The sequence below is a fragment of the Xyrauchen texanus genome, chromosome 43 (genome assembly GCF_025860055.1).
Source record: "Xyrauchen texanus isolate HMW12.3.18 chromosome 43, RBS_HiC_50CHRs, whole genome shotgun sequence".
NCBI classification, from domain to species: Eukaryota; Metazoa; Chordata; class Actinopteri; order Cypriniformes; family Catostomidae; genus Xyrauchen; species Xyrauchen texanus.
In genome coordinates, this window is record NC_068318.1 from 29,666,301 (window position 1) to 29,810,479 (window position 144,179).

Here is a 144,179-nt window from a genome sequence, read left to right on the forward strand (position 1 = left end):
CCGACGGCTTCAAACACCAGCGAGTGTCTTGGTCCAAAAATGTCCTCATCGCCCAGGGGAGAATGGGGACACTAGGATTTAATCAGATAGAAAAAAAAGTGTCAAATTTGCCAATGGCACATCACTGAATCTGTGCACATTTTTGGGGGACAATCTGCAGAATGCATTTAAACATGATTTGTAGAACAGTTCTGTGAAAATCTGTGGCAACTTTTGCGTGCACAAATCCCATGTGGACATGGTCAATGTCTTGCATAGCCAGATTTTTGACAACGACATAAAGAGCGCTTTAACATGTACTTTCTTACACCGATTACGCATATTAAGCCGACAATGTGTGTGTGTGTGTGTGTGTGTGTGTGTGTGTGTGTGTGCTCATGTAAATGCATTGAACTGCTTACCTTTATCCAGGTTAGGTCATAAACCACTGAATGGTGCACTCAGTATTTTTTTTCCTCATAAAAAAGTTTTACTCCTCAAGAAAGTATTAGTAATTTTGAATCTTATACAGTATATAAAATCATGAGCACTCAACATTAAAAGGAAGACTCCAGTCATGTCAGTAACCTTATAAAAGCTGATTTATTGTACATGGAGAGGGTCCCCTCATGGGGGCAGCCATGTTATGATCACATGACCAGCTGAATACTACTCGCTTAATCTCAGTAACTGTGCTGTTATTAGACACTTTCACTCATGGATTAAATTAATCATGTCTGAATGTGAACAGTGAATTTCTACAATTACATTTTATCTGAAAAATAACAAGTTTGACAGATGCTGCATCCACGCCACTAGGTGTCAGTGTAAGTAAAAATTGCATGTCTAAAAATGTACTGAGTGCACCTTTAAGAATAAACTGATCGACATGAATAGATTTTTGCTCATTACCCAGATTACGTGTTGCATGTAAACAAATGTTCTTATGTGTTGTGTTCGTGTCTCTTCACGGTTTGAGGTCAAAATCAGAGAACAATTTGAACAATCATGTAAACACATTTTTTTTTGTTTGTCTGATTTTTGGGAGTTATCAGTGTATTTCTGTGCATGCAAACAGGCTAAAAGTCGGATTCAAAATGTATTTTATTCTGGTCAAGGTACGCCCCAACATGATCTCATTAAGTGGTGGAATGAGGTTGGCTAGTGCGCTAAGCTAGCGGCAACACAATGAATCCATTTCAAAACGTAGTGAGCTGCATCGCTGTCTCCTGCCTACATAGGCAACTACCTTCTATGGCACCATCCTGTCTGAAATGATGCCAAGAGCTCTACATAGGCGGAAACTCTGCGCATCATTTGAATAGCACTCCTCGTCGCATCATATTTAACTGTTATTTATCGATACTTTTCAGTACTGAAAAGTACATTTATTTTTCCACCGTGCATTCTGGGATCGTCTACCCAGGGAACGATACATGCGATGCCACCTTAGACTCTGTCCAAAACTAGATATCTAATGAGGCAGCATAATTGAGATACCTCCCTTTTCGAACAGCCTTAGTGTCGGGAACGTGGCTATGATGTCTGAAAATGCTGCCTCCGAAGTAAGCTCTACTAAGTTTTGGATCAGACCCATTGTGTGCATTTGAGAAGTCACTTCCATCAGCTGTTAAACGGTAAATGCTTCCATGTTGTAATAAAACTTTCATACACTAGATGTCCGAGTGCATAGTGTACAGTGTGAGTGCACAGTGTATAGTGCTTCATTTGGGACTCTACTCCTGTAAAGTCCTGCCAATCAGATTAGAAATAGTGACGTCAGCAGCTATTGCCATTTTTCTCTGGAATATGCATCAGACAGTTACTGAACAGACTGTAGGTTGTCTGTGGGTGTGCCGTCTGGAGCAGAGACTAGTCTACCCATAACTAACAATCAAGTTACTCGCCTGTCAGACACTACCACATTTGTACTGTACAGTAGGAGTGCATACATCCACAGCACACATATCTGAGCGAGGTGTGACCATAAGTTTGACGCATGGATTCACGGTGCATTCCCGGCGTTCTCGGGGGAGGCGCAGGGATTACGGAGTCATATCTTCCAAGGACACTCTTTCACAGGTAAGCCGTGAGCTATCTGTGTGTTAGTGCTGTCCAACAGTTTTCATAAGCCCCTGTGTGGCTAATTTAATCCTGCGCGGCCCCCACTCACCTCCCGCGGCCCTTGAAGATCCCGGATCCGAGTGTGCGGTGAGGAGACATAAGTCGCTTCCCAAAAAATCCTTTCACACACACACACACACACACACACACACACACACACAATTGTTAACAAGATTTAAGCAAAGCTCTCTGGGGTGCTTTAATGAAAGTATTATTTCTAATAAGAACAAAAAATTATTATAGAGACAAATCCATACAACATACAGTATGTTTAAGTGCGTATGAATAAATATGAATTTAACTGTACTACCACTGCAAACACAACAAGACTTAAAAAGCCTTTATTATATAATTCTTTATATATAACTTTGATTATATAACTCAATAAACCTTTATTATACAGTATAGCATGCATGTAATGTATCAATTGTATCCCCTGGATATTATAACTCGGCTAAAATATCGGCAGGGTCCACAGAAAGGTTCAAATATTTTCTGCTGCATTTAGTTTATTCTTGCATATAAAGGGCTTTACTGGGACAGGCAGTGAATCGAATCATCTCAAGAGGCGTGACACGCCTGGTATGTTAAGCCAATGGGATTTCTGCATATGGCTGGTGTGTTCAGAGCATTGAGATGATCATGCTCTGACAGTGAAGTAAAACATAACATTATCCTCTTCAATAGATTACACACAAATAGCACCGGGGAGAAAGAGGCGGCGGCTTGTTTTATTTTTCCGAAAGGTTTTGGTTTGGTCATATAATAGTCTGCGCTCTCTTTTTAATGGCTATGTATGGAATGAAGTACTAGCACAATTACTCATTACTGTGCAGTACATACTATTACATACTTAAAAAAAATAGTGCAAGAAATATTTGGCTTTATTCCATGATCAGAGTTTCAAACAGTAGTATGCCGTATTGATTACGAAAGCAACCTAAATTTGCTTACTGTGCCCAGTATGATATCCTACTATTAATCCAGTATATGGTAAGTATGGTGGTATGTTCCCAAAATCACCCTCGATTTGCAGACTATGTCCAGTATACGGACTTTACAATGCAGCAATAGTAAAAGTACAGTAGTATGTTTCCAAAGATAGATTTGCATACTCTGCCTAATATAGATATTATGTACTGCAGCAATAGTAAAAGTAGTATGGTGGTATTAGTTCAAGAGCCAAAATGTGCACAATGTGCCCAGTATACATACTACAGTATATACTGCAGCAATAGTAGTAGTCCGGTGGTATGATTCCAAAATCAGTCTAGATTTGCATACTGTGTCCAGTATACATACTACAGTATACAGTATAAGCTGCAGCAACAGTAAGAGTAGTATAGTATGATTACGAACACAGCCTACATTTGCATACTGTAACCGGAATACATACTAAATACTGCACAAATACTGAGAGTAGTAAGGTGGTATGATTTCAAACACAACCCAGATTTGCATTCTGTGCCCAGTAGACATACTACAGCCATAGAAAGAGTAGTATGGATGGTTCCAATGTGTAATATATATATATATCTACTGCAAAAATAGTAGGAGTGCCCAGTATACATACTATACACTGCATTACGTGTAGTATGGCGGTATTGTTCCAATTATAGACCAGAATTGCATACCAAACCCAATATATATACTATACACTGCAGCAATAGTAAGAGTAGTATGATGATATATTTCTGAACACAGCTCAGATTCACATACTGCACCCCGTATACATACTACAGCCATAGAAAAGTAGTATGGATGGTTCAAACACAGGCAACACTTCACCTAGTATTCATACTATATACTGCATCAGTAGTAAGTAGTTTAGTGGTGTGGTTCTGCACGCAGCCTAGATTTGCATACAGTGCCCAGGACACATACTGTATAAATAGTACATAGCATGGTGGTATGGTTGTGAACAGCCTAGATTCACATACTGCACACGGTGTGCATACTATATACTACAGCCTGAGTAATGGTAGTATGGTTGCGAACACAGCCTAGATTCACATACTGCACGCGGTGTGCATACTATATACTACAGCCCGAGTAATGGTAGTATGGTTGCGAACACAGCCTAGATTTACATACTGCACATGGTGTGCATACTGTATACTACAGCCCGAGTAATGGCAGTATGGTTGCGAACACAGCCTAGATTCACATACTGCACACGGTGTACATACTGTATACTACAGCCTGAGTAATGCTAGTATGGTGTTATGATTCTAAATACAGGCCATACTTCATTGTGTATTAATACTATATCAGGTCACATTTACTTCCTTTGAGTGTATGCTGGCGTATTTGTCTGCCGCTGCTCTCTGGTCTCTTTGATGTGGTTTTTATGTTTTTTGCTTGGAGCAACCTTTCATGAAATACATTTTTGTCTCTTTGTTGCCCTCGCCACCTTGTTACCCGGCAAACTCTGGTTTACCTGTGAGTAATTGGACACATTCTCGCTCATCGCTGGTTGCTTTGCGGGTCAGATTGGAGCCCTAAACAGGCTGCTTAATCTCTGCCATGTCTGCTCTGGGTGTGCTGGCTAACACGGACAGTAAATCTGGGAGTGCAGATGGGCTGGTAATGATGGATTATTTTTTTGCTGCTCACTCTGGCTTGTTGGAGTTTAATGAGTGATCTTCACCATCCGCCGCTGGTAACATGCTTTACACAAAAATAAGACACAGGCCGTCTTATTTTTCCCAATGTGGTCTTTATTTACTCATCCATGGATTTTCATTGCTTGAATTCCATATTATTAAAGGAATGTCTAATCAGTTATCAAAGATTGGCCAAAAGAGGCCAAATCAATTTTCCTCTCTGAATTAATTTCCGAAAATTCAAGCAGGCCTAAAGTACGGTTTAAAACATTGATTCGGTGCTAAACCCTTCTTCAGTAGCCTGTCATGATCCATCTCTTGAGACCTGTGGGAATTTTCTTCAGATTTTTTATCATAAAATCCAAGATATTAAGTCGTCCAATAAGCCCTTAAAATTTAAACTACCACTGGTATATCCGCCGCTCAGTTATTTAACGGCCAATCTCTTCAGCCCAGTTAATTGATTTAGTTTTAATGGGGAAGTGTTCAAGTTGTAAGACAGATGTTATTCCTGCACGTCTTTTCAAAGATGTCTTTGTAAGCACAAATGTAACAGATATCCTTAAAAGCTCTCCAGTAAATGGAGTAGTACCTACTAGTTTTAAACAGGCACTGTGCTCTCTCTGCTTAAGGAACCTCATCTCGATCCCACTGTGCTCAAGAACCATTTCCAAATTGTCTTTTATTTCAAAGCTCTTGGAGAGAGTTGTGTATTCCCAGCTATATTCTCATTTGAATTCTTTTAATATTTTAGATATTTTCCAGTCTGGTTTCAGACCTTTACCTAGTATTGAATCCGCTCTGTTGAAGGTTACTAATGCCATTTTACTTTCACTGGACTCTCATATGCAGTTTTGGTTTTACATTTACATTTATACATTTGGCAGACGCTTTTATCCAAAGCGACTTACAGTGCATTTATTACAGGGACAATCCCCCCCGGAGCAACCTGGAGTTAAGTGCCTCACTCAAGGACACAATGGTGGTGGCTGTGGGGATCGAACCAGCAACCTTCCGATTACCAGTTATGTTCTTTAGCCCACTACGCCGCCACCACCACCACTCATTATTGGATCTTAGCGCTGCTTTTGATACTATTGATCATAATATTCTGTTAAAGCATTTGGAGGGTGTGGTCGGCATTCAGGGTGTGGCCCTGCAGTGGTTGGCCTCTTACTTGAGATATAGGTCCTTCTATGTGACCATTGGGAATTTTCCCTCTACGTCAGCATGCTTATCTTGTGGTGTGCACCAGGGGTCCATTTTGGGCCCTTAACATTCCACCCTCTATATGCAACGCTGACGATGCCCAATTTTATTTACCCGTCAGACCAGACAGTAGCTGCCCTTTTGAAGTGCTCCTCAAATGTCTTGAGGACATCAAATGTTGGATGGCAAACCATTTTTGGCAATTAAATGAAGGCAAAACTGAAGTTATTATTTTAGGCTCTTCCAGGCCCTCTCCTGCCCTTGGAGCATAGTTAGGTTCTCTTTCCTCCAGAAATCTTGGGGTTGTTTTTGACTCATCTTAAATTTTAGACAAACAAATCAGTGCCGTTGTTGAGGGAAGGAATCCATGCTTTTATTACATCACGGCTGGATTATTGCAAGTCACTGTACATCGGTCTGCCTCAGTCTGCTATATCTCCTCTGCTGACTGTTCAAAATGAGGCTGCTGGATTTTTAACTGGGATTAAAAAGAGGGATCACATTTTCCCTGTATTAACTTCACTACACTGGCTTCCCGTTAAGTTCAGAATTGATTTTAAAATTGCCTTTCTGGCCTTGCACCTAAATACATTAGTGACCTTCTGCACGCTCCTCCAAGAATGCTCATATCAGGTAATCAGCTTCTTTGATCTGTTCCTCGTTCACGCATCAAGTCAAAGGGTGATCAGGCCTTTTCGGTTGTGAAATATTTACATTTACATTTATGCATTTGGCAGACGCTTTTATCCAAAGCGACTTACAGAGCCCTTACTACAGGGACAATCCCCCGGAGCAATCTTGAGTCAAGTGCCTTGCTCAAGGGCACAATGGTGGTGGCTGTGGGGATCGAACCAGCAACCTTCTGATTAACAGTTTAGTGCTTTAGCCCACTACACCACCACCACTCATATGCTTCATAATAACATTTTAGCCTAGATCTGCATACTGTGCCCAGGACATATAATGTATCAATACTGCGAAGTATGGTTGCAAACACAGCCTAGCACACAGTGTACATACTATAGTACTACAGCCATAGTAAATGTAGTGTGGTATGATTCTAAACATAGCCTAGATTCAATTTCTGTGGCCATCATACATACCATATACTAAAGCAATAGAGACTACGCAACAGTGAGACTACGCCTAGTTTATGTACTGAATCAATAGTAGGAGTAGTGTGGTGGTATGTTTACAAACGCAGCCAAGATTTGCATATTGGGCCATTATTTATACTAGTGTATATACAGTACTGCAGCAATAGTAGGAGTAGTTTGGTGGTATGATTACTGAAAACAGGCTAAATTTGCATACTGAACCCAGTATACATACTGCATACTGGATCAACAGGAATACTATGGTTGTATGATTCCAAACGCAGCCTAGTCTGATAATTGGGGCCTGCCGTGGTGGGGTCAGTGTTCTTTAGCACAAGCTTTACTTAATGGAATAATTAGTTTTGAAGCTCTTGGATTGTGCATAAAACAGATTACAGTGTACTGACACTGATTTGCACAGAAGAGCATGAAAGGTTAAACCCATTCATAATTGAAAAGTGAGATCTGAAAATCGGAGGAATGTGAAGGTTCAAAAGGTTGCCTTCAAAAGCCCTCATATGGAAATACTTTTTTTCCTCGAAAGAGCAAACAGTGGCGACTGGGTAAAATGTGAACCTTATTGAGTGGTCAGTACATACGGTCCCTCATTATGACCAGTGGCATTTAAGAATGCATGTATAGAGCTAAAGTGCAGTCATCACAGGTTCTAATAAAAGATAAGGTATTAATACAGTTTACATAAAGTATCTCTAACCAAGACTGCACTTGGGACTGAAGACGAATAATTGTAACATGCAAAATCTAAAGTTGTAGTGTATAAATGACGCGTCACTGTACAGATTTGAAAAAGTATGACAGTTTCCAAACCATTGGTGCGACAAACACATAGTCCATCTTATGAACAGTTATCCAGCCGCATCAATTGACAGAACTCTCTCTTTAAAAATGTCATAATGTATGAGTCATTATTAACACTACTGTTTTGCCCGTGGCTTCCTTCTGAGTGTGCAATACCCCAAACACCACTCAAGGCACTTCTCCAGAACCAGATGCTTCCTTCCATCTTCCGTCCATGTTCTTCTTGTTAAAGGACAAGCAGGGAACATATCCAACCAATTGGTGAAGCTCCTACACTATAAAACCATGAATCTATGCCTTCTACAAACTATTGTACAACAAGAGATCAAAATGTTATCAGTGATGGGTCATTCCTGTTATGCAGTCATTTTTCAACTTTGTGACTTTTAAAAATGAATATGCTTGTGTTGTTGTTTAGATAAGTGTGTGTGTGTGTGTGTATATATATATATATATATATACACATACACACACACACACTCACCTAGAACTTTATTAGGAACACCTGTACACCTACTTCTTCATTTGATTATCTAATCAGCCAATCATGTGGCAGCAATGCACTGCATAAAATCATGCAAATATGGGTCAGGAGCTTCAGTTAATGTTCACATCAACCATCACAATAGGGAAAATTGGTGGCATGATTGTTGGTGCCAGACAGGCTGGTTTGACTGGTATAACTGCTGATCTCCTTGGATTTTCATGCACAACAGACACTATAGTCTCTAGAGTTTACTCAGAATGGTGCCAAAAACAAAAAACATACAGTCAGCGGCAGTTCTGTGGACAGAAACACATTGTTGATGAAAAAGGTCAACAGAGAATGGCCAGACAGGTTTGAGCTGACAGAAAGGCTACAGTAACTCAGATAACCACTCTGTACATTTGTAGTGTGCAGAATAGCATCTAAGAATGCAAACAAATCGAACCTTGAGGCGAATGGGCTACGACAGCAGAAGACCATATTGGGAACTATTTTTAGGACCATACTGTTCCTAATAAAGTTCTAGGTGAGTGTATATAAAAAGGCTAATTCTAAAAGGTATACCAGACTTTCAGAAATAGGGTCTGGTCAACTTCAGTCTCTTAAACGGGGACAAAAACAACGCCACACTACGCACCCAGAGCGAGAACCATGTTATAGCGACCCCGAGGAGGTTAACCCATGTGACTACCCTCCCTAGCAACCGGGCAAATTTGGTTGCTCCGGAGACCTGGCTGCAGTCACTCAGCACGCCCTGGATACAGTCTCGCGACTCCAATGGTGGCAGTCAGTGCCTTTACTCACTGAGCTAACTAGACCCCCAAAGCACATGTTTAATTTTTTTCAGAAAACATGAAGTGGTGTAATTCCAAAACTTTACTGTGATAAACCCTTTAGCCTCATGAAAAAATTGGATGTGGCATTTGTCAGCTGCAGTTGTTCATTGTATTAGCGGTTCTACTTCCTGTGTTCGGCTCAGAGAGGTACTGTCCTGCCGGGCTGCAATTGCAGTCATTATGGAGTGTTTGGGATCTGCCGTCTTGTGATAAAGGATCAAAGTTGACCACTGGCCAGCACTAAACATCTCTGTTTGCAACACTTGTCAACAGAGGACATTTACAACCACCATTTCCTCCAGTGCAGGAAGTGGACAGCACGCTGCTGTTGTGGTAACTGATATTGTATCTTTTTCTCCAGCTTTTGAGAACACGGGCCAACGGGCCAATGAGCTATTGAGAAAAGCCCATTACACCAATGGATCCTGGCCAATAAAAGGTTTAAGAGGAACCCATTTCATGCTTTCTGTAGCTGCTAAGCTCAGAGCTCTCACATTACACAATTTCTAGCTAATAAAATATAGCACATAGTGCACAACGAGCACGTTTAGGGTTAGGAGTTTAGGTTAGTAAGCTAATAGCGTTTACAGTCATGTAAATGGCTAAAAGGGTTTTCCTTTTTCAGGATAAAGTCAGTTTAAGCATTATCCAAACGGTTTAATAAAAGGTAAAAAAAACATTTATTTCCGACATGATTACTGGATGCCACTCACTGAATTAAACGCAACGTAGCATGCCACAGATTGAAATGAGTATTGTTGCATTTTACTGTACATAGAATTAGTAAAAATAGTCTATAGTATTAAAAATGCATTAATAAGTACACTAGGATTCCAAATTACAATGATGATATTAATGTACATTAAAATAATACAAAATGACCACGTTTGTTTCAAAGATAACTGGACACTCACTGAATTACACGTGCAGCATACTAGGGTTCGAAAGGTTTCAGGTTGCATACTATGTTACATACTATTTTGAAAAATAGTAGGCAGAATACAGTGTATACCTTGTAGCATGCAGTAAGCAGTGCACTGATATCCCATCTTGCAGCTAGTAAAGGCTCTTTATGTGTACTTGGTCAATGCCATGCTGTGCCAGGCTTGAATTTGTAACTGTCTTCACTCAAGCACTTGGATAGCTCGCCCTGAAACCCTCTGGCCTCCTGTTCCGCTCCACTTTGGCAGGAATAGATCCCCTCACAGGCCTGACGATGCTTCATGGGAATTCAGCTGAAGCGATTGCAGTTTGTTCTTCCAAATGTACCGAGCGGCTGCTGGTCTGGGCAGAGTGTTCCATCTTGGATTGTTGGTGCATCTGTTCACTCTGAAACAAAGTGTGAGTGGAAAGTGTTGGTCAGTACAGGTCTTCAGCCCATCTGTCCATTCCACTGATGAAGAGAGGCAGAAAACGGCAAAACTCTGCTGTTTTTAACGGTCCAAAGCAAACGTTTGAAAAAAATCCCTATGCATACTTCCAAAAATGTACATTCTTCAGTAATCTGATCAGTTATTTTACCCAGGTTGTAGCATATTGTAAATAAATTAAATGCAATGCAAATAATCAGAAACATTTTTTACAATTTTCGTCAGTTTGCTGATAACCTTTGCAGCACTGCCCCCAGTGGCTGAAGCTGGAAGTGTTGTTGAACTGTTGTCTGTCCACAGAGTGGTGCTAAAAGAGAGTTGTTTTTAGTTGTAAACAGGAATGCATATTTTATTAACCATATGCCATAACCCAAACACCAACCCTACACCTAACTGTCTTACCGAAGTTTAATACTTGGGGTATAAGAGGTTTATTCTACTGTAATACTAACCATTACTATGACACATATAGTACTTATGATCAAACACTACAGTTATCAATAACGGTGTAAAGGTGCTCGCTTTATCAGTGTGAGAATGAGTTTTTCCTGCAGTGTTTCCCCTTCTTGACATCTCAATGGTTCAAAATCTTGGCTGGTTAATGCCTGGAAGTTCTCCATCGAAAGCAATCGAGCGAGTGTGAGAGGACCTGTTGTTCTTTAATAACTCTGGTCGACTTTATCTTTCCACTCCAAGTGTGAGTGTCATAATCTCCCGCTACAGCCAGTTTATCCAGTTCCTGTTTAGTTTAGACAAGGTGGGCAGGACTTTGAAGAACTAGCATCTGGAACTGAGCAAATTATAAATCCTAAAGCTAATCTAAGTGAACAGAGAAGTTCAAGACACTGGGGGAATTGCTGGATGTACAATAAAGGTGATTTCAGAGAAAACGGCGAGTCAGCACAGCTATTATCCCAAGACATTTCACACATTTAATTACATGCAGGATATAAATGATTGATATCACCAATTCCATTTTCACTTGTTTAAATGCCATTTCTTGAATGACTACTAGTAAAAGTGCTAATTATTGATATCTACAATCACATCATCACTCACAGAAATCAAAATAGGAATTTTAAACTAGTAAACTAGCAAAAACATACTTATGTTTGCAATTTCACAATGATGTATGCCATTGCCTCCGATTCCACACATACACAGATATCTATAACTCATTTCTTAGGCAATTATTAGCAATATGCACTTCTTACCAGTAAAAATGATCATTTTATATCTGTAAAATCAACGTATATCTGTGGGTTTTCACTTGTGTGTTGATTTGTTGTGTGAAACTAGTAAAAAAAAAAAAAAAAAGGATATATCTTTAATTAGTCTTCAATTAATTGATATCTGAAATACCAAATCTAACACATTGAAATGAATCTACAGATATACATTTGTACTATTTGTTACTGAATTGTTAAAATAAGGAATGGATATTTGTTCTAGTAACGATGTCAGCATTTATATGAAATCTTTATATATAATTATTACGAGTAAGAAGTGCATTACTGATATGTGAAATTGAAATTTCAACTAGTAAGAATTAATTTTAGATCTGTAATTTGTGTTATGAATAGAATGACAGATAATTGTGAAATTCTAAAAGTAAAAATGCAGTTACAGTCATCAATAATTATGAATTTTGATAAAGACTGTATTTCTGCCAGGAATGATTTTGACTAGTGTAAATGGAATTGGATATCAAGAATTGGCATTATAACTCATAAAACCTGTTGATATCTAGAATTCATATTATGCATTTGATTTGAAGTCCAAAGAGTGGTGGTGGCGTAGTCGGCTAAGAACATAACTGGTAATCAGAAGGTTGCTGGTTCGAGCCCCACAGCCACCAGCATTGTGTCCTTGAGCAAGACACTTAACTCCAGGTTGCTCCAGGGGGATTGTCCCTGTAATAAGTGCACTGTAAGTCGCTTCGGATAAAAGCGTCTGCCAAATGCATAAATGTAAGTCAATTCAGCTTGCATTAGACCTTTGTGTGTGTGTGTGTGTGTGTGTGTGTGTATTCTAAAGTTTAACACGTGTTATGATAACCAATGTAAAATTGACCATAAATACTGTATAAGAGCGTTGTATCAGGCAAACAAAGAACACAATGATTTTCTTCCTCTCAAAAAACTAATTTTAATTAAAACAAAAATGTTGAATCATTAACAAGTTTATAAAACAGTGATTTAGTTACATAAATAAATTGATATCGGTGTATCAAATCTTAAATTCAACTTCATGAGCATGTTGAACACGGGTGAAGAAGTACAATCGTTTACCTTTCATAATAAATAAAATGGAGAAAATTACATTTCGGTTTCTAAACAAACAAAAAAAAAGAAAAAGAGCTACAGACATACCTCTAAGGGGGTGGGTGGGTGTGGGCACTTGACAACATTTTTGCACAAAACAAAAAACAAAAAAACATAGGAAAACTGCTTTTTAAAGCACAGAATACAGAACCATTCAGCTAAAATTAAAGACAGTGAAGTTGTAACCAAAGTCGGTTGGCTTTCATTTTTAACGAACAAGTTTGGTAGTTAGAACTCCAGTTTGGTTATTTTAAAGCGTTAAGACAAGGCAAGAAAGAAGGCTGTTTTCATTTCATTTGAGGAATCCTACGGAACAACAAAAAAAGAAAATGAAAAACATGAAAAATTACAAATAAAAAAAAAACCAAGAACGAACCAACAAAAGCATTAAAACAAAACGTTTGAACAGTCAGATCTACACAGCAACTTTCTGTCCTGCACAAAGTTAGATGTCGGCGAATAGGCATGTACATGTCATTGTGCGTTTAATGAAGCGTAGTTGTGACTCGATTATTGTGGAAAGAAACAAGCGAAATTGGGCCAATCACTCCGCATGTTTGCCTTAACGTTGATACGGTTGGATCTACATTTCTAGGCATTTTTGAGGCACGTGGGCCTGCGTTTCTTGCATTCCCTATTCTTAATGCTAAGGCTTGCTGCTCTCGTTCGCTGGGTGTTCGTCCAAACCACCAACTCTACATATTAATACAGACCGGTTCGATCGCACATCTCAAGTGGCTCTGCATAGAGACCCAGCACACAGGTTCAACTGCCCCGACAGTGTGGCTATGTTCGGAATAGCACACTACATACTACTGCTGCAGTATAAAGTACGCATACTGTACACAGTACGCAAATTTGCAGTATGCATAAACGAATTTTAAGTAATATCGGCAACAATTTTGTCTCGACACATTATTTTGACGTGACCGCCAAAAGTTAAGACATTTCTACACTTTATAGAAATTATAACTGGACAATTTTGAAATGTTTAAAGTGAAATAATGCCTACTGTTTCAAAAAAAATAGTATGCAGGATCAGTACGTAAGTAAGCTTGTATTCCATTCCGAACACAGTCCGAGGCTTGCGTTTAGTCCCTCTGATATGTTTTGTTTTAAAACCAAGGTACTGCAGCTTCAAGTATTTTGCATTACATAGAATATTCTTTATAAATTAGTCAACGTATACATTTTTTCAATATTCAGACATATACTATCATATATACAGTACAATAAAATGCTCTCATTCTTTCATTTTTCAAGACCATTTTCTCTATCTTTTTTTGTCAAAGAGAAAATCCCTGAGAATGTATGTCGACAGTTGCTAAGATTCCACAAGCGCAAGCACAATGGGGTTGAAGAATGTATATGTGTGTGTGTGAATGACATGCTTTTGGGCTTAACAGCACTGGCAATGCCACGCATTTAGCCTGTTAAACTGAAAAGGAAATCAAAATGGAGAAGTCTCAAACTGATTAAAGGAATATTTGACCCAAAAATGAAAAAAAAGTTTCATCATTAATTTGCCCTCATCTTGTTCCAACCTGCTATTGTTTTCTGTCTTTGTTGAAACACAAAAGCAGATGCAAGCCAGAATGATTAAGCTTTTTCTTTTCCTTCAACGAAAGTGGATGGTGGTTTATAACACCAAGCTCCATAAAGGACAATAGTAGTACATCCGATTTGTGTGCCATATTCAAAGTCTTCTGAAGCCATACGATAGCTTTGTATTAAGGACAGGCTGCAATTTGAGTCTCTATTTGCTATTTTGACCAATTTTATAATGCTTTTTTTTTTGTCAGTTCGTAGCTTGACACCAAGTCCCCATTCACTTTCATTAAATGGAAAAGCGCAGCTTAGACATTCCGCCTAATATCTCCTTTTGAATTCCATGGAAGAAACAAATTGGCGTGAAAATGCCAAAAGTGTGTAAATGACATATTTTCATTTTTGCGCGAATGATCCCTTTAAGATGTTTTTCGTCTCTAAAATTTGTTTTAGTACACTGGTAATGTGTGACTGGTTCAGGAAGGAGTAAAGCTGAAGCCGTACGAGGTACTTGTCACTTAGTATGGAGGTGTTGTTTGGTTTAAAGCCATATTTCTTCACATTTGAGGCTGTGAATGTTTAACACAGAGATTTGGAGTGCTGTGTGGACTTTCGCCACTGGACAACATGTACTCAGTGTAAACCGAAACGGTCGTTTCGCTCTTAACTTCCAATTCTCTTGCACGCTTTCACACAAATAAAGGGGAAAACACACAAACTTCCACAACATGACAACGTTCAATTTTTTTTTCTGTTTTCTTTTTTTTTTTGCGTGAAAGTCTATACACATAATACCGGTGTGGTTCGTATTGTTTTTGTGGTTTGTTTTCCATGGTTTTTTTCTTCCATTTTGAAGTTGTTTGTTTTTAACTTAGAAACAACACAATTGAAAAAGTGGACTCCAGTAAAACAACTCCGGCTAGCCAAACCTCTCTCGAACGAGCATCATAAGTTTCTTTTTTCCTTTGTATATTTGTTTTAGGTTGTCTATAAATTGCGTGAATTGAATGTGTCCGTCATGCGCCATGAGAAAAGTCTCTCTGGCTTTGCTGAGGAATTCGATGAATTCGCTGTAGTGCCGTGGACTGATGTGCGTTAGCCGCGAGTGCGTTGTGTTGATGTAGGCCCCGATCGTGGCGTCCAAGAGCTGTCTTAACGGGGCCTTGTCCAATGACATCAATTTCCCAGAGTTCCTGCGGCTGTGCAGCGCCACCATGCCGGGCGTGGTCAGCGTACAACGCCGCAAAATGTCCGACAGCACGGTGGCGCACTTGACACTTTTCACAACTAGCGGGATTATGGCAGCGAGCTCGTTTTTGCCCAAAGAGTGGCTGAGCGCGCACGCCCACAACACGTCGTTGATCGCGGGATGCGTGTCCTGGTTGTAGCTCAAGTTCAAATGGGCCATGGCAAGAGTCGCAAGTTTGTACGCTCGCATGGGGTAGCCACGGTGCTCCATGTATCGCGCGATGGTGAAGAGCTGCGTGTAGCTCATGCCCGTGGTGGCCGCATCCAGCACGATTTGATAGGCCGTCTCGAAGGCGATGTGGTCCTTCTCGCAGAGCGTTAGGGCCGACAGCGCGCAGTTCTGAGGGTCCTTCATAGCGCACTGCAACGCTAACGTCCGCGCGCTGCTCGCCAGGTTCTCCTGTTGATGGCAGTCCAGGTGAAGCCGTACGATGGTGCTGTTGGACATGACGGTGGTCGCCACGATGCTGGTGGCCTCGGTGGGTGTGAAGAGGGTGAACCAGCTCTGCATGATGCTGTCCAGTGCGTAAACCCCTGGACAAACAAACATTTCATTTAGATTTTCTTCAAATAAAACTAATTCCTTCAGATCCCATTTATCTAATTCAGGCTCTAAACTACGTTGTTCTGAAATGTATAATATTGATCATATAAATGCACACCCCACATATCAATTGAATTATTATTAAATGTGCATACCAACTATAAACAACCTAAGCAAGCATCCTAACTGTCATGGTTTGCACATACAGTACATAGGGTGCAACACTTGACATACTGTAAAGTACAAATAGCGCTCCTGAAGAAAAGTGCACTGGAAAATTGACTCTGGTAGAGTTTGATGCTAGCATGTTGCTAAGCTAACAGTACGATACTCTTGTAAACAGTAGTAGGTAGTAATAGGTAGAATAATTGGCAGAAATAGAAAAAAGTATATTAAAAAAGAATGTTCTGGGTTCAAAACATGTTCAGCACAATTGACAGCATGTGTGGAATAATGTTTATTACCATGAACATTTATTACAGTGAGGCATTTACGATGGAAGTGAATGGGGCCAATTTTTGGAGGGTTTGAAGGCAGAAATGTGAAGCTTATAATTTTATAAAAGCTCACATTAATTCTTCTGTAAAGTTGTTCAAATCAACATTTTTACAGTCGTTTTAGGGTTTGCGGACATTACATCACAGCAACAAAGTTGTAAAATTGGCTTTAACTTTAAACAGGTTAGTAAGCAATATTATCACACTAAAAATCATGTTTACACGCATATTGTTTATATCTTGCGTCTATACTTTTGAAACAGGATTTTAACATTAAAAAATTGGGTCCCATTGACTTCCAGTGTAAGTGCCTCACTGTAACCCAGAGGGAGGAGTCAAAATACATTCTGGTAATCAATATTATGCCACAAATGCTGTCGATTGAGCTTGAACCCGGAACATTCCTTTAAATTACTATTAATGTTAATTGAACAATGCTGCCGTTTCACTCTGCATCGTGCCTAACAACACTCCTTAAGCATGGTAAACACTGTACCACACATCCTTTAGTGCCTTTGCTTTCTTTTAACTAGCCAAGACATGACAACCCCAACAACTAAAAGACTCAAACTTACCAACTTCTGTCGCACATGTGACTAACCATCGTACCATCTCTCGCCGCCGCCAGTTTAACGTCGAAAGAGTCATACGCATTACCTAAACGTCCCAAAACAAAGAAAATGCAACATGACTTGACAGAGCACTTTGAGTGGCGTTCAAAGAGTGATGTTGGATGAAAACGTGCAAACCTGAAGACCCAGCTCCAGGGAGACTTTCAGCAGAGTGATGTCTGGCAGACTGTCCATGAGCGTCGCTATCTTAAAGGCATCCTGCGCCAGTTTGAAGATATGAGAAGAGGAGTGAATATTCTTCTGTATGGACTCTAATACTGTTTCTAGCCTTCGTGCGTCGCCTACAAACAGAAGGAAAATAATGCATGTTACATGCATTACGTAAACATCTGTATAAATATATGGAATATACAGAGACCATTAGTATTTGGACACTAGGTGCTTTACCTAAACAAATGGATTTTATTATGCATGTATGGATGTTACTGCATTAAATCAAAACAAGTGTCATCTGCGCTCAAATGCTACTAGAACTTCACCTTTGCATAATGACAAGTGTCCAAACAATCAGAACGTGCTAAAGCTTTAAATCACCATCTTTAACACCATCTAACATTTTGTCAATTCAAACCCAACAAACATATCTTGGTGGAATGGTTTTCATTTCGAGATGGCGAATCAAGAGGAGAACAATGGATTTACACGATTTTGTAAATGTTTAATTGGATATCAAAAGATTTACACAATGGCAATTGATGGAAATTTGACTTGACTGGTTATTTTTGTAAACTCAGAAAACGGTCAACAATCCGTTGAATGTCCCTTTCACTCAGACATGCCACATTATAGAAGTTAAATGGGTTGCGAACGCCATTGCATGCTGACTTTAAAATGCTAAATTCTGGGACAGGAAATCTGTGTGTATTTATTCCAATTTCAGCTCCCTCTGCATAGCGGTGCAATCAGACCTTAAAAATAGCACTGCAAATTTGCAACTTTTCCAAGCTTGTTGTTTCTCCAGAGCAAGTACACGGCTGCAGATTTGATTTTATAGCCTGGGCTTGTTGTTTGCCTTGTGGAACCAGTCTGCTATCGGATATGCGGTACACAGGGCTGCCATTAAGGAAACAGTGCTGTTGTCACGGTAATTGCAGCTTGCACTTGATTGATGGACGTGCTGGCGAATGTTATGGTCTAACCTTTGGCTGCAGTGAGCATGGTGGAGGCCAGCTCGCACTGCTGCGACTCGATGTGGCTGAGCGTGAACCATCGCGGGTAACGATTGGGGACGACGGACACTATATGGTGAGGCCGGGACATGTCGCTGGAAGGAGCCATGGATTCCAACACTGGTAACCTACAAACACAAAAAGACAAAGACTGGTTAGCAACACTGTTGCTTCCCAAATCATTTCCTGTACTTTTGGTTTTTATCAGCTTTATCATTCAAGATCTCAGTAATGGTTTATTAAAGTGACAGTGCAAGGAGGAGCAAGGGCATTAGTTGAAAAATTAATGGGACTCGAAACGTTTAACATGACTGTTTTTAGAAAGGAAGTCCCGCCATTCAAGAAAAAGAGCCAATCGCTGTTTTGGCCTAGTCTTTAAAAACCATTTGTAGGTTAACAGTCTCAAACTGTAAACACTGTGTCCCTGTGGAACTTGAAAAATGTCTTATTGTTTGGAACGGCTCATCCAGCCAGAAACAACGACACTAACTCAACCCGTGGCGTTTATTTTTGTAATTTTGTTTGTTGGTATTAGTTGAGCAAAAATTACACACTTCAGCTTTAAGATCCTTTCTCTACAGCATGAACAACCTGACATTATATTTAGCCAAATTTGAGCTTAAGTAGTAAAATGTATGCTACCAATTTGTTCATACATATATACGTTATTTGACTTGTTACCTTCTGTAAAACCACAGTTAAAGTTTCCTTTTTTTAGAAGGACACACTGGGGTTTTTGTTCCCCACATACATTTTGTGGTAGAGCTCCAACTAAGCCAACATGAGCCTAGAGGAGGCCCATGGCCTTTACATACAGGTTCTGTCTCTTTAAGAAACCATTACAGAGGTTCTGTTTGTCATATTGCATTTCTCCAATACCACAATAAATATTTTAAACACAAGACTTGAGGGAACTTCAGTGAATGTCTATCCTCTACATTCGAGTGTTTTTCAGCAAAAAGGATATGGAGTCTACTCTACACAGATGTCGAATATGTCTTGTAAATTGGCCATTAGTTGCATCTAGTGCATCTATAACTCCGAAAACCCTCTTGAGCATAAGGGATAATGCTTTAAACATGCCAACAGATGCATTGTAGATGCCATGGCGTTCTGATAACGTGTCACCAACAGTAATCTATTTGATCATGTGCTGTCATGTCAGAGCATTCAGTCTTGTTGGGTTTCGTCCTTTGCCTCCAGTGTGGCGCAGATATGTCAAAGCATCATGTCCTTGCAAACCCACCTACAAAGGGAATTGTATTATGCGAAGATCAGGCCCTAGTCGGAGCCAATGCCATGGAGAGTTTTTGGAAGGCATAGTCTTTTTATAGAGAAAGTCTATACTGAGCCTGAAGCTCCTACAGCTGCTAAATTTAGGTGGATCTGTGTTTGATGCCATCAACTTAATACGTGTTTCCTGAGCTGCAAATCCCCTGGTAAAGATAATCCAATAAAAATACATTAAAATACCAAGCTAAAGTCAGATTTGGTAACATTTGTTGGTCTGTCAAGAAAGGAAAAATAATAAAACATATGATCAATGGCCAGAAGTCGATATAAAACAGTTGGTCCTGCTTGAATTTTGAAATCTGTGACGTGACAAACGAAACACTTGAGTTTTTGCTGTGACAGCCACAGCGAAATCGAATTCATCCAAATGGGTGTTCGCTGTACTGCGCCTTTTTGTGGTCCGCTATGCATAACGCGGCAGCTCATTTTTGCTTATTGCGGCCCATTCGGCAAGCTTTGCGGGCGACCCACTGGCACATTCGGTTCTCCCAGGTTCGCCAGTCCGCCTCTGAGCGGCCCCAAAGTGCGCCGGCCCACTGGGAAAATGCCTGGTATGCCAGATTACCAGTCCAGCCCTGACTGCACATAACTGTATATTAAAACTCAAACTTGTTCTGATTGGCTGTGAGTGCTTTGTGTCACACACCATTTTTTCCCCATCATGTACAGACAAATTACTTGATTTGGAGACTCATTGCATCATGCCTGGTTAGAACACAGCATAAGAATATTGTTGCACATTAAGCCACAATCATGAAACATGAGCAGAATTAATTTTTATGTCAATTGTTCGTTTAACGACGCAAATCTGGGCACTGAATTGAAAGCAGCAATTTACACAAGTATGTACAAGTACAAGTATGGTTTACGAACGAGCCAAACTAGTTCAAGCATAGGTCATTTCTTCATACAAACATACTTGAGTTAAATGTCTAATTCAATGTACAAACGAACAGAACTAGTTCGGGAAGAACGCATGTCTTTGTAAATCACTCGTAAAACTATTCTTACATATGTTGTTGCATTCAACTGAACACACGAGTTACATAAGAATTGTTTTACAAATACTTTGCATGGAAATTTGTTCTTCTCATGTTTCATGAATGAGACCTGTTGTGTGTATATACTGACTAAGACTTCATTTAAATATTAAAATGAGGTATGAAACAGGTATGTAAAGGTGCATGAATAGCAACTGCCGATAATGTCAAATTTCTGCCAACACACACGTTTGTATGAACGTGCCTATACATAGAGCCATATGTGTGCATACATATACACACACGCCAACTCAAGGGGGTGTACGGGGTGAAAGGAGCACCAGGCGTTATCTCTACAGCCTAAATTAGACTCAACAACACATATTTATTATTCACACTTTTTCAAAAACTCATTTTCAGCAGCCATGAATTATTTAGCAGTTTTTCAAGCAAAAGGCGCCTTTTGATTAAACTATGCCCATGATAACCTCGCGCCCCACACACACACACATTTGAAAATCAGTGGAGACGTAAACGGTGAAAACAAAAGACGGAAGGGGAAAGTAAGCCACAGCCGTGGGTGTGTTCGTTACTGTAGGTGGATGTGACAGGTTTGGCAGAGAAGTGTTGCTCGTTCGGCCCATGGAAACTCACCGCATTGCTCTCAGTGCAATTTTGTATGCCAATTCGGCATCGTGAGGTAGGAGGCATGTGAAGACATACTTGGCAAACGTGTGCATCGGAACGCTCTCTCTATAGATGAGCTCTCCCAAACCACTGTAGGGCCCACCTGGAAGACAAACACACAGTCAGAAACATGCAACATCCAAGAGACATTGTGAAAACACGTAGACATTTATAGGTCCGATAGGTGTCCGTAATAAAGTTTGTTCAAATGGAAGAAAGACATACGAGTTGGAAAACCATGAGGTGAGTAAATAATGAAAATCAATTATCCCTTTAATGTTGCCAAACACACTGAATGCTGGAAGCACAGGGCCTTTGGAAGGTGTGATGTGTGGTTAGAAATGAACAGATTTGTAGGTACGAAGTGTAGGTGTTTGTTTGTGAGAAAGTAACGCCTCAGGAAGTTCCTGTTTCACCTCACAACCCTTTTGCATGACACATTAAAATCAATACGTTTTCAACCCTTTACGAAAGTACTGTGGCTACATCATTGTATTAGCACGGTACTTTGATATAAACCATGGTACTGAATGATTACCATATTCAATTAAACATATTTACATATACTCCAAGGTACTTCAAAAATACCATGGCAATTTGTCACTATTATCCTAGTTTGACTCACAGGCTCATCCATAAGCGAAAAGAAACAAGTAATATGATGAAATGGCAGTCCTGTTTCTGGGGATAAGTGCTGAATAGTGGGAAACCTGCTTGGAGAATTTTACAATTGCTTCCAAAACCTAGGGAGCTGACTTGCTCTCCAAGAGAACACCCTAACTGAAACAAGTTACTGATTTGAAACACTCTACATATGCAGCATCTCTGCAAGCCACACATAGCACTTGATTTCAAAGGAGTTTAGCATTAGCATGCTGATGAATTAAAAACTTGGTACTCTATTTAGCATAAAAGCATACCAAAACATTGGGAAAATATGGATCGCTACCAACTAAACTACCTATTACTGTTTACAAGAGTATCATACCGTTAGCTTAGCAACATGCTAGCATCAAACTCTACCAGAGTCAATTGGGAGTCGATTTTCCTGTGCATTTTCTTCAGGAGCACTATTTGTTCTGTAAAGTATGTCAAGTGTTGCACCCTATGTACTTTATGTGCAAACCGTGACATTCCATGACAGATATTATCTTAGGATGCTTACTTAAAAACACACACACAACAGCGGCGCATGCCAAGTCTATACACCATGTTTTGGAAGGGTAGGTTGGGAGAGGGTGACATGCAAGAAAGCTCGTTGTTTTGATGGAGTCTCCCATTTGGCCGAAACTCCCCCAAACCCTGTAGCCTATAAAATTGCGTGCCTTCCTGCTTGTTGTATCCCTTTCACGGCTCTTGGTATACACTTGAGGGTTGGAATTCACATAGCAGTTCCTGTTTATCAGTTCCTTCATTCTTTCATTCTCCCAAAACAACCCAGAAGCATTCAGGAGGCGACTCTGCTTGTAAAGGCGGTGTCGTTTTTTCTACCCGCCAGCAGTGAGTGAAGCAAGTATTTGACACCGTCCATCTGAAGTGGTCCAATAATTTTAAAGTTGGTTGCTTGACCATTTTTATTTTCCTAATATTTTATAGTGATTACCTTCATGTATTGGTATTGTAAAACAAGCATTTTTTTTGTTTTAATTTTATCTTGTTTAACCACGATGGCCATCTTGTCATGGAGCACAACACATTTTGGTTATACAGATGTTTACATAAACCTCAATATCTCAGCTCAGGATGGTCTTGGAAAAAAAACTGATCTCTAGATCATATTACAAGGTACATGCACATATATAAACATTTTGCATGTTCTTGTTCCTTAGACTTCGAACTTAAATCCTAATGTAATGATCAAGATAGCTGAAAAGTTCCACATTTAGGGTCAATTTATAATGGGAAGGGTTCGAGTTTCAGTCCTAATTTTTTTAGGGGGTACCTAGGTAAGTATAGTGTGCATGCAGGACATTTCAGGTTTGACACTTCTATTTTTTTATGGAGGCGATAAAGTGCAATTTTATTTTTGAAATTGTTTTCCATCATGTTCGGGTTGATTTTCTCTGGTGGTGGACCTAATAGGAACCTGATATTTTCACAGATATAAGTCCTCTATGGTAGCATTCTGCTTTAAAAATATATATTTGAGATTCCACTGGTTACAGTGCTAGGGCTAGTTGAAATCTGGGGAAAAGCCTACTTTATTAATGCGTTTTGAGAAATGAACATATGTAATACAAGGATCAAAATTTAAATAACTGTATTTTACAGTAATTATGTTTATGACTGACATACAATAGCTTATGCTTGTACAAAGACCTGCTGGAACTTCTAGTCTGTGACATTTCAGTTATGATTGCATGCTCAACAAGTGTGACCAGTGTCCAGTTATAGAAGCCATACTTCAGAGGCTTGAAAAGTCAGACAATGATGACACACTTCCAGGTAATATCACCTTTAAGCAGTGGGTTAAGACTGACTGAGCAGATATGATCACTGTCATTCTCCCTAGGGATGCATTCTCTGTTTCTCTGGCTGAGAAACTCAATGCGTTAAAGACAAACAATTTCAGTTCCTTAAAGATAGAAAGGCAAACCTTACTCAGTCTGAGTGTACTGTCCTCTGTGACTTTTCGGAAAATTGTTAATTTCATTGTTCAGGATGAAGTCCAGAGTCATCACTGGGTGAACCAACAGCCCACATTTCACCCCTTTGTTTATTATTTCAACAAAGGGGATGGAATTAATAGCTACAGTGTTTGTATCATAAGTGATAATCCTGAAAACATCACAGTCAGAATTCACACATTCCAAAAGAAGCTCTTGGAACACGTCGCTGAGACTTTCCCCGGGAAAGAAAAGATTCTACATTTTTCAGATGGACCTGCTATCCAATATAAAAACAAGAAGAATTTTACCAATCTGTGCAAACATGAGGACTTTGGTATATAATCTGAATGGAACTTCTTCACAACATAAATTCATAATAACACAATAAAAAAAATACAATTCTTCCAGCCACCTGGACCAAGAACATACCTTCACAATATCTTCAAAGGACAAAGCGTGGGTTCCAATGAACAATGTTCTCAGAAAACTGACACCTGCCGAGTTGACTACTGCCACCTGACGCTACCACAACATTTCCGAGAGACTGAGTGAGGAAATCTCACTGCTTCTAATCAAATATATACAGTAGCTTGAAATTGTGGTATGTAAATCATAAACATAAGTACTGTAAAATACTGTTAATTTGTATTATTTGTTATGCTTATATTACATCTGTTAATTTCTCTAAATGCATTAATAAAGTTAATTTCTACTAGCCCTAACTCTGTACACAGTGGAATCTCAAACTCCCAATCTTTTACAAAAGAATGCTACCCATAGGAGACTTGCATCTGAAAATTTCAGGTTCCTATCTGGTCCCCCAACAGAGAAAATCAACCCGAAAGTGAGGGGAAATGATATTGCACTTTCTCGCCCCCATAAAAAAAAATAAGCGAAGTCTCAAACCTGAAATGTTCTGCACGCACACTATACTTACCCAAGTACCCCCTAAAAAAAAAAAAATAGGACTGAGACCCGAACCCTTCCCATTATAAATTGACCCTAAATGTGGAATGAAATGATTCGGGATGCTAAGTAGTATGCAATATTAGGACTAGTATGTTGCCGAATTGTACTGTTTCAAAAAGTAAGACAAAGGTGTCCAGAAGGTGTACTTTTCTGGTGTATGCTAATATTATTAGCCCACAAGCCCTAGTGATATGAAAGAGGAGGAATTTGTAATCATCCATAATCAACTTTTTTTAGTTGTTAAAAAATGGCAAGAAATGCAATAAGGCAAATGTTATGAATTTTATTAAAAGGACATTTAAAAGGTAATAATTTAGCTAGGTGCTAATGCTAGCAAACAAACAATGTGGAAGAAAAAAATATTGGATCACTGGTTTTAAGAAGCACTTATAATTACAGAGCCCAATAGCGGCAGCCTTACTACACACTAACGCCACATCCATACTTGTCCATTTTATTTGAATACTCGTTTTTTAGTGGCCTACATGAATAGTTTTCCAATGTATGCAGTATGGGAGGAAACGCTGTTCTAGTGTGGATGAGATGTGTAAACATAGTGAAATTAATACATTTTCAAAAGAAAAAGTATTGGTATGGATGCGGCTTGAAAGAATGTACTTTCCAATGACCTGTCATGTACAGTGCATACAGAAAATATTCAGACCCCTTCATTTTTTTTCATATTTTGTTATGTTGCAGCCTTATGCAAAAATGCTTTAAATAATTTTTTCCCCACATCAATCTACACTCCATAACCCATGATGACAAAGCAAAAAAAACTGATTTTTGATAACTTTGGAAATGTATTAAAAATAAAAAACTGAAATATCACAATTAAATAAGTATTCAGACCCTTAACTCAGTACGTAGGTGAAGCACCTTTGGCAGCAATTGCAGCCTCAAATCTTTTTTGGGTATGATGTGACAAGCTTTGCACCCATGGATTTGGAGATTTTCTGCCATTCTTCTCTGCAGATCCTCTCAATCCCTGTCAGGTTGGATGGGGACCGTCGGTGGACCGCAATTTTCAGATCTCTCCAGAGATGTTTGATTGGTTTCAATTCTGGGCTCTGGGCCACTCAAGGACATTCACACATTTGTCCCTAAACCACTCTTACATTGTCTTGGCTGTGTGCTTAGGGTCAATGCCCTTTTGGAAGGTGAACCTTCAGCCCAGTCTGAGGTCATGAGCACTCTGGACCAGGTTTTCATTAAGGTTGTGTATTTTGCTAAGTTCAGCTTTCCTTCAACCCTGACCAATCCCCCACATTTACATTTAGCAGACTCTTTTATCCAAAAGGGACTTACAAATGAGGAGAACAATAAAAGCAATTCATCCAACAATAGAGGCAACAATATATTAAGTGCTGTAATACAAGTCCCACATAGCTTAGAGCAGTACATATAGCAAGGAAACGTTTAAAAAAACATTTATGCTGGTGATGAGCGGTACCTGGTTTCATCCAGACATGATGCTTGTAATTGAGGCCAAACAGTTCACACTTCGTTTCATCAGACCAGAGAATCTGTTTCTCACAGTCTGAGAGTCCATTAGTTGCTTTTTTGCAAATTCCAAGCAGGCTTTCATTTTTCATGCACCGAGGAGAGGCGTCAGTCTGGCCACTCTCCCATAAAGCCCAGATCTGTGGAGTTTTGCAGTGATGTTGTCCTTCTGCAAGTTTCTCCCATCTCCACACATGATCTCTGGAGCTCAACCAGTGACCATCGGGTTCTTGGTCAACCCTCTTACCACGGCCCTTCTCCCCCAATTGCTCAGTTTGTCCGGGCGGCCAGCTCGATCAAGTGTACTGGTTATTCCAAACTTCTTCCTTTTAAGAATTATGGAGGCCACTGTGCCAATTTTTTGTAGCCTTTCACATATCTGTGCCTCAACACACTCAAGTCTCTGAGCTTTCACACAGTTCCTTTGACCTCATGGCTGGAGTTTTGCTCTGATATGCATTTTCAGCTATGAGACCTTATATAGACAGGTGTGTATCTTTCCAAATCACATCCAATCAATTTAATTTGCCACAGGTGGACTCCAATCAAAGTGTAGATACATCTCAAAAGACCAGAGAAATGGGATGCACCAGAGCTAAATTTCAAGTGTCATAGAAAAGGGTCTGAATACTTATGTCAACGTGATTTCAGTTTTTTCTTTTTAATAAATTTGCAAAGTTTTCAAAAATCTTGTCATTATGGGGTAAGGAGTGTAGATTGATGTGATTATTTTTAAAGCATGACAAAATGTGAAACAATTTAGGGGTCTGAATACATTCTGAATGTACTTTACATAATTAAAAGAGTGTTGCTCAAATAGGTAAATTGGGACGCAGACATATTTTTAGGTACGTGCTTCAGATACAAAAGATATTTGGCTAGACATTTAGCTGACACAACAGAAAATCAACCGCACCCAATCCTGATTCATCAACTACGCCCAAACTACTTCCTCAAGCTATAGCACTTTTCAGCCTCTGTTAATGAGAAACCAAACTGCTAAGCCACAACACCCCTGTTCCTTCCAAATCTGTGAAAGTTCAAAGACTTACCCTCTAACAGGAAGACAGCTTGCTTGCGGAAGATCTTGACCAGGGTATCGTCCAGGTCCACTTCCTGCAGCTTGGCGATCAGGTGTTCCTCGTTGCGGCAAACCTTCTCTTGGGCGTACAGTCCGTCAGGCATTATTCTCTGCTGACCCAGTCCCATCAGGGCTGTTTCCACCGCCAGCGCCAGGTATGACTCACCCTCCTCTAGGAAGCGTCGCGTGGATGGAAACAAGTGCAGCTCGCTGTGTTTGCTTGAGCTCAATGCGCTGGCTGCAAGAGGGCGAGAAACAGACTCGTCAGGCCTCGAGCCACAGTCAGCGTTGTGCAGTAACTGAGGTGTGACACCTTTGAACTGAATCATTGTGGCGAGACCTTCCTCACAGGCATTGGTTCTTAGACAGGTTTTGTCTTATAATGAGGCACCAGAGAGGAACTTTGCCTGGTCTAATGAAGCAGCCCTGCCTGATAGGGCATAAGGCAAAGCATGCTCAATTAGGCTTCTGAGTGACTGAGGTAATATACTCTACCCTGAACTGTTAAATGCATCAATGCAAGACAGCGTTGTTGTGGGCTGGTACACAGATCATATTCCAGAGCTGGTTTGAAACTTTGGGTGACCAGCTTAGATTTACTATTTGTTGTATAAGGAGGTCCAGGTTGTAATATGAAGCTATGAAAGAGGTCTTAAAGGGGACTTCACCCTTCACTGCTCTCCAGCAACATGGTTGCCAACTCAACACAACACAATGTGTCTCCGATGGTTGCAATCCTCACCAACTTGGCACCAAATACAGTCTTTCAAATGGCTGCAAGTTGGTGAATCTTCAGCAACACATCTAAGCTTTAATTGGATAAGTCATCAATGTCTCAGCAGCAAATTTAGCCTTTTGATTGGCTGAAAGTATTCAGTATTCATGAAAGTAGTTTGCATGAAGGCCTAAAGATATGTAAAGCATAAAATGGATTTTATGAAAAGACTTGACCAAACCTCTCCCTTAAAACATTGAAAGACACATGTTAAAAAACATAAAAAAAAGTACTGGGTTTCTCCTCCTTCATGTCGTTATTATTTCAACAGCAAAGTGAATCCAGAGCTCCATGATCTCTGTTAGACATAATTTAGTGACTCATTTGGGGCTAATAATGAGAAGCATAATAACGTTTTAATGATGCCTCTTTGGACCGTGTGGATGAATCCAGGAGGATTTAATGTCCAAATCAAAAATGAGCACAAAGCGGGCCTCTCTGCTCTCACCAACATGATTGGAACAACGTTCAGGTAAGTAAATAATGATATAATTTTTTGTTATGCTCTTTTCTCCATTCGCAAGCCTCCATCTTGCGCAGGCATGCTGGAAATGGCGAACACGCCCACCCTTCCAGTGCCAATCAGAACGGGTCTGAGCCCAACAGCAACAATAACGTATAATTGCAGCAGCGTGTTCTCTGATTGTGAAACAGTCATCTCGCCAATCAAGGCTCATGAATCAGAAATGGGAACAGAAAAACATTCAAATTAAAAGTGCATTAAAAATGCAGCAGGGAAGAATAAAGTTCAGACTTTTAGCTTGTGATAAAAGAGCCTTTCCCTTTGACTCTTAATATATACCATATCTCTTTAATCAGCATACGTGAGGGTTATTCAAGAGAGGTTTAAGCTCTCCTAATACGGTGGTCCAAAATGTGCATAAAACCTTTAAAAAATGTAACATGCTTGTGAATGGATGTGGTATTGGCAATAAGAGAGAGAAAAATTCACCAACATAAAATTGTTCCTTAATTTACCACAATTTATGCAATTCCATTCAGTGAGGCTAGTATCACAGAAATTACATAGTTTTACATATTGCTTGTCCACTTTTTAAGTGGTGAATATAGTACACAAAAATACTGTATAAATGTTTACATTAACGGTTATTAATATTACCTGCCTAAAGATGCGAACAGGACTTGACAGCTAGTAAATAACATAAATCAGCAAAGCACTGTAGCATCTCATTTTGTACCTGAGAAGTCCAGGAACCCTGCCTGTGAACCATCTTCATCCCCACGGCCTGTTTCCATTAGAGTGCTGAACAGTGTTCCAATGGGGTCCAGAGGGTGGCCCACCCATCCTTCTAAATTAGTGATGGACGTCACCCCTTTATGAAGTAGATCTAGATGAAGAAATAGACATGGGTTTGATTTCAGTCACAGCTGTTCCAACTCCTAGTAAGCTGCCTGCCAAAGCAATATTTTTAGGATTTATATGCACTCTTCCTAAGCAAAGACTGTTATAACCCTCAAGACTGTGGGAATTGCAGGCCAATTAACCTTATTAATCAAGACAGTAAAATATTAGCCAAGATATTTGCTCTCAAAAAATGGACCCAAGTTTATTCAATGAATACACATTTTATTATACAAGTCCACATGCATCAGTTATTACTAACACATCAATCTCTCAGCTAATTAATTTATATAGAGATTGCCCCATAAAATACATTAATTTATATAAGCAAAGTTGCCCCTTTTCACAGAATTTTTAACTTGCCATTGAAACCATATGTTCGTAAAATTATCAAAGGCTGTTCCAAACATTAGGCAAGAAATTTAAGCTGCCTAATTAGGTACCTCTGAATGGCAAAAAAAAAATCGAAACTGGCATTACATAAGCTCATTGAAACTTGTCATCCAATATGGCAGCCAAAATTTTAGTCGGTGCTGAAAACAGTGTATAGAATATTTGCATCTCTTTCACCCAATATGTTTGTTTTTGTCTGTGTTTTTTTTGTTAGCTTAGCAACATGGTAACTTCATACTCTAGTGGGACCAACTGTTAGCATCCAATAGTTTTATTATTAGCATCCAATTAGTTCATTTCAATTAAACATTCACTATTTGGCCCAAAGTTTGAGTGAGCTATGTATTTTAGGAGTGCTTATTAGGAGTTTTGCTTTGTTAAATTAGTAACATGTACAAATGCTAATCTCTGTACATTGCTAAACTGTACAAATTGTGTGGTGTACATAAGGGACCTCTGGAGTTGCTATCAATGGAGTCACTTGTAATGTTCCATTTTGTTTAGGATACTGCCTAAGTAGGTAGCTGCTAATGTAAATGAAGCAGCAATGTTTTGGAACCAAGCTTCTGTGTCCAAAACAACTCCTTAGCTCTAGCAACAGATCCAGCTGGGGTATGTTCAGGCATATTTCCTCACAAACGGAGCTTCTATATTATTGCAACACAAGGCCAACCAATACAAAACCATACTTGGAGTCTGACTTTGTAAAGTGAACAATGGGAGACACCAGAGAGCTTTGATTTTCTTTAGCACCCATGTCCTGTGGAAATCACTGCAGTGGTGCTTTACATAAAGCCCAGGACCGGGTCATAGAGCCGCCTCATTTGAATAATATGAAATATGCGTGGGCACTTTCACCACAACAAGTAGTCATTTGCATTTAAATGCAATTGACCCGAGCCCTGCTGGGCATGAGTGGACATTCAGCTCTAGTCAAGAGCTGTGTGGCATAAAACTGTTACCTGGCCATTAAACAGAGTAATATATATACTTGGCAGTGGAACACAGTATTGAAAGGATAATTGGTTACAAACTATTCTTTATCTTTGTTTTAGCTAACCAATTCTTTTGCGGGGGATTTTGGCTTTTTTCCACTTTTTGGATTCAGACTTGTATTACCTGAATAAAGGGGTGTTCACACAGCAAATGGCAATAATGGAGCATTATGTAGGCACACAATTTCCCCTATATAAATGGACATTTTTAGCAGCAAGAAAACCGATTCATCTTATCATACCAGCAATACATCTAATTTATGAATTGATTTTCTAAATTTATGGCCACTTTGTTAGCCCACCAATAATGCTTGAGCAACTAGCATTAGGAATGCCTACTAGCGCCCAACAATAAAGCCACTGCAACCAAATTAGTGTGTAAACATTATTGCATGCAACATTATTTTTCACCTTGGTACAACCTTGACATTGTAACTAGCCGGTCAATGAGTGCAATGTAAATTTTGGCTCACCTTTCTTGTGGTTTCGAAAGAGTTCCAGCTGTTTCTGCTGTTGTCTGCGCAGAGTGTTGACGATAGCGATGGCCAATCGCAGCGCCTCCCGTGGGTAACCATGAGATCTCAGTGCATCCACCCTTGCGCAGGCTGTTGGGACATGTTCTGTGGTGAAAACCGAAAAAAAAAAAACCTTCACAGGAGTGCACTAGCGATCTTCACCAACACACCAAAATTTGGACAAGCTTAGGTAGAGCTAGCAGGATAAAACATACAAATTTGCATTCATTTTGTAAAACATTCTGTGCAAAGCATCAATTTATAAAAAAAAAAAAAAAAAAAACTTGCCCTCTTTTTTGTAGTTATGCAACTATGGTACACAAATAAGCGAGTCAAGCTAATTTCTGAATGCGCCACCAGTGTTATTACATTAAACTACAACTTTTACAATTATTAATTTTTTTAACTGAAATAAAAATAAACATAAAAAAATAAAAAAAACTACAACTATAAATAATAAAGCAAAAAAATGCATTTTAGAAAGTAGGTGAAACTAGTGTACTGGCACAATCTTTGGGAAACTAAAATAGTAATAATAAAAACATTGATTAAAATTATTGCAATGTTCATATTGGCTCATTTTATATTGTCAAAAAGAAAAATATTGAATACATATATATAATGCAGCTCTAATCAAACTACACTAAAATTAATTCCAAAACTGACAAAAATAAAAATGACCACAAATTTTTCATTTTTAACACATACAACCCACCTTTACTGCCAAAATTGCAAAATGTTGCTTTGCACCAAAACAAAAAACTTAAAAGGTAAAAAATATTTATAAAAAAAAAAAAAAAAAAAAGCTAATGATAACACTGGTTTGACTAAAACTAAAAAACTAAATTCACTGAAAAACTAAGCAAAATGGAAGACAAATGTTAAATAGAAAATGAAATAAAAGCTAAATTAAACACGGCACTCACCGTGCCACAGAGGCCATCCACGAGTGTCAAAGAGCGAATTTTCAGTGTTGTCATGGTAACAGTAGTTGGTGTAGAGGTCGTCGTTGATTATGTGCTGCAAGTGGCTGTCTTGCCAGTGGAGATCGCACGCCTCGATGGCTCGCGTGAAAACCGTCCGGTGGGGCCTGGCGCCCAAATCTGAGGATAAGGAGAGATGGGGATGGGATGAGGAAATTGCTCTGTCATTCTCAATGCAAGCTCTGAGAGGGAAGCCCCTGGGGGCCTGTCAGTCTGGGGCAAAGCAGCAAAACCTTTGGAAATAAATCGGCAGATTAGTCCAGCAAGCTGAACTGTCATTGTAGTGTTGCACATACCAGCGAGACTACTGCAAGGTGGCTTTAACATATGGAGCTGGGCAATATACATTTACATTCATTTTAGCAGATGTTTTTATCCAAAGCGACTTTAAAATGCAAAAAGCAGTAAAACATTTAACAGATTAACTGAAACGGACAAAAGGCACAAAACTAGTTACAGGCATGATTTCTTGGAAACTTAATGGGCAAATACAAAAAGTGCATTAAGAATTGTGATATTGAAGATATTTGTTAATATTTTATTGTCAACACAACATTGAATCTATAATGAATATTCAATATATTGCCTAACCCAAATTCATACCATACTGTAATTTCTTTTTAAATCAAATCTATATAAAAAGGTCAATATCCCAAAAAATCTGCACCCACCAACATAAATGGAAGCCATTTCTTCGCAATTACCCAATATTTACAACAAAACATATCATAAAATCTCCCCAGACATTTTCGCCCAGTTCAAAAGACCTGACTAATCAAAAAGTTTCAATAGAGATATTTTCCCCCCACCCCAACGCTTTATTACACCCAGAGTTATGATTTGCGCACCAAGGACAGAAGCCGGTGTTATTAGGGGCATTCCATTAGTCACACAAAGCCTAATAAAAGGGGTGCACAGAGGCACGCTTGATTAAAAGACCGGTTTCTTCCCCCAACCACCACCCTCGCCCTGACACCCTTGCACACACTTACCTTGGTTGCCGTGTGCACCCTGCGGCAAAGCATTGGTTAAATTGGGCAGCTCGTTGCCGTGGTTACCATCCTCTAAGGGGCACACGTCCACACTGTTCCACTTCTTGAGCTGCCTGAGCCAAGCGGCTTTCTGTTCGGGCTTACAGTGGGGGTTTAGCACGATGCACATCCACAAGGCACCTGCGAAAGAGAGACAGCGTAGAAGATGGAGGTTTTTAACGGTATAATCTCGATTTCCATAGTTATGCCTAAGGAATTTATATATATTTTTGCCCTTAATGAGGTGATTCTAGCAATTAAAAATAAATAGTTCAGCCAAAAATTGGGGATTTCCCCTGAATAATGACTTAAATTACAGTCTTTCCATCACATAATGCTATCATATGCCTTCAGAAGACTTGGAATATAGAGAACAAATTGTATGGGCTACATTCCTTCAACATACAGTTGCATGAAATATTAAAAGCACACCTTGAACCAATCTGAAAAACAAAAACACTATACTTTCATTTCTAAAGATGCAATGCAACATGAAAAACTTATTTATCTGAAGGGCCAGCTAATTCTATTTTAAATGGGCTCAGAGGTTAACAAGCTTGCAAACAAAAGGTATAAATGAAAGAGGAAGACACAGAAAGGGCAGTAAACGCCTCCCTTCAACAGCAGCTTCATCATGTCTGAAAAAGCATGTAAATAGGTCAGCTGACTGCCTGACTGAACCCGGTTACCTTTAATACAGACAAACGACCTCGAAGAGTAATGCAACTAAGACGCACTCGTCCAATCAGTGTCCAGTTCAATTTAACGTATGTCATTTATTCTCTACTTCTTTCAATTTGAGGGTAATCAAGTAAACCAGAGCCACTAATGACTGCAATTTTGTGGAATTAGTATCATAGTTTTGCTCATACTAATAAAAGTTGACAAGGATCTTGGCAAACTGAAAGCAATTCTTTTGATGGGATGGGACTGGATTTTTACCACATCTGTTAATTAGCCATTCTGAAACGATTTTCTGCAGATGACCATAATGTCAGATTGGCCAAAATTGGCTGATTAATTAACCTGGACAATATATTTGTCTATCAATTAGACGCCAATAGCGTTTCTCTTATAAAATTGGCCCGGAATGATTGCTAAATATTTAATAAAATCAAAAATAATTACTCAATTTTAAAAAAAGGAGACATTTTTCATACATATTGAATGTCGGTAGTTTTTATAATTGATACAAGGAAACACATCAGTTAATACCCAAAAGCACGATTATTGGCCAATTCAAATAATCTTAAATTCGCCACAAATGGCAGAGTGTATCGCTAGTTATATTAGTAGCAGCCAATGGTATTTCTCCTCAATATTAAAGCCTAAAAAACAAAGCAGTTCCAACAAAAGCCCTCATATAGAGCTTTGGATCGATACATATACGTCCCTCACGGAGTAAATTGCAGATTCTCACTGGCTAGAATTGTCAACCCATGAGGTTCATTTGGCCTCTAATTCATCCCATTGGCTGCATTAGGCGGTGATTTATGGAGCCTGACGCGAGCGCCGTGCCATACGGATTGTGTATGATGGTTTAATCACTCCTGGAGTTCTCCACAATGACACAACGAGAATACCTGCAAGACCCGGCTGAAAGAGATGGAGGAGGGGCGACGGAGAAAAACAAAACGAGATGAGGAAAGAAATGAAGACAGTGAGAGAGACAAATGCATGATGGCAGGAGAGGAATTAGATAGTAGCGAAAAAAAGATGGGAAGACAAAGGAGAACGAGACGGTGGGGGGGAGAGAGAGAGGATATCTAGAGGAACAAGGGAGGATGGGATAAGAGGGGGAGGGGACAGGACGATCGGCTCTTTGTTTGGGCTGTTGAAGGACATCAGCCGTGCGAGCATGGAATAAACGGGACAATACGCACCCTAGAACATGCAAGCCAGGTACCATTTATATAGGACTAGCGGTGGGAATCATCGGGGATGTGGCAATACGATAATATTGCGATTGTATACTTTATGTATTACGATGCGTCCTGATAAACTTGAGCTCAAAACAATAATAAAATTAGCATTTTCTATGGCAGCTTTACTTAAACCTAATCATGCAATAACTAATACTGTTAACATTAAAAATACCTACTAGTACGTTACAATACCTTTTTTTTAATAAAAAAACCTGCATGTCACGCACAATATCTGGGGCGCGATTCAATAATATTACAATTCTTTAGGTTTAGACTTAGGTTTAGGTTTACAATTCTGGCGGTGAAGTCGCTACTGGTTGCATAGTAACGTTTATAAATGACATTCACGGATGTCATTCCATTGCTGTTGACAGCGAATCTCTTTTCTTGCCACTAAAAACAAACATTTTAAATGCTTTATATCAAAGATGAATGAGAATCAAGGCGTGCTGTTTGCCATAGCGGCTGTTTATCTGCGGCGAAAATGCAAACGCCGGTCTGTCTGGGTCCACAAAATCCCCGCGATCTCAGATACACCTTTCCATGCAGTATTTTTGTTAAAAATGTCCTTGTACGTGGGAAGAGACATATCAGAGCACTGGAAAATTTCTAACAGCAAGAATTAGCCTTTCATCCATCTTTCCGTTACTGCAGGAGCTGAGAGAGAGAGAAGGATCACGTGAGCTCTCCCGTCTTCTCTCCTATTGGTTTTCGCTTCCATTAGTCATTCCTCATTTAAATAAAGTTGAACTTGTCTCAACTTTGTCGCGTCGCTTGACACGCCCACATCTAGTCGCCAACGGTCGCGACAGCTCGTGTCGCCGGAAGTCGCTGTGCTCTCATTGAAAATGAATGTGATGGAGTCGCTGGCAGTGTGTACGCACCTTTACTTAAACAGGACAATGCACTGACTTCTAAATTAACATTACCTAAAATACCTTGTTATAATGTTATAAATGCAACATCAGAAAGATAAACACAATTTTAGTAATTTATGCTTACAAGAAACTTTAAAACGAACAAATATTTGAAACTTTACGGTTATAATGTGGAAACAAAAATATGCAGTATCAGTCCCAATCTTTTGCTATAAAAACTGTCGACGACACGTAAAATAATTTACAAATAACAAAGTTGGACAAAAAGGAAAGAATTAATTTTTCCTCTCAAATTTTCAATTAAACAAAACGGGACCAAACAAGTTTATTTGTATTTTTTTTTTTTTTTACAACTATACATTAACAAAGTTAAGGATAAAAATTCGGAGCAGGATCTTCCTCAATGATTCCATTCATTATAATTTTTTTAACGTTTAAGTGGAACTGGATTTGGAACGGTTAAATTCCTTACAATTCTCATTACTAGAAGGGAGCCGACAAACCTTCACAAGTCAAAAAAAATATCATAAATATTGGCTAGATACAGATAGACACGACAGCTAGAAAGACATAATAAAAACATTTCAATGGTGGTGTTTTCATTCCAATATGTCAAATCAAAAGGATAGCGCCCAAGTGTTAGTAAATAATAACTGATCTTCAAGTTGTTTGGTCTGGTATATCTCGTAAACTGCATAGCGAAAGCAAAAGCAGTTGTGGCAGCTGTAGTTCATCACAACAAGATTACGATAAGCAAAGTGTGATGTTGGGGAGGGGAACAGACGTGGAGAACGCAAACACGCTACATGCTAATCAAGATGCTGCTGGCCATTTACCTTTCCATTGTCTTAGACTTGCTGCCTCAACGGCTTTGTGTTTGGGCAATGTAAAGGATTAACGCTTGCTAGCGTAATTATGTCATCTGAGAGAAGTCATAGCCTAATTTTGCTGCCTTCTCCATCACACGTAACCTAGATGAAAAGGAGTCAGTTTCACTTTGCGGGCCCCTGTGCCCAGATTAATTTAAACAATATTGGGCTTTGCTGAATAAATTAATCCACACATGCACACAATCATCCGCCCGCAGACACACGCACACACACTGACTGACTGCCTCCCCTCCCCTGCTCGCTGTGCTCCTGTCTTTCAAGGGCCTAATTTAAGATTTCACTCTGAATCTCATCCCATGCTGTCAGCACGCCTGTCTTGAGCTGAGAGCATCCCATGATTCCTCTCTCTTAGACACATAAACAACGGCACTCTCCATGGATGCTAGTGGTTGACCGATCTGTGTTTTTCAATGGCCGATACGGATATCTACAGAGCACGATGGCTGATATATTACATTTCTGAAACCCCCCCCCAAAATTGGTATTGCACTTATTGAAGAGCCACATGCATCAATTATTCATAATAAGCATACTGTATTTTTGGACACTCGATTTTGACACTTGTTTTTATGTGAATAAAATAAAAAAGGTACATTTCCAGTTTCAACATTATTTGTACTGCAGACCTTTGTTTTGTTGGATGAGAAAAACTAGCTTCAAACCATGTGACCCACATTTAGTTTGACCATTTAAATTGGGTCAGATTTTATCATTTAAACATGGAGTCACACTGAGAGCAGATTTAACCTTACAGGGCCTTAAAAATAAAGATACATGAAAGTGTGTTCTGAACCAGTACCAGAAAAAATTATGAAATACTTCTTGAGTTATTGGCACTCCAACTTTGGAGAAGTAACAAAAATAGGGGTTTTGTTTTCTATGGTTTGGATGAATAATGCTAAAGTGCGCTAAAGTCAACTGATTTTAGAAAAAAGACCTATCAAAATCTGTGTAAATATAATGACGCTACCAACTTTCTGTTTTGAATCTCCTCTAAAAATGATGGATTACTCAGTATACTGTATATTGATCTACACAAAATATCATTGCAAGCATATTCCTGAGTGAGAGGACAACGGAGAGTGCTGGGGGTGAAAACTACAAACTACATAGATTAGAGAAATAATCTAACAGGAAGTTTCTGAAATTTGGTTGATTATACATGGATAACCCAATAATAGTTCCAGCTGGTAAGCTCCCTGATATGACTGTTCCAAAACCAACTCTGACAATGTAAAAAAGGACACTACCTTTTTCATTTTCTTAATTTTAGTAAATATTGTGTCTGTCTAATGTAACAATTTTGTGTACATCCCATCTGCTTATAAAAGGTGAAGGTGTAATTTCTGTGCCGTCAGCGGCACCAAATGGAAAGACAACAATTAGCGATGTCCAGAATAAAGTTTTTTGAAAAATTAGTACGGACACTTCCTTTATGGTACTTTCCGATACAATACCATTTTTCTGAAATCGATGAATTCCATATTCCTGAATTCCAAATTCAACAGTTTATTTCAAATTTAGAATCAAAATAGTAATTTTGCAATATTTTTATGAAATTAAGTGGCAGTGGTGGCTCAGCGATTAAGGCTCAGGGTTACTGATCAGAAGGTCAGGGGTTCAAGCCCCATCACCACCAAGACACCACTGTTGGGCCCTTGAGCAAGGCCCTTGAACCTATCTGCTCCAGGCATGCCGTATCATGGCTGACCCTGCACTCTGACCCCAGCTTAGCTGGGATATGTGAAAAATAAATAATTTCACCATGTATATGCAAAAATGTATGTATAATGTGTGATAATTGATCACATTATTATTATTATTATTATTACAGCACAATCCAAAATACATCATTAGTGTTATTTTTAGGCAAATAAAGTGCTGCACAACAGAGCATCACTGCTATGAGATATTACTTAAATATAATACAGTTATAATTTATTAAAATATTATTAGTAGTAGTATTACAGAGAAAATTACATCACAAAAGAGTAGTGCTATATTTCTGTTGCACTTTTCAGTTTAAACGGAGCTTTCATTTTTGTGGAAGCTTTTAATTTGGAGTGAGGCCTTTTTGTTTCTGTGCGTTTTTAATGGCAGCTTCTCACCGCCGGAAAAGCGGGTCGCTTACATGACTCTGGGTGCGTTCCATTCATAAGTGATCCTCCCTATGCCCAATCCCATTTGGAAGACTTTACCATCCACTGTGAAAGCTATGGAGGGCTAAAAGATTTGAGACTCAAAAAATAAAAAGTTTATTCAGGACTCTGTAAATTCTGTTTGACGTGATCTAAAAGTACGACTTTCATGATTGTTATCCCCCCGGAGTGCCCTTCAGAGACTTATTTATCCCGTATGGATTGCAGGGCCAGTGTGATTATTAAACTGCAAAAGACTGCTATTTAATTAAATAAATATGTAGTCCGTATGTGCTGCACACTACAAAGTGAATTAGCGCTCTGCTCATGGTCATCTGCTTCAAACAGAGCATGCAATGGTCATGATGGTGTTTTCCATGTAGATATCTTTGATTTGTGTACGAGCAGACAGCTTCACACATTCACTTAGAAGAGTGCAGCATATGCAAACTATATATTTACCTCATTAAAATCGCAGACTTTGGCCTTTCCAATCACACGACGACAAAACGTGATTTTAATGTGGGCTGAAGATATGTGCAATGACATTTGTACATCAGATGGTATGATTTCTGGTATCAAAGCATTTTTACGAGCACGAGTACATACAGTACATGAGCGCAGTATCGGGACATCCCTAACAAATATATATTTTCCTAAATATATGGTCCACAGAGGCCATACATTATTATATTTGCTTCCTGGAAATCACATTGTTTGGCTATTTAATGTTAACTTTATTAAGAGCAAAAAAAAAACTCTACAAACAAACTGCTGAAATTAACAACATTTACTGAGAAATATTCCAATCACAGAAGTAAAATGGGTCGCAAAAATGTTTATGTTGATATGTTTGGCAAATGAAATGCACACAAAATTGCTTAATTTAAATGAACACTTATTCACTTGGAAATATGTCGACAGTGAAATGGTTGCGGAGTCATGTTCTTTGACAATAGCAAATGCAACTTACACAAAGATGCTAAAATTTAAATGTATATTATCTATAAATTAATTTTTTTTTAAATGTAAGAAAATGTGCATTATCGATTCACAAGTTAGATTTGAGCTGACTTTGACGTTTATCCCAATGCTGATATCTCGAAATGACAAAACATCTGCAGATTATTTGGTTTGGATGACATATTGGTCTATTATTAATGAAAATCAAAGCAAACTAATTCAAACAGCTGTCGTACCCTGCCTTATACAAGCAAGCCTTTGTTCCTGCAACAAAAGCGACCCACACGCAGTGGAGGGAGTAAAAGACGAATGAAGGAGCGATGGCATGGAGGATGCTGGGAGGGGCGGGCGTATAAATCTGGGCAGTAATCTCTCGCTCTCACTCGCTGGCAGGCAACTCCTCCACTCCTCAGCACCTACCTGACCGCCGGTGTCAGATTAAGTGTCCGGGATTTAATGAAACGGTCTTCGTATTATTGCGCCTGTCGGAGGAAGAGGAGGGGGTAGCCTTCAGAACGAAGGGCTCTCCAATTATGGCGGGTCTTAAAGAGCCTGACAGGCATAATGATTCATCTGAGAGAAAGGGAGAGAGATGTGCCCCCCCCAAACTCTGTCTCGCTACTCTTTTTAATGAACCCCTCAGCGAGATCTTCGGGACGTATGAGCACTCAAAATGGCAGCCATTACTGGAGTTTAGGAGCAGACCATCAAGAGACATCTCCAAGTTGATATAGATATGTCTGGATAAGTTTATGTTCCTGTAGTTCAAATGGCAGAGCATTGCGTTACCAATGCCAAGGTCATGGCAATTCTTGCTTCAGGCTCAGTAACTTCAGGTGAGGGATGCAACATTGCAAGGGTAGATTCTGAGTTAGACTCAGGATGATTGCACGCCCCCATCCAGGGGCCATCGCCTACTTAAACAGCCTACATCCCTTTTGTGACACAGAGGGCCCCTCTCTTCCCCTTCCTGCAGTCTTTCCTTCTCCATCAAACAAAAATGCAGCAGGCCTCACTGCACACAAATGTCCACTAATCTGTTCAGCCCTGCAAATTCCTTGTAGTCGCACAGTCATCTCGAACACAATAGCAACAGCCCTCAAAAAATCCAGCTTGTAAGAATTTCAAACGTCGCTTTACCAGACCGCATGGAGGGATCAAAACATGTAAGGCCAGACACACTCTACGCAAGTACGAAGACACGAATGCTTGACGAAAAAAACATAAAATATCTGGAAATCACATTATATAAATGTACAACCCTTCCCCCCCCGAAATCACATTATATAAATTTACAAACATTTATATATAAGCATAAAAAGTATATGTTCAAAAACAAAAAGGCTATAACACACTCATTTAAAACAACACGTCTCTTTCCACTGTCCCTCCCCGAAAGCCTTCTAAAAAGGCTAACTAGCAGCCCCATTTCTTATTTAATAGATCCATGTTGCCTAGCCTTCTATGTGACAAATCTTCAAATGTCGCTACCCTGCCCATCTCTGCATACCACTCCCGAAATGAGGGCGCTCCAGCCGACTTCCATTCTCTAAGGATGACCGGTCTCCCTATCATAACACCGGCCAGGACCCAATTCTTCATGCACTCATCTCCCCTACATCAATGACTGCCCCAGCACCTAAAATACAGAAAGTGGGGCAAAATAGGTTGTGTCCCCATCTTCTGATTGGCATCACCAGCAGGTGGGTGTGTCTTTAAGACCCAGCCTGTACAATCTAGAGGGGGTCCAATAGAATCTATGTAAAACCTTAAATTGCATAAGGCGCACCCTTGCGCTCTAGATGTAGACTTGATGTTTTATGATGTTTTACTCCCCATAATCTCATGAGCGAAGTTGAAGCTCCGTCCCACAGACTCTGAATTAGCAGGGAGTAATACACTGATGCCTCTTGGCCTTTTCCAAACACAGTATGCATGCCATTCTTGATCAATTTAATGGTGCATTCTTGTGTTATAGTAATGATAACAAACTTTAGTACTCAAGAAGGTGATGGAGTTACCTTCAGATGTGTATGTCATTAAACCGGATGTTATTATTCAGCTATCTAGTCATAAAGTTGTCAATAGTTAACAGCAGCAAATTGTTGCAATGCCATGACAGTAGTGGACCAGAAAGAGCAAACCAATTGTAAAAGACATGATCTACCCCTTTAAAATGAATATTTCGGGTTCAAAGCAAGGTAAGCTTAAAAAAATCAAGGTTACAGTGAGGTACTTACAATGGAAGTGAACAGGGCCAATTTTTGAAGGTTTAAAAAAGGCAGAAATGTCAAGCTTATAATTGAATACAAACGCTTACATTAAGGTGCAATATGTAATATATTTACTGTACAAAAGCATACATTTATCACAATATGTTATCAGAAATTTAGGAAACATAAAATACTGGCTTCTCCGAAAACAATGCTACAGCCAGTATATTCTACTTTGAAATGCCGTTCCAGGTCGGAACTTCTGTTTGTGTTTTGGCCCGCTCACTACCCATTTCCCAATAGTATTTCAACACCCTGGGTTGCCATATTTGAAACAAGTTAGCGGGCAAATACAGTGCATTGCAGCCATGGAAGCCAGCAATACATCTAACTAACATTGACAAGAGTTATAAAAAAAATCCACATGAGCTGGTTTATAAAAACATTGCAAACGTATACATTAGCTGATCAACTTACAGTGTAAGGCTCATCGATTGCTGTTATCAGTTTGTTTGTTCCTGTTGCATGTCCTCAATCTGGCAACCCGTGTGAGCTTAGAGTCTGGGGAGGAGGGGGGCGACAACTCTCCCCAATATTTTGAATATGGACTGCAGTACCCATTTTAAACGCTTGATGTTAATATTACACATTTTTAATTTAAAGCGTTTCAAAAATGAAAATTTCTCCCATAATTTACTCAGCTTCATGATACCAGGTGTATATGACTTCCTTTCTTCAGCGCAACACATTTGAAGAAAATATGAGCTCAGTAGGTCCTTAAAATGCAAGTGGATGTGGATTAGACATTTGAATGATTTATAGTTAAAAAGTACTTTAATCTTTTTTGCACCAAAATCGATCATGCCCTTTTAGAAGACATTCAATATAACGTCATATGGATGACGTTTTTTGCTGACTGTCTGTGATTTTTGGAGCTTCAAAAGTCTGATCACCATCCACTTTCATTTTAAGGACCTACTGAGCTGAGATATTTTTCTGTTTACTTCAAATGTGTTGTGCTGAAGAAAACTCAGACACCTGGGATATCATGAAGGTGAGTAACAGATGAGATAGTTGTCATTTTTGGGTGAACTATTCCTTTAATTCTTCTTTTAAAACTTGTATTATGTGATATGTAAAGTTGTTTAAATCGACGTTTTTATGGCTGACTACTAAATTATCAGAATTCCAAGGTTTACGGTTACGTTGTTTGGATTGGTCCCCATTCACTTCCATTGTAGGCACCTCACTGTATCAGATTTCTTTGAAGAAAAAGGGAGGACGGATCAAAATGCATTTTTTTGGCAATCAACATTATGCCACAAATGCTGTCTACTGAGCTTAACTTGTACTGAACTCTGAATATTCCTTCAACGCTATTGCACCCCTTGTGGCAATGTTAAGAAAACTTAACTTTAAGCACACTTAAGTTGCATAATTAATTGCTTCGAAACATTTCGGAACACTTAGACGCATGAAATCAAGCTGATGTAGCTAGAAGCATTTGTGTTCACATATATCGATTATGTTCTGCAACTAATTCTGACAAAGTGGCTTCAAGGCAATGAAGGTCCATCGGTCTAGTGCTATCTCCCTCTCTGATTTAGTGCCTGGCATCCTGGGACTTGGACTCCTGCAATTGTGCCCACTGTCGCTCAGTGCCAAGGCAAAATTGATGAAACATCACAGGATTTGAGAATTGGCAGACTTGTGTGATGTGGCCATCCAGTCACAATTAAAATGATTACACGTCCTTCCAAATTTCGCCACTTTCATTGCAATATTGCTGATAGTGGGAGATTGCGATGGAACGAGGGAGGGGGGAAGATTATATTTTTCACATATACTATGCTAGATAGATTGAATTGCAGTAAAACAACATTTGCCGTTTGGCTCTTGTGTGTTTTGATCCAGTTACAGTAACTGACGCAATAGAGGCTCCATGAGCACTTCGGAAGCAGCTGGAGTGCGCCGCTGGTTTCGAGTGCTACAGTTGCTTGTGTGCTTACCACACTATATTTTAGACAGAACACCCAGGAGGGTTTTAAGTGGGAAAAGAATATGCCATATTGATCAAGAGCAAAAGCTACGAATATGCAATCTGGCAATAGCAGCATCCTCTAAATAGCCGTCCTCAGAGACGCAGGAAGAATCATTTTTTTTTAAACAGAGCACAGCACAGACTATGCCTGATTGCCACCAAACAACAGCCCAGCAAAGTTTTCACACTGAGATACCATTTTATGAATTAGTGAATATTGGCTTAATCACTCTTAAATGCTAGAAAATCCATTACAGATACAGTTGAAGTCAGAAGTTTACATAAACTTAGGTTGACATCATTAAAAAAAAAAATTAACCACTCCACATATTAGCAAACTATAGATTTGGCAGGTTGTTTAGGACATCTACTTTGTGCATAACACGAGTAATTTTTCCAACAATTGTGGTTTCACTTTTAATTGACTATATCACAATTCCAGTGGGTCTTAAGTTTACCTACACCAAGTTAACTAAAACTCCAGAAAATTATGTCAAGCCTTTTTTAGCCAATTAGCCTATCAGATGCTAACTGGTTAATTGCAGTCCATTGGAGGTATACCTGTGTACCATTTGCTTGACATCATGAGAAATCAAAAGAAATCAGCCAAGACCTCAGAAGAAAAATCATGGACATCCTCAAGTCTGATTCATCCTTGGGAGCAACTTCCAAATGCCTGAAGGTACCACATTCATCTGTACAAACAATAGTACACAAGTATAAATGATGGGACCATGTAGCCATCATACCGCACAGGAAGCGGACACATTCTGTCTCCTAGAGATTCATGTAGTTTGGTGAGAAAAGTGCAAATCAATCCTAGAACAATAGCAAAAGGACCTTGTGAAGATGCTAGAGGAAACAGGTAGACAAGCATCTATATCCACAGTGAAACGAGTCCTATATTGACATAAAGAAGAAGCCACTGCTCCAAAACCGCCACACAAAAGCCAGACTACAATTTGCAAGTGCACATGGGGACAAAGATCTTACTTTTTGGAGAAATTTCCTCTGGTCTGATGAAATAAAAACTGAACTGTTTGGCCATAATGACCATCATTATGTTTGGAAGAAAAAGGGTGAGGCTTACAAGCCGGAGAACGCCATCCCAACCGTGAAGCATGGGGCTGGCAGCATTATGTTGTTGGGGTGCTTTGCTGCCGGAGGGACTGGTGCACTTCACAAAATTGATGGCATAATGAGGAAGAAAATGTATGTGGATATATTGAAGCAAGGCTGATGACATCAGCCAGGAAGTTTAAACTTAGTCGCAAATGAGTCTTCCAAATGGACAATGACCCCAAGCATACCTCCAAAGTTGTAATGCGTGCTAACGGAAACGTTCATTGAATTTGAGCATCTTGCATGATTAGAGTTGCATTTTTAAGCATGTCAAGTTATAAACATAAATCAAACAAATTTGTCTTGTTGTACTTGAGCCTGACTTGGCTTACCTAACTCATCCCATAGCTGGCGGTATTTGTCCGTCATGGTGGTTCCCTGTTGCCGCCACAGCGCCAGCCGCGGGTCAGCCATGAACTGCTCTGTTATCAGCGTTAACATGCGAGCACCGTTAGAGTCACGCATCTTCAGCATCTCCCGTACCTGCCAAACACACACAATCACACACACAAGGATTAATTAAACATCACGTATTCTGATTGGCTGTGACTTTTTCCCATATCGCACAGTACTGTGTTTTTAAAGACGACAAAAAAAAACAAACAAACATGATATGGGAAATTCTAAAGAAACATCATCTATATAGAAAACATTAGTCATTAAGTCACTATGAAATTAATCATCTTTTAAGGAATATGCCGGGTTCATTACAAGTTAAGCTCAATCGACAGCATTTGTGGCATTATGTTGATTACCACAAAAAAAATAATTTTGACATGTTCCTACTTTTTTTTTTATTTATAAAAAAAAAAAGAAAGAGGCAAGGTAATAGTGAGGCAGTTACAATGGAGGTGGATAGAGCAATCTTTAATTGTTAAAATGTTCAAGGGCAGATTCACTAAGAATGGATTGCGGCCAGTATAAGCACCGTTTTTTTGCACATGGGTTTAGTACCAGATTCACTAATGAAATTATGCAGATTAGGCAACAGCGCAAATGCACCCACAAAATTGCTGCTGAACGCACGTTGCGTGCATCTCTTAAACAAAATTAATTTTACTTTCAATCTAAATTGTGTCAGACAATTTTTGTTAATGAAGCGCAATCTACAATGAGCCTAATTTACATAGAACGGAGGCGTGTTTGCATGGAATGACAATGACTTCATTTAAATACATGCAGTGCAATTTCAACTTTTCGTGAATTTGCCCCTCGCGGTTTCAAAAGCTTAAGTCACAAGATGTAAACAATATGCATGCTAACATAATTTTAGCATGATAAAAACACCTACTAACCTTTTCTGTGTAAAGTAAAACCCAATTTAACAACTCCGTTACCATGATGATGTAATACCTGTAATCTTCGTAATTTAGTAGTGTGCCTCAAAAACAACAATAACACACATGTTTTCGAAATTCTGTATGGGTTTTAACATTATGCCACAAATGCTGTCGATTAAGCTGGAAATATTCCTTGTGGGCTACAATCATAAACCACATGCAGAACCAAATCTTGTATGTAAAATCCGTACGCAAATTGCGTTCGCTTTTGATACAATAGAATTATGGACTTACACAAAGTTGCTCTGCTCATGTTTCAGTGATTAAATGCTAAACTTCAAGTGAAAAGTTTACTCCATGGCTTGCAAATGATTAAAGAGATGGAGGGGAAAGGGATAATCATATATAGGGAGTCGTCATATGGAAGTTGGTTGCACCAACCCACCTTTGAGAACAGGAGATTGAGCTGTTTGCCCGAGCCGTGGTAGCCCCCCTGAGACAGGAAAAGTTTGACCTGTTCCTGGACCTGTTCCTCATCCAAATGCCAGCAGTTCTCATCGTCCACACTGGCCCCTGCTGTGGGGTCCGGGGCACCTATTTCAAAAACACACACAAAAAAAATCCATCAGCTCTCCATATGATGTAGCCTTCCATGAAAATCATCTTCATGAAACAATAGTTTAAAAAAGTAAATGTTAGCATTTTCTCAAGAAAGTCTTAAATGGTGCATGCACATGCAATTCTGAGTGGGAATTCTGGGTGGTTGGTTGCTTACTGGTCCAACTCAAAAACCCATCCGACATCTTTTTAATATTCTGGTCTCTTGATTTGGCTTGGGTCCTTGCACATCTACAGGATGTTTTTTGTCTGTTTTATTGTCAGCCAGCAGATTACTTGGCATTATATTCATGCTGTCAGCCACAGGGGAACAGTGAGTCTGGTTTCTACCAAAGTTATTTTTCTCCATTAACCAATATCTGAGTTTTGTGTTCCTTGCCACAGTCGCCCTCGGCTTGCTCACTGGGGTTATAAACAATTCATAATCATATGTAATCAAACTACACAATGATGACTAAGAGTTTATAGATATTACGGTTTCATTTTCCGTTAATGCATGATATTCTGTTAAGCTGCTTTGAAACAATGCGTGTTGTGAAAAGGGCTATACAAATAAAAATGACTTGACTACTTAGAAATGTAATGGCCTTTTCACAACAAGCCACATGATATGAGGGGTTAGGGCTGGGCGATATGGCAAAATATATTCTCACGATATTTTTTTCCATATTGAACGATATCGATATTTGTTACGATGTATATAATTTAATAATGCTGCCCGTTTGAAAAGTATACTGATAATGATGTCTGAAGAAACCAGAAGGTTCAATTACAGGTTGAACTATATAGTTTATTAACATAAATAAATAACAATGCAAACATTTAACTGTGCAAACATGGATTGGTTGAGAATATATTTTGTTATAAAAGAATATTGATAAACTTTAAATCTAAATGTTAACATTTTACTTTTAGCAAACATGCTTTATCTGCCTTGACAAAACAATGCAAGTTAGCTTGCCTTGTAACTGATTATAAAATATCAAACTAAAAGCTGTGACTACAGTACTATCACATCAAATTTCTTTGGCAGGGCAGCAAACATTTCAAACTGTTTGTAGAGGTACAACCAAGACAACAAATGTAAACAAGTGAACCACAAAGTCACTGGCAGATTTAAGTACTTAACTGTCAGATAAATAAAATATTAATTGTGTACTGGTTTTAAATATCTCAAATGTTTTAGAGGTACAAATCTGAGTAAAAAGTGCAAAATGTAAACATTGTAAACCAGTTATATCCTTGCTCCTTTTTGATCGTTTTTCATATGGTCGCAAAAGACGACACGATTGATTGTTGTTTAGGTACAGCCCCGCTTGCGCTGCTAACAACAGAAGAACCACTAACGTTAGCATGTTGGCCAAAACTTGTGGACGGAGTAACATTAACATGGGCCCGCATTTTCATACTCTCGGTGTGGTCGCTGGGATGGTACCTTTTCAGGTGACCGAAAAGGTTTGTTGTGTTTCCCGTCTTGGTTATCACCGACCGACGACATATTTTGCAGACCGTCTTTATTTGCGCGTCGTCGCTTTTCAGATATCCAAACCACTTCCATATAATTGACGTCTTGTTACCTTTTTTTGTCAACAATTTCCTCAGCTTTGGAAGATAGTTCGAGTTCACTTTCACCGTCGCTTTCGTGTTCGTCGTTTCCACTCATTTTTTCTTTAAATTCACTTTCTTCACTGCCGGTAGCTCAAACAGTGCTCCGCTAGCAAATGGGCGTGTACTTAGACGCACAAGCCAAAATCTGCGTTCTGACTGGCTGTTGTCCGTTTATTTCTGCTTTGTAATAGGCTGTTAGGTCTATCCATTTCGAGTAAACATGTCAAAAGTTTATCATCGTAGTCTAAATAAATATTATCGCGATGCCATATATCACCCCCACTGAAATCAATACGGTCACCTAATTTAAAGCAGACAGACAGCATGTTGGCGTTTCAGACAAGGGCTGGTTTCAATTGCTTCGCACATGCGCAGTGTACCAAGGAAACCCCGAAGCCCAAACAACGGCTGATGATTTAAACACTGTCGACCATGCTGAGGGTCTATAGTAAAGATTTATTAGACGCCACATCAAACCAGCTTCCTGCATTCTAGGCGTGACCTCACACAGGCCCAGACTGATGAAAGAACTTCCTGTTTCCCCATTCCAAAATGTGCTGTTTGCTGATGCCCCCCCCCCCCCAACTGGTACATCCGCTTTAGATTTCCCCTTCCCGACAAAAGAGAAATATAATATGCCCATTGTGCCTTTCAATGAAATGCAAAAAGAAGTGTCTTTTTTCTATAGATTTATGTCATCAGGCGTGGGACCAGAATATCTGATAACAGTAACAGCTCTGAGAAACGGCAAAGCTTAGAAATTGTGCAAAAATGATAGAAATGTGCATGTGACAATAGCGGTGAGCCAAACTAATTTTTAAAGGGGTGCTATCATGGAAATCATGGAAAACAGGATTTTAAGAAGCTCTCTAGCCAGTACACCCAGACCATTTATTGACACTTAAAGGAACAGTTCACCCAAAATTAAAAATCTCATCATTTACTCACCCTCATGATATCCCAGGTGTGTATGACTTTCTGGTATTTCTGTATTTGTATCCATTTCTTTACTCATAATGTGGCGTTTGCGTGCTCATCCTGGATGATTACGTCCGTATCATGGCAACGCGAATGCATCACACGAGAGACCGCGTGATCTCCACCCTCTCGTGAAGCTTACCATAAGCCTTGGATTCTAGTTAAAAAGTTCTTAAATATTGATATTTTTGCACACCAGAAGTGATCGTATCACTTCAGAAGACACGCATATTAACAGCTGATGTTGTATGGATGACGTTTATGCTGATTTTTGGAGATTCAAAAACGAAAATCTCCATTCGCTTGCATTTTATTGCTTTTAAATGTGTTCTGGTGAAGAAAGTAAGCCATACACACCTGGGATATAAAGAGGGTGAGTAAATAATGAGAGAATTTAAATTTTTTGGGTGAACTATACCTTTAAGCCCAAAATATACTTCGGTTTTGACATGAAAGCTTAGCGTATGCATACTATAGTATGCGCAGCCTTGCAAAGTATACTCCACATTTACAGTGCAGGATTATGGCAATTTTCCACTGCACGTTACAGTTCGACTCGCCTCAATGCGACTCGCTTTACTTTTCTGAGCTTGCATTGCCACTGCAGTTTAGTGCCGCCTCAACGTGGATAGGATTATAGGATGATTGTCATAGTTGAGCCGCCTCTACTGCCGTGACATCATCTTAAACACGACACAAACAATAATCACGACCGCTAGCTGTTAGCTACTAGCTCATTGTGCTGCATAAAGCAGTTGTTGCATGGTGATTTTACACAAGTGTAGCAGTTAAATTGGCCTGGTTGTTTCAGAAGCTTTCCAGTAGCTGGTCAACTAAATAAAGTGAAGTTTTCAAGCAGTATATAGAGTTAAAGTAACAAAATGTACCATCCTCCATCTTGGATCAACGCAGTCCAGGGCACTCTCCCTCCAATTGCTCGCCGGTCTTGATAGCATCCATTTGGTCAAACCACTTCCACTTTTCCTTGATGGTTCTGTAGTCACTTTAAAAACATATTTACTTTTCTTTACATAGTGCGGCCAAAAGCTGAGACACTTCCTGAGAGAGTTTTTCGTTTCGTTCGTCGCTAACGAGTGGAACGCCTGCACCACGTTTATTGACCACGCCGTGGTTTTGCACAGTCATTTCTTTTTACAATTCGAAAGTCGCGTGAACAAATTATACCGCTATCGCTGTTGCTAACTTTAAAACTAGCGGGTTGATGTCGCGTGTCAAAAATCCAGTGACACAGTTAGTGACGATTCTCCCTGACCAATCAGTGATCTGCAGGATTTTGACATTTCACATTTAGTATTGGCTCGGCTCGCTTGGAACCTCGACCGAGGTGGTACAAAAAAGTAGCAGGTACTATCCACAGTGGAAAACCCCCAAAAACGAGCAGAGTCTAGGTGTACCATGCAGTGGAAAAACCCCAATACACAGGCTTTTGGCTCATGCATGCTAGGACTCACTGGACTATTTCTGTTCCGTAGTTTAGACCCATAAAATGTCTTTATATTCCTTCAAACTTGAGTAATACAAATGCAGACCTCCTCACTACACACACACACACACACACATGCACACACACACACAGTTGTGGTTTCAACCTTTGTCTCTTGTTATATAGCAGCGATTATATCTTCTAGCAATTCTTGGTGACAGCAACAGCTCAACTGTGAGTGTTGATACACTTTGAACCCACTAATGAGTGCAAAACATTCCTGATGCATGCGCATTCTGAGTTCACAAGTTTAGAATAATCAAAAATCAATATGCAAAAATGGTCATTCAGATCTCTTGAAAATTGCAATGTCACAACCACACACACAACAATCCATGTTCGCTATATTAGACCTGAAAAGCAAGGCCACAAAGTCTAAGTAAGTGATGTTTGACAATTCATATGCAAAGATGCGGACATATCAAAATAGAGACACTTTTAAAAGTATCTGAATTTCAAGAGTCAGAGTGGAAATTGGCTGCCAATGTAATGCGTTAATTCAACACGCATGCACGCACGCACGCACGCACTCTAACTCGTAATATGGAATATTTCTATCATCGGAACAATTCAAGCTTGAAGTACCACCGGTTTTCAGCAGGGGGCAGTAAGCAAAACACAAGCTGAATAGATAATTTGCAGCTGTACAGACAACAAACCACACTCACGCTTGCTTGACACCAGAGACAGCACAAGTTGAGCAAGCGTTCCTGCGTTCAATCACAGCACAATTCAAACTACGTTTAACCTGACACAGCAACCTAAAAAGCCATCTTCATGATGCAATGCGACCAAAGTGAGACTCCCCAAAAGCATCTATCTGATGCATATGTACATTGATGAGTCCTCCTTAGACGAGCTGGACAGATTGACAAATTCAATTACAAAATAAATTTGCTATGAACTGTAGGCCAATGATAGGCTTTTGTTTAGTAATATGGAAATAAACAATATACTGCCTTCTAAAGCCACTTTTTGTCTCATCAATGCTTTACTCGTCTGCCACAATAACAATGCATATATGTTAAAATACTGTTTCAAAAGTTCAGCCACAAGACAGAAAGGATATGAGTGTAAACATGATTTTAGTGTGATAAAATCACTTACTAACCTTTTCTGTATAATTACACCAATTTTACAACTTCGTTACCATGACGATGTAATGTCAACAACCCCTAAATCCCTAAAATGACGATTTAAACAACTTTACAGCTCAAATAATACACAAGCTTTTACAGACGAATTAATGCAAGTGCTTTTATAAAATGATAAGCTTCACATTTCTGTGTTTAAACCCTCCAAAAATTGGTAGCGGTCTAAACTAGGCCAAATTCAAGTTTCTTTGTTAGACAGGAATGTCAAGGAGTAATGCAGCTTGATACTGAGGGTTTCGCTTCAAGCAGCCAAAGCTCACCATGCACTTGGTTAATCTCAGAGTTCTGCGAGAGGATCTCATCTGCCAGTTTCTGGGCCGTGGGCAGAACCTCCGTGTGGTGGACGGTAATGAGATACTGCACAAACTTCTGTAGCTGGTCCCTGTTCATCTGGAATAGAGTCTCTGAGATGGGGAGGTGAAGTTTGACCTGCTCTGGCCGCCGTACGCGGTACAGGGAAAGCGCCACCACATGGGCGCAGTAAAAAATGTCCTTGTTTCCGCAGCCACATGTTACAGACGTAATCTTGCAGCGGTCGAAGCTAATGGCTACGCTGCACACCATCTCGGGTTCTGATGGCGTGGCGGGTTCTGTTACTGTGCCACTGAGATGAAAACCTAAAAGAGAGAGAAAGAAAGAGTTGTTATAATTCTTGCAATATTTGATATTCTTTGATGCACAAGTTTGTTCTAATATCACTAACCCGAAGTTCTAAAATTCTGCAATTAATTCAGCCCGGACCACTCAAAGTACAGACTCCAAATCTCCTATTCACTTCATTTATAGAAGGTTTCATATTCAAAGATGTCATTTTTATATTTACGGACATACTGGATTTCTTACATCTATTTACATACTGAACTTTGAGTCATTCTGCACCTTTTGGGGTTGCTTTTCTATGTAAACATGCGCTAGAAAGACGTATTTGACTGCATCTTGTGCAGAAGCGCCATTTTTTTTTCTGTTAAAAGAATTTCACATTTTTGTTCCATTCTTTGCAATACATCCTTATTTTAATATAAGGATGCATTGTGTGCGAACAGTCCTTGCACTCAAATACAGTGTCGTATTGTGTTGATTCTCATGCAAGGTTCACAAAAATCTAAATGCGTACTGAGTGTCATGAAAACAACAAAGAGACTCTAATGCAGTAATTAACCCACTCCAAACCAAAGCTTAAAACAAGTGTTCACCTGAACTTCAACAATATTCTTTTGCAGCCTTGCAACCATGGCTGGTTTCTTCAGAAAATGCAAATCAAATTGACACAAACATTTTGAAAAGGGAAACAGGCACAGCGCTAAGAGGAAGAGAGAACGTAGAGGTTTAGTGTTGCGAGCAGATGTCTGCAAGTGTGTGTAGTGTGGGGATTTGACAGAGGGTGGGCGATGTGGGTGGAGCTGCTCAGTGACTGGCACGTACCACTACAAAGGCAGCACTGAATAATCCAGCTGCTCATTTGAATATCTTTCGAAGTGCCCTTGATGCCGATCCAAAAGAGGTGGAGAATCATGCTTGTACTTGGAAGTAAAGTAGAAACTAATGAGAGCGCCCCAGCCAACCAACACCCTGGAGAGTTGCACTGTGCCCCTCTATGGCCAAATTTCACTTACTGTTTGGGCCGTTTCCAATATATAAGCACAGAAAGAAGTAAAGCAGGAACCAAACGACAACATTGTGGCTTCTATTCTAAAATCCGTTAGCACAAATGCTGTATTTTGCCGGACATTAATGCATCAGAACATAAAGGACCAACTTACATTTTAGCATTTACTCTTGTATTATTGTTCAAAATCCTTTCTTCCTTGAAACACAATAAGAAGTGCAAAAAGGGGCTGTCAAGCACAAGAGAGGACAAAAAAGCTCCATAAAATTTGTCCATATGACTCAATATCGCCTTTTGTGTGCCATGGAAGAAAGTCAGATAGGTCTGAAATAATAATATTATATTGTGTAGGTCCCCCTCGTGCTGCCAAAACAGCGCATGGGAATTTTGAGATGATGTTCTTCTCACCACAATTGTACAGAGCAGTTATCTGAGTTACTGTAGACTTTGTCATTTCCAACCAGTCTGGCCATTCTCTGTTGACCCCCTCATCAACAAGGTGTTTCCATCCGCAGAACTGCCGCTCACTGGATGTTTTTTTGTTTTTGGCACCATTCGGAGTAAATTCTAGAGAGCTGTTGAGTGTGAAAATCCCAGGAGATCAGCAGTTACAAAAATACTCAACACCAGCCCATCTGGCACCAACAATCATGCCACGGTCCAAAATCACAGAGATCACATGTTTGCCCCATTCTGATGGTTGATGTGAACATTACCTGAAGCTACTGACTTGTATCTGCATGATTTTATGCATTGCACTGCTGCCACATGATTGGCAGATAATTGATTAGATAACCGCATGAACAAGTAGGTGCACAGGTGTACCTAATAAAGTGGTTGTGAGTGTATACAGTTGAAGTTTACATACACTTAGGTTGAAGTCATTAAAACTCATTTTGTAAACACTCCACAGATTTCACAAAGCAAACTATAGTTTTGGAAAGTCGTTTAGGACATCTGCTTTGTGTATAACATGAGTAATGTTTCCAACAATTGTTTACAGACCGATTGTTTCACTTTTAATTGATTATATCACATTTCTAGTGGGTCAAATGTTTACATGTACAAGTTAATGACATGTACCAGAAAATGATGTCAAGCCTTTAGCCAATTAGCCTCTGATAGGAGGTGTACTGAATTTGATGTGTACCTGTGGAAGTATTTTAAGGCCTACCTTCAAACTCAAGTGCCTCTTTGCTTGACATCATGGGAAAATCAAAAGAAATCAGCCAAGACCTCAGAAAAACAATTGTGGACCTCCACATGTCTGGTTCATCCTTGGGAACAATTTCCAAACACCTGAAGTTACCACGTTTGTCTGTACAAACAAAAGTATGCAAGAATAAACACCATAGGACCATGCAGCCATAATACCGCTCAAGAGGGAGACGCATTCTGTCTCCTAGAAATGAACGTAGTTTGGTGCGAAAAGTGCAAATCAATCCCAGAACAACAGCAAAGAACCTTGTGAAGATGCTGGAGGAAGCAGGTAGACAGGTATGTATATCCACAGTAAAACGAGTTCTATCCTGAAAGGCTGCTCAGCCAGGAAGAAGCCACTACTCCAAAACCACCATAAAAAAGCCAGACTACATTTTGCAAGTGCAAATGGGGACAACGGTCTTACTTTTTGGCAATAATGATCATTGTTATGTTTGGAGGAAAAAGCCGAAGAACACCATCCCAACCATGAAGCATGGGGGTGGCAGCATCATGTTGTAGGGGAGCTTTGCTGTAGGAGGGACTGTTGCACTTCACAAAATAGGTGGCATCATGAGGAAGGAAATGTATGTGGATATATTGAAGCAACATCTCAAGACATCAACCAGGAAGTTAAAGTTCAGTTGCAAATGGGTCAATGCACAATGACCCCAAGCATACCTCCAAATTTAAGGTATTGGAGTGGCCATCACAAAGCCCTGACCTCAATACGAAAATTTGTGGGCAGAACTGAAAAAGCATGTGAGAGCAAGGAGGCCTACAAACCTGACTCAGTTACACCAGTTCTGGCAAAATTACAGCAACTTATTTTGACCCAGTTAAACAATTTAAAGGCAACGCTATAAAATACTACAGAAGTGTATGTAAACTTGTGACTCACTGGGAATGTGATGAAAGAAATAAAAGCTGAAATAAATCATTATCTCTACTATTATTCTGACATTTCACATTCTTAAAATAGTGATCCTAACTGACCTAACACAGGAAATGTTTTCCAAGATTAAATGTCAGTAATTAGGAAAAACTGAGTTTTTATTTTGCTATTTGCTAAAAATAGTATTTTGCTAAGGTGTATGTAAACTTCTGACTTCAACAGTAGGTAGATATTTAGATATGCATTTAGTAGCATTAATGTCTAATAATGAATTTAAATAAGGATCATTAAGATTTTTGCATTTGTGATTTTCAAGAAATGTCCTGGTCATATTTGACCTTAAAGCGTTTTTGAGTTTTCCTAAGAATCGTTCAACCAGGCCTTAGAAAATGGGAAGTAATTTCTTAGCAATTACTAGTCTTGTGTAAGAACATGTAAATAAATTTTTTGTGAGATTCACCCACAGACATTGACAATACACACACACACACACACACACACACACATTCCTGGCATGGAGGCGTTGTAGGAGACAGGGGAACTCTTTAATGAGCTCCCGGCGTAAGGAGAGGATGTCGTACAGGGACAACGCGAATTCTCCCGAGCTTTCGCATCTCATGAGGAGCTGCATCTCCAGGACAGTTCGGCAGAACTCCGCCATCTGTTAGCTCGGGTTAAAGGGTTTCCAGCTGTTCTCTGACAGACTGGTAAATAATTAGCTTCACCTCCACTCCACTCACAGCACGATGAAACATCACAGTTTTGTGCTAAACTAACTGGCGAAAGAACTAAACACATGATGCTTATTGCCTTCTGCAGATGCTCCTGAACCAGATCAATGAGACAGTCAAATTCTCTTTTCCATAAGAAACAAGGCTGTACCAATCAGGAACAGGTAATCAGGTCAAATTAAGGGAGAACCCTTCCCATTAATACTCCGATTTGCAATCAATTTAGACAATTTTTTCAATGACCAATTCTTAATTTTAGCGCAAAAACAAATGTCTGGGAAAAAAAAAATGTTCGTAAAAATACTTTAGGACTATTTATACTGGAATAAACTTAACAAAAAGCACTTTTATATCCTGAAAGTAAAGCCACAACACAATTAGGCTCAATTTTCTTTATGCAAAGTACAACCCCCCCCCCTCGTTTTGATTTGGGAGTAAAATATGTCCTGGACACTTTCTTGATCATTTGTGTGAGATTCATCCAAACAGCTAGAAATAGGTGTTTTCTATCGTAAACTGCCGGAATTATGCTACAAGCCTGGACATAACAAAGAGACCGCTAATGTGGTTTTGAAGTACACTGCACGTGGTACAATGACATTTATTGGGGTTTTATGACAAATAATTACACCTTGAATCATATATCACGCTTTTTTAAGCGTGGGCTGGCAGACAAATAATGTGTATGCTGATAGGTCTGTGAGTTATGTCACAGCCCCTCCTGAAGGGGAATTTACTGCCAGACAGCTAATGTTAAAGGCAGAGTTAATGGAATCGCTAGGGTAACAAGACAATTAGTATGACTTTAATTAAGACATTTTCTCTGTGGTAAGTTTCATTAAAGCACTTAAAGAAACTCACTGACTGGCACAGCAGGACAATCTATAACTAATACGCAACTTGGGAGGGCAGCAAATTGCAACATGCTGGAAATGCTAACGTGTTGAAGCTAGAAGATGCCAAAATGGGCTGATTTGAGAGTTTTGAAAATACTGGTAGTCTTACCGCAAATAAGGTCAGGATTTGAATTTCACCAGGTCAAACTAGCTTGGAATTAGAGAGTATGTATGGGTGAACTGCACAAAATATGTCAGGAACATGTTTGGTTATATTTAACGTAAAAAGTAAAATTAGTAAAACTAGTAGCACTAGTACAGTTGTTAAATCTTGATATCAGCAATGACATTTTCACTAGTAAAGATTTTCCAAAAAAACAAAAAATTATATATATATATATATATATATATATATATATATATATATATATATATATATATATATATATATATATATATATATATATATATATATATATATATATATATATATATATTAGGGCTGTCGATTTAATCTGTTAATTCAGTGCGATTAATTTTACAAAAAAAAAAATAACGTGTTAAAGAAATTAACACATTTAAATCGCAAGCCCACAGACCATAATAAGGAAGAGTCCTGAGAAATGCAAGCTTGTAGTACCACCTGTTTACTCCAGAGGGCAGTAAGTGAAATTTCAGCTGTATGAGCAACACACAGTTTATACAGTGAAGAAAACACTTCAGTAGACAACACAGCACATACATGTGTTTTGAACGCAAGAAAATAACCCTTGAAGAAGCGCAAATGCAAACTAAGGGATCTCAAGATGTGTTTAAAGATTGAGTATTAAACTATATTAAACTTGACACAGTGATCTAAACATTTTAGGTTTATGACGCAACACACCCGAGGCGCTACACAAGCATGTCTGACGCAGGGTGTGGCTGGATTGAGATGGTGAAAAATTTGGAAATTAGCCCATAAGTATTTAATCACGAATAAAATCAAAGAAATTTCCTTCAAACTTATTTATAAGTACTACCTCAATAATTATTTTCTTGTAGAGAGATTTAATTGTGATGTCGATATATTCTGTACATTTGGTGGTCTGCAGGTGGAAAAAGTTCTCATTTATTTTGGAGTTGTCCCGACTCGACTTGTTTTTGGTCCGATTTCTGCAAGACTGTTAGAGATCATATTATTCCCAGCTTTCAACTATTTTTTTGAAAATGTTTTATTCGGTTTTCTTTTAGCTATGACATGTGTCTTCATAAGGAATATTATTTGATTAATGTTCTGCTTTTGTTGACAAAGTTTAGTATTCATAAATGTAAGTATGGTGGCTATAAACCATTAGTTTTACATTTTAATTCAGAGGTTCAGCAATACCTAAGAACAATTTCCAATTTGAGTAACAAGAAAGCTGTAAAGTGTATTGAAATATGTAAACAATTTTATATTTTTATTAAACTGTTTATTTATTTCTTTTCCTTTTTTGTTGTTGTTTGTTTTAATATACCTCTTGGCTCTAGATGTAAAAGTTTAGTAAGCATTAATAATAAAAAAAAAGGTCTGACGCAGGTGTAAATTGACGGGTCCTTAAACAAGCCCTCATAATAAATCTCCAACTGATTGACAAATTCACTTGTGTAATGGATTGCTGTGAACTGTGTGCCAATGATTGACTTATGATCAATAATATGGTAGTAAACAACACATTATTTTCTAAAGCCGCTTTTTGTATTGTCTTATCAATGATTAACTCTTCTGCTACAAGAATGTAGCATTTTAATTATCTGAATTTTTTATATATATTATATATATTCTTTATATATTGAATTATTGTTATATGAGGGGCAAATATTTGTATATGCGATTAATTAATCGGGACACCATGTAATTAACTCGATTAAAAATTTAAATCGATTGACAGCCCCAATATATATAAATAAAACACATTTATTTCAACTAGTAAAAGCCATAATTTTTGTCATTTCTGTGAACTGAATTTACCCTAGTAAAATTTAACAATGGTCAGTCATTCTCTCCTGTTCAAAATGCAATTACAGATATCAATAATTTATTTATTTTCATGCATATTCCAAATACACATTTCAGCTAGACTCCTCACTAGTAAAGAAATTATATACATTTTAAATCAATAATTAAACTTTTTCTAGTGCAATATTTAACTACTGAAATAAAAACTTTAATTACAGTAAAATAGTAAAAATGTTAGATTCAGTAATTCGGATATTTGGAAATGGATTTAAGATATCAATAGTAATTAAAGATGTAGCCCAGAAATGACTAATTTCACCGTAAAAATTAATCCCACTATACATTTCACCAAATAGGAAATTTGGGGAAAAAATATGCTAAAAGACGCAGGGTGTAAGATTCAGAAACCTTGTTATTAATGACACCTGTGGCCGTTAAGTGAACTGCAACTAGTTAGCTGTTGCTCGTGCTAGTGCACACACTCGATAGGGACGCGAGGGGAGCGAGTGAGCATCGACCAAAACAATACCTAACATACAAAGAGGCTGAACGTGATTCACCAGTGAGATAGCATAATAAAAATTACACAGTTCTGATTGTTTTACTACAAACTTTGAGACTAAACTAAAACTACTTATCAGCCAACATAGCATATTGATACACACATACAGCTACATACTACCGAATTATACCAGTTTACTGTAGCACTGCACTGTTATGTTGCACTATTGTATGTTTTGCATGTCATATGTTGTACTACGATCAAGAAACCAGCGTATTTCCTTACATTTATCCAGTATACCTGACTTTTATATAGAGAAGATTGTTGAAATTATTTGAAAATTACGTCAGCGTTAGCAGGCAAGATCAAGTTAGCTAAAATTACACAGATCAATCCTTATGGCACTATATTTCACATGGTTTGCAGTTATGTAAGCTTACCTGCCCAGTAAAAAGAATGCCAATTCAGGGTCGGTTTTGATCCCCAAAACCTAATTAAGGTCCCTCCAGGAATCAAATGCCCTGCCGATGTTCACTCTAGTTTTCACTCGACCACGATCACATTCCCACTTAGCCAGACCAGACGGGATTCAGTAGATAATAATATATATTTTTTGGCTTACTCAGAGTTTGTGTAGGAGTCGGTGTTGTGCTGGGAGCCGCACGCTTGCTGGATTCCATCTCTAGGATAACGTTACCTAGTGTTGCTCAAGGGAGCGCGCATAAACGTCACATCCTTTGGATTATCCTGGCAAAACAGACCCGCCGCTCCCTTCGCATGAAAATCAGACTACAGGCTTTTATATGCTACCTAGGAAGTCCGGGAAGGGCTCATTTTTCATACTGTACCTTTAATTATCAAAGAAAATTCTCATTGTGAAATTATTTACATGCAAATACAACTTTATATTTTTCTTCAGATTATGAAATGTAACCTGGACATGTTTTCGTGAGATTCACCCATATGCAACTAGCGAGGTGTGGAAGACAAGAGCAATGGAATCAAGACACAGCTGCTGTATTTGCCTTGGACTTGACGGTAGCGAGTTTGAGGAGATTGATACTCCTCGTTTCCAGGCCGACAGCGGGACTTGTCACTCTCTCACACCCTGACAAAATAAATTAAGACTAATGGCGGGCCGGGGTTTATTTCCACCCATGAAAAGTAGACCAGATATGTGTGCGGACAGCCCAACGTTACCACAGATGGACAAGTCTAAGTGCTTTGCAAAACGTCCTCCGTAAATCATCTCCAGTTGAACGTCGGAGCAAAGCATCCCATGCCAGCCTTCAAAAAGACATGAGTCTAACATTTCCAACCTGAAAATGACCTTTTCAAGCATTTCCATTTCAAAAATGTAGAATTAGCTTTGACTGACACATCCGAATGACAGATCTGAGGAGTTGGGCGTCAAGAAATGCAGTACAGCTAATAAACAAGGAGCGTTTGGTTGGGTTTAGATGAACATGTTTTGAGCATACTTCCATGGATAAACATTAGGTTTTTTTTTTGCAGCGACCAACGTGCAAATCTGAAATTATTTAAACATCTAAAAACTACACGACACCATTAATGAAATGCAATGGTTAACTAAGCTTTATTTACAGGTAGCATTTGGGTGAGAGTGCCTCTACAGTTTACACAGCCTGGACGTCACTTGGTTTGTAAGGACCTTTAATTATAACACGTCCCTTTTAAATATGGAGAAATTGTATTTAATCTATTCCACATTCCACTTAACCAGTTGCAACGGATCAAATCAGATTTGCACGTTCAGACGTAACCAACCTATTTGCATGGGTTGCTTTGGTAACGACGTAGGCCTACCCATGTGACGATGCTTTCAAAACAGATGCGGGAAAAATGGAGGTGCATCATCTCGCTCTCCAATTAAGTTCAAAATGACTGAGGAGACTGGTAAATAGGAGTGGTGGTGGCGTAGTGGACTTAAGCACGTAACTAGTAATCATAAGGTTGCTGGTTCGATCCCCACAGCCACCACCATTGTGACATTGAGCAAGGCACTTAACTCCAGGTTGCTCCGGGGGGGATTGTCCTTGTAATAAAAATGCACTGGAAGTCTCTTTGGATAAAAGCATCTACCAAATGCATAAATGTAAATGTAAATATTGTGATGTTCCATGCTGCAGTCACCGATTTTTGACGTCATTGTTGTGGATCACATTAAGAGTGACGCAAAAGACCATTTAAAATCCAAATCGAGCAGCCAGAGCTGATTTCATGGGATTTTTTTGCAGTCCAGACAATCAAAAACTTCGTATTTATTCCATTCACCATCCTCAGAAGCATGTTGTCAAATTATAAGTTACATTCCAATTTTAACAGAACAGTACTTTAAATAATACTTTTAAAAAGTGATAACAGTATTTTTTTTTTTAAATCGCAAGAAACAATGAATTTTAGAATACAGCTTGAAAGTGGATTCACCTGTACAGCCGGCAGAAAATACGAAAATATTTTATAACTATGTTCCATCCGCATCAGCATTCCAGAACAGTCATCATAAACGGACGCCAGAAACATAATTCGGTTCCAGTATTTTTGAGGTTTTCTATTGTTTGAAACGCCCCATTTTCGATGGAAGCAATCATCATTTCAGAGCAAACTTAACAAAATCACAAGGGTCCATTTAGCCTTAAACGAAAAACAAAAATTTAACAAGGAAAAACATGTTTTAAGGATGCGAGTTGATTCATTAATCAATCAGAAGAACCGGTTCACAAATGTATCTAAATAATTTTTTAGCAATTCAGTCCGAAACAAAAAAATATTTCTTATTAAGAAATTAAGTTCTTACAGTAAATCAAAAAACTTTCAAATTTGCAGGAAAAAAAAAAAAAAAACCCCTCTGAACCCCAGTGGTTAGAAGAAAAAGAAATGGGCGTTTTTCAGGAATTCATGTGCAAGTTATTAAATGCTGACATTTCGCCCCCTTCACGCCCTTAAGGTTGGTCACCAGAGAGTTCCCAAAGAGGCCAGTGTGTCTCGAACGTGGCCAATTTTAGCCTGCGCCCAACACTGCGCTGTTGTCCCAGAAACCAAGTTAACCGTGCTGAAACCCTCGCCAGTTCTACATAAACCAGTTTGTTTTCTTCTACAGACCACCCAAACACAAGGGAACACATCAAACGCATTTTTAACACAGCAGTTACCGTCTGCTAAAACGGTCGACAGTGATTACTACCATGTTCCTCTCTGCTCACCACTTCAGCCCCAAAAATGAGATGTTGAAAATATCAATGCAAACTCACATAACAGTGGCCAAATATACTCGACACACTTCCACAAAAATATGAGGGAGCTAAAAGGAGCCGTTTTCCAGCTCATTAATTGAAATAATTGATCTCATGAGATACATGCTAAAAAAAAAAATGACTGTAATTGCAGCCTTGTATTACTCCAGTTGTGGCCGGCCAGTGGTCGCAGTGCAAGTTTGCAAATCCACAGCTAAATGTGTGTTCTTTAGAACATTAGCGAATACTTCAGCAAATTCAATTCTCCATATAAGCCAAATTACATTTGGAAATTCCCGGTGAAGGGAGTATAAGAGACGTCTTCAGCAGGGTTGGAGTTATCTTGGGATAAAACTTAAATGAAAACAGGCTTGATTGTTAACACATTTTTTTGTTGTCCCCAATTGATTCAATGGATTTGTAAGCTTTTACCATGAGAAAAACACAAATATGAGCATAGAACAAAAACCTTTCAGAAAATATTAAAATCAATTAAAATGACAATTTATTACCATTAATCGTTAATCAAACGTTATTCCAATTTAAAAACCACATGAAACAGTTTGATAAAAGTTCAGAATAAATTGCCATTGTCTCTATAAAAATTCAACCGATTCATAAGGGTTAACCATAATAAAACCTAAAAATAAACACTACATAGAAAAATTACAAATGTAACATTCATAGCTGCTTCATCAGTTACAATGAAATATTTAGTCAAAAGTTATTCTGATTTAAAGACCCCATGAAATAGTCTGAGTGTCATTTTCTTTCCTGTGTTGACGCATTTCCAATCGGAATAAGAAATTGAGGTGGGACATATCCAATGGCGTGAGCTTTTATGTTTTTTTTAAATAGCCAACAGCCTTTAGCTTACATGCTAGTCCAACAAAAACATTATTTGCTACTATTGTTTGCCAGTCGGTGGTTTTTATAATTTAGGGGAGGGGATATTCTCATTCCGAAGAGTATTTTATTGGGCAAACGTTCGTATAATCCTGTGAGTTCAAGATGAGTCATCCATATTTTTGGTCTATTTTCCAGAAAGTTCTTATTTTAACATTTGAGGTTAATAAGCATACAGATGTTCACAAAGCTATCAGATATAGAATAAACAAAACTCAGAATTTAATTACAGTAGAGGATCCTTATTCAGCAACCCTAGTTTGGGTGGGACCCAAAAAGCAACGTTACACAGAAGCCCAATCTTTTAGCCAACAAATCATTCATGCACCCATGTCAGAACACCACCATACTAGTTTTATACTAGATGTTTCTTGTAGAAAGAAAAGCTAGTCGCATCAGCAGAATATGCATTTTTACTTCCCTGCTGATTGGCGGATAGTTTAAAGTGCATACGTGCATGTCAATGCGACAGCGTAAAAGTGCGTCTGTCTTGGTGTGTGGTCCAGTCTGTAAACAGCATGCCACTGGTCTGAATGAAGACCAGACTGGTTTCTCCCCTCTGCACCAGGGGCCTGGAAAAGCACAGCTGCAGCCCAGCGGTGTTTTCACAACAATCAGCCTTTACCGTGCCACACCCTGCCGACCAACCGAGCCTCCACCTCCTCTTGCGGGGGCCCAGTCTCGCACCGCTCTAATATCACTTTCCCAAAACACACGAGAGAGGAGGGAGGAGCGAAAAGCAAATCGGTTTTACTTCAGAGGAACTTCATGCCAAACCCCTCCTACACATGCACACTCCGTGGTACACTACAAAAACCTTTCTAACTCCGTTTTACAGTTAAAATCTTTAAAACAAGAAACTTTGGCTTGAGAAACAAAATTGCCAAAGCTATTAACATATATTCGCAGAGAATGCATCTTAAATTCAATGTAACCTTTCCTACTCCATTAGCACGTTATGTTTTCATGTTTTAAGCATTAATCGGAAAAATAAATAAATAGACGTGCACCTGTTTCTTTGGGGTGGTCTCTGAGACGCACCGTGCTGCTTAATGTGGATGGATTGCACTTGATTCAAATTACAGGATGAAATGGAAAACCATGTTTTTGGAATAACATGGGGAGAGAAAGGGACCGAAGGCTACGACTGAACCACTTCCCTACAGCTTGGGATCTGAACACTGTGGTGTGCCGACTACCTGCCGAGCTCTGAAGCTGTTAAAACATCCACACATAATTTTACAACACCCCCCCCCTGATTTCTTAAGATGGTCAACACAATACTAGACTGCACCTGAATGACTCTCCTCGAAACAGCAGACCTAACACAGCAACCATATTCCAGAGAGAGAGAGAGAGAGAGAGAGAGAGAGAGAGAGAGAGAGAGAGAGACAAACAAAAACACCACATACTGTATATAAAACCAACACACACACACACACACACAATGAAGAAACAGGAACCAAATACCAAACAAAAACTAAACAAAAACCCAAAAAAACTAAGACAAAAATACAAACTCAAAAGCACACAAAATAAAACTCATATATGCTGAATCACTGAATATTAAAAGCCTTCAATGTCCTCTTCAAGTGAAAATCCTTGCTGTAAAGAATCTAGAGAGAAGCCAGATAAGCTCAACCGAGATTTGAGCCCGAACATTGATGGTAAAAGCTCCTAAATATATCGTTCCTGCCTTTTATCACTAGTGCTGGTCCCATTGCGGGGAGTGTTCAGTGGTGACATTCAATCCGTCCTGTTAGGGAAGTGGAAAATTGCTATTTGGGGACAAACTTTGCATTTAGCTGCAGTGTTTTCAGCAGGGTCAGATTTGAGGTTTTAAGGACCCCTCATGCTAACAATTATCATTAGCTGTCAATCACTGAACAAAAAAGGCAGCTAGTTGGAAATAAGCTAAAAGATTCTGTTCCAATTATATTTTTTAAAAAGTGGTCTTTGCCACACTTTAGCAAGTTATATGCTGCAGTTATGCGTTTATGCACCACACAGTATTATTTAACAACATTACTGTAGTTAACGTGAACTAATGAACTTAATGTAAGTTACAACCAGGGTTGTCGATTTAATGCGTTAATTCAGTGTTAAATTTACGCAATTAATCGCACTGTCCCCGGACCATAATAAGGAAGATTCCTGAGAAATGCAAGCTTGTAGTACCACCTGTTTACTCCAGAGGGCAGTAAGTGAAATTTCAGCCGTTTATGCACAGTTTATACAGTGAAGAAAACACTTCAGTGGGCAAAACAACACAAACATGTACAACATCTAATTACATATTGATATAGCCGCGGGTCATTTTATCTTATCGCGACCCATTCGGCACATTTCGCGGCCAACCCACCGGCCCGCTCCGTTCACCCTATGGCCAGTCCACCCCTGATCGGCCACAAAGTGCGTCGGCCCACCAGGAAATTGCCAGGAAGGCCAGATTACCAGTCCAGCCCTGCTATTAGTGGAGGTGTGGGATCTGGGGAGGGGTGGGGTCCCCTCCCTACTCATCAGGGCCCCAGGGGTAAGGGCGAAACAGCATTTAAAAAATAGGAAGTAGCCACATATAAGATTCAGTAATTGCTTTACTTTGGGGAAGAGAGCTTCTTTAAGAGTATTTCTGAAAATATAAATAAATAAAAAAATAAAATAAATCTAAGACCCATTTTAAACTGTTTTTGCACTAAATTCATTGAAGGCCTACAATTTAAAACAGTTTGTTAGTCATTAATATAGTAATAAAGCTTCCAGAGCCTTATAAGAATGACGATTTAAACCACTTTACAGCTCAAATAATACATGAGTTTAAACAGAAGAATTCATGCAAGTGCTTTTATACAATTATAAGCTCAACTTATTGCTTGTTTAAAAAGGAAGCAACAGAAATATAATTACAAAGACCACAATGAAAAATTCACAAAAATAAATATTACACCAAGTAATATAGCTCAATAACCTAACTATAGGCAATTTACAGCAACGTGCCAGATTAATATGGATTGTTTGGTCACGTTGGTGCGTTCATCTATATTTTATGACTTCAAACGTGGCTCATCCAATCAGAACAGAGTCAGTTTTATAAAACGTGGCAACAAAAGCGTTGTTAGTAATATTTACATAAGTACAAAGAGGTTCTGTTAAAGGGATGGATATTAATAAGACATTACAAAATATTAAAAGGCAACAAGTTTACTAGTTTCAAAACTAATTTTAGTTTACAGAGGCGTATGCACACTTGAGCAAGCTCGAGTTTTCACTTCCCTTTAGAGACACTTGCTCAGTTAGTATGACTGGATTTTACACCCAGACTAACTGACAGGAAAACCTGACTAATAATGTGCACATGTGAATAGAAGACATGTAAAGAGTGCAGAGGAAGAGAGACTGACACCTTGCCAAACCTGAAGGCAGTTGCCTCACAGCTATACATATATATATATATATATATATATATATATATATATATAGAATGCTGAATATGATGTATAATAATGCTATGGGGAATATGGTCCTAATGTCAAATGTCTGATTTGATTTATTCACTTCCATTGAATATGCATTTCTAAAAAGAACATTTAGATGTAATTAGAGACAATATTATTTAGTAATAACAAAAATGTATTTGAACTTTTATTGAATTGTGCTTAGTTTAAAGAATCGTTCTGAACTGATCTGTGTGTTTAGTATCGTGAACCGAACGAAAACCCTGCGATGAGCGAACGTTACACCCCTATCATTTCATGTGGAAATGCAATCATAAGTTGGAAAAGCTGAAAATAAATCACCAGGTATATAAGTATACAGGCTGTCATGAAAAAGCTGGATTAGGCGCGGCTAGATGCCTCCGTACTTCAAATTGTAAATGCAGCCAGAGAGTAAAGCTGGGGGCGGAGCCGATAACCCATGCCCACATCCTGGACAGCCCCACCCCTTTTGCTCTTCAATCAGATGCACTGCAGCCACAAGGGATGTGTTGCACTGGCAGTCAGTCATCTGCTCTCACCCACACACACACCCACACACCCACACACCAAAGACACTCCTCTATGTGGCCCAACCCCGAACCGTGCCTGGCCCCGAGCTGAACTGCTCAACTGCTGCTGACGTCATGCAACACGAGGGAGAGGCAAAGCATGGGGGGTGAGAGAGAGAGAGAGAGAGAGAGAGAGAGAGAATTCCTAAACGGTAGACAAACCCACTGGTGGGAAGCTTAGAAAGCCCTCAGCTGTGGCGAAGAAAAAAGCGAAGGCTTGGCCACGTGCCAGAACTCTGAGCTCAGCATTTTGTAATGCACTTCCTATTCGCTTAACAGCTTGCATAATAGCACCAGCCGCAACGGTTGTCAACCTTTAACCCTTTATTTCTTGGTCACCATTTTATGCATGGTGGGGTAAAACAAATCTAATATTTTCCAGCCAAATTCCAGTGTTGGGGAGTAGTTAACAAAAAGTAGCAACGTTACCAGCTTTACTACAAATTCTAGTAGCAGGACAGTAGCTCGGCTATTTTCACAATAGTGTAGCTTTTCCAGTTATAAGTTACTCTAAGAAAGTAATTACATCTTCCACAGTGTAATTAGATTACTGAACTAATTACTCTGAAATGTAATTGCATTACTTATTACTAATTACATTCTAAAATATTTTCAACCTCGACCAGATGAAAAATACAAGGATAGACATGAAATTGTTCTTTTAATTCTTTCAAATAAATCATATAAAATCAAATAAATTATTCATGAACTGGCCAAAGAATTTAAGGGGGCGGCGTTACATTAAAAACAAAAAATTTTAACATTACTATTGTTTTATATAGAATTGTTCTGGAGTCTATTTAAAGTAATTACATCAGAAGTAACTTATTAAATTACTGAAAAATTAAGAGTAATCCCTTACTTTGCCTTTTTAATGAAAAAGTCACAAAAACACTGATCGTCCCAAAACACTACATTTGTCACAATGTTACATTTAACGCATCAACTGAGCCGGCGGAGTAATGTAGCATTGGGAAAACCAAATAATTTTAGTGAATCGGTTATTTCGGACAGTTCTTGTAAATAAACCAGTTAAAATAAATGACTATTGTAGTCATTTGGGAACGCCGATTCATTCAAGTTGGTTCTTTCGGATTAGTTGATTGAGCCCCTGCACTTTTTTTAAAGCCAAATATTTTGTTATTTGCTGCCGTTTATTGCTATTTGGATTCAGTTACATAAAATAGGCTGTTTTCTTAGTTAAACCCTGAGTTTAAATACAGTTAAACAAGTTTATACTACAGTAATGCTGTGGTATCCATATAGCAGCCATATTTTTATTATAGTAATATTGTAGTAACCATGACTGTGAAAACCGTGGTTCATTTATAGTTACTACCCTGATAGCACACATACATCACCCAGACATCTATTTGATGTGCATTTACATCTGGAAGTCATATTTTTTATGTTGTTTGCTCATCTGCAATAATTCTACAAGACATAATAACAACATCGTAGCAACGCCAATGTCATGCGTTTGATTACCAGAAGACGCTTTGGATTTGCCAAATTCAGAAATGTAAAAACAAACCTCCTTCCAAGAATTCAAGTACCTACACCTAGTTTCAAAAACAAGCATCTCTTGGTAAGACTTTGCATTGCATTTTATGAGGCAGTGAGATCACAAATGCACAAAAGCCATCCAGACAAGTTCTTGCCCAACGCCTACTAACATGCCATTTTAGATACGAAAACATCCTTTGAGAATTAGTGCATGAAAATGAATTCGTCAGCAGTAACGCTGACAGACAAAGACTTTGAAGGAGGGAAATTGTACATAAGTGTTTGACATGGGTCCAGACTTCCACACCATTTCTGCTTTGCAGTCAAAGTGCTCCATCACCACCATCTTCTACTCCCGCCCGAGTCAGGCCCGTTTACAATGACGGCCGACAGAAATGCGACCAGACAAGATGCTTCAACCAAGATACTTCAGCTCTCGCATCAGGTGGAGAGAGGACTGCTACTCAGTGCATGTGGACCTCTTTAAAAAGTGTAATCTTGTTCCCTTTGTGGAAGGGAAGGGCTTGAGCAAGAATTTCAATTCTCAAGTAAGATTACGGATCTCATAAACGTTTATCCGCTTTTCAAGGGCGCCTTAATACACCGCCAGCAGCCCGAGTATATAATATCCCCGGTCCTGAGCAAATAGCATGTTTGAAAAGGTGAAACTTCACTGCATCGCCCACAAATAAGATTTAAATGTCACCCGAGGAGGAGGGTCTCCTTGCCTACAAATTACACCTGGCAGCGTCATGTCCCTGAACGTGGATGGCCTCTGCCACGAGGAACAGTATGAAAAATACTAATAAAAACAAACCAAAAAAAGTGACTTGTAAATTATATTATATTCACTTTGCTATGTTGAAAGAAACAACTACACATTATATGATGTTTTACCTTGTGATTTTAAAATATACAGTAATTTCAAATCAATTGATTGCAACACGCTATAGCAAAGGCTGAATATCATTTACAAATCATTCCTTTTTGTTTTTATTAGCATTTTTCATACTGTCCCAACTTTTTCTGAATTGGGGTTGTATACGCATGTAGCGAATATGAGCTATACAAAATTTTGCAAAACAAAGCCTGGATGATTAATTGGCCGATATTTGTCTTTTTTGAAATCATGTAATTTTCTCTAATTATTTTAGTTTCTTTTTAATTCCACACCATAATTTCCCTACCAGTAGCTTTATCAAAGGATAGTACATGCTTGTTGGCCTTATTCATGAAACACACACACACACAAAAAAAGGTTTCCCTTTGTAAAATCATTCTTGTTAATATATAAATGGTTGCATTGAATGCAATGTGCAACTTACGTAAAATGGTTTTGCGAATGATTTGTATACATTTGTTTAATCAATGAGGCCATTTTAAATCATTTTCAAACGGTTTAAAATAAGACACACAAAAAACATTACAAACAAAAGATTCATTTTACACAAGCATTTGTTCAAAAAACATTTTTTAATTGTTCGAGAAAACAGAGCAAATATTGTGTAAAATAAGTGTTTGTTAATATTTATCATCATGTATGTCTAATTTTACATTTATAAAAAAACATTTGCATAAATGGTCACATTGAATTTAAATGTGACAATTTACAGAAGAACAAACGATTTACACAAATTAAATCAATTAGGCCATTTGCTTTCAAATTACATTTATATCATTTTCAAATTATTTGAAATGGGATACACAAAAAAAAGGACAAATATTTTTCCAAATAAATTCTTAATAAATGAGGCTATTTGTCTTCAAATAGTTCAAAGCGAATTGAGCACATATCGTGTAAAATAAGTGTGTGTCTCATTTTGAATGTTTTTTTTTTTTACATTAATGGTTGAATTGAATTAATGTGACAATTTACACAAGGCCTTTTGTTTTAATATAATTTATATAAAATAATATTGTGTAAAATAATTGTTGGTTTATATTTACATTTGCGATCATTATTACAGCCTACATGTTGACTTGATTATTTCAGCAATCAGCCACTTTGCTTTCTTGATATCGGCATCAGCATTTTAAAAACCCATAACAGTCGACCACTATTACGACTTGGAAGACGGAATGTTTTGTTTAAAAAGTGCACCAATTCTTTGGTATTGTTGGTTTTGCTGCTGAAGTAGATTGTAAACAGTTTCATTTTCTATGGCTCTAACAAACAAAATGGCCCCACTATTTCAATAAGCCAAAAACGGCCATGAAAAGGAAGCTGTAAAAGAGCCAAGGCACCATAAGGAGCTTCCTCCCAATTCAAACCAGCAATGGTGGCCACAACACTGAAGAAACGGTTGACATGACTGTCTGGATGGGGTCATTCTCAACTTGCTGTGACCAGACCAGCCTTTAGCTGCAGGCCCAGGAGACAATAGCATCAGCCCCTTTTTTCAACAGCATCTAACCCCTCCTACAAGACCCCTGGCTCCCATCCAAGCCTTGCATTGTTGAAGTCTGAATGTGCAGAGTTAGGTGTGCAGTGTAAGGTAGCTGTAAGCCCTGTGTACAATAGAGAACCCAATCTCTCCTTTAGACACACCAGCCAGCCCCTGGAAGGGCTGAACCAAGAAGGGGTGGGGTCTAGGTCGGTATTTAATTGTCAAGAAGAGTAAGGGGCTCTCAAACTAAAGCTTCAACAACAATAGGCACCTCCAACCCATCTCCACGGCCCTTTAACCACACTCAGGAACCACAAAGGAGTCGCCAGAGCCTTCCAGCCCAAAACAGCAGTGACCTCCAAGCAGACGACAACAATGAGAGTTTGAAGAGTTGGAAGGGAAGGAGGCATTGACGATAGTTGGGGGAAGAACCCAGATACAAGCAAGCCAGCCACCCATCCATCTACAAATTGGGTCAATGAGGATTTCTCCAAACTAGGTCAATTGAAGCCCACTGAAAGTAATCTCTGACCAACTGCTCTATGGAGGTTGCTGATGAGACATATCAAGATGAGGATGGGTGGGAGTGTCACATCTTGGGTGTTTGAGGCACTTGCTTTGTATTTATTATGTAGAGAGATCTTCGTACCTCTCTAGACCAAGGAGTAACAAACCAAGCAAACAAAATGCTTAGAACAACTAAAGGTGATTTCTGAAGACAAAAGGACATCCACTGATATTTTGAATCTAGTTGTGACCATTATGGCTCTTCCAGGCCTTGCCAAAACTCATTTGAGGAAACTGGTCGCTCCTCTTTAAAGAGAATAGCTTCGGAATGGTAGAGCTCCATCTGTCCATGTGAATAATCGTTTTTTTGGCTTTCAGCAAGACCCCTAGCTTGAGTCAAACAAGAGGATGCACTCTTTACACTGGGCCAACAATGCCAGTTTGAGTTAAGATCAACTAATTAGACTGGGGATTACCATGGTCCAAGCAACACTCGAATTCAAACCAGGGTGGAGAGAAGAGGGTGGGGAAAGTGAGGTCAACTTAGAATAAGGTCATGGTTTCTGATTCTTCTTATTCAAAAGAAAGCTAACAGATTATCGATGCTCCTAAACTACAGCTAGAACCAGTGGAGTGAAACCAAAGATGCAAATAAATAATAAATACAAAACTGTGTGGCATTGCTCAACTCAAATCATACTCAAGTTGACGTATATAAATTATGACGCATTTCCAGGTAAAATGTCAAAACAGACTTAAAACAAGAAAAATGTACTTCTGAAGCAGAATAACATAATATATTGTGTCTTGTTCCAGAGAAATCCAAAAATGTAGTGGGGTTTATGCTAAAAACGGGGGTAAGTACCCCATTGGCATTGTACTAACGAGCATCACAAAGCAGCCGTGCATGTAGTGTGTATGCATAAAAAAAAAAGTACACTTTAAAAAACCTACAGCGCTTGACTATGCGCAAAACGGAACATCTTGCAGAAAAACGAAGTATACCCTAGTCTTTATTATTCTCATGTCAAAAGAAATCTCACAGGTTAAGGCATTTCATGCTACTAACCTACTCCAAGAACCAGTAGAGTAAAACCAGTTTGTGCAAACTACACATTTTTACAAGTACAGAAATATGTAGAATTGCACAACTCAAATCATGACTAAAGTTTACGGTGTGCAAGCTAGTAAACAATCTAAGTGTCTATTAGTATTGGCAGTTTAAAAAAGCCGCTGGCATGCTGCTGGCACTTCTCTACCAGCTGTACAGCATTACACACTAACGACTACCCTTTAACCGTCGGTAATTCTAGCCATGACATGCATCACTGAACTATTAAGGTCCTACAGTGATCAGACAATGGCAGAAATTAATTATTTCCAGTAACAGGCTTATGACTGTTCAACGATAAGTGCTCAGGGATCATGACACACAGAATCTTCTCGAAAACCAAAAGAATTTGCTGACAACATCCCAGTTCCCATAAGATTGGTTGTAAAGTCAGGGCTTAATTCAACAAGCATGTTGTTCATGTGGCTGATGACCACATAAGCAACGTTAAACGAACAGACTTCAATCATATGGAATGCAACATTCAAACGGCTCATATTACAGTTATTTGAACAGTCACAACCAAGATGATGTTTTTGTAGAAGCTGAAACCGGTTCCTCTTATTTTTGTTGTTTTTATTATTGGAAATATCATAAATGATTGAAATGTAACCACTTAGCACACACTGAAAAAAATCTATACAAAATGTACCAGAGAAGTACAATGATATAAAACATTTTGTCTCATTTTCAGAGAAATTCACACTTTTTGGTGACGTTTATGCTTATAACAAGAAACAAATATTCGCCAATGGGGCAAGAATAAAAAAACTTGATTTAAAAAAGGAAATATTTTTAAATCCACAAAATTTTGTCCGATATCTCCAACGTAATAGATTATGTAATTCTGCTTTAAGTAACTGTTTTGCGTTTTAACAATGTTTAGATATTTTTCTGTAAAATAAGACAAGATATTTTTAAGTGCATGTGCCAGAGAGCCCATTCCAGGTTAAGAAGCACCCTACAGTTGAGATTCAACATTTGCTCTCAGTTGTACCCCCTAAACATAACCATTATCTATGGTGCTCATCTTGCACATCATTTTAATACCTCAAAATCATGCAGCTTTTTGAGAAGAGGTGTGCTATTACATGTCTAAGCAATCAGATTTCGGAAAAACTGAGAAAACAAAATAGCCTAGAATTATACTGAAGGAAAAATGTTTAAATCTCATTCTCATGTGGACACATGATTCAAAGCTATGAAATCTTCACATCTCACCAAATCTCTCCAGCCTAAACAAGGGCTGCTCTCAAAACACAGTTCCACTAATTAGTTGCACATTGAAAGCATTTTGTGCGGGAGTGAATGCCAGGTCAGATATTGGTTTTAGCCTTTATGAAAATTCCCCTTTGTTCGGTGCATTTGCAACAGCAACAGCTAACAGCAGTAAAAGCATTGGCCATTCATCAGAGAGGACAGCTGGCTAGTTCACAGTCATGGCGCTTTGACTCGCAGATCAGGCGCAATCCAAACACGCACAGTGCAGTCAGCCCCTTTCAGTTCCCTCACCTTTAACGTCCAGAATTCCTGTGTAAAGAGGGGAGCTGCGGTACAACGGGACCATAAAGTAAACCATACTCCTCCTTCATTGAGATACACATTAGGACGGTGTTTTCAATGAATGCACAGAAGGACACAGGTGTGTCACGGCCGAAATGGGGTGAAAGCTAAGATGGTTGGTATAAGGGACATGGGGCCACAGGGCCAACATATGAGAGGGGAAGGGTGGGAGAAGATGGATAGAAGATTCCGACACACATGGTTACCTACATGCTTCAGAACCAAGCCCTGCTTAAACCAGTCTAGCCTTGACCAGTGATAAAGATGGTCTAATTTTTAGGCTTTCGAGAGGTATCGCCAGGCTGGGAAACCCCCTTAGGCTTGTTTAAGCCATCAAGTGGCAACCTAACGCAATCCCAAAATTGTTTATCATACAAAAACAAAGAATTTCCTTAAAAACAAACATGTGATAAATGGTCTGCACTTATATAGTGCTTTTTTTTTTTACTTAAGGTTACCAAAGCACATTACACTGTGTCCCATTCACCAATTCACACTCATACACCAATGGCGGCAGAGCTGCCATGCAAGGCGCTAGCCATCCAGTGGGAGCAACTTGGGGTTCAGTGTCTTGCCCAAGGACACTTTGGCATGTGGAGTCGTGTGGGCCGGGAATCGAACCGCCAACCCTGCGATTAGCAGTCGACCTGCTCTACCACCTGAGCCACAGCCGCCCCTATAACTTCAATCAATAACGCCCCTTTGCCAAATGCATAAACTGTAAGATACCATACGGTGTTTGATGTCAACAATAAAAGATATGGCAAGTGTTTACTCCTCCCATTTTAACAGTTGAATTTATTTTGATATCCTAACCAAGGCTGGGTATTGATACAGTATTGATACAGATTTCCAGATTCGATTCTGATTTGATTAAATTCAGATTCATTTTCAGTTGTGATGTCCATTTTGCTTACAAATAAATAAAATTCTCCCTCAGATAATGCTGATAATTATACAAAGGGACCTTCTTACTCGGTACATTATGAATTGATACATTTTCACATTTTATTTTACCATAATGTGTCACATTTTAGCTTTTTAAAATATTTAAAATTCCATGTTTTCCATCAATAAGATGATTTCTTGGAATTGTATATATCATTTTGCATACACACATACATACATATTTTGTTACATGTTTGTTGTTTACAGCACATGCAAAATTTGTACTATTTACAAGTATTTAGAATTGCATAACAAGTGTTAAACGGTACTGTTGCTCTAATAACAAAAGTTCAGTGAGCCTCTTAAAGTGTTTTGGTTGAGCACACATTAACGAGTATAGGGTCTCATGGCTTCATTAATCACATCTGTGCCAAGTCTAATCAACAACTGACTGTAAAAATTGTTTGTGTGGATCTCGTCTTTGGACCGTCAGTGGCTAAATCACAGACATGTTTAGTTACACAGTGCAAAATTTGGTGATTTACTCATAGTGTAAATGGTTGTGCCAAGAATAAAAGATTGATCTTGGGATTTTAGGAATTGATATTGGGATCGATCAAATGAAGATCACCATTTAATCATAGATTAAAAATCCCTAGTCTTCCACAATTAAATGGTTAATTTAATTGTATTATTTGCATCTAGCATTGTTTTTTCCCTGTTGTCAGACCAGCGACCCACCAGTCGAAAACTACCATCTTTGAGCACACAAGGTCTGGACATACTCATATGGTCTGGACTCATATTTAGACTCTCTTATGGTGATAGGGGCAGAAAAACAGAGCTAAAATGGTTATTCCAAGGAGCTGATCATCCTTTCAACCTGATAGTAAAGTGGGAAGAGGGGTGAGAGGCCATATACTGGCATGAAATGTGTACTTTCTATTATCAGGAAACCAGGGTTGCTGGTGCCGTGGTATCACCACTCACAGATCTGCTGACGTACAGCCAGGTTTATCAGCGGTACAACTGGTCATCTTACAGTTAAAGGATAATCTGATTGGATGCAGTCATACGAAACCCAGGCGCACACACCCGGCCATGTCAACAAACAGTGTGTTCGGCTCCCAAGTTCTCACCAAGAGCAGGACAAAGCCTCCAAAGAGGCCGGGAGAAACGGACACTCAACTGAATTTCAAAAGACCTCTTTTGCTCTTCGTTTGATTCTCAAGGACACAAGCTTGGAGAGGGACTTGACAAGTAGTGCTTGAGTTTTTTGGATCAGTGGAGATAGAGAGACAAAACTGAAAAGAAGAGGGAGGGAGAGCATAATGGAGCAAAAGATAAAAACGGAATGGGGGAGGACAGTGGCAAACAGGATGCATTAAAGCCATTTCATTGCTCATAAAAGCAAACCTCCAACAGGCACAAGAGAACACAGTTCTCTCAAGAACACTACAATCTGCAACTTAAACGTCTGCTTTTCTCAAGCTAGTATACCAATACACCGATCAGCCACAACATTAAAACCACCTGCCTAATATTGTGTAGGTCCCCATTGTGCCGCCAATCAGCGCCAACCCGCATCTCAGAATAACATTCTGATATTATATTCGTCTCATCACGATTGTACAGAGTGGTTATCGGAGTTACTGTAGACTTTGTCAGTTCAAACCAGTCTGGCCACATCAACCATCAGAATGGGGAAACAAATGTGATGTGAACATTAACTAAAACCCCTGACCTGAATCTGCATTAATGTATGTACTGCTGCCACACAATTGGCCGATTAGATAAATCGCATGGATTATTGTTGGTGCCAGACGGGCTGGTTTGAGTATTTCTGGGATTTTCACACACAACAGTCTCTAGAATTTACTCTCACTGGATGTTTTTTGTTTTTGGCACCATTCAGTGGCAGTTCAGTGGATGGCAACTCCTTATTAATGAGAGAGGTCAACAGAGACTGATACAAACTGACAAAGTCAAAGTCTACGGTAACTCAGATAACCGCTCTGCACAATTGGGGTGAGAAGAATATGTCAGTATGCTATTCTGAGATGCAGGTTGGCGCTATTTTGGGGGCACGAGGGGACCTATACAATATTAGGCAGGTGGTTTTAATGTTGTGGCTGATAGGTGTATGTTAACATTAGTTAATGCTTTATTAAATAACATGAACAACTGTATTTTTATAAACCATTATGAACAAAGATTAATAACTGCTTTTAAAAACTATTGATCATTGATAGCCAAATGCATTTTCTATTTTCAGTGAATAGAACCGTATTGTAAAGTGTTACCATTAGAAATACATATTAATTAAAAACAAAAGACCTAGAGTGTGACCCAGTTGTCTTAAAATCTAGTGTGACCGTACTTTAAAATGTACTGCCTGAATATTGTGATATTTATCAAACATCATCTAATACTGTTAGATTAGCACAAGGCCAAGCATGTTAATGTAAACTAGCCGTTAGGAACGTACAGTTGGGGATAAACCTGTCAACGGTCCGTCATGATAAAGTCAACTGCCCCGCACCATTTGAGAGCCGCCTTCCTACTACACCTGCATAAATGAACCCTTGCTGCTCAAAGGGTGGGGGAAGGGCACCAACTGAGCACTTTTATGGGAGACACCAGTACGACCCTTGACTCCTAACTCCAACAGGTGCGCCGATTGCATGGAGAAAAAAAACCTTTCGGAATAAGCTAATGTCACAGTCCATCACATTGACGGGGTTGGGGGTAGGACTACGCCACTACTCCCTCAAGACCATAAACACAGCCATGCACATTTTCAACCAGGATTACAACACTAAAGCAAAGTCCTCTAGTGACGCAGATGTACTTCCTGTTAGCAGAAACATTTCAAAAGAATGATACGCTGATTAAAAAAAAAGATACAACAAAATCCTCAAATTGGCACCACATGCAACTCTATTGGCTCGTGGACAAAGGAAGAGGGTTATAAACAACGTCTAATCCTTCTGGTTTCATAGCTGTGAAACCAGCACATATGCTCCCACTTGGACCAATCAAAAAAAAGCCAGTTGCCATTTGTTTGCAGAGGTTAATGGCCAAAACCGGAGCTCTGATTCTGGCTTGAGCGGAGAGGGGTGCATTCCTGTCTGAGGGAAAAGTGGAAGGTGGCCTTATTCCATCTGGAAAAGCCCTTGCACATAGCGGGAATGGGACCAACGTGCAGCTGGAGCCAGTGGGTAGAGTGGCATGGCGACAGGCTGTCATGCCAGGCCTTCATTGTGCCCACTGGAACACGGCTAAGGAGATGGGTATTGTGGCATGGTGATGCCTGCCAAGCTCCAGTATTGCTCATTTTAAGCACACAGCTCATTTATTAAAAGCACTCAAGTAGAGAGAGACAGACGATTGGTTTGATATTTTTTAACAATATACGTAACGTTATATATAACGTTACTTTGTTATCAGTACTTTAATATTAGGTCTACCAATAAATGGCACCAATCAGAAGATCTATAAAGAAAAGCACACACTATTAGTCCAATGTGCATTCAACAGGAAACAATAACTTGGTAAAGTAACTTGTTTTTATTTTTTTTTGCAGAAATTTGGCACTTTGCATATATCTCACAATTACATCAACTTTTAACAAGATGGCCATTAAAGTAAAAATAAGGCATTGCAATTTTAAGCTTAATATTTAATAAAATATTAATTTTTTTAATAAAAATATATTTAATAATAAATATTAAATAAAAGAGAAAATAAATATGACCATTTAGGTCGCAAAACTTTGCCAAGTATAAATGACAAATATTAATATTATTATTAATAAAATAAAAAAATAAAAATCAGATGTCCGTTGTTGTCTAATGATTGATATTGAATATAAAAATCACAAAAAATAAAACAATTAAAAATCCCTTCTGCCTATTTGTTACCGGACACAAAATAATTCTTATCAAAATTAAAAATCAAATATCGGTTTATATTTACAGCATAACACATGTTTTTATTGTTGCGGTCTAAAACAAAAAACAAATCAGGAATAAAACAATAATTGAACATCCATTCTGCATGTTAGTTAACGGACACATACATTAAAAAAAAATGCATGCATTTGGATTTATAGAGTAAAAAAAAATAAGACAAAACAATATAAAATCTGTTCTGCCTATTTATGTAATGAACACATACATACATAAAGTCAGCAATGTCTGTAACATCAACAATCATGCTAGTCAAGACAAAGCCAGGCCTACAACTACAACACAAAGAGCAAATTCTGGTGACAAGCTCCGCCTCTCCACACCTCCCCCAGATGGAGAACAAGACAGTAAGAAATAGAGAGAGCCAAAAGCCATGTGCGTGTCAGAGCTAATTCCCAGTGTGTGATCAGTGCTGCGGGCACATGTGGCCACTTCCCAAAAGAATGCGGCAGAAAAAAAAAAACAACAGCAAACAAAGACGTGCTGCAACCAGACAAGCAGGACCATATCAATACTGGTAATCTGCCTTGGATGCAGATAAATACAGAGGTGCATAACCGAAACGTCCTGCAGGAGCACTGTCTATACCATATAAATTAGGTTTCATGTTTAGAGAGCCCAATGTGTCATTCCCAGCAGAACACAAACAGATCCATTATTCTCGCTGTGTGCCATGGAGACAGCTGAAGCCTGTTGAGATCCTGGGCCCCTCTCTCCTTGCCCCAGTACACAGACCACAAACCAGCTGGGGCTCTGACTGGTGGCATTCATTACACATGGACTTTGCATTAAAGGGATAGTTCACCCAAAAATGAAAATTCGGTCTCATTCCAAACATGTATGGATTTCTTTCTTTCTGTGGAACACAAAAGCATACAGTGACCTGCGAGATGTCTAGCTCCAAAAAGAGCCAAAGAAACTCCATAAAAATGGTAGTCCAGATGACCTGTCTGGTATATTTCAAGTCTTCTGAAGTCATGCAATACCTTTGTTCGGAACAGACACAAATGTAAGTTATTCACTTAAAATTAACAGCCCTCTGCTGTTGCTCTCAAACACTTTTAAACTTAGTGCATCATGGAAAGACATGAGGGGGAGCAAATGACAGAATTTGCATTTTTTATTTCTTTCAATCAATCAATCATCACACACATACGGTTTAATCAGCTAATGTTTAATTACTATAATTCTGCAAATTAAAGTGATCTGACTATGTGCACTTGAGTATTTTAGCCATATCTTTTCCACAGATGCAGGACATCGTGACACAATGTCCATTTAATTCTTTAACCTTGTCAGGAGACAGACATGTCAAAACTTTAGTAATGCAAATGCCACCCACGCCTGCTGGCAGACAAGTGTGTGTGTGCGCGCCTGTGTGTGTGTAGACAATCAGGGCTGGTACAGCTGTTCTCCACTCAAGAACTTTTTAAAAGTGTGTCAGTCCCAGTACACTTACCACAAAGAGCTGTCATGCCAATGTGGCCGCCCGTCACACGACCGCAGACCAATTTTTCTTAACTTTAAACATATTACTTCTGCTTCTGAGAGAGAGAAAAAAATGCTTATGAGGACATTTAAAAAAAAAAAAAATATATATATATTTTCTGCAGTGAGTACTGTGGTGTAAAATTATTTTAATTCCATTCTTATCCAGAAAAACTTGTTTGGAGGATATGAGCTACACCAAACACAGCTTAAACAGTCCCAGACTCACAAGTCGTTTTTATGGGGGTGCGATGAACTGTTATGAGGCACAAAAGAAGGCTTGTAGCCGAGTCAAACACAAAGAATGACTTGTTTCGCTTATCTTACAGCACAACTAGAACAATCCATTCACTTAACGTCAACTTTAAGCACCAATGGATTCACCTTTCATCAGAATCACAAAAGGCGAATCGTTCTGGTTAGGCGACAAACCAAACAAAGTATAATTGTCTTTCACAAGCGATTCTGCACAATTTCCTCACGTAGCAGTATGGAAAATTATATGTAGATGAAATAACGAAAAAGCAAAAACAATTGGATACTTAAACCACACTTTATCCATAAATGTCTTTGCATTAGATAAACTATCAAAACAAGTGGCATTTATTTGAGATACTGCACTAACACACCTATAATAAAACAATCAAGTAAAATCAGTTCACATACATATCGGTAATAAAAACAGTTGATATCGGTTGATCTTTACACACAACGTCAGTCGGCAATTATATAAAAAAAAATATATAAATATCTTTGAATTAGATATAATTCAAAATATAAAAACTGGCATTGATTTTAAATAAATCTAAATATTTCACAAAAACAGGCTCAATTTCAGATTATAAAACAATAGGCAGCCTACACTGATAAAAATCCAGACAAAAAGTTTGTGCTTCCAAATATTAGTGGACACCAGTTGCTTAGAAGTCTCTTAAAAATTGTTCAGAAAAGTGCATTTGAGAGCAGATGACACTTGCTTAGATTTGTCTCCTAATACAATGACTCTGACATTTTTAACAGTGACTAAAGTGACCAAAATACTTTGTGGCCACTGTATACATTTACAATCTTTCCCATGCTTTCATTCTCTGGCTATAATTTACAGACTGCTAACTCTTCGATTTGGCACGGCCGATTTGTCTCGGAAGAGATAACAGATTCCGGATCCGTTCTGCCGCGACTGTTAGCATTTATGATGGGAAATGGGTCTTTTCTCACAGCTCGCAGATGAAATTATGATCATTGTTACAGTTTACAACTTGACTCTTTCCCCTCATTCCATGGCATTGTCAAAATCCACATTAAATTAATGGCTGCCGCCCATATTCTTGGTGCTAAATATGTCATATTCTGCTTTTGGATGGTGCGCTGTGATCGAAGGCAGGGCCATCCATTCATCTTGCTTATGCTCTCATAAATCTTGACTGACTTGTGCCAGCGAATTGACACACTCGTGCCCGCTGCTTCCAGTAAATAAAAATATAACCTGTCAATAGTCTGCATACTCCGGCTCTGCAAGCAAATCATGCCGCCGCAGTGTCTCCATTTCCCGTCCGACAGCCTCATTTCATAAACACACACACACACACACACACACACACACACACACACACACACACACACACACACACACACACACACACACACACACACACACACACACACACACACACACACACACACACACACACACACACACACACACACACACACACACACACACACACACACACACACACACACACACACTTTTAGTGTGAAAACAAATCTGTTCAACATGATTCTATGGAGAACATATTGATTACAGGGTTTACTGTGCTATGTCGTCATGGCAACAAAGTAATATTGATATATCTTTGCACAGACAAGCTTAGTAAAATCATGTAAACATGAAACGGTGTGCGTTTCGTGCGCATTTGTGCTGAAGAACCAACATAGAGCTGGGCGATTAATCAAATTTTATTTTCAATTATGAATTTGGCTTCTAATGATTATGAAAACATGATAGTCGAGAAAACGATTATTGCGCCGCTTTCCGTTTTGCATTATATCTTTAAAGCATCCTTTATTACACTTCACATAAGGAAGCAGGTTATGAAAATAAACTCAGAAACTGGCATTTCTATGTGCGGTCAGCACCGTGTCTATGAGTTGCGTGAAGTGACTGGGGAACACACTGAATCTTCTCACGGCTGATGCAAACTCTGGCGTGGGGACGCCCATCACTTCTGCACATTTGCTGCAGCCAGATTATAACATGATGACTCGCGACATAGTGAATCATAATATACGTGTCATGCGCTAGTGATCTAGTAACAGCTGTGCCCTGTTTGATTGACAGGCGGCATGTGTGTTAAGAACTTGAAACCATTCTTCCATAATTCACATATTAGTTAGTGTTATTATTTGTTGTTGTATTGAAGCTCGTATTGAGAATAGTCAAATTTCACAACCGACTACTGAAATGTTGGTTTTGTGATAATGTATAGCCTTTATTGTACATGGTAGATCTTGCTGCAATAACATGATGAAAAATGACATAAATGTATGATGTTTCCAAAGTCAATGAGTAACCATGTTAAATAATCGGGATCTCAATACGGACCAAAATAAGTGCGATTATGATTTTTGCTATAATCGAGCAGCCCTAATTTCAACCTGTTTCACTTCAGGAACTTCTGGTTCTCGTGCGCACTGTCACTTGCTTCTCACGAGGTGAGACTGAGATGGGCGAGGCATCATGTCATAAGGGCCTGTGCGAGCATGTGTGGCCCCGTGAGGAGTTTTGTTTTATTTACCTAAAAGACGGGTCTTTTAAACAGGACTGGTCAGGTGAAGATTAAAGGGTTTGATGTACAACATACTGTCATCATTAACTCACCCTCATGTTGTTCCAAACATTGTTCCAAAACATGATGAACTATCCTTTTAAACTCGCAGCGTCATGTTCTTTATAGCTCATTAGAGCCAGAAGCAGACGGAAGGCAGAGGCGGAGAGAGGGATGTGTGTGTGTGTGTAAGTTTATCCAGCACAAGGGTCCCAGAAGGGGGAGCTACAGTAGGATGTGGTGGATGGATAAGTGTGACCCGGGTTTGCTTTTGAATCTGATCATCAGGAGCACAGCTGCTCATTCGGCTGTGTGGTCACAAGAGAAAAAAAAGGAAATAACAACAGCCCCCCCCACCCCCTCATCCCATCCCATCCCATCCCAGTCATCAAATATACCACACAGAGCTCCTCCTCTACCTCATTTACACACTTAGAGTATACCCAGACATGAAAACTCTTGACATTATTTACTTACTCTCGTGATGTTCCAAACCTGTACTGTTGAATACTTTTCCGGTATATAACTCACCATTTCAGTGCCATTAATTGTTTAAAAAAAAAAAAAATTACATAATTAATCATGTCCCTGGATCATAATATGGAACAATCCAACCATTGGAGCAAGTCAAGCTTTAAGTACCACCTGTTTTCAGCAGGGGGCAGTAAGCAAAACTCCAGCGGTGAACACGACACAGCTATTCAGACAACAAACCAAATGCAAACGTAGTGCAATTCCAATCGCAAGGATGTCAATGTGTTTTTCCAAGTTTCAAATGGTTTAACTAGACACAGCGACCTAAAAATGCTTCTTATGATGCACCACAAACAAAGTGAGACTTATGTTTAATAATATGGAATATACATGACAATATATTGCCTTCTAAACTCACTTTATTCGTCTGCAAAAATGATGCGATGCATTTTAATGATCTGAATTAGTATTTTTATACATAAAAATAATAATAATAATAATAATAATAATATCAATAAACGGTATCATTATACATTGAATTATTGTTATTTGAGGGGCTTTTTCAGCAGATATTTATATATGATTAATTTGGTTAATAAATTGGCACATCATGTCATTAAAATATAGTTTTTCCGATTAAATCACAATCTTTATTTGAGCGATCTCGATATGCTTAAATCCAAAGATCGATCTTTCACTCAATGTGCAAGCCTCTACTACAATGGGAGGAAGTCACTCGCATTTGCAACCAAATTTCATGCTATGCAAATAAAGTGAATATATTTGGCAACTGGCTGGTAAATGTTTACATTTCACTTACTAGTAATTGTTTAGTTTAGTCATGAAGTATCAATACCCAGCCCTTGTAATTAAAAATGTTAATCGATTGACAGCCCTAAAATACACACACAAACACACACGTTGTGTTTCCATGTTTTATGGGGATTTTCCATAGACATAATGGTTTTTATACTGTACAAACTTTATATTCTATCCCCTAAACCTAACCCTAAACCTCACAGAAAACATTCTGCATTTTTACATTTTCAAAAAACATAATTTAGTATGATTTATAAGCTGTTTTCCTCATGGGGACCGACAAAATGTCCCCACAAGGTCAAAAATTTCGGGTTTTACTATCCTTATGGGGACATTTGGTCCCCACAAAGTCAGTCACACACACACACACACACACACACACACACACACACACACACACACACACACACACACACACACTAAGGTAAGGAATGACATATGGTTCAGTAAATGATGACAGAATTGTAATTTTAAGGGCCTATATTAGCAATGTAAAGAACAGCATTTGAAGAACTCGAAATGTGCAAATGACCTGCTTTAGCAAAGAGATACTAAAACATTAGCGAAGTACAGTACACCAATCAACCACTGAGTGCCAATCTAAAGCTCCTTATGAGCAATAGTGAGCTATAAATGTGAGCTTAAAGATCTCATTCATCACTACACACTTTCCAGGTCTCAGCTGTGGCCTAGATAATGAAGACCGATTGGATCTCACATCCACGAATGAGGGACTTCTTGGACATGCAGTACGTAGAGGGTACAGGATAAATAACCTGCTCGCTGGCCCTCCTGAAATCTCATAACTCAACATATTGAGCAGGAGAGGATATGGCAGAATTCCTGGGATCAGACGTCCTGTTTTATGGCCTGTTCCACTGTGGGACTACCATTATGTGCGTCACTGCGCTTCGGGGTACTCGTCCAAAACTCAAGCCGCTGCCAGTGCCTCTCTGTAGCCTGGATTAGGGACAGGGACAGGCAATCTGGCTTTTGAGGTAATTCCCTTCACTCTGGTCCAATACCACGAATGCGGAGATACTGGGCCCCAACGTTCCAGTCTTTTTATAGGGCTTGGTGCCTTATGGACCTGTGGTGAGCCCTGATGTCTGCCGAAAAGGCAGGCCAGGACAAAAGGAAGGGCATAAAGATGTGTAATGGAAAACAGAGCAGAGAGATCTCGGGCGAGGTGAAGCAAGCTTGCATTTAGGGATGGAATCGTACAGACTTTATAGGGCAACATAAATGCAATCTAATAATTGGGCTTAACTATACTGTATAATAAATAAAAACAAATGCCAGATTTATAAAATTCCACTGATAAAAACTAATTTCATAAAGTGCATATTTACCACCAGTCAGTAAAAGAACAGACTCGTAAGAGTCATTCCAGAACCAACCATGGGAATTGGACAACCCTGGTCACACTGTATTCTTTTGATTCACTAAAAACCAACCGGCTCATAAGAGTCATTCATTTGGGAATTGGGCTACACTGTTCGTGCTGTGGTTTGGCGCAGTAGCGGTGTTGAAGGCCATTGATTAGAAATGCACGAAACACTTTCAGATAATTATAGTACGGTCTTCTGCCTGCATCAGCAGAGGAATACACGTTCAAGAACCGTTAAATGGAACCGAACGCCAAATATCGGTTCTGAATAAGAACCCAACTCTTTCAGTGTATTCCTGCCCCCACAACTCAACTCACCACCTCCCTTCCTCACCCTCAGTGAAGGTTAATGGTGCTGAAGGGACACAGTGGAATACAGATCAGCGCAAGATGGATGAAGAGCTGCTGGAAAACTCTCCCACAGCTCTGGAGTCTAGAGATTAACTAAATATTAACCAACAAAAAAACCCCATACTGCTGAGGCCCTAAAAGCAATTAAAAGACGCTCCTCCATCAAACATCTCCCTATGAAGCAAACCAGAGAATGAGCTAATAATATTTAGACGTCCTATGCCCGCCTGCACATGTTGAAGGTTAGCAGAGAAATTATCTTAAAGAGGAAGTGTGCTTTGTGAATCAAAGGCTATGACGGAGTACAGAATGGCATAAAATGGTGTACAAATGTGAAAAATATGGTAGTGCACTACTGTTTAATGTTGCATAATGTAACCATTATTATCATCGTTTATCTTGGATTCAAAAAGTCTTCCAGTGAAAGCCAAACCATCACTTTCTGAAATCGCTGACTTCAGTTTTATGTTTATGTGCTTGAGCTCACTTCTTCAGCTCGATATGGTCTTAAGACTCACTGCCACCCTGTATAAATTGATTCTGAAAAAATAACATTGAATTTCCATTTAAAGTAATGCTGATAATCAGCCAAAGACTGCATGGAAAAACAACGTCAACAGCTTCTTACAATACGCAAAAGGCTTTGCTTATTGCCCCTGCATTTAAATGATCACCCATTATCTTTGGCTGAATGCATTGATTCAGATAATGAAGATAAAGAGAGAGGAGGGGATGGAGCGAGGGATGGAGCGAATGAGGGCGAGGTGATTTTATTGGCTGGAATAAACATGAAATGCTCTTCTAAAGGCAGTTTAGAAAAAATCTTTCTATAAACACTTATGGCTCCAGTGTGTGCATTATACACGGAGGGCTTTTGTGTTGCAGGCCTACGGAGGAATTTCATTTGGGAAGAAAATGCGCTATAACCCCTAAGATTATCAATAACTTCAAGTGAGATTCAAAAGGTATTTGCAAGGATGTCAAACATAACAGATCATATAGGACAAAACCATATGAGCAGATGGGCTTGATTACAGTTAGACAGCATCCTTAACCAAAGAAAAAAAGAGATGGCTTATCTGTGTGTGACATGCAATATTTGTAAAGAACTAGGAGTTTATATAAGAGTTCAAACTTCATCAGAGAGCAAGTTTACACCACGTAAGAGACAGCACAAAAATTTCAAACAGAATCTGACATGGGCATCCTTTCAATTTCGAGTGTTTCCAATAGTGTTGGGAAATCCATTTGGTTGACCACAACTCATCTTACGCATTCCTACTCATCAAATGTGTTGCCATTTTAGGGTGTTTACACACTGGAGAAAGCTCTGACATAGTTCTTTAATATGAAAGCACCATAAAACACCAACTTCAACGAAAAAACAAGATTCTATATCTTAAAGCTAGGGTGTGTAAACCAGAGAGGCTAGCAGTTAGCAAGCTAGCTTTGAAAGCATAGCGCCCGCCCTTGCTTCAGAGGTGTCTCCAAAGCGCCCCCCACACCCACACCTACGAAAAAGATCACAACCTAGCTTTAAATGTAATGAGACCTCTCAAAAGTGGGGCTTTTTTTTTTTTTTTCAATCCCCATTCAAAACCTTCATTTAGACCACGTTTGGCAATTTGCAAGATAATTATGTTTTTTTTTTAATGGATAAGGGCCAGGACCTCCAGACCCCCCTTCCAGGGCACTGGATGTTGCTTAAGTATTCAGCGGTTGGGAGCAAGTCAATCATGACTCATCTACTCTCGTTTCCACAAATGTGCCACTGCCCGACACTCTTTTTCACATGCACAAAAACTGAATGCTGAATAAATGTCTTACTATAGGCTACAAAATAATTAACAGCAAAAACGAAGAGATTGACTATTAAAGAATCATAAGAGCAGCCTGTCATTGCACCGTAGAGAGGAACGGCTCAAAAGTCAAACTCCTCAAACCTCTTCAGTTACTTGACCTTGATGCAGCTTTCAAACTGAAGTGTGCACAGATATTAACATACTGAGGAATGCTACAGTCCTGGAGAACATGGTCAAACGAAGCTACAGAAAATTACTGCCGACCGCTTACTGTAAGAGGCACATCATTTAGCTACCTGTAGGAGTTTTAGACTGCACGGTTACACTGCAGTGATTTTACCATGTGTAATGGGAGTGCCTTAAACCCCTTAACCAAGGTAAAATCACTGTAGTGCATGGCCTCAAGTGGCTTTTATGATAAAAAATAATGTTCAATAAAGTTACATTTATTAATAATCAGAAAAAACAATTATTTGTCCTAAGTAATATAGTCCATTAGCCGAACTGTAGGCGGTTTATAGTTTCCAAGCAACATAGCAATGTGGCGTTTATCAGTTTTGTAGAACAGCTTTAAATGTGGCTCATCCAACCAGATGTAAAGATTTTATTAATTGTATGATATTAAATAAACCAGGCAATGTTTGAAATCAAAAACTTCCGGTGGTTAAAGGGCGTTCTGATTAAAATCCAATAAAGCACTGCAGAAATAGTCTATACAATGTTTCTGGTCCTGATAATATAATCTTTTTATATAACAAGCGATTAACATATTACTCAGAAAGTCAACAGACCCTTAAAAAATGTCAATAAGCTCTTTTTCGCTGGTGTTTCCATATTATACATTTAAGCTAGCTGCTGTGTGTATGCACACAAGCCTGTTCCAATTACAAAATCGTCCATCTTTGCTTTGACAAACACTCGCATAGAAGAACTCGTCCTGAATGTAAACATTGGAGTTAAAAGAGAACATCAAAACAAGTTCTTAAGAATTCCGGTTTTCAGTTTTTCCTTTCTTGAAAATGAGTCTCTTGAAACAGTAGTTTGGAATGTAACATTTAGGCCAAACTTCACTACATTAAGTCAAAATGCAGCTTTATAAGATGTAGGCCTAATACTGCACAATAATCGCTCCCCAAATCTCTAGAGCAGGCAAGTCTCAACTAAATAAAAATATGTAGATTGCAAATTAATGCAACCCTGAGCTTTGATTTAGTATCAACCAGACTTGGTTAAACAACCCCATTAACTGAAGTATTTGACATGCAAAGAAACTATTCAGTCTAATTCTCCAATAGACCCTCAGAGCTCAGTTGAGCTTATGCCCTCCACCACAAACTATATCAAAGGGCATAGCGGGTAGAGTGCCAACTTTCAATACATGGTGCAATTCTCTAGGCTTACTGTCAATCTGACTCCTCAAAGCTGCTCTGTGAAAAGTTACGCCCAGGCCAGACTATCCAACTTATTACCAAATTCAGAAAAACAATGATACGGCAGATACTTTATATTTGATACATCCGTACTTGACCACAATATGCTGTAGGGCAGGGCGATATATCAAATATTAATGATATAATGGAGATTGTTTTGCTGACGAAGTCAATGTTTTTTTCTTTTCTTGGAACAAATGGGTAAATGAAAATAATACTTGCTGTGATCTCCCATTCACTGCTGTCAAAGTTTACCCTGCCATAGTTTACTTCCCCGTTCTAAAACCCGCTGTGTGAAAAAGGTCTATTGGGTTTCAAAAATAAGTCAGTGAAATAGCTTTGCACAATAAAAACATTTGAAGGTAAATAATGCTTTTAATTAAGCTACTATGTATCATTATGTATGAAAAATAAAGTGCATATCAGTGGAAATGACTGAATTTCATTCTCCCTTGTGTTTATTTATTTTGGAGGAATTTTTCTCCCCTTTTCTCCCCCAATTTGGAACGCCCAATTACCAATGCGCTCCAAGTCCTCATGGTGGCATAGTGACTTGCCTCAATCCGGGTGGCGGCGGACGAATCTCAGTTGCCTCCACGTCTGAAACTGTCAATCCGCACGCACATTTTATCACGTGGCTTAACTTATCACGTTACCGTGGAGACATAGTGTGTGTGTGGAGGCTTCACGCTATTCTCCGCGGCATCCACGCACAACTCATCACGTGCCCCACTGAGAGCGAGAACCACATTATAGTGACCACAAGGAGGTTACCCCATGTGACTCTACCCTCCCTAGCAACCGGGCCAATTTGGTTGCTTAGAAGTCCTGGTTGGAGTCACTCAGTATGCCCTGGATTTGAACTTGTGACTCTACCAGTGAGCGTCTTTACTCGCTGAGCTACCCAGGCCCCCTCCCTTATGTTTATTTAATGAAAAAGGAATTATTAGATTTATTTAATATCTTTAAAATATTGAATCTTCTTGGCTACAATGGCTGTTTGGCTGAAATGATGGTTCCTCGGATAAAAAAAAGAAATAAAAACAAGTCATTTTAGAGCAAATACATAATTATCGAGATATATATATATATATATATATATATATACATACACACATATACACATACATACATATATAGAATATAGTCAATGGCTGAAAAATCGAGATATTATCATTTAAGATATATCGCCCAGCCCTAACATGCTGCATTTAAGGCACTGATGTTTATTACTGAACGTGGGCTTAATTACTTTAACGAACAAAACACTGAAAACATGCATTGTACATCTTCCTTTGTAACCTTCCAAAACATCTCAAAATGTGGTACGAAGGAGGGGAAAAAAAAGGGGCATTATCATCCAGCATAGATTGTCACAAATCAAGGCATTTTACATCAAGTACACTGATCAGCGAAATGCAGTCTGTGCTCACATGAAAAGCTCCAACCGCTCGCTTCCAAAAGCAACAGCCTTATGCAAGATTTAAGTTCCACATCTTAAATTTTGCACTTCTGTGTATGAATGAGAGAAATGTGAACACGGGCATAAGAAAGCGTTGGCTTTCCATCCACTTGCTCGATGAACTGGAATACACATTAGCGTACGTGCAATGTGCTTGGAGTCAAGCATGCATGCTTTCCATCTGACAGAAACACACACACACACTTTCTGAGTTAATAAGGTTGATGGAAATGTGCATCTGAGCTGATGTGAGATCAATAAATAAATCAGTTTATTCTACTGTGTTATATCATTACATCACTGCCTTCTTTATCTGAAGTAAAGCTCTCTCGTGTTCACGTATGGTTTTGCCATTAAGATTCTAACTATTCTAGAATTTCAAAAGCCTTAAGTACTTCCGAGAACACACCACAAAATTTCCTGACTTGAACTAGAATAATGGAAAATTACATAACTAGGCCGCTTTGAGATTTAACAGTCTAGCATCCATGCCAAGTGAAAGTAGTGACATCACAATTGCCTGAGAATTCGATTCTTTAACAAAAAAAAAAAAACATCAAAAGATGTGGGGGAGTAACATGGGGAGAGTTGTAACACCAGCAATTCCACCAATCAGGGATAAGATACGAGTCATATGATTTTCAGTGTTTACCTACTTCCTCCCTGATCCCACATGGTAGCTGTCAAGGCTGAAAACAGGTGCATGCAAATTCTATAGAGAAAACCCTATTTTTGAGGTAAGAAAGTACTTTTTTTTTTTTTTTCCAAGACTATATTTTATTTAATACTTATACTATTGCAGATAAAATCATATGACTTATATTATATTGTAGTTTCTCAAGCAAAATGTTATGCATTATGTTTTCCCCTGCTAATTTCAAACCACTATGCTAATCCAGCTAGCTAAACAATGGCTGACAGAGGTCATCACCTTGCATACAACTAAAAAGACTTTCTTGATTTTAATAATTTTACAGAATGCCTAGGCAGTGGAAAGGAAACGCAGACAGAGGTGTGCCTGCCAGTGTTTTAAAAATCGGATGAGGTCACAAAGATGGGCAAGACAGTCAGATTAGTTGCCAAGGCACATGAGATCTGTATCTGCCGTGTAACACGGAGCAGATAATGCAAATCACTGCAGGAGGAGTCCATTGATCTTCCTAGTGTAGGTTACTGGAGCGGCAACAACGTTTTCACTGAGATGCAGGAGGAAGTGTTAGCGGACTATTTGAGTCAGGCAGCAGACCTGAATTATGCACCGACACCACGTGAGGTAAAGCATATATGACATATTAGCCACTGGACACCAGAGTAGAATTGAATACTAGCATAGGTGCCAGACAAATTGAAAAACAATTTTTGTGTCTATGTACTCAGGCTTTCTATTCCACTTTTTTATTTACAGAAAACTTTTGTGATGTCTGTATGGGGCCGTTTGGCAACTCTCAGCCAAAGAAGTGTGGGTAAAATGTGCCATATGCAGTCTCTGGGCACACCAAGCCTGCACTCCAGGGTTACCAACATTCATTTGTCACCGTTGTGACCGATTAAGAACATACACACAGACACATACAAACACACACATAGACATTGTTTTTATTAGACCTACATGTTCTTTACACATTGTAGTAGTGTTCATCAAGCATACATACCATTAAGGAAGTTTGTTCTAGTAGACTAATTCACACACGCACACACCCCTGAGTCAAACAGAAGATACATTGTACTGGATTTTCTTTTATTTCAATACACCTCTTTTTGAAGCATATTGCAGGTCTAATTGTTACAACTTACCCCAGCATGTGTTACAACCTACCCCGTTGTGGGGTAGGTTGTCACAAAGGAACACCATGTATTTGACATCAACTCATGAGGTTCGTGATATTCTAGCAGAGGTTTGAATTGGTGCCATTTACAGTAAACAAATGTGGGTACTTTGTATAAAGTTTTGAGAACTCGAGCTCAAAAATTCTGCGAGTTACAGATGCTGAAGCAAAATGTGTTACAAACATACACGGTCTCCCGTACTATTAACACCATATTTGTTTAATTTTTCCATTCCAACTGATCTTTAACAGCTGAGCATATTGGCAGTCATTTCATAAACAAAAGGCAGATTCTATTTAAACTTAATTAATAGGATCAGCACTAAATGACCGATAGCCTCAAAGTCAGAACAGATGGAATCAACATGCGACTTGATAGCAGCGCGGCTGGAGGGAGCAGGGAGGGGGGGCTGAACTTGAACCCAATGACCTTATAGGCAAGAACGTCGTGGCTCAGTTCGATCAATACAATGACACATCACAGCAACAGAAGCTCAGCATAAACACAGACCAATTTCAAAAGGAAACCTCAAAGAATGCATAAAGGAGGACAAAAAACGAATCAAAATTCACATCATTCTTACACTTCGGTGCCTTACGTCCACAGATAGGATGTTTTTTCAATTCCAACCCCATCTAAAGACCTGTGATGCCTGTAGCATGTACACATCCTATATTGCATCCTAAATGCATCTCAATATCAGCCCGTGCCAGATAAACATTCCCTACGTTTCATGCTCCAATGCAGGGGTGCTCGGATGCCCTTGCTATGTAAATATAGAGTATCACGACCAACTGCCAGGGGAATGGCAAAGCCAGCCATATTTACAGAGAAATATTGCTTTCAAGCAGCCCCTCCCCCTGCACATGACAGAAACGAAAACAAATTCCCGTCCTGAATTCAGGCTCGGCAAAAAGGGCTCGTTCGTCACGGTAAGCCCCTACCTATCAGGGCTATACCCAGTGTGCTAGGAGCAAACCCCCCCAGCCCAAGTCCTGCATCGCAAGATTGCATCTTTTATTTATCACTGCTTGGCTTTATTTATGCACAGCATTCCATACTGGGATGCAATCGGCCAAGAAACCCTCCCCGTGTGCACAGACTTGTCGTTTCCCATCGCCTGAGCTCGGAATGAGGCACACACAAAGGGAAAAAAAATTCACTCCTCTCTAAAATCAAAAGCAGAGAGCTCCACGTAGCTGGTTGGAAAACAGGGAAAGAGCCCTTGATCTTCCAAAACAGTCCGTTTAAGGGACTCTAGGCATGTGTGTGTGTGTGTTACGGAGAGCACAAACCAATTTTGGCTCAATATTTAGGGCACAAAGCCCAGCAACCTCTCTTCCTGCAAGCTGCGGACGAGGAGGAGGGGGAATGGGTCATGCAGAAAATTATGCTATGCTGATTGCATTAAAATTCGAATTAACTTAAGGCAGTAACGTGATTAAAAGCTTGATTATTTTCCAAAGGGCGTAGAGACACATAATCAAAAGGCTAATCACAAGGACTTTAAAAACAAAAGGACGAAGTTGCAATACAACAAACCAGGTGAGCCACTATATTTATAACACAGACGGATCAGAATAAAACGCAATTAGGATACAGACCAGTTCATTTGAGGATTTCAAGGCGCGTAGTGACGTCACGAGTACCATTCAATCAGCAGATTGAAAAAGAAAAAAAAGTGTATGCATATCATTAAAGGCCATTTAAAAATAAATAGAGGCACTGCGTCTTTAAATCGCCATTCCTCCCACCCCTTTGCCAAATCTCTTCTATTTAACAAACAGTGAAAGAAAACAAAAAGCTGCTTTTGTCTCCCTTCCTCTTTGGAGGGTGACAGAAAGCTGAAAAGACACAACTGAACATGGAAATGGGAACAAAGTGCCAGTTTCAATAGGGATGCCTGACAGCGATTTGATATGCGCACCCACCAAATCCAAAACCAGTAAGCTTCGATGCTGAAACAGACGTAAATGTATCTTTAGAAAAACATTACTAATCACGCAGAGCCTAAATTTGAGCAGTTTTTAGTCGTCGTGGTCTCAACATCGACTTACTACACCAATAACCCCCCTGACGCTTTCACGTCAGAAAAATAAACAGACCAGACAAGCTTCGCAGGACTTGTCATTTCGAACGTCTAACTAAAAGATAGCCGAATAATATGTATTTTAATAATAAAAGTTAAACTAAAAATCAAATTAGAGCGCGATGAAGTCGAAAAAACGTTGTAGCCTATGGGTCGCGCGACACTGATCTCCACTTCCGCGCTGTTTGTCTCGCGCAGAAATATGCAGCGCTACATTGTTGCAACAATGTAGTTGGAACGTTTCCCACGATTATCGGGATGTTTCGTTAAGCCAGAACGCTCGGTGTCTAAGTGCGAAATTAAACGGAAGCCCTGGCAGGAGATTTAAACCCGTTGAGCCCCTTTGTCGTTGTATTCCTCCCTTTGTTCGCCGTAAATGCAATAGTCCCCTTTCATTCGACTTGTGTTCCTCTTTTACAACGACATTTGAACGTTTCCCTCGATGTTGCGTTGTAACCGGACCTGGAATTAATAGATTTAAACATTTTCCACGCCGTGGAGTTCGGTCCACACTCACCGACTTGTAATACGTTGTCCACACAGCCACTCTCCAGCAATGCGATGCCCCGTCGGAACGGTAGCCGCGTCTCGTCCACGTTCTCCCCGCTAGACGCGCTCTCTTCCCCGCCCGTGTTGAACGAGGAATACATGCAGATTTCCCGTTCGCTCCTCGGGAAAGACCAGTACACGATCCGCCGCTGAACGGGCTCAGGGATGCGCTCGAAGCGCTCCTCAACCCGCTGGAACGGCCACTTCTCGGCTACTTTCCGCGCTGCAATGTCCAGGAGCGATTCGGGGCTCTGGGTTTTGCTGGATCCCCCTGGCCAGACCCCGAACCGCCGCATACTGTTCCACCGGACCGCTGCCCTTGTCTACACGTCGTACTATACCCGGGTCGGCAGCAGAGCCGTTTAGCTGGTGGCTGCTGAACGCGCTCCGCCATGATCGCACTGCTTTAACGGCAAGGGCGGAAGTCGCCGTACTATATAAACGGGATAACGAAGGGAAACGGTTGAGACGCGCATCGATTGTTCGCCGTGAAAGGACAGCCAGGCCTTATTTGGTCAAAGAGGCGGGGCCTCGCAGTGTTGTCAAGTCTTCTGTGTGGACAGACTAAGAATGGGGCGTGGCCTGTGGGCCTGCAGCTGAGCTAAATAAGGAAAGGAAGGCGGAATTCTTGCACGTCGGCGACTCATTATGAGTGTCACAAGTTCATAACAGGAAGACGCGTGAGGGGTTGGAAACACTCTTATGTTTTGTCCCCAAACTAATCAAAGAAACATAGAAATGATATAGAGAATACACACAAGCATAAATGATAAAGGAGAGATAGGATAGGCCCTATGGGTGGAGACTTGTGTCTGAAACATCAGATCATCACACACACACACACACACACACACACACACACACACACACACACACACACACACACACACACACACACACACACACAAGCTGTCATAATGTTCTTCAGAAATGTAATTTAAAGGAATATAGGCTTGTTCTCCAATAAAGAAACATTATTGAGCATTTAATAGATTTTTGTTTTGTTGATGTAGCCCAGTATATATATTGTAAACCATGAATTAAAATATAATAATATAAATAATATCCAAAAATAAATGAATTAGTTTGCTTTTTGCAAACTTCATAACAGAGGGTATAATGCATGACCAATGCTGATTTACAGCTATTTAATACATGTGAAATTACTTTATAAGATCTTCCAAGGATTTTTGTTATCACAGTACTTATATTTCACAGTGTTGCTGCTGATCTGAATGGAAGGGCGTTGTAATTATTTCTTTTTCTTTCAGGAGGCCATGACATGCAATTTGTAAATAGGCAGCAGAACTTTAAATATGGTGCAAAGTGTCACTCCTTATCAATTCCAATATATTCACAAATGCGATGCACATTTCTGAAATGACACTATTAACAAATGTTGACTGCACCCTTACATTTAATGAGGTTTACCGTTCATCGTGGTGATTTGTTTAAATATGACAATTAAAGTGTTGTGCGTGACTTACAAGATGGGATAACATTAGCTGAGGCTGCGATCGTCTCAAATAGTTTCTTAGAAATTTAGGAATTATATATCTTTCTTCCCTCTCTGAAATGCGGCTGCAAAATTCAACACTGCAATTTTGTTTTCATGTTATGCTGCTCTGGTTCAGAATCATGCTAAATGCTGAATCACTGATTAAATTAGATCTTTTAATCATAAATGGGCAATGTAAAGTTAACGCCCAAATTATTTCACATAAAATATCTGCTACAAATTTGACTATGTGTGTGTGTGTGTATATATATACATATACACACACACACTCACAACAATCAGCCACAACATTAAAACCACCTGCCTAATATTGTGTAGGTCCCCCTCGTGCCACCAAAACAGCACCAACCCGCATCTCATAGCAGAGATGATATACTTCTCATCACAATTGTACAGAGTGGTTATCTGATTTATTGTAGACTTTGTCAGTTCAAATCAGTCTGGCCGTTCTCTGTTGACCTCTCGCATCAACAAGGTGTTTCCATCCACAGAACTGCCGCTCACTGGATGTTTTTTGTTTTTGGCACCATTCTGAGTAAATTCTAGAGACTGTTGTGTGTGAAAATCCCAGAAATACTCAAAATAGCCCGTCTGGCACCAACAATCATCCATGCGATTATCTAATTAGCCAATTGTGTGGCAGCAGTGCAGTGCATAAAATCATGCAGATACAGGTCAGGAGCTTCAGTTAATGTTCACATCAAACATCAGAATGGGGAAAATGTATCTTGATCTGGTTTAAGTATTTCTGATGGTTGATGTGAACATTAACTAAAACTCCATACCCGTATCTGCATAGTTTTATGCACTACAGTGCTGTGCACTGTTGGCATTGTTTTAGCAGTACAAGGGGGACCTACGCAATATTAGGCAGGTGGTTTTAATGTTGTGGCTGATCGGTGTATATATACACTCACCTAAAGGATTATTAGGAACACCATACTAATACTGTGTTTGATCCCCTTTCGCCTTCAGAACTGCCTTAATTCTACGTGGCATTGATTCAACAAGGTGCTGAAAGCATTCTTTAGAAATGTTGGCCCATATTGATAGGATAGCATCTTGCAGTTGATGGAGATTTGTGGGATGCACATCCAGGGCACGAAGCTCCCGTTCCACCACATCCCAAAGATGCTCTATTGGGTTGAGATCTGGTGACTGTGGGGGCCATTTTAGTACAGTGAACTCATTGTCATGTTCAAGAAACCAATTTGAAATGATTCGAGCTTTGTGACATGGTGCATTATCCTGCTGGAAGTAGCATCAGAGGATGGGTACATGGTGGCCATAAAGGGATGGACATGGTCAGAAACAATGCTCAGGTAGGCCGTGGCATTTAAACGATGCCCAACTGGCACTAAGGGGCCTAAAGTGTGCCAAGAAAACATCCCCCACACCATTACACCACCACCACCAGCCTGCACAGTGGTAACAAGGCATGATGGATCCATGTTCTCATTCTGTTTACGCCAAATTCTGACTCTACCATCTGAATGTCTCAACAGAAATCGAGACTCATCAGACCAGGCAACATTTTTCCAGTCTTCAACTGTCCAATTTTGGTGAGCTCTTGCAAATTGTAGCCTCTTTTTCCTATTTGTAGTGGAGATGAGTGGTACCCGGTGGGGTCTTCTGCTGTTGTAGCCCATCCGCCTCAAGGTTGTGCGTGTTGTGGCTTCACAAATGCTTTGCTGCATACCTCGGTTGTAACGAGTGGTTATTTCAGGCAAAGTTGCTCTTCTATCAGCTTGAATCAGTCGGCCCATTCTCCTCTGACCTCTAGCATCAACAAGGCATTTTCAGCCCACAGGACTGCCGCATACTGGATGTTTTTCCCTTTTCACACCATTCTTTGTAAACCCTAGAAATGGTTGTGCGTGAAAATCCCAGTAACTGAGCAGATTGTGAAATACTCAGACCGGCCCGTCTGGCACCAACAACCATGCCACGCTCAAAATTGCTTAAATCACCTTTCTTTCCCATTCTGACATTCAGTTTGGAGTTCAGGAGATTGTCTTGACCAGGACCACACCCCTAAATGCATTGAAGCAACTGCCATGTGATTGGTTGATTAGATAATTGCATTAATGAGAAATTGAACAGGTGTTCCTAATAATCCTTCAGGTGAGTGTATACACACACACACACACACACACACACACACACACACACACACACACACACACACACACACACACACACACACACACACACACACACACCTTTGGAAAAAATGAAAGAGACCACTACAAAATGTTCAGTTTCTCTGGATTTACTATTTATAGGTATGTGGTTTTCTGACCTTGAATAATGCAAAGAAAACAAGTTCATATTCATGTTTAAACATCACAATACTAATGTTTTCACTTAGGAAGAGTTCAGAAATCCTTATTTGCTGAATCACAGCCTTCATGTGTCTTGGCATGCTCTCTACCAGTCTTTCGCATTGCTGTCGGGTGACTTTATGCCAATCCTGGTGTAAAAATTCAAGCAGCTCAGCTTTGTTTGATGGCTTGTGTCCATCCATCTTCCTCTCGATCACATTCCAGAGGTTTTCAACTGGGTCCAGGTCTGGAGATTGGGCGGGCCTCCATCTACACCTTGATTGACCTGGCTGTGTGGCATGGAGCATTGTCCTACTGGAAAGATCAATCCTCAGAGTTGGGGAACATTATCAGAGTTTTGTCTTCCAGGATAACCTTGTAAGTGGCTTGATTCATGCGTCCTTCACAAAGACGAATCTCCCCAATTACAGCCTTGCTGAAGCACCCCCAGATCATCAACGAACATCCACCCGGTCGTCTAATGGTAAAACACAGTACTTAACTTGTTCACAGTTATTGTGTATGTGTCTCTCGTATTTTACTTGTTTTGTCCTTATCTTTGCTATATTCATATAATAAGACATTCACATTCACTTCAGTCCATGAGGGGTAAAATGTTTTTCCATTTCATTCCAGGTGATGTCTTGTACTATATCTGATCAGGTGGGCAGATCTGAGGACCACAGTAGGTGTCTTTGATAAAACTCAAACGGGGAACTTACCAGCTAAAGAGAAGAGAGCGCTAATTTAATTTCATGCAAGAGTCTCACCGGTGATATAAAAAAGTGTGGCCTCGGGGTAAATTTAATTGATTGAGAAATGTGATGTAACTAATTGCAACTCATTGGTGTTGGATGTTGTAATCTCCAGCCGATCAATGCAATGTATTTCAGATTAGTGTCCGCACAATTTGAGTTTCCTTCATCTGTCATTTCTGATTTTTTAATGGACACATGCAGCGTCACACATGAAAGCATGTGGTTCTTTTTAATAAATGTGTTTTTATCCGGTTTGTTTTTACATCTGCATAACTAAGAATCATCCTTACTCTATAAAATCTAACCAGCATGTCCAAAATGTAATCAGACATCTACATTGCTAGGTCAAATGCAATGTAACATCCAGGTGTTGCTCTTCATTTTAAAACTTTAAGTAGCACTGTCATAATGACCAAACGTTGATTCATTCATATGGAATTCAATACTGGATAACTGCCCTCCTAATTAGGATAATTGATCAAAGGATCTGTACAGACTTGGCCAAAACAAATCGGTTTGATCTGACAATATTTTGGCATCGTATTAATGACAGCTGGCAAAACATGGAGTCAGGGGGTTTGGACTCGACTGGCCCGAGTCCCCTGTACTCTGATCTTTCTCATGTTTTTAATTAAATAGACATACACGTAGCCTATATTTATCATAGCAAGTCTGTTCTGTTGATATTACAATCTAATACTTTTGTTTCGCTTGTAAGCGGATGGTGATTGAATCAGTTGTTTTGTGTGGTTATTTGATATTCCAGCTTCATTTTCACCTAAACAGCAAAATCTAAATGGTGCAAGTTAAATAATTATTAGGGATAAAACAGAGCAGAACTCTTACACATGTGGGAAACCCTTTAATCCAAACAGTCATATAAAGAGTCAAAAACGTCAATTGCAAAACAAAGTTTAACCCATGGCATTTCATTTCTTCTATGGAACATAAAAGCAGATGTTAGACAGCCTCAGTCACCATTTACTTTCACTGCTTAACATCTCCTATTGTGTCCCACGGAAAAAAGAATGTCATAAAGCTGCATAAATGATAACAGAATTTTGGTTGTTGTTTTTTTCAGACCCATTTAAAGGGGTCATGACATGAGGAATGAAACATTCCTTGATCTTTTGACATATACAGGAAGAGGTCATTGTACTATAAAAACAGTCTGTAAGTTTCAGAACTCAAAACTTCCTCCTCACTGCAAAAAGAGCATTTGTTGTAACCAAGCTGTCAAAATGACTCGTTCTCTACTTCCTTTACATTATGATGTCACACTGTGGTTGATATTTGCATCTGACCGCTTCCACAACAACAGAATGAAGCAGGACCATGCACAGACATTTTGGGGGGCAGGTGCTCAAGCGGGAAAAAAAGGGGCACCCCTCTCAAAACTATTTATAAAAAATAAAATTACATGCAGCAGCACATCTTTTACTTACTCACATGTTTTTTGATTTCAGTACCCATACACTCATGAAAATGTTTAATACTCAACAGATTTCTACAAAATTCTCACAGAGGGCCTGTTCATCCAAAAAGAACATTTTGTACATTTTAAAGTTAAATGCATCAATCTGGTCACTTTGAGAGCAAAATTACCACCACAGTCTAGGTAACTAATGAGAAACACTACTATTTCTATATTTCTCACAAGAACAGGCAACAACAAAGAAAACAATGCCACATTATGCATCCTTTAGTGGTCTATAGTATAAATAACCATTCAAAATCAACAAATCTTTACACAAAATCGAAAAAGGCTGTTCTCTGAATAAATAAAATAATAAACCAACCAATCTACCATCCAAACTATAAAGTAGGCCAATGTTCAGTTGCAACAATTAGGCTAAGTGCGTTCTGTGTACTGAGGCGAAGGGACCAGGATCATTCTCCTGCCTTTAAAATTAAAATGAGATGAACAGTTAAACTTTCAAATCTGAGCTTGTAAAGGCCATGGACTTTTGTATTGAAATGACAATGAGTTGGCTTGCCAACAATTACCAGTAAAGTTTTTGCCACCAGAGTAAGATTCGATAATTTACTAGGCTATATCTTAAAGCTTTTGCTAATCAGTATGAGCATGCAGGGCCGTAACCAAAATATACATTGCTGGGGACAAGTCCCCCCCCCCAATATTCAGACATGGCAGTTTGTCCCCCCCAATAATTGATATCTTTGTTGCTGTTCTGCTGCAGTTCATTATGCACCGCTGTTTAAATGTCATTAATTTGTTACAGGAATAACGGTTTAAAAAAAAAGTTACATTTTTTGCATGCACAGTAGTCTAACACTGCTCGTCAATGTCATTTGAGATCAAATGAGCCAATCAAATCGATGAAGGCGGGACTCAAATTTAAGAAGCTGAGCGGGAACCTCGTGGATTATTCTAGTGCGACGCAGAACGCACGCATCAGTGTTAGTGTCATGTAAGATATGCGGTATTTGCCCACTATTTTATGATTGAAATGTTGTACAGACCAACAGTAATTTCCAATGGTGCAAACTATTCCCCATTTGGAGAAATGTGCATTTTTGAATTAAAAACATGTCATGTGCAATGTACAGCGAATGTGTGTTTATTGTAGAGGAATTGAATGAATGTGGTTATCTGTAACACAAAGTTCAGCATTTTCACCCTCCGATTAGGACTAGAACATGGTCTTACACCTGTGACTTGTGGCTTCCATTGAGTTTTTAGGTTTTGGCAAGGACAGTGTCACATATTTTGAATGCTAATATTATTAGGTAATAATTTAAAATGTTGTACAGCATCTCCGAAGAGTCTTCTTTTAAAAGGGACCATTTTATTTTGAGGATGAGCCACCAGTTATTGGAGTAGTTCACCTAAAAATTTAAAATGTAATGGAAAAAAACCCCCCAAATGATGTTACTTTTTCTTGGAACATAAAATAGATATTTTAAGCAGCATGTAAACAGTGGACGAATCACATATTTGCACATTTCTTGTGACGGTGACAGGTCGGCTAACGATTCCGACATCCAAATATGATTGACTATTAACCATGTAATGCATATGTATTTGTTTCAGTTGCCCGACAAAGCAAATAGCCTACCGGAGTGCACTCATTTTTCAGTGACGACGGCGTCACAACGCTATATTACGCCAACACCAGAATAGCTTGCTTGTTGTTAAGCTTAAAGGGGGGACTATTACCTAAGTTAGTCTGGCTGTATTGAGATGTTTTAATAGTGGTTTAATTTCATGCTGAATCTTAGTGCAAACAGTATCATAACCTGGCTGTCACCAATGAAGGCAGGCCAGGGAGACATGGATGCTGCTCCGTGTGTGTGTGTGTGTGTGAGAGAGAGAGTGTGATCACCTGTTGCCACACCCAATCAGAGATGCTGTCAGCTTTCTCAAGGTCAGCTTTCTCAGTGGAATATAGACATCCAAGCGGGGCATTCCTCTCTATTTCGGGGTAGCCGGTGTGCAGATGTCATTCACTATAGAAACAGCGCTGTCCTCCGCCATTTTAAACAGTGTGTATCCGATGTGAAAACTCCCAGAGCGCTGTTCTATGTAAACAATGACTAACGGATTCACTTTACGTCACCAACTGGCTCATATTAAACACAAATGCTCTTTTGCACCACCTGCTGGCTAACATATGTAATTTCAAAAATAAAGACAGTAACTCCTAACAGATCTGCACTGCTCTTACACTTTAGTTTAGAACGGCACGAACACAAGCGGAGTGATACACACACAGTAAAGCCTCCAAGTGCTGATGCTGTCAGACCATCAGTGCTCATGGAACGTCTCTCGTCCAATCAGATTCGAGGACCGGAACTAACTGTGATATATATATATATATTACACAGCCTTAAAGCCCAGGGCACCCCCAGGTAGTCAAGGGCCCCTGGGCACTGGCCCATTGGCCCGGTCTGTACTCCATCCCTGTATATATTGTAGTAAACTGTAAAATGTAGGCAACAAAATGACATCCCGTTATGACTGAAACATAGTCAACAACTTTCTGAATTTCAAGCAGCTGCCAGTTTGTTTGTTTTGTTTTTTTACAATAAATTGAACAGGCTATTTTTACAGTGTAGTAGAGTGTAGTAATATACAGTACATGTTTATTTTTGTAAAATTTTAGTCTCATGAAGTATAGAGTGCTTTAGTTTAGCTGGTCACATCTTAAAAACCCTTTCAATCAAAGCAATCTAATTGTTCCTTCAACAAAATCCAAGTACAAATTGCAGTTTCTGAAAATAGTAGTTAGTGAATAACTGCATTGTTCCCAAATACCTGTGTGAATCTCAATATCATCCCGTAACCCCTCCTGCTCCCAAGCAAACGGACCATCGGCTCTCATCACGCTGAGGAGGAAATGTATGGGACTCATTTTGAATATCTTTATTATTGTTTCATCTTGCCCTGCAGACAGGAATACAGAGCTGCTTTAATGACAGAAGCAGTTCTCACTGCATGTGCATCACTGCGAGGGGCCAACAGAGGGCATTCATTTATACTCATACACGTGTAGATTTCATACATTTCTCTTTGCTTTTGCATGAGATCATAGTTTTGATTTACAATTTTTTCAGCATTTCAAGGCCTAGCATATCGGTTTTGTTGACATAGGACGCACATCACTTGAACGCTTGCATTTGCGATCAAATATAAGATTGAATTGCAGCAGGTTTGGCGTCAATGCCATGCAAGAACCAATGCCATTTGACAACACAGATGTCAAACCTGATGTGCCGCATCCTGACGCACATATTTGAATGTTCACAAACACAAATGAGATTTGAGAGCAATGCATAGACTTACATTTTGACCTGCTCGGCACACAAAGCTATCATACAGCTTAAGAAGATTTGGAAATTAGCACATGAGTCATATGGACTACTTTTATGATACATTTTTGTCATTTTTGAAGCTCAACAGTCATAGTCTCCATTCACTTTCATTTAATGGAAGTCCATTGTTTACGAATGTTTCCATTGTAAGTGCTTTACTGTAACTGCATTTTTTTTTTTTTCTAATTAAACGAGGGATGCAAGATGCAATTTTGTTGTGAAGAAATCAACATTATGTCACAAATGCTGTTAATTGAGCTAAACTGGTATTGAACCAAGAACATTTCTTTAAATGTAATATTTGTGCTGAAAAATAATAACAAAAATATTTTGTTTTAGTTATAGTAATCAGACATGTACAAACAAGCATTTGTGCATGTTCAAAATTTTTTGAATATTTCACAGCAAACAGAACTGCACAATGTACAATTTAATGCCACAATGGTTGACGCAGTCTTTTCCCATTCTGTGCGGAGAGCTATTTCTATCTAGCGGCATTGTTCTAATTGTTACACGGCAATGAATAGTTCTTTTTATCCTGCTCTTTTCCATTCATAAGCTGGCTTTTTACATGGCCTGCTCTATCCATGCACATGTACCAAAAAATATCTGCTTAGCCCGAGACATTTCTTTGGCTTGCTGGAGACAGTCATGGCGAGAGATAACTAACGACACTTCTGCCAGCACCTAGAGATTCTTTTATGCCAGCCTCATTTGCATTCTGATTAGTATGCATGAAATTTCTTACTGAACTTTAATACCCTAACTGCAGCATAATGCACTTTAATGAGCATAAAAGTGAGCTTGACAATTAAAACTCACATTAATCACTAAATGCTACACTTATTGAAGGGAGCAGCAGAGGGGAGGGTGTCTAAGAGGGTGTTGGGGAGGGGCTAAGCGGGCTCTGACAGGCGGGCGAAGGAGAAAACGAGAGAGAAAAGGGGGAGGATAGATGAAAGATTTAATGTAGATGCACCTGAACACAGTGAAATACTAGCAATCACAGCATCTCCATTGGCAGAGGGGGAAAGAGTGTAATAATAGTGACCGCCCACTTGTTCGACAATGTTAACGACAAAGTGTTCTCCCCATACAACTTCTCAATACACATTTAAGCCTTGAATCAAACCAGCTCTGAAATAAATCACAATATAGACCTTAGGCTATTCATAGACTCACCATGTTTGATTTTTAATGTGCATGAAAACGAGGCTGTGGGGGATAGACGTACGGCCCCTTCAAAGGGTTGTTCTGTTGTCTAAAGGGTTTAGAATCGTTCCGCTGATGAATCATTAGAAAAACAAACAAAAAAATCATTGACATTTCCTAGAAATGTCAATAGACAAAAAAAAGAGTTGTGGAAAAATCTGATGTGATCTAGAAGGTTTATGCATGCCATCGAAGAGACAGTAAGTCTATCCTCACACCCTCGTTGTCATTCCCATAAAAATTTAAATTGGGGCGCCTCTGTGAATACTGTGAATAAGTATTTTCAAAAACTGAAAAGACTGCATGCCAAGGCTGAGTCTAAGGGGTGGCTATGGTGGGCATTACCCCCTAGATTTACCTTGTACCTCCCTAGTCGAGTGGAAAAATTACCAATGGGGATGTCCCAAGTCAGACAAAGGGTGAACCTATTGTCTAACCTAAAGGCCACATTTTTTTTTATAAGACAATGAACAACTAACCCAGTTTCTGACAATTCGTAATTTGTCACGTGGTAGTGTTTTTGTTCATGTTTTCAGGTTTTGATTTCATGTTTTTTATTTTAGAAGTTTATGGCACTTTTCCACTGCACGTTACGGTTCGACTCGCCTCAACTCTACTCGCTTTACTTTTCTGAGCTTGCATTGCCATTGCAGTTTAGTGCCGCCTCAATGTGGATGGGATTATAGGATGATCGTCATAGTTGCGCCGCCTCTACTGCCGTGACATCATCTTAAACACGACACAAACAGACCAAAACAATAACACGACCGCTAGCTGTTAGCTACTAGCTCATTGTGCTGCATAAAGCAGTTGTTGGATGGTGATTTTACACAAGTATAACAGTTAAATTGGGCTGGTTGATTTAGAAGCAAATGTCCAGTAGCTGGTCAACTAAATAAGTGAAGCTTTCAAGCAGCGTATAGAGTTAACGTAACAAAACATACCATCCTCCATCTTGGATCATCAGTCCAGGGCACTCTCCCTCCCATTGCTCGCCGTTTAGATAGCGTCCATTTGGTCGAACCGCTTCCACTTTTCCTTGATGGTTCTGTAGTCACTTTTACGTTTTTTTTACTTTTCCTTACACTGTCGGTAGGTCCGGTGGGAGCCGTGTGTGGCCAACAGCTGAGACACTTCCTGAGAGACATTTTTGTTTTCGCTCATCGCTAACGAGTAGACAGTCTGCACCTTGTTTATTGACCACGCCGTGGTTTTGCGCACAGTCATTTCTTTTTCACAATTGGAAAGTCGCGTGAACAAATTATACTGCTATCACTGTTGCTAACTTTAAAACTAGCAGATTGATGTCGCGTGTCGGAAATCCAGTGACGCTGGTAGTGACGATTCTCCCTGACCAATCAGTGATCTGCAGGGTTTTGACGTCACATTTAGTATCGGCTCGGCTCGCTTGGAACCTCGACCAGGTACTATCCACAGTGGAAAACCCCAAAAAAGCGAGCAGATTCGAGTTGCGTCGAGTTGTACCGTGCAGTGAAAAAGCCCCATAAGTTCAGTGTTTCCTTCTTCCTGTGTCATGTCATGAGATCTCCTGTTCCCTCATGTGATCCTGGTTTGCTTCAGAAATCAGTTGGTATTTATTTTGGGAAAATAAACTCATTAAACAAACTCTGAATCATTATCCAGCTCATTATAAGACAACTTGCCAAATAAATAAAATGAACATGAAACATTGTTCTGAGTTGAAAGTTTTTTATTTGCTTATTGGAAGAGAACACACAGTTCTCAGTAAAAAAGTAGTAAAGATGAATTGCAATACCTGGATGAGTGGTCTGACATGTAGATGTGTGGTTGTTACTCAGACATTTCAGACCACTAGATGGCGCCATTGACCAATCAGAATCAAGAATTACAGAGAGCCGTGTAATAAATAAAAAATAAACAAACCACTGAACAATTTTATCAAAATGTTTCTGTTTTTTTTGTTTGTTTGTTAAAATGCATTAATTTCATAACATTTATACCTCTCTTCCACATAAGAATGCAGTCTTCCTCCACCAAAAATGTAGCGTTTCAAAAATGCTCTCAATTACCGCATACTTTTTGTAGCGGGTAAGGGATGGGCAAGGAGGAGACGGAAACTGGCAGAACAGTCAGCTTAAACATTAATGACATAAACTCAACTTAAAACAACATAAAACACATAGATGCACAAACGCACACACACGTAGCATGCACGCACGCATTATTACAAGCCTTCAAAATACACTTACATTGGACGGAACCTCTTAACGAGACAGGACGACTCATCCTGTGTTCAGTGCCTGTATCGAGAGGCTTACCACTCCCCTGTGTTTGCCGGTGAAGAGTTTTTCATATCGCCATCGAAGATACTCTCGGTGAACAGGTTCTTCACTTCAGATGCTCATTGCTGATCAATGCGACACTTCAGCGAATTTTCCTATCTGTTTCCCACAGCGCTCTGGGTGGAAATTCTTTTTATATATACAATATTAATAAAAGAGCTGCTTGCATGATATGCGTCTTTTTAAAGATGATGTTCTGCAAGGGTTTCCTATGCAAAACGCACATCACGCTGCCTGGTGAGCATGAGAGATGCGTTCATTTTCCGGGCTGCTCCCACGTACAAGCAGCACTCATGGAGACAGACTGCCCTCACTGCGAGGTTATGAATCTCCAGACTTTGCGCTCTAGGATCGACCTCGCCATCGTCAACAGACCACAGTCTGGAGGAATGCACCATTCTTCCCTGAGGACCATGCAGAGCACACAAAGGCCTGGTGTGTGCCTTACTCTTCGTGCATTCAAGTTGGAGGTGCTGCCATCCTCATTAAAGTGGACCACGCAGATAAAAAAGGCTACTCAAAGCTTCCCCCGGTAGTCCCTGCTCACCTCTGCCACGACACTGCCATGGAATGGAAATCCAGCACCACCCCCCCAAGCCATGTCCACTGACATCCACACTGGCTGGAAGAGCTTATTTAGCAGCGGGCCAAGCTGGTTCAGCACTCTACAGCATGTCGGTACTCCATATATTTTAAGCAAAACTCCTTAAACATATGAATGAGCAAGGCTCCGCTCCAGAGCTGTTCAAAGAGGTCTGCACCACTACAGATTTGGCACTGCAAGCCACGAAACTACATCTCAGGCCATCGGCAAAGCGATGAGCAACCTGGTGGTTCTGGAGATGCACGATGCAGAGAAAACCACCCTGCTCGAAACACGAGGGTCTCACTTAACCGGCATTTTGCAATCTGTGGTCTGACCATTCCGCATTCCACATTCGAGGGAACTGGGTATCAATTCAAAGTCCTTCCTTTCAATCGGTCTCTGTCTACATGTACGTTCACGAAATGTATCGATGTGGCATTTGTCCCATTGAAAATTAACAGCGTGCGTGCTTTGAATTACCTTGATTATTGGTCATTAATAGCCCAAATAGAGGCTGTACTGAGCGAGTACACAGAGACTTGCTGCTTTGCCATCTGAAAAATCTCGGTCTGAATGTCATCTGGGCAAAAAGAACACTTTTCCCCAGCTAGAAAATCTCCTTTTTAGGAGTTTGTCTAGACTCCGTGAGCATATGTGCGCACCTCACTAGCGAGTGTGAACAGTCAATTCTTTGGTGTCTGTCTCAGTTCAATCTGGGGAAAGCATTGCCACTGAAGTAATTTCAGTTTGATCTGTTACACATGAGACCTCTCCAGTACTGGCTCAAGCGACACGTTCCACATCGTGCCTGGTGCTTTGGGCTCCCCACTGTCTGGCTGCTCTAGCACCATGGACAGCACTGGCCTTCTGCCATCAGGGTGTTATGCTGGGTACATTTTTCTGAATTTAACCACAGATGCATCCAACACAGGTTGGGGCACAGTGTGCGATGGACGACCTGAACAGGCGCGAAACGGGTGTGGCACATCAATGGCCTTTGAGAGAGTTTCATTCTGACATTGTGAATCACCACATTCTGATTAGTTCGGACAACACAACAGTAGTGGCGTACATAAATCGCCATGGCAGTCTCTGATTGCCACAGATAATGAGCATTACACAATGCCTCCTCCAATGGAGCAGGCATCATCTCCTCTCATTGCATGCAACATATGTCCCAGGCCATCTGAATTTCGAAGCGGATCTGTTGTCACACTAGGGAGCATTGCCAGGGGTATGGAGACTTCATCCACAGACAGTGATGAGGATTTGGGAAATATTCGGCAATGCAGAAGTCAACCTATTCGCCTCTGTGGAGAATGCCCAATGTCCCCTTTGGTATTCCATGTCCTAAGCTCCCCTTTTCTTGGATGCGCTGGCTCACAAATGGCCTGCGAAATACAAGTCTGCATTTCCCCCGGTGCGCCTCCATCATTCTGTCATCAACAAAGTCTGAGTCGACATGGAAACAATTCTGTTAATTGCACCAAAATGGTCCAATCAGTCCTGGTTTCCGGAGATGATAGAAATACTAGACGGCCTCCATAGGAATTACATCGGAGGAGAGACCATCTCTCTCAGGTATGATTTTTATCCCCAGCTAGAGCTGTGGAAACTACACGTGTGGTCTCTGAATGGAATACAGTGGACGAGACAGAATTGGCTCAGTTGGAGATGAATACCACTTTACAGGCTAGAGCACCGTCCACGAGACACCTCTATGCATATAAATGGTGCTTGTTTGCAAGTTGGTGCTCTTCACGTGGTAAAGACCCGGTGAATTTCCCCATAGCTGAGATTTTTACATTCCTTCAAGAGCGACTGGATGCTGGTCTTACCCAGTCAATGCTTAAGGTTTGTGTAGAGACTATCTAAGCATACCACTTCCTGTTAGCTGGTTCATCGATAGGCAAACATAATCTAGTCATAAAGTTCCTTAGGGGAGTGAGGCGTTTGAACTCCCCTCTCCCTGCTATGATGCCGACTTTTGACATAAATTGTGTGCTCACAAACTCCCAGTTCTGGCCAATGGAACCTGTTGAGCTGTGGGTGCTTTCCTTAAAGATTAAGATTCAACATTATTGTCATTGTGCAGAGTACAGGTACAGAGCCAATGAAATGCAGTTGTTTTCACTTATCCCAAGTGAGCTGGGGTCAGAGCGCAGGGTCAGCCATGAAACAGCACCCCTGGAGCAGATAGGGTCAAGGGCCTTGCTCAAGGGCCCAACAGTGGTATCTTGGCGGTACCCAATCTTCCCCATAGTGCTTATGGTAATGTCTTTTTACCTTGAACCCCCGATCTTTCAGTCAGTAACCAGAGCCTTGACCGCTGAGCCACCACTGACCACACTACTATTGGCTTTTGCCTCATTTAAATGGGTGGGTGACTTGCAGGTGCTGTTGACTGACGGCTCATGCATGGAGTTTGGTCCAGATCTGTCAAGAGCCACTATTAAACCTAGAAAAGGCTATGTGCCTAAGGTTTTATCAATGCCCTTCAGGGCTCAGGTGATACGTTTGCAAGCCTTATTTCCCCCAATCTATGCATATGTTATGCACGGTGAGGGTGTTGCATACATATGTTGAGCACACCCATTAGTTCAGGCTGTCGGCTCAGCTTTATTTGTTATGGAGGACGCACAAAAGGAATGTCCGTCTCCAAACAAAGGCTCTCCTACTGATCGTTGATGTGATCGCCTTCGCTTATGAATCACAGGGTGCAAATTGCCCTATTGGTGTCAAAGCGCATTCAACCAGAGGCATGGCCTCTTCAAGGGCGATGACAAACGATGTCGTTACAGGACATATGCTTGGCAGCAGGATGGTCTTCACAAAACACATTCGTGAGATTTTATAACCTGGAAGTAGTGTCCATCTTCTCACAAGCTCTCTTTGTATTGAGTGCTTATACATTCAAGTAGGTAAGCCCAAGCCCTTATTACGGGCAGGCAACCGACTATAATCAACATAGCCACCTTATTATATGCTGTTGAACCACCTCTTTAAAAGTCATAATTACCCCCATAAGAGATAAAACCTACTATTTCAACTATATTGTGAGAGGGTTAATAAACCATACTGTGTATATCTTTATGGTTCATATAGATCCCAGACTGCATTCATTTCCATCTGGCATCCACCATATGGGACAATTCGTTTACACTTTAATATGACTTATAAGTCATCGATCTGTGGCCTGTGACTCCTTATGAATATCTCTGTTTAGTGTTATAACTCTAGGAGTGTAATGTCACATATTGCGGCACGATAGGATCCCATTCCCAATAGTGCTTACGACAATGTTGAGTGAACTGAATCGATAGGGAATGTCTCTGGTTACACATGTAACCTCGGTTCCCTGAGATGAAGGGAATGAGACATTGCCAAAGCTGGCCACAGTATTACTTCAGATTTTCAAAATACAAGTGACTCACTCTTGTCCCTCAGTCAGATAATTCTGAAGAAATGGTGACTGAGTGCCCGCTTAAAGAGGGCAACTGCGCGCCTGAATGGCATGGCTCAGACACCATTGCTAGTCCTCCGATTGGCGTGATTTTATAACGGTTTCAACAAGGTCGTCTAGAAGGACATCCCCATAGTGCTTATGGTAATGTCTTTTTACCTTCATCTCAGGGAACCGAGGTTACACGTGCAACCAGATACGTTTGCTCTTAGAAACAAAGAGATATTTAAGGGTACTGGCATATTCACACCTCTCTTCCTAAGTAATTTTGCTGTAGTTTTGTTTGAAGCATTTGAATTATTATTCCACTTCACTCGAGTCTGCCCAATTTCACATACAGATTGTGGGTGCCAAAATGTGCAGTGCATTCGTGCATGTTTTTGCACACGTGTGCACACATGCATACAGACATATATGGTCGCACATAGGAAGAACGCCCAGCCCCCGTTCCTGTAAATGAAGGCTCAAACTGGGCAATATGTGTGCCTGCATGAGCACACAGCTTGATACAGATGGGCTGTATCACACCATGCAAATTCTGCTCCCTTTCCTGACAGCAAAGTAAAGATTTTCCTTGCACACATCCTATAGGCCTATACATATGCCATATAACACAAAAACAGTACACTTTGTTAGCCCATTACTTATATAAGTATTATAGGCACAAATCCCATGTTTTGGTTGTGAGAACTATTAAACAGTTTTGCATTAAATGAATCAAGCATGAAATTACCATAGCATTAAATGTAAAAAGTAGCTAGTTTGAAATGGTGCTTTTAGCCTGTCCCACCTCAGAGGTAGGATACAATGGAGCTAAAGGCACCCCTTAAGGAAATTTTGCTTTTTTCATGGTCACAAAATGTATCAAGTTAAAACAAATTATATATATTTTTTATTCATATTTATAGTAGTATCATTTTTGTGAAAAGAAATAATAATGGAAGGTTGTTTCAATTAAAATTCAGTTTTTAAAAAAAGGTGGTGAGGGAGCCTTTTACCCCACGCTTGGTGTAAAATTCTCCCTCACTTGGGGTAAAAGGCCTCTAGGGGGTTTTAAGTGATATCATGTAGATACCGAGGCTATAGTTATAGGGCACAATTTGTCAACTAATGTAAATAATTTTCAGACAGCAAGATGCTTTTTTGAGTAACAAATTAAGATGATGTTTACTCAAAATAACAAATACATTATTACATATTAAATTACTTCAAGTTCAGTTAAACATCTTAAAGTTTTTCAGGCCCTATTTTGTACCCTCTTCATGGAAAGTGGCATACACAGTGTTTGATGACAGGGTTTTTCTGTGTGTACGCTGATGTTTATTTGTGTTTGTGTGTACTTGGAGTGCAATGTTTAAAACATAACCTCCATGCACAATTTATGATGATGCACCATGGCTCTGACAGCACATGGCTTATTAGACCACCGGACCCTGAGGCCGTGCTCTTCGGATACTCCACTGTAATGGACAATTCTGCTCCTCGGATTTATGTATGTAAATGCAGGATGGGGGAGTTGCCTCCCGCTGCAACATCTCATGCAAATCTGTGCCGAGGATGAAAAAAAAAGGACAAAGGAGAGTAAAATATTCCTAGAAATGCCTGGACTATCCTGCGTGGGCTGCTTTAATTAAAACAGGAGCTTTGTAGTAATTACGGTGCATAGATAGGGGACAAAGATCATACGTGGCCTCTTTTTGGAGTGTTGTGTTTTTATTTGATTAGCAGGAAAAATGCAATTTAGAGTAATGGCATAAAAACATGAATCTCGTTAATTGCATTATATCAGAACAAAGTGAACATGAGTTTATCCCCTTGTAATTGAAGAAATAGTATCATTCTTGCCCTGAATTATGAGTAATATGGTGCAGGCTACACTACTGAACTATCAAAGTAGTAGTTGAGAACAGATTTACAAATTTCCTTTGCAAAATTTGGTAGTGGCCGGTTGCTTAAGCATTGCTTAATATAGGGTGTTCTGGGTGTTGTTAAGTGGTTCCTAGGGTGTTCTGGATGGTTACTATGTGGTTGCTAGGGTGTTTTGGGTTGTAGTTAGGTAGTTGCTAGGGTGTTCTTGGACATTGCTAGGCTGTTCTGTGATGTTGTAAGGGTGTTCTGGGTGGTTGCTTGGTGGTTGCTAGGGTGTGGTTGTTGGTTGCTAGATGGTTAAAGGTGTTCTGGGGGTTGCTAGGGTGTTCTGGGTGCCTGCTTGGTTGTTGCCTAGGTGTGCTGGATTGTTTCTAGGTGGTTCCAAGGGTGTTCTATGATGTGTTCTGGGTTGTTACACGGTTTCTAGGGTGTTCTAGGTTGTTGCTAGCATGATCTGGGTGGTTACTAGGGTGCTCTGAGTTGTTAGTAGATGGTTGCCAGGGTGTTTTTGGTGACTGCTAGGGTGTGCTGAGTTGTTGCTATGTGGTTGCTATGGTGTTCTGGGTTGTTGTTAGGATGTTCTGAGTAGTTGCTAGGTGGTTGCTAGGTTGTTCTGGGTAGTTTCTAGGTGGTTGTTAGGGTATCCTGTGTGGTTGCTAGGGTGTTTTTCGGTTGTAGTTAGGGTGTTCTGAGTAGTTGCTAGGTGGTTGCTAGGTTGTTCTGGGAAGTTTCTAGGTGGTTGTTAGGGTATCCTGTGTGGTTGCTAGGGTGTTTTGGGTTGTAGTTAGGTAGAATCTGGGGTGTTCTATGTGGTTTCTAGGCTGTTCCTGGATGTTGCAAGGTGTTTTGGGAGGTTGCTAGAGTATCCTAGGTTGTTCCTAGGTGGTTGCTAGGCTGTTCTGGAATGTTACAAGGGTGGTCTGGGTGGTTGCTAGAGTGTTCTATGTTGTTGCTAGGTGGTTACTAGAGTGTTATGGGGGATGCTAGGGTGTTCTGGGAAATTGAAGGAGTTCTTGGCGCTTGCATGGAGGTTTCCAGGGTGTACTGGATTGCTGCTAGGTGGTTGCTAGTTGGTTCCTAGGGTTTTCTAGGATGTGTTTTGGGTTGTTACAAGGTTGTTAGTAGGGTGTTCTGGGTAATTGCTTGGTTGATAGGGTGTTCTGTGTTGTTGCTTGTTTGTTGCTAGGGTGTTCTGGGTGGTTGCTTGGGTGTTCTGAGTTGTTGCTTGGTTGTTGCTAGGGTGTTCTGGGTGGTTGCTTGGTTGTTCTGGGTAGTTGCTAGGTGGTTGATAAGGTGTTCTGGGTGGTTGCATCGTAGCCCAAGTCAAAAGAACCCACCCTCAAATCTCTGTGATATTCTGGTCTCTAGATATGGACTGGTCTGATTACATGCCAAAGTTGAATCATTAGGGTTATGGGGTATTGAATAAATCTCTGCATTATCACTAGTAAGAGTGGTGCTTATCTTTCAAATACCACTATTAAAATAGGTAAATCACAATGCTAAAAGTCCAAATGTATCTTCAGCTCAGTACAACTGAATTTGTGTATGAATTTGCAGGGGTTTCCTGTGCTCTTTGGAGGATATAAGAGAATAGATAATCATAATACAGGGGCAGGGGAGGCTTCTTTTATGGAAAATAATGAATATGGTTATTCTGACAGCAAGTTCACACCCAGCCTCCCACAAACCTGGCAGATTCGCATCCTCCACACCCTGTCACCCTCAGCTCCTGAACCAATCCACTATCAGGAGGGAAAGGGAACCTATAGATCCAAAGAAGTCTGAATGTATAGTCTAATGTAGCCTGAACACAATGCTTTCTTTGAACAGGAATGCATACTGAATAAATAAACAGAAAATAAAAGCACATCACAACATACAGTGAATGATGCACGTTACAGTAATGAATAATGAAAACACCCTCTGACAGTGACTTGCAGCATGAAGGGCGCAGTCAGAAGGGGGCGGAGCCTGGCACCGTGTGAAGAATGAGTGTTGGGCCATTGAGTCTGTGTGCATTGTTATTATGTGCTTTCAGTGAGGTCCTGTTGTGCATGCTTTTTGCACTTTTCTTTGCAGTAGTTCAGGCTTGGGGATTAGTTTATGATATCTCCTGGTTCAAAGAGTGGGGAATTCTCATTTCTTCATCTTTTGTGAGAATACTTTATAATTCTAATGTGAAAGCAAATCCTTCAATGAAAGCTCTCAATGGAATATATATATACCAGTTATACAACATTTGAACAATTATTCATGGACAATAGAATTACAACTTATCCGTTCCTTCTCTAAAAAAAAAAAAAAAAAAAAGTAGAATATAAGTTTGCTTATTACTTATTAACCTTGATTTGTTTTTTTATTATTTGAAAGAACTGCCAACATCAAACATCAAAAGTGATGTTAGACTTTGCGAAGATACAGCACGATGTTTTCGAAGTTGCTCTGCAGTCATCCAGCGTGGTGGAAGTCATCATTTTAAAATGCTATCTGGCTAAAGATAGGCTGGTCGTAACCATGACAACCACTGCTGCATCACTTTACACAAAGGAAATTGGTGGGAGAGTGCAGTTGCCAACACGCACTTCCTCTCATCTTCATAAAGCTGTCTGTTAGCATGCAAAGTTTGTGTACTGGTTATAATTAGTAAGACAAGAAAAACAGAATTAATATTAACACAATTTTTACAGGCTCTAAAGAAAAGCAACCACACAGAACACCCTCACAACCACCTAACAATGCATTTGCAACCATTCAGAACACCCTAGCAACCTAAAAAAACAATCAAAACATCTTAGCAACTATAGTGATGCCCTGGAATCACCTTGGCAGAATTGGTTTAATATTAAGTACTGTAACATAGAGCTACAACATAGTCAATGTGTTTCAATGTGACACTATAACATGTATATAGCATGTGCTGTATATACAATGATACAAAGGCTTCAATGGGGATTTTGTTTGCACTCTCACTAAATAATACAACCCAACGACAGTGAGCAGACAAAAGCATTTGCGTAGGTGAGGATTATATATTGAAAAGAATAAATCTATGGCGTGCTTGAAACACGGATGATCTTTGAAACATCTTTTAAACGTCTGTAAACATTGATGGATCATTCTAAAGGCGATATAGCCAATGTGTGTATGAACTTAGAAAGACAAGAAAGTGTTTTGCCAAATGAAGTACAATTATCCTGAAAGCGGCTTTGTAGGCGCCCGTTATTGTTCCCTATTTAAAATACCCAAAAAAAAAAAACGAAAATGGTAACACTTTAGATAATGCATTAGGCATCATGAACTTACAATGAACAATATGTATTATTTACAGCATTTATTACTCTTTTTAATGTTAGTAAACAACTGTTCATTGTTAGTTCATGTTAACTAATGCTAACAAATGGAACCTTATTGTAAAGTGTTACCAACTTTTATCATTGAACTGCTATTTTCAAACCAATTTGACATTTTAGAGGAGAAATATCAGTCAGGCAAACAATAGAATTTTGCTTAAGTGTGTTTTGAAATATAAATGTGTAATGCTCTGAGATTTCCATCTAGTTTAAATAATTGAAGTCTGTATATTGTGTTAGAAGCTAATTCAGCTGTGCATTCTGCATTAAAATGTTCTCATTTTCATTCTTATCAAAGTGTATGATAATAATTGAAAGCACTGTGAGTGTATAAATATTTAATACGCTTCTTCCCAATTCTGCAGTGCAAACTGAGGCATTTGCACCCCAAAAGTGTTATATAAATTTTTCAGTTGAATAATTAAGACGTGGCTGTTTGGGGCAGTCCGACAAACCCATTTAAATTTAACTAAAGGCTGAGGACTTTGAAGACATTCAATTTTATCCCTGCTTATATGCCGCAGTACCACACAAAGCCTTGCGTTTATATCATAGGTGGATAGGTGATTCATCTTTGTATGTCATACACTTTAACTTGAAACTACTCAACCAACACAGACTCAATACGCGAAGGAGAGTTGACCTTAAACCCTCCAATGTAAGAGTTAAGTGCTAAGTTTGAACATGAAACAGCATTTGCAACACATATAATTTGATGTATTTTTGAGAGCACAACACCAGGCCCACTTTTCCAGTAGCCTTGGTTCTGGAAGTTTTCCCCATTCATTTTCCCCATAGGCAAAGAGATAGGGCGGGACTTGATTTTATATCGGGATTTGATTGGATCATTGGTGGAGGAGAGGAGGTTGAAACATGTCAGGATGTGATATTCTTGGATAACATTATTTTGTCCCGTCCACGTGGGTCTTTTCAGAACAGAACAACATTACATTTTTTTGAAAAGAAGCATTTATGACTGATGAATTGTGCACAATAAGAAGACATTTACTAAGAAAGAAGACTGAATAGTACAATTATTGTTTTTGAATTTTGATTTCATTTCTTTAAAGTTAAAACTAAATAATTTGTTACTTCTATCTTAAAGACAAAATGTGTCATTTCTGCAGCACAAGCATCTCCAATGGCAAAAACGGTGACTTAATAATATTACTGAATAATAATTAATTACCTGATAATGACATGCGGCTGTGGCTCAGGTGGTAGAGCGCGTCGGCCACTAATCGCAGCGTTGGTGGTTCGATTCCTGGCCCACATGCCGAAGTGTCCTTGGGCAAGACATTGAACCCCAAGTTCCTCCCAATTGCAGGCTAGCGCCTTGCATGGCAGCTCTGGCACCATTGGTGTGTGAATGGGTGAATGAGTCACAGCATAAAGCGCTTTGGTAGCCGCTAAAGTTAAAAAAGGTGCTATATTAATGCAGACCATTTACCATTAATGTAAATGTAAAAACTACCAAAACGAGCAATCCAGATGGAGAACAACAACCATTTAAGTGTTATTTGGAGTACAAATGCATTTCAGTTGTGCTGTGGGTTTTTCCGCTCCCTTAAATTCTTTGGCCAGTTCATGAATAAATTATTTGATTTTATATGATTTCTTTGAAAGAATTAAAATAACAATTTCAAGTCTATCCTTGTATTTTTCATCAAGTCGAGGTTGAAAAGGGTACAGTAATCTAATTACACTGTAGAAGATGTAATTGATAGTTATTAATTAATTACTTTTTTAGAGTAACTTACCCAACACTCGTAGGGACCTAAGCCCTTACATTCTCTCTCTCTCTCTCTGGCTCGCTCTCTCTCTCTCTCTCTCTCGCTCTCTCTCTGTCTCTCTCTCTCTCTCTTTGCATCTGTCTGTCAGGTTTTCCTCCCTGCAGGTGTCCACACTTGATGGCCTTTATGAAAATATCATAAATTCAATCAGGGCCTGCACATTTCATGAGCCGTCCATCTTCCTCCTGAATTTCTTAACGGGGTGTCAAAACAATCTACCGCATGACGTCTGACAGTCCGCACAGCGAGGAGAGAAATGTCTAGAAGTCGCTCTCTCCCCCCTGCCATTCCACCCAACAAAAAAATCTGAATTTCATATCATGGAAATATTGAGATACAGGCAGAGAGTATGGTGAGGTCTGAATGCAGAACTGGTCACTGGTCTTGATGGCTTTCTCGGCTGGTCTCTATAGTAACATGTGAATCATATTTGTTAATATGTGCTTTAAAAAAAGTGAATAATGTGTCATTTGTGATATTTTCTTGCATTTACGAGCCATTAGCGACACAATTCAGCCAAAAACACTTACTATGGTACAGACTGTACTGTTTATAAACCCTGGTGATTGATGATGTACATATATACAGTATATAGAAACACTGGTGCTTTCAAATATTGCACTATTGTTTTTTTGCATCATAACAAGCTAGATATAACAACACTGACTCAACCAATGGGATGGGTTTGGGGGCGGGACTACCTGTTAGTCTGACCAATCATGAAAGACGAGGACAATTTCCAGGAAACCTGTTTGAAAACAGTGATTTTTATTTTTTTTATTTTCTGTTTAGTGATGCAAGCAGCAGAAATTGCACACTTCACTTTTAATAACTTTAGCTAGTCCATCATGTGTTAACCCTTAAATGCATGGGTGTTTCGCCAAATATAATTATACCTTGGGTCTTTAGCAACCCAGCACTTATATCTATCACAAATGGCATTTTCAAAGCAGATAATTAGAAAATAATAGTACAGAATATATTCTGTTATACAGTATTTTGATGTTTTACTTTTAATATATCAAAGAGATGCTACAACAAATGATGAAAACTATTCATTACTTTCATGCTGAGATTTTATGTGATGCAACTGGCTGTTAAAAACACATATTGAGCTGCACACAAAACATTAGCTACACATAAACTACACATTTGTATTCTCTCAGCCTATTATTGAATCTAAATAGATGCACAACTTACAGAAATTCAGTAGTACACAAATTACAATAGCCATACTGTTCATACTGCTATAGTTTACTTCCATGTTGCTTCTTCATCAAAGAGCAATGTTGAATGTAAATCAAGTCAATAACTGAAACATCAGCGCCACCTTGAGTAAGAAATAGCATGTATAATATGTATGTTTACATGCACATAAGATACCGATAATTCACCATCGTTGTCACGGTTACGGCATGTGTGACGGCTCAAACTGTTGTTTGTTTTTCTCTCCCTAGTGTCTCACAGGTGAGCCGGCACACATAATCAGCGTTTCCATGGTAACGCTGATCGGTCTCCTGGAGACGCTGATCACAGTGAAGAGTTTCATGCCCGCAGCCACCTGTTTTCTCCTAATTGCACTCCCTTCTTATTCCTCGTGTTTCCTATCCTTCTTTGCCAGTTTATTGTTCCCTGTTACTGTTGACATGTGTGCTGTTTACGGTGAAGTCTGACTTCGCTCTCTTTTATAGTTGGAGCGAGCTCGAATATCTGTTGGTTGCCTGTCTATCGAGGTGCGGTATCTGTCTGCCTGCATTCTCTCTCACAAGCTGTGCCCAGGACTGTGGAGGAGGATACCTTGGGATCTGCCCGCGTCTCGGTAGATTTGTCTGGGTCTTGCTTGCACCTCACTGGCCTTCTACAGACCTCGTTGGATGAGCTCGCATTTCGGTTGACTGCCGGTCGATTGAGGTGCGGTTACCTGTCTGCTTGCATTCGCCCCTCGCTTGATGCCCAAGACTGTGGAGGAGGATTCCTCGGTTTCTGCCCATGTCTCGGGGGCATTTGTCTGGGCTTCGTTTGCACCTCACACTCTTCAACGTACTCTCATCAGTGTGTTAGTGATTTTCACATGCACACACTTCCCTCACGAACACACTCTCCTCTAGCCCGGAGTGCTTTGCATCCCTGCCTTCTTCAGTTGGCGCTGGCGGGCCTAGACTTGATTGCTTTAATTATTAATAAATTAGAACTTGAACTCTCTCTCTCTCTCTCTGCTTTTGAGTCCTTCATCCTCCCCCACTCCCCAACCGTGACAATCGTTGCTCAGAAGATCAACATGATGTGGTAGTCATTTGTATGAATAAAGTACTCATTTGATATCCTGTGATAGTAAACTTAAATAGATATGAAATAATCATAAAATTACAATTTATAAAAGTGCATATATATATTGTGACACTATTACTTATCTCGGGTCATTAACAGCCTCTTACACTTTTGCTAATTAAGCAATAAAAAAAAAAATTTGCCATTTCTTTTTTCTTGTTACTGTAACCAGTCCTGGTCACCCCACTCCGAATGGGACTCGAACCAGCATCTCCGGCATGGGAGGCAGGTGCGCTAACAAGGAGGCTAAAGGCTACAGCCTCTAGCGTCAGTCGCTAGTGCACCTCTTGAGGTCAGGAGAGTGAGGTTTGCATACTGCACAGCTATCTACCAGCTGGCTCCCGTAACACTCACCCCCCTAAACCTCACTCCCATCCGGGTCACGGCACCATTGTAACTGCCCTGGTTGCCCCGCTCCGAACGGGACTCGAACCGGCATCTCCGGCATGGGAGGCGGGTGCGCTAACAAGGAGGCTAAAAGCTACACACTGCATAGCTATCTACCACACTATTCATAAGAGAAAGTTGAGGAATATTAAAGAAGTGGGGGGGCATAGTGAGGACCCAAAGTTTGCATTTAATAGGTTAAACAAAGCTTTTACATGGTATATTTTATGGTACCATGCTATTCTTTTAAGGGCTGGAAACATAATCTTTCCCTGCTCCAGTGCTACCTCATGCGTACTACTTATCTGTACTACTTTTTTTTTTTTTTTCATTTGTCCTCTCTTTCTCTCTTCTTAAAAGACCCATAAGATTTGTGAAGAAATGCCTCAGGGCAGATTTAGGAAGTGTCCACTGTGGCCACATACCTTTTTCTGTGCAGCCAAATTAACCCATTAATATTTTAGATGAATGCAAATTTCCTCAAAAATGTAGAGTAATTGGCTCAAATCAAAATTCAATTCATGTTTAACACAGTCGAATCATCTTTGCACAGTACACAAGGGAAATATTGTAACCTCTAAGGATTATTTCAAAAACTTGCACTAATAGAACAACATCTCATATGGGACACAAAACTTTATAAAAGTAATAGATAGTGCTATAAATGATCTGAAATCTTAATAATTAATAAAAATTAATGCGCATGGGACATGCATTAAAATATAACTTTTTTCTTCACTACATCCAAATTTACCCTCATAGAAAGAAAAACTTAGTATGTGATGTATTATTAGTATCATATGTCATGAATTGTTATGGAGGAGAATTAATTCGAACAATGGCCACTTCTTCACAAACTGCCAAATTAAGACAACGCTACATCACTTCTGCAACACTGGAATAAATGAAGAAACCAATAAATAAACTACTGATTTAATGTTAATTGTCTGGGATCCTCATAGCCGTAGCTCTCTTGGCTCGAAAACAAATGTCGAATTTCCTCAATTTGACCCAAGGGATGACTGGTTACAATCAACCACAATCTGGAGTCCATCTCGCTGCTATATTTCCTTTCGGATTTTGGTCTGGTGAAGAACGCTTTGACACTGAGCCATCTGTTGTTGTATTAAAACAAACTGGTGGTCCTTTTCCCCAATGTATAACATGGAGGGGGGCTAGGATGTGGAAACGGTAGGGATGTGGTAGCCATTATCATTGGAGTCAATTATCATAGTGGGTTGTAGTAAAGAGCACAATGTAACATGACCACCAGTAAACATTTAATTATATTAGGAATATTAGAGCACAGAAGTATAAATTAGACAGAGTGGTGCTTGCTTACCCATGCAAAACTCGCCGCCACAATGGTGTTCTGGGTGGTTGCCAGGCCATTACAATGCGGCTGCCAAGACTAGTCAGTCCACTCGGCGGCCATCTTTGGAATGCTCCCAGGCAGCTATTTGCAATGGAAACAAGCAGCATCTAAGTACAACTCCTACTTAAACGGTTAAAGACCAAAATCTCCAAAACAGGGGGTCAAGATTACACTCAATGAATATATTTAAAATCAGTAGTAAAATCTGACAACAATGGTATCCTTAATTGTGCTTATTTCACTCAGATTTCACTAAAGCCCCCTATTTTTCAGTCTGGTCCAGCTGATGCACATGTGCGTTCTTGAGTTGATTGACAGGCAATGTCTGTTTCTAAAAGGTGATTGGCCCACTTTACCTGTAAGGCGGGACTTCCTTTTCTACATCTGCTACATTAAAGGGATAGTTCACCCAAAAATGAAAATTCTCTCATCATTTGCTCACCCTCATGCCATCCCAGATGTGTATTAATTTTGTAATATTTTGACATTTTTAATTTAGTTTTTATTTCTATTTCGTTTGAATTTTTTAGATCCAATTTAGTTCTTGTTAGTTTTAGTTTAGTTTTTCATTACATTTCATTTTTATTTCAGTTTTTGTGTGTGTGTGTGTTTGAAAGAGAGAGAGAGAGAGAGAGAGACAGAGAGAGAGAGAGAGAGAGAGTTAGAATACATGATGGCATATTATATTGTTTCTGTTCTCTTTGTTTTAATATAATGCATTGGCAACACAATGAACAGTCATTCCAAAAAAGTCCCAGACATGGCTAGAGTGTTTTCTATAGGGTGACCCGATTTTGAAAGTCTCAAACTGGGACACCTGTGGGGTTTGCAATACATCCATATAAACTCAGCAAAAAAGAAACGTTCCTTTTTCAGGACACTGTATTTTAAAGATAATTTTGTAAAAATCCAAATAACTTTACAGATCTTTATTGTAAAGGGTTTTAACAAAGTTTTCCATGCTTGTTCAATGGACCATAAACAATTAATGAACATGCACCTGCACAGGATCGGTACATCCGAATATCACACCTGCGGGACAGGTACAGGATGGCATCAACAACTGACTGAGTTACACTAGAAATGCACAATCCCTCCATCAGAACTGCTCAAACTGTCCGCATTAGGCTGAGAGAAGCTGGACTGAGGGCTTGTAGGTCTGTTGTAAGGCAGGTCGTTACCAGACATCACCGGCAACAACATCGCCTATGGGCACAAACCCACCTTCACTGGACCAGACAGGACTGGCACTGCTCTTCACTGATGAGTCATGGTTTTGTCTCACCAGAGGTGATGGTCGGACTCGCGTTTATTGTCGAAGGAATGAGCGTCACACCGAGGCCTTTACTCTGGAGCAGGATCGATTTGGAGGTGGAGGGTCCATCATGGTCTGGGTTGATGTGTCACAGCATCATCGGACTGTGCTTGTTGTCATTGCAGGCAAACTCAACGCGTTGCGTTACAGGGAAGACATCCTCCTCCCTCATGTGGTACCCTTCCTGCAGGCTCATCCTGACACGACCCTCCAGCATGACAATGCCATCAGTCATACTGCTCGTTCTGTGCATGATTTCCTGCAAGACAGGAGTGTCAGTGTTCTGTCATGGCCAGCGAAGAGCCCGGATCTAAATCCTATTGAGCACATCTGAGACCTGTCAGAGGGTGAGGGCTAGGGCCATTCCCCCCAGAAATGTTCTGGAACTTACAAGTGCCTTGGTGGAAGAGTGGGGTAACATCTCACAGCAAGAACTGGCAAATCTGGTGCAGTCCATGTGGAGGAGATGCACTACAGCACTTAATGCAGCCACACAGATACTGACTGATACTTTTGACTTTGAAATTTCTAGTCAGCTACACATTTTACACAAAATTTGCAACATTGGAACTTAAAAGTTAAAATACAATTCCACATTTTCACATTTAAGAGCTTGTACTATTTTCTTTTAAATACAGCTGTATTAATATGACCTGCAGTCTCTTATTTAACATGGGGAACGTGGCCATGGGAAAGTGAACATTTACAGTGACAGCAATTCCATTTTCCCGTGTTGTGCAAAGAAATAGACCGGCTTCTTTCAGCTTGTTGAACATGCATTTTCATTTGGGCATTTCTAATTTGTGTTGGATGATGACAGAGAGCAGCGGAGGGCGCCAAGCGCTTGAGTTGTTGCCATAGTAACCAGATAGATTCTAACTAGAATGAAAGTATCGTCAAATCATTGTGCAGTGCAATAAAATATCTTCCCTTCCCTGCAATCAATACCAGACACGATACCAAAAGGACATTGATGATATTTAATTTCAAAGAAAAAAACAATCTGTGAGTTTTAGAGAAATGACGGGACACCGTTACACACCTCATAAAACCGGGACCAAATTCTGGTCACCCTAGTTTAATGATGTACTGCAGTGATTCCCTCCCGCCCGATCTTTCCAATTATATTGATTGTTATTTCAGTTTACGTTTAGTATTTGTTTTTGTTTACAATAATAACCTTGATGTGTATGACTTTCTTTCTTCTGCAGAACACAACTGAAGATTTTTAGAAGAATATTTCAGCCCTGTAGTTCCATACAATGCAAGTGAATGGTGACCAGAACTTTGAATCATTTGTTACATAATCAATATTATGCCACAAATGCTGTCGATTGAGCTTAACTTGTATTGAACCCGGAATATTCCTTTAATTTTGTATCTGTTTCTCACCCAAACCTATCATATCGTGTTAAAACACATGGATGTAACCACTGGAGTTGTATGGATTACTTTTATGCTCCCTTTATGTGGATTTTGGAGCTTCAAAGTTTTGGCCATCATTCACTTGCCTTGTGAGGACCTACAGAGCTGAAATATTCTTCTAAATATCATACTTTGTGTTCTGCAGATGAAAGAAAGTCAAACACATCTGGGATCCCAGGCATTTTTGGGTGAACTGTCACTTTAAGTGTTCCAATTTCCCCCATTAATTTTAATACAAGTGCTTTGTCTCAGACTAAATAGTCTCTGGTGGCGATCAGCATGTTACCATATGGTTATTTGGGTGTTGTATGCGTTTTTGGGCATTGATAGAGTGTTCTTGATGGTTGTTTACTTGCCCAAGTCAAAATGATATTCCGGTCTCTAGATGTGGTGTGTTCTCCGTCCTCATCAGTCTGTGGGATTTTTAGCACACCTGTTCCTAAGAAGCAGCATAATTTGAGATATCATTCATGTCTGTAATACAAACAGTGCAGAACAAACACAGAAGTTTAATACCTAGGGTTAAAGGATTGTTCAATCCCAACTCTAATTAAGAGTAATAGAAATAGTGATGTTTATTGTGCGAACACAACTAATAAAATATTAGATATGATAAAATTCAAATAAAACTATAATGTGTATATATATATATATATATATATATATATATATATATATATATATATATATATATATAAAGGATACATGTCAAATTAAATAGGGGTAACATAAAATAAATACACATAGTAAAGGCAAATTCACGGTTGTTATAGCTTTCTTGTGAGTACTGATCCATGATCTATATACATAATTTCCCATTTGTTTAATGCAAACTCAAAAAAGAAGCTTCTAGTTGGTAAAATCACATCTATGTATGCTCTGTGAAATTAAATGAATAAATAATGACAAAATGATTGATAGATGCCACAGTACTCGTTTTGCACTTTAACATTTTATGTCCAATGCAGACCTACAAATTAAAACAGCAATACAATATTTAGGCCACAATTTCAAATGGCATTAAACAAAAAGAACAATTCACATTGAAATCTTTTAGTAAACGACCTAAGAGTGTGTCCTGTAGGGTAACGTTGATGTCTTTCGATAACTCATTCACAGTGCTATGTTTTTGTGAAGATCCCTCGTGGTACAGAGGCAGATCAGTTCAGCTCAGGTCATGAAAACAGCTCTCCTAATAATATAATCTAATACACTATCAGTCAAACGTTGGAATCTTGTTTTATCTTCAAAGTCGCCACCCATCCGGCTCTGCACACTCTGTTCATTCCCTCAAGCAACTGCATGAGGTGCAAACCTGAGATTTTTTTTAAAAATAGTATTGAAAGGAGTTTGCATGTATCCTGGACACTTGGTTAAACCATTTGAAAATGTACTGTATGTGTTACTGCAACTTGGGGTAAGTTTATGTCCCAGGGGTTGATGTTTACATGCAATGTCAGCTTGCCATTTGTTTTCTGAAAATCACGAAAATGTCCACCACTGTGACATTTCCAGCCCATCTCAAATTCTGTATTGTATGACCCTGATGGAATCCACACTTTTAAAGTCCCTGAAATAAAATGGCAGACTTCTTTGTCTTTGCTAATGCTAATATCACAGCTAATATTTTATGTATCCTAAATAATTTATATAATTTGGCAAAATTACAGCTTGATTGAATTGGAAATTACTCCCAATAAAATGAAGGCTCACATGTCAACTTCACCTTGTTTTTGCTTTGTTTCCTTAAACATCACTTGTCTAATATTTCATCGCAAGCACAGAATGTGAAAGTGAAAGTGGAGATTGATAGTAAAAAAGGACTTTAATATTGAACTAACACACACCTATCATATTTCTTCTGAAGACATGGATTAAACCACTGGAGTCATATGGATTACTTATATGCTGCCCTTATGTGCTTTTTGGAGCTTCAAAGTGCTGGTCGCCATTCACTTTTCAATTTAAGGATCTACATAGCTGAAATATTCTTCTAAAAATCTTTTGTGTGTGTGTGTGTGTGTGTGTGTGTGTGTGTGTGTGTGTGTGTGTGTGTGTGTGTGTGTGTGTGTGTTCAGCAGAAGAAAGAAAGTCATACACATCTGGGATGGGGGTGAGTAAAGATGAGAGAATTTAAATTTTGGGGTGAACTATCCCTTTAAATTCAAAACCACCAGACCTCTGTGTCAACTAACCTGTGGATCACAGTGATTTCTAACATCTTTTTCTTGACTCATTCTTTGATTGCACTGACTAACGTTTAATGCAATACATGCAAAATAACAGAATTTATTGCAATTAACGGGATGCCACATGTTGAATTAAACATGCAAAGCAGTACTGAACTCATGAGATGTTTATTGATGCATACAGTTTATGTTTCACATCCAATTTAATTGGGAAAAAATAAAAATTATATATATATATATATATATATATATATATATATATATATATATATATATATATACACACACACACACACACACCATGTAGTACACAGGAGACAGTGCAGTATGCAGTATGCTAGTGCTCTATTACACACACCACACGGGGGCGCCATTGTATTGAATAAGATGCCTGTTTTAACAGAGCTCTACCAATTAATTGAGTTCATTAAAATAAATAAAGCACTCATTAGACACTTATCTGAATAAGCTAAATAGGCTACTGAAATATACAAAAAATGTAAATATTTAATCTACAAACAACTTGTTATTTTATAGCTCATTATGTTAATCAACAGATGCAATTATGTGAATTCACAGAAGGACAATTTCAAAATTATATTTGATTCATGATTTAAAAATCCAATATATTAAAGGTGCATTGATTTAAAGCCTGTTTCTAGGACAAGGGTAAAATAATACAATCTATACATAAGGCATATTTTTAAATTATTGTTATTGCAAAAATAACCTTCGACCCTTTCCATGTACCCACTTATCAATTCAAAAACACCTTTATAGTAGTAGGTGATGTCACTGTTATCGACTGTTGTTGCATGTTGGAGTAAAACAGGATATTTAACCAAAACATTGAGGGATGGGATTTGATTTTATCCCACTATTTCACTCACATTTAAGAAGGCTTAAGATCAAGTTCACCATCAAATTTAAAGTCTGCTTCTTAGATCAATAAAGTTAAACATCAGACTGCCCAATTACACTTTACAGAGCGCTTACAGTACAACCTACTTGATACACCTTGCCTTTAAGAGTCAATGGTGCAACCAAATCAAGTACCAAGTAAAGCTACAAACTAAAAAGTAATCAGTTACTTAGCCTGCAGTAACTGTATGTCCCAATTAGATCTCACAAATGGCAAATCTTTAACTGCTAGGCTACACCACCCTACAAAACAGGATGCTCATGCTACGTTTGAAGGCATCTTGGGGCACCAATTTGTAGAAGTTAACCTCATGTTCTGTCAAGCCTAAATGGGTGTGGAGAGAATGCAATATCTTAGGATTTAGAGTTTTCATTATTTTTTTTTAAAAACCTTTACACATTGTTATGTGGGTAATTGACATGACATTTTAAGCATTGCCATCAGCGTCCTGCTGTGTGACACTTCCTACATCAAACTATTTTAAACAATATTTTATGATCTTGTATATCTATATATACATATATAATTGTGGCAGGGTGGAGGGCGGGGCCAGGTCGTGATTACGCACACTCGGCCCCTAATCAGGCTAATCAAGCCCCAAAGAGGGATAAAGGCCGACAGGAGATGGCAGTGCGACAGAGAGAGAGATTTACGGGCAGCTGCCCCACACCTGTATGTGTGTTTGTCTTTTGGTTCAGTTTATTATTAAAGTATTATTTATATTGTCAAGCCGGTTCTCGCCTCCTCCTTTCCATTAATCCATTTACACTGGTGCCGAAACCAGGGAGGGAGGAGGGATGCGCCATAGTAGAGTCCTCACCACTACCATCCACCCCAAAGGAGCAGCCGTGGCCTTTTGCTGGGGGACGGAGGAGCCTGGCCGCCTGAGAGCGGAGGAATGGCTGCCGACAGCGAGGGGAGGAGGGACTCCTAACCGACCACCTGGAGCGGTCAGGGCCGCTGCCAGGGGCGGAGGAGACCCCTTCCATCCACTGGAACGTGGCAGGGCGTTCCCCCCTGCAACAGTAATTAAGGCACCTTTCTCTTTATCATTAAACATTAAATGCATGCAGGACGTAAACATTTGAAAGTCCTCTATACTGTTGCATGAATTATGTCGCTTATATGAATTTAAACCATCAGATTTGTACACAGCCAGAGTGCACTGCACCTTATCTTTGTGTTTGGAAGCGTTTTGTAAATCAGATGCTGTTCTCTGTAGTCCTTCAAATAAACCCGCTGCACCTGTGAGACGCTGCTGTCGTCCAGCACGCAACAGACCAAACAAATTGCATTTCACATGAGGCTGACATTTATGTGTATTTATAATAGATATCTCAAAATAAAGAAATACTTGCATTAGAGCTCAGGGCCCTTTGGGTTTAGAGGCCCCTGGGCAACAGCCCAATCAGCCCGGTGGTTAATCTGTCCTTGGCCATTGCAACCATAGTTGCAATACAAACAGTGAATAGATGAACTTTGTTTTTAACTCTAATGAAATGACCATTGCATAATAACAGTTCCACGTCTTTTGAACAGGTCTCTTTCTCATTTTCACCACGTATAACCATCCATTCACCAGCATTCTGTCTTGTTAGGTGTTCATTTTGCATTAATCCTGGTAATTACGGTTCTGATGAAGACTGCTGTATTATCAGGGCCGTAGCTAGTGGGGTGAAAGGTGGTAATCATTCTATGGGTCAAAGGTCCAGGGAGGGCCCACAACAAATACAAAACTATATTTTTTTAATAGGTATGGGCCCCAGAGCAATATATTGTCAGGGGGCCCAGAATTCCTTGCTACGGCCCTATTATAGAAATATTAATACACAAGCAGTTGATTCTCTCTTTCACAATATGACCCTTACAGTTGCATCAACTCCTTATGGAAGCAAATATTCCAATGTACTAATGCAATTTAAGCATACTGTTCATAATAAACAAAGTGTTTCTAAGTGAGATCATACAAATTATGTTTTCTCAGCTGCCAGCAAGTTAATCCAGACATCATTTAGACTGAAAAGAGAGCTGTCCTGAATCATTCTGAGTTGAAGTTTAAGCACAGCTCCATAAACCCAGATTATTACTGACTCTGAAGGAGGACTTGATGATTAATCGAGTGTGTAGAGACCTCTAGTGGACATTATGAGACAAGAGGAGTTTTGACACGCAAGATTGCTCTCAAGAGGACTTTTTAAAATGTATTTTTTTACAAAAACTGCTCAGATAATTAATACAATACATAACCAAATTCACCTTACAATACAGGGCACTCCTATATAACAGAACCGGTACTGTGATGCGATCTTTGGTGGGGCACACTTAAATTAAAAAGCAGTCAGGGCGGGTCATGAGCAGTTTATGGGGGGATGGGAGCTCCGTGACATCTAGGAGGGCAATGCGTTCGAGAACTAAACGTATTGAATGAACCTTTTAAGTGAACGAATTGTCCTTGTTCACTTCCGTTGATTCGGTCTTGAATGACTCAGTACATATCAGGTGAATTGTAGCACTGTGACGAGGAGGAGGGCAAATGGTGTGTTCCATTTACCTCTGATGTCGGAGATGGGAATGACGTCACACACGAGTTGACCGCGCTCCAGTACACAAGTCGGAAAACCAAGATGGACGGGGTGGAGGACGTAGCCATTGTTAGCAATACCAGTCGATAATAGCCCATAAAAAAAGCGGTATTTTGCAGAGATAATGCCAAAGTATCATTTCCACAGATAAAGGTTGGATAGTACTGTGAGCACCCCTGAGTTTATTGAGACACCTACTAACAGAAGTGCTAATAAACAATATACTACTACTGTTTCACTTACATTTGATGCACTGAGCAGCCATTTTAGATTCTGAGGTTGGGGTTGTTGTGGTTCCTCGGAATTTCCTAGTTGGAATTCCGACTTGGGGGGGCATTCCAGTTAAAAGTTCCAACTGGGAACTCAGAATTTCTGACTTCCGAGTACAAATGGAATGCACCAATGGCCAGGCCGTGATGACACACACTGGCGCTGAATTGTCGTAATCAACTGGGAGGGGGATAAAGATGAGCCGGGGGCGCCAGTTCGAGACAGAGACACGCACGTGGCAGCTGTGTGTGTGTGTGTGTGTGTGTGTGTGTATATGTATGTAGGCCTATGTATGTGTGTGTGTGTGTGTGTGTGTGTATATGTTTTGTGTTGTTTTAAGTTGATTTACGTCATTAAAGTTACGTTGACTGTTCTGCTGGTTCCCGCCTCCTCCTTGACCATCCTGAACCCATTACACAGGTGCCGAAACCCAGGAAGGAGGAGGAGATCACTCGCCTCTTTTGGAGGGTCGCGACGCCTAGTAGGTATGGTACAGTGGTACTGGAGCGTATCACCAGGGGGTGGAGGAGCTCACTGCCGGCCGCCTGGAGTGGAGGAATCACTGCCGTCTGCCTGGAGGTGATGTCCAGTGCCATTGCTCGACGTCATGGAGGTCCGCTGCCCAACTGCCCGAGGACCAGACGACAATGTGTCCGTGGACTGGCAAGACACTTTTTTTCTCTCTCTCTCTCCTCTCTCTGTCTCTCCCCCTCGCACTTTCCCTATCACTTATCCCTCCCCTCATCTCTCCCAGGGCTCCAGAGAGGTGAGGATGACCTGCCAGCAGAAGGATGGCCAGAAAGGCAACATCTCCCAGGAAGCGAGAGGAGGGCAGTACCACCAGGGCCCCCCTACAATGCGTTCAGTACAGACAAATAATTGTTTGCAATAAGTATAAGTGTAAATAGCAATGGGCACACAGCCCAAGCAGCTTTATGCCAGCCAGCAGTCCGATGGAACCTGTCAAAACTAGTAGTATTTAATATAGTAGAAGTAGTTATAGCTGTGCTGATAAACTAGTTGAAAGATTTGCATTTTTAAGCTCTTTGCTTTTGAAAACATAGACTTGCTTATTTGCACAATTTAAACTTGCTTGATTATTAATGTTGGGTGTGTTTGGATTGGCATACTTGTAGGTAGAGGGGCCCCATTTTTTAAATCTGTTTAGGGTCCCCAAAATGCCCTAATAGCCCTAATAGCCTGTCCAGATGTAAACGCACACATCAATTATACATCTGCGTGATGTTCATGTGCTACCAGGGAAAATATTTGTTGCCACCTACTGTCATGAAATATGTAATCTGCAGAGATGGTGAGTAAATGAAACCCTCGCACCACACAAGGGTTGAAAACCCCTGATTCAGGTCATTGAAGAATGCCTAATAGAGTTATTGTAGTCAGCCAGTTGAACTTTCTGGTATAAAATCCTTTTACAAAAAGTTTTTGGAATTCTATTAGGATGCCCCCATACTAGTGCTTATGTGATATATTACCAACATCTCATGTGCCCAAAATAATATATATTTTTTTCCATTGGAAAGGTTATTCATTTTATTAATAACATGCAACACAATTAATATTCTAAAAATTTGCAGTAGCTAACTAGCTTTCAAAATGTTTTAAAGAAAGTGTTTTTGTTGATAAATGGATTATTCATTCTATTATCTAACGTACTAACCATATTGATAAGTGGTTAGTGTGTAAAAATAAAAACACGCCAATCCTCAACTTCACTCGCTTGACCTGATGTATATTATATGTAAGTCTTCACATATTTTACATGCTTGAGATGTCACAGATATCTGTTTAGTACCTTTAGGCTACCGCATGTGTTTTTACTATGCATCATTAGAACATGCATGATGCATTTTTGTCCAAGAGTTTCTGCAAAGTACTTCAGCTAAGTGAATGTCAATCACCGACAGTTATAAAACACAACAATACACTGCAATACAAAGGAAAATGTGCTGTGAAATGTCAGAAATGCATATGCAACTTGTGGAAACTATTTAAATTACTTTCATTTTATTGTATGTAACTGAAGATTACAATTCAAATCAAATTAAAGCTATGATAACTCTCTTGAATTAATCTGTGGTTTTAGTAAAACCAACAGTTTGTATGATATAGTTTAATTATAGTTTTCATAAGAAACTATGGGCTCAAGTTGTCCTTTTTTTTTTTTTTTACCAGCACTCTAGACAATGTGACAATAGTTTGAGGTACTTGTGGGAGGATGAGACCGGAACACTCATGTAGAGATGAATCTGGCTCCATCCTGACAGAGCTCGATTAGCCGGTTTTCCTAAGCAAAAAGAACACCAACACCCAAGTTTCTGTTCTTGTTTCAGTGAGTCCTTCACAATGGAATTTAACTCTATCAGGACCTTTATTGTATTGCAGTCACTTCTGAAGTGAACAAACTAATCTTGAGAAAAACGTTGGTTGTTTTTGGGGTGCTGAAGGTAGTAATAAAGTAATTGATTTCAACCTTGGTCCTTTAAATGTTTAGGAACCTAACATGTTTTGCTATTGGAGAAAGAGTGTTATTCTTAAAAAAATACTAAATATAAAGATCCTTGAGCGTTGCTGCTTTGGATATTAAATTAAAACAGTTATAGATGTTAAAACAGTTATAGATGTCTCATTATGGGTTCTTCAGATCTATGTATTGGTTTTAGGCATCACCTATTAACGGGGAAAGTGAAGCCCTGCTGAGTTCTTTTAAGAACCATGTACTGTATAGTGGGGCCTGGGTTGCTCAGCACGTATGAACTCTGACTACCACCTCAGGTCTCCAACGCTACCAAATTGGCCTGGTTGCTAGGGAGGGTAGAGTCACATGGGGTAACCTCCTCATGGTCGCGATTAGTGGTTCTTGCTCTCAATGGGGCGTGTGGTAAGTTGTGCGTGGATCGTGGAGAGTAGCATGAGCCTCCACATGCTGTGAGTCTCCGCGGTGTCATGCACAACGAGTCACGTGATAAGATGCGCGAATTGACTGTCTCAGAAGCGGAGGCAACTGAGACTTGTCCTCCGCCACCCGGACTGAGGTGAGTAACTGCGCCACCAGAAAGACCTACTAAGTAGTGGGAACTGGGCATTCCAAATTGGGGAGAAAAGGGGATAAAATTAAATAAATAAGAACCATGTATAGCTGTAGTAGGTTTTATAAAGGTCAGCACTTTTGAAATGCTTCTTGTCTGATCAAATTAGAGGACCAGAACTAACTGTTATACAATTCGATTCATTAATAGATATTCTGCATCCAGACAAATTATTCAAGAAGGTGGGCATATGAACTAAAAGTATGCTATTACTGTGACATCAACAATTTATCACTTTGGCATCATGTTTGTCTATAAAACCAGATTTGCATTCAAGTTTGTCACAGCTCAGGTATGTTCAGTTGCAGTGTTGCTCAATGTAGTCATCAAAAAATCACGTTTATGTGTATTTTCATAAAAACTGGATCCAACTACATATGATCAAATATTTCTGCACCCCTTAAGGATCACTGAAAGGATCTGCTCACTTATTCAGCACTTGCATTTGTTTTTGCACAGAAGTTAATTCCCTCTTTAGGTTTTAGCCGGTTTTTAAGATTATGCATATCATTTTCATAACAAAATTCCATCAAATTGAACTGTCATTTCTAACAAAGTTAAATGAATAAAACTTAAAATACGTTTTTTAATTATTTGATTTAGTAAAAGAATACTCAATTCAATCTGATGGAATTTTGTTATGAAATTAAAATAACTACCTAGACTAGCTAACCAGCCAATGTCTAGCTAAGTACTCTCTTTATTTTTCTCCTAATAAAACCTTTAAAGCAGAGGAACCCAAACTTTTCTCAATTAATGGCCAAAAATCAAACTTGATTGAAGGCATGGGCCGAAAGTAACTGTTGCATTATACCAAGCTGTGTTATATTAAAACATGAAAGTATCCCTGGGTTCCCTCTTTTATGATTTCATACAACAACAAAAAATACATTACTTTGCAATCTACTTTTCTAATGCAATGAAGAGCTGCATCAATTACATACATACATATATATATATATATATATATATTTCCCATATATGTCAAGGCGGGTAAAATCAAAGGTCATCATTGGTCAACTTTGGCCCGCACGCCCTAGTTTGGGCATCTCTGCTTTAAAGGAAAACATTTGTAATTTACCTGTGTATATAATTTTAGAGAATATGTTGGATAAAATATGGATATGAAACATCATGAAACTTGTTCTTCTAAAATTGAAACTTAATTTGGAAGCATGCAAGCAATGGACCTGCATCTTCCTTTAAGTTCTCTTGTAAACGTCTTGTACAGCCTTCTTTTTCCACTCAGTTTTTTATGCATACCCTATAGTGTACAGCTCTTCTATTGTGCGGTAATGACTTTGAAAGCAACAGAAGCTCTCTGCTCATTCAGGGCTCCAATTTGCTTTACTGATGGGGCGACCCAACCCTGAAATTGAAATCAGTGTGGTGGAAGTCAACAAGGCTTCAAGGATAAATCTCCACAAAACATGTCCATATCACGTCAAAAATAAAATAAACAAAAGGGCCTATATTACTAAAGAAAATGAAGCCTATGTTTGTATAAATCCGACCATGTTTTACTTTGTGACTATTTTAATGACAATTAAAGGATTATTCTGAATTTAATACAGGTTAAGCTCATTTACAGTGAGGCACTTACAATGAAAGTGAATGGGGCCAATCTTTGGAGGGTTTAAAGGCAGACATGTGAAGCTTATCATTTATTCTTCTATTAAAACCTCTGTGTTATTTGAGCTGTTAAATTGTTTAAATTGTCATTTATAAGGTTCTTTCAGGATTTAAGGCTTTATGGCGTTATGTCATCATGGCAATGCAGTACGCAGAAAATGTTAGTAAGCAATTTTATCATAATAAAATCATGTCTACATGTATAATATTTACATCTTGTGGCTAAACGTTTGAAACAGCGAATATTTTAACATTTACGGATTGGCCCCCGTTCACTTCCATTGTAAGTGCCTCACGAGGGACAAGCCAAAAATTGTATTTTGTGGTAATCAACATTATGCCACAAATGCTGTCGAATGAGATGAACTTGTATTGAACCCAAAATATTCATATAAGCACATTTCCTGTTCAAATTTTCTTAAAGTGTCTGGAGCAGGGGTGCCCAATATGTCGATCGCGATCTACCAGTCGATCGCACAGGCAATGCTGGTAGATCGCACAAAATGTAAAATGTACTTTGGTTAAATTTTAATAAAAATAAATATAATGTCTTTCCTTCTTTTAGTTTCTGTCTGACTTGCACTTGACGAGGAAATATTGACCAGGCGAGGTTTTGTTTATTCAGTTGCCATGACAACTAGGTTCGTGCATACGCCAAGGACTTTTGAGAACAGAGCGGGAAATTGCGTTGCTACTGCCTGGATTAGGCAAAACTGTCTGATTCTTTCAGTGCAAGTCATCAGAATAAGGTAAATGCCCTGGCATCTATTGTGCTGTAGGTGTTTTGGGTTTACAGGATTAAAGAATTATCATTAGACTCTCATTAAAGAAATATTGTGTATAAATGTGTACATCATATAATTGTGTGTATATGAAGTGTATTAAGTCGATGTTCTGTGCATAGTGTGTATAAGTACAAGGAAGACTACCATGATATATGGGCTAATATACTTTGTATTCTCATTACAGTGATGTGAATTGGGGCAAATATAGTTAATTGTATTTATTGTAATGTATTTATCTTCATGCAAAAAAAAAAAAATAATAATCCTCATGTCTTTTGATTTTGGAGATTTTGTCAGAATTTTGCTCATCAGCCACCATATTTAAAATTCCCTGTACACAAAATAACATTCCAAAACATTCCAAAACAATTGACCTTTGTACAGCGTTCCGCGCATATTTTTAAATTATCATTCTAGAAACACCTCTGAAAGCGCTTAAAAGTTTCGACATGAATTCCGGAAGTTTCACGGGGCGGAATCTCCAAATATGAAGAATTGTAGGCGGAGCCAAATGCAACAAGTGTATAAGTACTTGAAGCGTTAAATGAGTCATATATTTGACAAAAGGCGGTGTATTATTGACAGCCGTTGGAGAAGCGGATTAAATCCAGCCAGTGAGGTGTGAACTTTTACATTTATTTATTTATTTATTATTATTTTTTTCTTCAAGGAGAGTCAACTCGAATTTTGTTATTCATTAGGATTCGTGGTGTTATTATTTATCATTAAAGTAGATCTGGCTGTTTGAGGATGTTTTGAGAATTACAGATACAAGTTTGGATGGTGTAAGACAGTGTTTCCTTATTTAACAGCCTGATTCAACTAAACAGCTGGTTAGTAAAAGCTCCACGACCTGAATGGGGGTGTGTCTAAGAAGAGAGACGTTCAAAATATGCAGAATTTTGGGATACTCCAGCACCAGGATTGGGAAATTTTGATTTGGGCCCAAAACAAATGCATACAAAATTCAAGTAAACACCATTGGAATTTTCTAAAGTTTCGAGTCTTTCCAGTTTGGTTTTGGGAGTGGTCTAATGGGTTTGCTTGTTTGGAAGTGCCATCACAAGTGGAATGCTATTCCACATTCTAAATTCCATGTGGAAATTTTAGGAAAAGTGTTGTTTTTTTCCCCCATTGGGCAAAAGGGTAAAAGCGGGCAAAAGATTATTAATTTATAGCTGGAGATACTCATGTTGGGTTACTCATGTTGAAGTTCTTCCTTGATGTAATGTGAATCCATTGGTTTTTTTCTCCAGAAGAGAAGCCAGGACCATCAAACATGGCTTTCAACACACTAACCTCAAGAGCTGTGCTCCTATATGATGAGTGGATCAAGGAAGCAGGTGAGTTTGCATCCTCTGGTGTTATATAATGCTTATAATTAAGGAGACATATTTGTTATTTATTTATGTCATTGAAAAATAAGAATGCTTCTCTTTGTAGATCCACGGACAGCGGACTGGCTCCTGATGGCGTCCCCGTTCCCCCAAACAATCATCATCGCAACCTACATCTACTTTGTGACCTCACTGGGCCCTCAGCTAATGGAGAACCGCAAGCCATTTGACCTCAAGCGACCAATGATCATCTATAACTTTGCCATTGTGGCGTTTTCCATTTACATGATTTATGAGGTTCGTAGCTTGTCATTTGCTATCGTGCTAGGCATCCTCTTGTATACTGTTTATCTCTGGGTGTAAATCAAAACGCGTGTTTCCTTGCAGTTCCTCATGTCCGGTTGGGCGAATGGATACACCTATGGGTGTGACATTGTGGATTATTCTAGCTCTCCTCAGGCTCTCAGGGTATGTAAATGGAGCACGGTCTTCTGTTAATGGATCATTTGTCAACGTAGACTTGTGCATTAATTTGGCATTTCCTTTACTTTCATGTTTTAATTTTAGATGGCATGGACATGCTGGCTGTACTATTTCTCCAAATTCATTGAGATGCTGGACACCGTAAGTGTGACTTTGCTATATAAATGCTTTAATTTCAATTTTTGTTATTAGACTTTCAATGGTAAAGCCATTTGTTCTGGTGTCTTTTATAGGTATTCTTTGTCCTGAGGAAAAAAAACAGCCAAGTATCTTTCCTCCATGTGTATCATCACTCAATCATGCCATTCACCTGGTGGTTTGGAGTCCGATTTGCCCCAGGTAAAGTATTATGAGGTTGCTACTTAGAGAGCCCTTTGAAATGGTGTTGACTTCTGCTGCCTTCATGTGCTGTTGGAATTATTCTACTTGGTACTTCCCACTTCTGAAGTCGTAAGTATGAGCACGTCACGTTCAAGTGTTTTGTTGTCGGAAGCCTGGAGGATGCCATGTTCATATATGCATGTTTCTCGGAACTCTTCACTATCGCCACCATATTGAATGTTGACATCCTCACCCAACTCGGAAACTTATCTCCGTGTTTCCCATTCATAATTATGATGGATAATTTGGCATTCATGTGCAACTTAAAAGTTGGAAACTCGTTTTTACTATAATTCCGGTAGAACGTGAAGGCAGCATCATTACGTGGTAAAACCGAAAGTTTGGGTGTGACTTTTCACCATTTGCCATTAGTTTACCTCACACTCATGATCTTGTCTCTTGCTATTTGTGGCAAGTGGTATTATGCGGGTATTTATATGATGTGTATGTATTTTCCCCTGCACACAAGATGGAAGACTGTACATTTTAATTTCTTATACAACTTTAGGCGTACATTCTCCAAATGCTGTTAAATTTGAATGCTGTAATTTGGGTTAAACGAAATGCAAAACTTGGGTTTCCCTCTATTAGGTGGTCTGGGAACTTTCCATGCCCTTCTGAACTGTATTGTCCATGTCATAATGTACACCTACTATGCTCTCTCTGCTCTGGGACCGGCCTACCAGAAGTACCTGTGGTGGAAAAAGTATATGACCACAATCCAGCTGGTAAGTTCATCGTTTACAAGCCTACCTACCAACCCCCATCTTAATTATTAAAGAAATTGGGCCCATTAATGGGGACCGTTTTGATATCAGAACTTCAAAATGTTTTTTAACTTGATATTTTCTCGTTCTCAGATCCAGTTTGTGATGGTGACCGCCCACATCGGCCAGTTCTTCTTCATGAAGGACTGTCCTTACCAGTTCCCCGTGTTCCTCTATGTTATTGGTCTGTATGGGCTGATCTTCTTGATCCTGTTCCTCAATTTCTACTATCATGCCTACACCAAGGGCAAGAGGCTTCCGAAAATTCTCCAGAATGGAACCAGCCAGCAGAACGGAAACTACCTACATAAGAAGACGGAGTAATTATTTCCTCGGCCACCTAAAAATGAACTTCTAACCTAAAAGTTGGAAAATTTCAGTATGTTTTAGGTTCCACTCCCTGTTTTATGTTAAAACTATTGAGGAATACCACTGTATCACTGGATTTCATATTTCCATATGTTTCACTAGAGGTGCTATCCTCATTTTTGTCTTCACTCAAGGCTTTGAAATGAGAATGGGGTGGGATACCGTTTTTTGTTTGTTCTAATATCCTCTACCTGTAAATATGAGTTCTCCGCTTTGGAATATGATTGAACTGCTGGCCAAATCTGAAATGAGGTAATGAGAGCATGTTGGAAGGTGATTAGAAGTTTATTGCTGAATGGGTTTTTGAACGTTGTGTTTTGGTTTTAACTAAATGAGCCTGAGGCCCTTTTAACATTGAGAAACTCTTGACTGATAACCTGGCTGTGCTCGAACCTCCAAATTCCACAGAAGTGACGTCATATGAAAGTTATGCAACACTGTCTAAATGATTTGACTATTTATTTGATTGTTTATTTAATGTTAACCACTTCTTAATGTGATCTTTTAAAAAAATAATTTGTGTGTGTGTGTCTGTGTGTTATATATATATATATATATATATATATATGTATGTGTGTTTCTGATTAACTGTTATGGTTTTATGTACTTGACCGATCTGAGCAAGGGAATAGCAAGAATGGATTGATGCTCTGTGACATTTTCCTAGTTTTTGTCGTTTTTTTAAACCTCCTAATTTTGTTTAAAACAAACTGAAGTGTTTTATAATGAAACAAAATAAATTATTTGTCTATATCTCTTAGTATTCTTGTGATTACTTTGCAATGACGTGTACAAACTACAATTCCCACACTGCATTTGGGAGCTCCCGGAGACGATGCCCACATATGGTTATGATCAGTGCCACGTGGCTGGTTTCGTGTGCCAATCACATTGTTGGTAGGAACGTGTAGGTTTTCAAAAGTGAAGCAAGTTCTGTGGAGATGATTACAGAGATAAACTCATTAAATGGAGGAATAATCTCAATTTAAACCATTAATATTTTTATGAGGGCTAATATGGATGGTAAAATGATCGGACCAGGACCTTACAGGGCGACAAAGTTGGTAAGAATCGCTTTAAAACCGGAAATACATTCGCGGATACATTGTTGCTTT

The 144,179-nt window shown here is 39.4% G+C and overlaps 3 protein-coding genes across 4 annotated transcripts in view; 2 read left to right on the forward strand and 1 right to left on the reverse strand.

Moving 5' to 3' along the window:
* Window positions 1-12,660: 12,660 nt before the first annotated feature.
* Window positions 12,661-98,192, reverse strand: LOC127635438 (zinc finger SWIM domain-containing protein 6-like). The gene is given in 15 exon segments (XM_052115489.1): window positions 12,661-16,181; window positions 17,264-17,345; window positions 17,438-17,601; window positions 18,460-18,617; window positions 21,417-21,552; window positions 27,583-27,849; window positions 29,586-29,735; window positions 31,611-31,757; window positions 32,579-32,755; window positions 33,628-33,807; window positions 46,169-46,319; window positions 47,562-47,710; window positions 53,239-53,595; window positions 97,342-97,647; window positions 97,650-98,192. Coding segments are annotated over 15 exon segments (3,405 nt in total). The 5' UTR covers window positions 97,768-98,192; the 3' UTR covers window positions 12,661-15,318.
* A 42,100-nt stretch (window positions 98,193-140,292) lies between these two features.
* Window positions 140,293-143,808, forward strand: LOC127635442 (elongation of very long chain fatty acids protein 7-like). Its single transcript, XM_052115500.1, has 8 exons — window positions 140,293-140,346; window positions 140,984-141,070; window positions 141,171-141,361; window positions 141,452-141,532; window positions 141,632-141,688; window positions 141,781-141,886; window positions 142,520-142,656; window positions 142,789-143,808. The coding sequence occupies exons 2-8, from the start codon at window positions 141,007-141,009 to the stop codon at window positions 143,017-143,019; spliced, it is 867 nt and encodes a 288-aa protein (XP_051971460.1). The 5' UTR covers window positions 140,293-140,346; window positions 140,984-141,006; the 3' UTR covers window positions 143,020-143,808.
* Window positions 143,809-143,980: 172 nt separating this feature from the next.
* The window catches only part of depdc1b (DEP domain containing 1B), an 8,794-nt gene continuing 8,595 nt past the window's right edge, over window positions 143,981-144,179 (forward strand). For both annotated transcript variants that reach the window (XM_052115498.1, XM_052115499.1), the window contains exon 1: window positions 143,981-144,128. In XM_052115498.1, the coding sequence (XP_051971458.1) occupies window positions 144,069-144,128 (60 nt within the window). In that variant the 5' untranslated portion in view covers window positions 143,981-144,068. The remainder of the gene's footprint in view (window positions 144,129-144,179) is intronic.

Coding starts and splice junctions, on each gene's coding strand:
- LOC127635442 (XM_052115500.1), top strand. CDS start 141,007: ATGGCTTTCAACACACTAACCTCAAGAGCTGTGCTCCTATATGATGAG. Junction 141,362..141,451: donor CCATTTACATGATTTATGAG/GTTCGTAGCTTG, acceptor GTTTCCTTGCAG/TTCCTCATGTCCGGTTGGGC. Junction 142,657..142,788: donor ATATGACCACAATCCAGCTG/GTAAGTTCATCG, acceptor TCTCGTTCTCAG/ATCCAGTTTGTGATGGTGAC.